The following is a 144,179-nucleotide window of genomic DNA, read 5'->3' on the forward strand; positions in this document are numbered from 1 at the left end:
GCAGGCTGCAAGATAGTGTGTGAGTGAGAGAATGAAAGGAGAGTGTGTGGACATACGGGGAGTGTCTATTTGTGAGTGAAGGACAGCTATATTCCAAGGGACTGTTGGGGACTGCCGGACCAGACTCCCCTGACCGGGCAGCCACCACTGCTGCTGAAATCTCTCCCGGAGCAACCGGCTCTGACGCAGAGACTGAGCCATCTTGAAGGAGAAAGTGGCTGTGATTGGAAGCCTAGCCTTACCTTCAATCGGGAAGAACTGGATACCTCATGGGACCCTACAACCACAACACCCAGGTACCAGCAGCGAACCCACAAACACCAGGTCTCAAGCAGTGTCCTCTCTGCACCTTCTCACAGAAAGGTCAGATTTCGCCAAGAAAGGTGAGGTCTGTGATCTAGGCTGAAGAGAGAAATGCACGTAGCGGGATCCAGAGATTCAGAGGAAGTCTGTGCCCCACAAAATCCACGGACTTTGGGGCCAGCATAGTCTGCAAATGTGGAAGCGGGTCCACAGGGCTGCTGACAGAAAGGAACTCTAGAAATCAACCCATAGCTGGGCTGGGAACAAAAAGGCAGCCTGAAGCTTTACCAGTATACCGGCTGCGCTGTGCCAGGGGGAAAAGACGTGCACGGAGACATAAGCAAAGTCACGCAGTGCCAGGGCGAAAAAGTCATGAGTTCGCGTACTTACCCTAGCTCTTTTTTTAATTTAAATCCTTGTTTTTGATTACGAAGCCCAGTACAAAGGATCACCCAATTAAAAACACTCTCAGAGACTGCAGGGGAAAGGTGTTTTTTTTGTTATTTTTTTTTAATTTCTTTATTGATTAAGGTATTACATATGTGTCCTTATTCCCCCATTACCCCCCACCTCCCATTCATGACCCCACCCTCCTGTTGTCTGTGTCCATTGATTAGGCATATAAGTCCTTTGGTTGATCTCTCCCTCTTACCGCTACCCTCCCTACCTTCCCTGAGGTTTGACGTTCTGATTGATGTTTCTCTGTCTCTGGATCTATTTTTGTTTATCAGTTTATGTTGTTCATTATATGACACAAATGAGTGAGATCATGTGATACTTATCTTTCTCTGCTTGGCTTATTTCACTTAGCATAATGCTCTCCATCTCCATCCATGTTGTTGCAAATGGTAAGAACTCCTTTTTTACCGCAGCGTAGTATTCCATTGTGTAGATGTACCACAGTTTTTTAATCCACTCATCTGCAGATGGGCACTTAGTCTGTTTCCAAATCTTAGCTATGGTGAATTGTGCTACTGTGAACATAGGGGTGAATATATCCTTTCTGATTCGTGTTTCTAGTTTCTTGGGATATATTCCTAGAAGTGGGATCACTGGGTCAAATGGGAGTTCCATTTTTAGTTTTTTGAGGAAACTCCATACTGTTCTCCACAGTGGCTGCACCAGTCTGCATTCCCACCAGCAGTGCACGAGGGTTCCTTTTTCTTCGCATCCTCGCCAACATTTGTCATTTGTTGATTTGTTGATAATAGCCATTCTGACAGGTGTGAGATGGTACAGTATTGTTGTTTTGATTTGCATCTCTCTGATGATCAGTGACTTTGAGCAGGTTTTCGTATGTCTCTTGGCCTTCCTTCTGTCTTCTTTTGAAAAGTGTCTATTTAGATCAGTTGCCCATTTTTTGATTGGGTTGTTTATCTTCTTTTTGTTAAGCTGCATGAGTTCCCTGTAAATGTTGGAGATTAAACCCTTATCGTTGATATCATTGACAAATATGTTCTCCCATGCAGTGGGCTTTCTTGTTGTTTTACTGATGGTCTCCTTTGCTGTGCAAAAGCTTTTTATTTTGATGTAGTCCCATTTGGTTATTTTCTCTTTAGTTTCCATTGCCCTAGGAGCAGTATCAGTGAAGAAATTGCTTCAGCATATGTCAGAGATTTTTCTGCCTGTGGATTCCTCTAGTATTTTTATGGTTTCTCGTCGTATGTTTAAGTCCTTGATCCATTTTGAGTTTATTTTTGTGTATGGTGTAAGTTGGTGATCTAATTTCATTTTTTTGCATGGATCCGTCCAATTTTCCCAACACCATTTATTGAAGAGACTGTCTTGACTCCATTGTATGTTCATGCCTCCTTTGTCAAATATTAATTGAGTGTAGTGATTTGGATTGATTTCTGGGCTCTCTATTCTATTCCATTGATCTATATGTCTGGTCTGGTGCCAGTACCAGGCAGTTTTGAGAACAGTGGCTTTGTAATACAGCTTAAAATCTGGTATTGAGATCCCACCTACTTTGTTCTTCTTTCTCAGGATTGCTGTGGATATTTGGGGTCTTTTTTTATTCCAGATGAATTTTTGGAGAGTTCTTTCTAGGTCTATGAAATATGCCATTGATATTTTAATGAGGAGTGCATTGAATCTATAGATTGCTTTGGGTAGTATGGACATTTTAATGATGTTGATTCTACCAATCCATGAACATGGTATGTTCTTCCATCTGTTTACATCTTCCTCTATCTCTTTTTTCAGTGTCCTATAGTTTTCTGCATATAGTTCTTTTGCCTCTTTAGTTAAGTTTATTCCTAGGTATCTTAATTTTTTTGGTGCGATGGTAAATGGGATTGCTTTTTTAGTCTCTCTTTCTGTAAGTTCACTATTGGTGTATAGAAATGCCATAGATTTCTTGGCGTTAATTTTGTATCCAGCTACATTGCCGAATTCATTTATTAAGTCTGTTAGTTTTTTGATGGAGTCTTTCGGGTTTTTTATGTATAATATCATGTCATCTGCAAATAAGGACAGCTTTAATTCTTTTTTTCCAATTTGGATGCCTTTTATTTCTTCTTCTTGTCTAATTGCAATGGCTAATACTTCCAGTACTATGTCGAACAGGAGTGGTGAGAGTGGGCATCCCTGTCTTGTTCCTGTTCTTAGGGGAATGGTTTTAGTTTTTGCCCATTGAATATAATGTTAGCTGTGGGTTTATCATATATAGCTTTTATTATGTTGAGGTATGATCCTTCTATTCCCACCTTGTTGAGAGTTTTAATCAAGAAAGGGTGTTGGATTTTGTCAAATGCTTTTTCTGCATCTATTGATATGACTATGTGATTTTTATCTCTTAATTTGTTTATGTGATGTATCACATTTATTGATTTGCGGATATTATACCATCCTTGCATTCCTGGGATAAATCCTACTTGGTCATGGTGTATGATCTTTCTGATGTACAGCTGGATCCGATTTGCTAGAATTTTGTTGAGGATTTTGGCATCTATGTTCATGAGGGATATTGGCCTGTAATTCTCCTTCATTGTGTTGTCTTTATCTGGTTTTGGTATTAGGGTGATGCTGGCTTCATAGAAGGAGCTTGGAAGTGTTCCTTCCTCTTGAATTTTTTGGAATAGTCTGAGGAGGATAGGTTTTAGTTCTTCCTTGAATGTTTGGTAAAACTCCCCTGTGAAGCCATCTGGCCCCGAGCTTTTGTTTGCTGGGAGCTTTTTGATGACTGCTTCAATTTCTTCCATACTTATTGGCCTATTGAGATGTTTAGATTCTTCCTGATTGAGTTTTGGAGGGTTATATTTTCCTAGGAATATGTCCATTTCCTCCAGGTTGTCCAGTTTGTTGGAATAGAGTTGTTCATAGTATTTTTAAACAGTCCTTTGTATTTTGGTGGGGTCTATTGTTATTTCACCTCTTTCATTTCTGATTTTGTTTATTTGGGTCCTCTCTCTTTGCTTCTTGGTGAGCCTGGCTAAAGGTTCATCAATCTTGTTTATCCTTTCAAAGAACCAGCTCTTGGTTTTGTTGATCTTTTGTATTGTTTTTTTGGTTTCAATGTCGTTTATCTCCACTCTGATCTTTATTATTTCCTTCCTTCTGCTTACACTGGGCTTTTCTTGTTGCTCTCTTCCTAACTCTTTGAGTTGTAGGGTTAGGTAATTTATTACCATTGTTTCTTGTTTGTTGCAGTAGGCTTGTAGAGCTACGAACTTCCCTCTCAAGACTGCTTTCGCTATGTCCCATAGATTTTGGATTTGTGTTTTTATTGTCATTTGTTGCCATGCTGTTTTTCATTTCTTCTTTGATCTCTCTGGTAACCCAGTCATTGTTTAATAGCATGATGTTTAGTCTCCATGTATTTGATTTTTTGGGATTGTTTTTATTGTAGTTGATTTCCAGTTTTATGCCACTGTGATCTGAGAAGCTGCTTGATATGATTTCTATCTTCTTGAATTTGAAGAGACTTTGCCTATGACCCAACATATGGTCTCTCTTTGAAAATGACCCATGTGCACTTGAGAAGAATTTATATTTTGTGGCTTTGGGGTGAAATGTTCTGAAGATATCAATTAATTCTACCTGGTCTAGTGAGTCATTTAGGATTGATGTTTCTTTGCTGATTTTTTGTTTAGAGGATTTGTCCAATGGTGATAGTGGGGTATTAAAGTTTCCTACTATGATTGTATTGCTGTCAATCTCTCCTTTGATATCCTCCAGGAGTTTTTTTATGTATTTGGGCGCTTCTGTATTGGGTGCACATATGTTTTCCAGAGTTATTTCTTCTTGTTGGATTGCTCCCTTTAGTATTATGAAGTGGCCTTCCTTATCTCTTGTTATGTCCTTCACTTTGAGATCTAATTTGTCAGATATAAGTATTGCTACCCCAGCTTTTTTTTCATTTCCATTCACCTGAAAAACCTTTTTCCATCCCTTCACCCTCAGTCTGTGTGCGTCTTTTTTTCTGAGGTGGGTTCCTTGTAGACAGCAGATATACAGGTCATGTTTTCTTATCCAATCCATTACCCTATGTCTTTTAATTGGGGCATTTAATCCATTTACATTTAAAGTTATTATTGATAGGTACTTATTTGTCTCCATTTTTATTCTTTACCCCTGTGTTCCTTCTTCGCTTCCTATTTCTTTTTTTACAGCAGACCCTTTAGCATTTCTTGCATTGCTGGTTTGGTGGTAATAAATTCCCTTAGTCCTTTTTTGTCTGTGAAGCTCCTGATTTCACCTTCAATTTTGATTAATAGCCTTGCTGGGTACAGTATTCTTGGATTCAGACCCTTCCTTTGCATGACTTTGTATATTTCATTCCATTCCCTTCTGGCCTGATGAGTTTCTGTTGAGAAATCAGTTGCTAGTCTGATGGTGGATCCTTTGTAGGTAACTTTCTGTCTCTCTCTGGCCGCTTTTAAGATTCTTACTTTGTCATTGGTGTTTGCAATATAATTATAATGTGCCTTGGCATCGGTCTTTTGGGGTTTATTTTGCTTGGGACTCTGTGAACTTCTTGGATTTGTGTGGGTTTTTTCTTCCCTATATGAGGGATGTTTTCTGTCATTATTTCTTCAAACAGGTTTTCTATTCCTTGCTCAGTTTCCTCTCCTTCTGGCACCCCTATTATGCAGATGTTGTTATGTTTGGTGTTGTCCCAAAGTTCCCTTAGGCCCTCCTCCTGTTTTTGTTTTTTTTTTTTCTAGAAGCTGCTCTACTTGGGTATTTTTTCCTACCTTGTCTTCTAGCTCACTGATGCGGTCCTCTGCTACTTCTAGTCTACTCTTGATGCTTTCTATTGAGTTCTTTACAGCAGCGATGTCATTTTTCACTTCTTCTTGGTTCCTCTTCATTTCCTCTTGGTTTGTACTCATATTGTCGAATTTGTCTTCCATTCTTTTCAGCCATCTTATGACCATTTCTCTGAATTCTTTCTCTGACAGGTTGCTTGGCTCCATTTCATTTACTTCCTTTTCTGGTGATGCCTGCTTTTCTTTCATATGCGGGCTGTTTCTTTGTCCCCATGGTCTCTCTTCTCTGGGTGTCTGGTTATGTAGTTCTCCCTCTCCTGCATCGATTTAAAGGCACAAAATACAACACAAAAAGGTACAACACACAAGTCACTGAACAGAAATGTATTCACAATATTAATAACCCCAAATAAAGGTGACCTCCAGAGAAAAGCAAATTAGGGGATAGGAGAGAAAGAAGAGAAGAAAAACAAAAAAAGAAAGGAGTGCCAAAATGAAATTGGGAAAAGGAAAAAAAGTAAGAGAGAAAAGAAAGAGAACAAGAAAGAAAAGAAGAACAAACTATATATATATGGGGAGAAAACTCCAATAGAACAGCCACTAATCCCAGCAAATGCCAGCAACAAGTACCTGGAGATTAATACAAACTACAAACAACAACTAATATCAAGCGAGGCGAGGGAAAACAGAAGCAAAAAACAAACAAAAACAAAGCAAAAAAAAAGAATAAGCAAAACAATCTCACAAACAAGCATAAAAAATCAATACAATCAACATTCAAGCAAACAAAAGGACAGAGAGAAAAACAATTTTTTGGATAGTGAAGACCGAGAAGAGAGAGGTGTGTATGAACTCAGAGCAGGGGATTGGAAATCAGATATATAAGTAGGGTGATATTTTAACAGTGGGTAAAAAGAAAGAATAAGGAGAATCTAAAGCAGGAGAAGGGTAAGAGAAACAGGACAACAAAAGGGAAAAGTTAGGAAGAGAGTGATGGCATAAAGGTAGAGTTGAGATAGAGTAGAATGATGCTAAAGGAAAGATGAAAATAGAATGTAGAACACTAATCTCAAAGTCAAATAAAGAGGAAATAAAATGACACTTTTTTTTAAAAAAGGTAAAATAGTAGTAGTAATAATACTGATTGAAAATAAAAATGTAATAATTAAAAAGGTAAAATCAAGTGAGGAAAAAATAAAAAAAAATAGTTTCTTAAGTAAAAGATGAAAAAAAATAAAAATAATTAAAAATTAAAAAAATAAAAATAAAATGTGCAGTAGTGAAGGTCATTCACTTCCTCTATTATTCTGTTTGGCATGACTGTTTCCCAGTCAGAACAGTATTGCAGTTCCCTGCGTTCCACTGCTCTTCAGTGTTGTAAGCCAGTCCTAATTTTTAAGCAGGCAGTGTGTGTTACTCTCTTGTATTCCTTTATTTGTGATTACACAGGAGTCAATTTGTGATTCAGCCCCTGGATGGCAGTGTTTCTGGGTTGACCTCTGGGTCTATAGGTCCTCTCTAGCCTGTGCTTAGATCCTGCTTTCCCTGTGGCACTCAATACCAGTTTGTGGGAGTGGACTGCCCCAGAGCTGGTAATCTGACGGTCACTCCGTGCTCCGATCCCCAGGTTCCAGAAAAACAACTTTCCCCTGCAGTCTCCTAGGGTGTCCCCAACTGGGTGATCCCATGCACTGGGCTCAGCAATTACAAGCAAGGATTTAAAGAGGAGAAAGCGTAAGTGTGCAAACTCCGGGGCTGCGTGCAAGTCTGCGCAGTCCTTCCTTCCCCCCCCCCCTCCCGCCCATGTCTAAGCAGCCGGCACACTTTAAAAATTTTTAGGCTGTCCTTCTGCATCAGATCAAAATGGGTTGCTTTTTAGAGATCCCCTCTGTCAGCAGCTCTGAGGACCTCCTTCCACATTCATGGATCATGCCAGCCCCAACAGCCATGGATTTTTCTAGGTGCAGACTTCCCCCGGTCCTCCAGCTCCCATAGTGCGTGCATTTCTCTGTCCTGCCGGAACCAGAGACCTCACCTTATCCCAGGCAAAATCTGACGTTTCCATGGTGGAGTGTAGAGCTCCTCTGAATCCATGTGTTTGCGCCAATTGGGGACCAGTGCTCTGGGGTTCGTAGCTGTTCAGTGGGTGCTTCAGTTGTAGAGTTTCAGGCTTCCGATAACATCCACTTTCCCTTTCAAGATGTCGCGGTCTCTGTGTCCAAGCTGGTGGCTCCGGGAGGGAACCCAGCAGTAGTGGGGGCTGCCCGGTCAGGGGAGCCCCATCCAGCAGTCCCCCACCTTCTCCTGGAGTATAGCTGTCTCTTAACTCACCAACAGACACTCCCCAGGCGACCCTGAGCTGTTCTTTCTATCTGCTCCGGGACAAGGCTCGGGACACGTCTGTCTATTCTGCTGCCATTTTTTTCTTCTGGGAAAGTTGTTTTTGTGGAACCTAGGGATCAGAGTGGGGAGAAATGATCAGAAAACCAGCTCTGGGGCAGTCCATACCCCCCACACCAGTATTAAGTGCAGCAGGGAAAACAAATTTTAAATACTGGATAGAGAGGACTTATAGCCCCGGATGTCAATACAGAAACACTGACACACAGGGGTTGAATCACAAACTGACTCTTGTGTAAATACAACCACAGGCAGGCTGAGTAACAAAGAAATACTGCCTGCTTGAAAATAAGATTGTAGCTTACGACACAGAGGAGCTGTGGAACGTAGGGAACTTCAATACTGTCCAGACTACCTGAAAGGAAACAGGCATGCCAAACAGAACAGTAGAGGACATGAATGACCTTCACTACTGCACATTTTTATTTTTTATCTTTTACTTAAGAAACTAATTTTTTCTTTTTTTCTTACTTGATTTTACCTTTTTAATTATTATGTTTTTTATTTTTAATCAGTATTGTTACTACTACTATTTTATCGTTTTTAAAGTTTCATTTTATTTTCTCTTTATTTTATTTTATTTTGGGATTAGTGTTCTACATTCTATTTTCATTTTTCCTTTAGCATCATTTTATTCTATCTCAACTTTACCTTTATGCCAACACTCTCTTCTTCACTTTTCCCTTTCTATTGTCCTGTTTCTCTTACCCTATTCCTGCTTTATATTTTCCCTAGTACTTCTTTTTACCCCCTGTTAAAAATTCATCCTACTAATATATCTAATTTCTGCTCCAAGTTCATACATACTTCTCTCTTCTCTTTCTTCACTATCCAAATTTTTTTCTCTCTTCACATTTTTTTAAATTTAGGTTTTTTGTTTTATTTTGTTTTGCCCTTCTTTCTCTCTGTCCTATTGTTGTTGTTACTTTGAGTGTTGATTAGATTGGTTTTTTTGTTTGTTTGTGTGATTGTTTCTCTCTCTCTCTCTCTCTCTCTCTCTCTCTCTCTCTCTCTCGTTTCTGTTTTTCCTCTCCTCACTTGTTATTAGTTGTTGTTTGTAGTTTGCATTTATATCTGGGTGTTAGTTGTTTGCATTTTTTTATGGATTAGTTGATGTTTTATTGGAGTTTTTCCCCCATATAAATAGTGTTCCTCCTTCCGTTTTATTCTTTTTCTTTGCTCTCTTACTTTTTTCATTTTCTCAATATAATTTTTTCACTCTTTTTTTTTTATCCCCTAATTCTCTTTTCTCTGGTGGTCACCTTTATTTTGGGTTATTAGTATCATTAATACATTTGTGTTCAGTGCCTTGTGCATTGTGCCCTGTGTTCTATTTTGTGCCTTTCAGTCAATGCAGGAGAAAGAGAGAGCTACATAACCAGACACCAGAGAGGAGAGATACTGGGGAGACAAAGAAACAGCCCGCATATGAAAGAAAAGGAGGCATCACCAGAAAAAAAAGTAAATGAAATGGAGGCAAGCAACCTGTCAGAGAAAGAATTCAGAGAAATGGTCATAAGGTTGCTGAAAGGGTCAGAAGACAAATTCAACAATATGTGTAAGAACCAAAAGGAAATGAAGAAGAACCAAGAAGAAATGAAAAATGACATCACTGCAATAAAGAACACAATAGAAAGCACCAACAGTACACTAGAAGAAGCAGAGGACCAGATCAGTGAGCTAGAAGACAAGGTAGGAAAGAATACACAAGCAGAGCAGCATGTAGAAAAAAAGCTTAAAAAATTCAATCAGGAAGAATCTAAACAGCTCAATATGCCAGTAACTATGGAAGAAATTGAAGCAGTCATCAAAGATCTTCCGGCAAACAAAAGCCCGGGGCCAGACGGCTTCACAGGAGAATTTTACCAAACATTCAAGGAAGAACTAAAACCTATCTCCTAAGACTATTCCAAAAAATTCAAGAGGAAGGAACACTTCCAAGCTCCTTCTATGAAGCCAGCATCACCCTAATACCAAAACCAGATAAAGACAATACAATGAAGGAGAATTACAGGCCAATATCCCTCATGAACGTAGATGCCAAAATCCTCAACAAAATTCAAGCAAATCGGACCCAGCTGTACATCAGAAAGATCATACACCATGACCAAGTAGGGTTTATCCCAGGAATGCAAGGATGGTACAATATCCGCAAATCAATAAACATGATACATCACATAAACAAATTGAGAGATAAAAATCACATAGTCATATCAATTGATGCAGAAAAAGCATTTGACAAAATCCAACACCCTTTCTTGATTAAAACTCTCAACAAGGTGGGAATAGAAGGATCATACCTCAACATAATAAAAGCTATATATGATAAACCCACAGCTAACATTATATTCAATGGGCAAAAACTAAAACCATTTCCCCTAAGAACAGGAACAAGACAGAGATGCTCACTCTCACCACTCCTGTTTGACATAGTACTGGAAGTATTAGCCATTGCAATTAGACAAGAAGAAGAAATAAAAGGCATCCAAATTGGAAAAGAAGAAGTAAAGCTGTCCTTATTTGCAGATGACATGATATTGTACATAAAAAACCCGAAAGACTCCATCAAAAAACTAACAGACTTAATAAATGAATTCAGCAATGTAGCAGGATACAAAATTAACGCCAAGAAATCTATGGCATTTCTATACACCAATAGTGAACTTACAGAAAGAGAGACTAAAAAAGCAATCCCATTTACCATCGCACCAAAAAAATTAAGATACTTAGGAATAAACCTAACCAAGGAGGTAAAAGACCTATATGCGGAAAACTATAGGACACTGAAAAAAGAGATAGAGGAAGATGTAAACAGATGGAAGAACATACCATGTTCATGGATTGGTAGAATCAACATCATTAAAATGTCCATACTACCCAAAGCAATCTATAGATTCAATGCACTCCCCATTAAAATACCAATGCCGTATTTCACAGACCTAGAACAAACTCTCCAAAAATTCATCTGGAATAAAAAAAGACCCCGAATAGCCACAGCAATCCTGAGAAAGAAGAATAAAGTAGGAGGGATCTCAATACCAGATTTCAAGCTGTATTACAAAGCCACTGTCCTCAAAACAGCCTGGTACTGGCATAAGAACAGACGTATAGATCAATGGAATAGAATAGAGAATCCAGATATCAACCCAAACCACTATGCACAATTAATATTTGACAAAGGAGACATGAACATACAATGGAGTCAAGACAGTCTCTTCAATGGTGTTGGGAAAATTGGACAGATACATGCAAAAAAATGAAACTAGATCACCAGCTTACACCATACACAAAAATAAACTCAAAATGGATACAGGACTTAAATATAAGATGGGAAACCATAAAAATACTAAAGGAATACACAGGCAGCAAAATCTCAGACATATGCCGAAAGAACTTCTTCACTGATTCTGCCCCTAGGGCAACGGAAGCCAAAGAGAAAATAAACAAATGGGACTACATCAAAATAAAAAGCTTTTGCGCAGCAAAAGAAACCATCAACAAAACAACAAGAAACCCCACTGTATGGGAGAACATATTTGCAAGTGTTATCACTGATAAAGGTTTAATCGCCAACATCTACAACCAGCTTATACAACTTAATAAAAGGAAGATAAATGATCCAATAAAAAAATGGGCAACGGAACTAAAATAGAATCTTTTTGAAAGAAGACAGAAGGAAGGCCAAGAGACACATGAAAACATGCTCAAAGTTACTAATTATCCGAGAGATGGAAATCAAAATGACAATGTGATACCATCTCACACCTGTCAGAATGGCTATTATCAACAAATCAACAAACCACAAGTGTTGGCGAGGATGCGGAGAAAAAGGAACCCTCCTGCACTGCTGGTGGGAATGCAGACTGGTGCAGCCACTGTGGAGAACAGTATAGAGTTTCCTCAAAAAACTGAAAATGGAACTCCCATTTGACCCAGTAATCCCACTCCTAGGAATATATCCTAAGAAACTAGAAACACCATTCTGAAAGGATATATGATCACGATGGCATAAAACTAAAAATCAACTACAATAAAAACAATAAAAAAAACCAAACACCTGGAGGCTAAATAGCATGCTATTAAACAATGACTGGGCTAACAGAGAGATCAAAGAAGAAATAAAAACCATCATGGCAACAAACACAACAATCCAAAATCTATGGGACACAGTGAAAGCAGTCTTGACAGGGAAGTTCATAGCTCTACAGGCCTACTTCAAAAAACAAGAAACAATGGTAATAAATTATCTAACCTTACAACTCAAAGAGTTAGAAAGAGAGCAACAAGAAAAGCCCAGTGTAAGCAGAAGGAGGGAAATAACAACTGATCCCACAGAAATACAAATGATTATGAAAAAACACTATGAACCACTCTATTCCAACAAAATGGACAACCTAGATGAAATGGACATATTCTTAGAAAAATACAATCTCCCAAAACTCAACCAAGAAGAATCAAAAAACCTGAATAGGGCAATAACTATCAAAGAAATTGAAACAGCGATCAAAAAATCTTCCAGCAAACAAAAGCCCTGGTCCAGACGGCTTTACAGGGGAGTTCTACCAAGCATTCAAAGAAGAACTAAAACCTATCCTCCTCAGACTATTCCAAAAAATTCAAAAGGAAGGCACAATTCCAAGCTCTTTCTATAAGCCAGCATTATCCTAATCCCAAAACCAGATAAAGACACCACATAAAAAGAGAACTACAGGCCAATATCCTTGATGAACATAGATGCTAAAATCCTCAACAAAATTCTAAAAAATCAGATTCAGCAATACATTAGAAAGATCATACACCATGACCAAGTGGGATTTATTCTGAAGATGCAAGGATGGTACAATATCCGAATCAATAAATGTGATACATCACATAAACAAACTGAGAGACAAAAATCACATAATGATATCAATTGATGCAGAAAAAGAATTTGACAAAATCCAGCACCCTTTCTTGATAAAAGCTCTCAGCAACGTGAGAATAGAGGGATTATACCTCAATATAATAAAAGCCCTATATGACAAACCTACAGCCAACATCATACTCAATGGGCAAAAACTAAATTCATTTACCGTAAGAACAGGAACAAGATAAGGATGCCCACTTTCACCACTCCTGTTCAACATAGTACTAGAAGTACTTGCCATCGCGATCAGACAAGAAGAAGAAATAAAAGGCATCCAAATTGGAAAAGAAGAAGTAAAACTGTCCTTATTCACAGATGACATGATACTATACATAGAAAACCCCAAAGACTCCATCAAAAAACTACTAGACCTAATAAATGAATTTGGCAATGTAGCAGGATACAAAATTAACACCCAGAAATCTATGGCCTTCTTATACACCAGTAATGAACTCACAGAAAGAGAAATAAAATAAAAAAAAAACAATCCCATTTACCATTGCACCAAAAAAATCAAGATACCTAGGAATAAACTTAACTAAGCATGTAAAAGACCTGAACTCGGAAAACTACAGGACATTGAAAAAAGAGATAGAGGGAGATATAAACAGATGGAAGAACATACCATGTTCATGGATTGGTAGAATCAACATCATTAAAATGTCCATACTATCTAAAGCAATCTATAGATTCAATGCAGTAGCTATTAAAATACCAACGGCATATTTCACAGACCTAGAAAGAACTCTCCAAAAATTCATCTGGAATAAAAAAAGACCCCAAATAGCCACAGCAATCCTGAGAAAGAAGAACAAAGTAGGTGGGATTTCAATACCAGATTTCAAGCTGTATTACCAAGCCACAGTTCTCAAAACTGCCTGGTACTGGCACAAGAACAGACATATAGACCAATGCTACAGAATAGAGAACCCAGAAATTGACCCAAGCCATTTTGCTCAATTAATATTTGACAAAGGAGCCAAGAGCATACAATGAAGTCAAACAGTCTCTTCCATAAATGGTGCTGGGAAATTTGGTCAGATACATGCAAAAAAATGAAACTAGATCACCAACTTACACCATACACTAAACAAACTCAAAATGGCTAAAGGACTTGAATGTAAGATGGGAAACCATAAAAATCCTACAAGACTCCATAGGCAGCAAAATTGCAGACATATGTCGTAGCAATATCTTTACCGACACAGATCCTAGGGCAAGAGAGACTACGGAGAAAATAAACAAATGGGACTACATCAAAATAAAAAGCTTCTACACAGCAAAAGAAACCATCAACAAAACAACAAGAAAGCCCACTGCATGGGAAAACATATTTGCCAATGTTATCTCCGATAAGTGTTTAATCTCCAACATTTACAAGGAATTCATACATCTTAATAAAAGGAAGATAAACAATCCAATCAAAAAATGGAGAAAGGATCTAAATAGACACTTTTCAAAAGAGGACATTCAGAAAGCCAAGAGACATATGAAAACATGCTCAAAGTCACTAATCATCCAAGAGATGCAAATCAAAACAACACCTGTCAGAATGGCTATCATTAACAAATCAACAAACGACAAGTGCTGGAGACGATGTGGGGAAAAAGGAACCCTCCTTCACTGCTGGTGGGAATGCAGACTGGTGCAGCCACTGTGGAAAACAGTATGGCGTTTCCTCAAAAATTTAAAAATGGAACTGCCATTTGACCCAGTAATACCACTTCTAGGAATATATCTTAAGAAAACAGAAACACCAATCAGAAAGGATATACGCACTCCTATGTTCATAGCAGCACAATTTACAACAGCTAATATTTGGAAACAGCCTAAATGCCCATCAGCAGATGAGTGGATTAGAAAACTATGGAACATCTACACAATGGAATACTATGCTGCTATAAAAAAGAAGGAATTCTTATCATTTGCAGCAGTATCAATGGAACTGGAGAGCATTATAATAAGTGAAATAAGCCAGTCAGTGAAAGAAAAATACCACATGATCTCACTCATTTATGGATAATAAAGAACATTATAACCTGATAAACAAAAAGATCGATACAGAGGCAGAGAAGCATTGAACAGACTGTCAAATTTCGGCGGGAAGGCTGGGAGGTGAGGGGGAGGTAAGAGATCAACCAAAGGACTTGTTTGCATGCATATAAGCATAACCAATGGACGCAAGACACTGCGGGGGGAGGAATGGGGTGAGGGCATGTGCCAGGGGGTGGGGGCGGCTGGGGGAAGGTCAATGGGGGGAAAAAAGGAGACATATGTACTACTATTTGTAATACTTTAAACAATTAAAAGAAAGTAGGACTCCCCTGGCCAGCATGGCTCAGTGCTTGAGTGTCAATCTATAAAGCAGGAGATCACAGTTCAATTCCCGCCAGGGCACATGCCCGGGTTGCGGGTTTGATCCCCAGTGTGGGACATGAAAGTTGCAGCTAATCAATTATTCTCTCTCATCATTGATGTTTCTGTCTCTCTTTCCCTCTCCCTTCCTCTCTGAAATCAATAAAAATATATTTTTAAAATAATAAGTAAATAAATAAAAATAAATAAATACAAAGAAGAGTTCTTGCCCTGGCTGGTTTGGCAAGGTGGGTAGAGCTTCAGCCTGCAGACTGAAGGGTCCTGGGTTCAATTCGGGTCAAGGGAACATGCCCGGGTTGCAGGCTTGATCCCCAGTAGGGGGCATACAGGAGGCAGCCAATCAATGATTCTCTCTCATCATTGATGTTTCTATCTCTGTGCCTTCCTCTCTGAAATCAATAAAACACATTTTTCTGAGCACTTTTCATGTGTGTATTTATTCTGCAAAAATATATTAAAAAAAGAAGAGTTCTTATTTTTTAGAGATACATCTCAATACATTCACCAATTATGATTTATAATATCTGGTGTTTGCTTCAAAATAAGCAAGTGTGGAATTGGGGGATGCAAGTGAAGGTTTGGATAAAATAAAACCTGGCTGTTAGTTGATAATTACTGAAGCTGGATAACGGGTGCATGGCAATTTCATTCATTTGAAATTTTGGAGTTTTCCATAAAAATTTAGCTCTCTGAATATATTCATGGGTCAGTTCCCCCCTGGGAAGCAGTCTCTGAGATGAAGAAAATTTCCTGGGGGTGCACTGGAAATCAACATCTGTGAGGGAATGAAGGAAGCACGACTAGGTCGGGGGAGAAGGACTCATTCAATCCTATTGGGCAGTCGGGGGCAGAATAGCTCTTCAGAGTGGTCCCGAATTAGGTCAAGGGAACTGGGCCTTTCTATCCTCACTTGACCAGTCACTGGATATGGGCATATCCTGGGCAAAAGAGGAAGTGTTGCTTGAGCAAGGCAGCAAGGCAGCAAGGCTCTGAAGCCTAGAGGAGGTCCAGAAACACACTTGTCTGGCTAAAGCCAACACTTGCAGGAACTGGGGGAATAAGTGGACATGAATTATAGTAAATGTTGGTCAATAGCGAAAACCCTCACACAAAAAAAGAAAACCTTATTTATTTCATCTGAAGTACAAAGACTGGATTTTTTCATATCCTTAATAAAGACTTTCTGATAGTGGGTATTTTATTTTTGTATTTTAGCAAGTCAACTTTCTCCTCATTATTCTATCTACCAGTTACCAGTTTGAGGAAGACATTTCTGTCATTCTATAGAATGGATGCCAGTGAGTGAGGCATGTGTGATTATATGCTTCTTCAGGTTGATAATGAAACCTTCCTTGAGAGGAAGCTAGAGAAAGTAAATAAAAACATTGAAAATCCCTAGAAACCACATCAGCACATTATTGCAGTCAGTTTTGTTCTATCTAAAGCTGAATGGCAGGCTTCTGATTTCATCTCACAGGAGTGTCTCATCCCACTCAGCGCAGACACATGCTCTGGCTCTCTGTGTACATAACCAGCTAAAGGCTTGTGGCCAGAGAGCTGTAACTCGATTTCAGCAAAGGACAGAACAACCCTTCCTCTTTTCTGCCACAATGCACTTTAAAATTTGAATGAAGAAAATATGCAAGATTTTTAAAAATTGATTTTTAGAGAGAGATAAAAGGAGAGAAAGATTGACTTGCTGTTCCACTTATTTAAGCATTCATTGGTTGATTCTTGTATGTGCCCTGACAGAGAATCAAAACCAAAACCTTGGCATATTGGGACAATGCTCTAACCCAGTGGTCGGCAAACTCATTAGTCAACAGAGCCAAATATCAACAGTTCAACGATTGAAATTTCTTTTGAGAGCCGAAAACCGACTTCTGCGCATGGGCCACGAAGTTTCAATCACACTGTACATGTGCGCCTGCACGTGATATTTTGTGGAAGAGCCACACTCAAGGCGCCAAAGAGCCGCATGTGGCTCGTGAGCCGCAGTTTGCCAACCACTGCTCTAACCAACTGAGCTACCCAGCCAGGGCTGCAAGATTTCTTTTTTTTAATTGAAGAAAAATATTAGTAGATCCTGAATATCTGAAGCCTTGGTGAATGTAACTGAAGAGGGGTTTGAACTATATTTTCAAACTTCTGTTAGTTGACTGTACAGAGAAAAATTATTATTACTAGTCCATACAATCAGCTAGTAAAGAACTAATAATCCTAAACTAGAAAGTAGGCCTAACCCTATGGAATTTTAAGTTTTTCACTCTTACTCAGTGGCACGTATGGGAGGGGGAGCAATACTATCTGGACTCTTGCGTTCTGTGTGGAATCAGCTGACATTCACTCTCTCACCTGAATTTAGCAGATACCTGGGCTGGGATGGAAGGTCCCAGAGGGCTTCACTTACATGCCTGGTGCTTAGTGTTCCTCCATGTGATTTCTTTCCTCTTAACATGGTGTCTCATATTTCAGCAGCATGCTTTAGCTTCTTTACATCCAGGTGTCTGGTTTCCTCGAGTAAATGCAGAACCTGCCAGTCAATATAGGCTAGATTCAGAGTTGGAATGTGATTACTACAGCTATATTTATTGGTCACATCAAGTCACAAGATCAGCCCAGGTTTAAGGGGAGGGAAAATTGATTTTAGCTCTTGATGTACTTATGGGGAAAAAAGGATGAACAACAACATCTACCTTAGGTACAATATTTAAAATTTCACATAAATATGAGAAAAACTAAGAGAATTCATTACCAGAAGACCTATGCCACACACACAAAAAAAGGTCAAGTAAATTCTAGAGGCATAGAAATACGATCCTTGACAGAAAATTGGATCTACACTGAGAAAAGCCATGGCCAGCATGGCTTTTGGGTTCAAAGGCTTGGAGAAAGAGCTGATGTGCAAATTAACACACAAGACAAGAAAAATTAATTTTGAAATTATGGGGGGAAGCCAGGGAAAAGCTTAACTGTAGTAGTTAAGTTCCATTGAGTCTCCGTTCCCAGCTGCTTTTATTTACTAGAATACACAATTGCCTTTTAGGAAATCAAACAGACATATGAATGGTAATGTTTAGTAAACAGTAAGATTATCAGGTTTTGGGGAGTTTGCTTTAGGCCATTGAGTCAGCAGTAGGTAATAAAATGCACTCACCCTGTGAATATCAAAGGAGTCCAAACTCAGCCTTCTGGTGGACTTCTCACATTTATATTAATTACTGTTTATCTTGGTTTCCAATACTACACAAAGAAATGATCTCCAGAAATGAATGGTTCAACCAAAAGTAAAACATAAAAGATATTTTGTTTTTAATTGCTCTAAAAGATAATTGATTACCTAAAGCAAAAACTGGTAGCAATACATTGTAAAATTCTAGCATTATGGTATATATAAAAAAAATGTATGCCAACAGCAGCACAACAGAAATACTAGTTCATGGGTTGAAAAACAATATTTTTAAGATGTCAATTCTCCCAAAATTGCCCTACAGTTTCAACACAGTCCCAATCAAACTTTCTGCAAAAACTTTGGAGAAATGTTGATAAGCTAATTCTAAAATTTATATGGAAAGCTGATTCTAAAATTTAGCTGGAATAGCCAAAACAATTTTGAAAGAGAACGTGGAAAACTTACAAAACTTGATTTCAAAACTTATCCTAAAGAAAACAGTAATCAAGACAACCTGGTACTGGTGAAAAGATAAACACATAGATCAATGGAGCAGAATGGAAAGTCCAGAAGCAGTCCCACACATAGACAGTCAATTGATTTTTGACAAAGGTACAAAGTCAACTCAAAGATAAGAAAATCTTTTCAACAAATGGTGCTGGAATCATTGCATTTGCAAAAACAAATAAGCAAACAAATCACACAAACTTTTATTCTTCCCTTGCACCAAATACAAGAACTAACTGAAAATGAACCACATAGGCATAATATAAAACATAACACTACAAAATTTCTAGAAGAAAATATAGGGAGAAATCTTTGTGACTTCAGGAAGGCTAACATTTCTTTATTTCATTTTTTCCCATCACCATTTATCCTCCCTATACCGACCACATCTCCCCCCATCCCCTCCTCTCAAGGTAAATATTTCTTATATACAACAAACATCAAAAGCACAATTCATATTTTTAAATTAAAAGTTGAACTTCATTCAAATTAAAAACTCTGAAAGGCTCTTTTAAGAAAAAATAAGCTGTAGGCTAGAAGAAAATATTTGCACTATGCATAACTGATAAAGAACCTATATCCAGAACATATGAAGGACTCTCAAAACTCAATAATTTAAAAAAACAATTAGAAATGGGCAAAAGATTTGAAGATACTCTACTGAAGAAACATGCTGGTGGCAAATACACACATGAAAAGTGCTCAGAAAAACCTGTTGAATGGATGGATGAATGAATGAATGAGGTTTGGTCTTCCTGAAGGTTTTTCCTACTTGATTAACTCTTTACGACTCATTTTGATGATTATCCTAGTAACTAGAGCAAGTGAAAATTACTCTAGTACAAAAACACACACTAAAGCCATTTAAAAATACTTTGTGAGTATGCCTATCTCAGGTCCTTCCTAGTAGGGCAAATAATTTTTTTAAACTTGGCTACATTCAGATAAAAAGTATCTCATAAAGCTGCCTGTTAAGATATTTCTTTTTAAAATCTTTCTAGCTTTTGTTTATTTATTATTATTATTTTAAAATATGCTTTTGTTGATTTTAGAGAGGGAGGAAAGGAAAGGAAGAGATTGAAAAAACATCAGTTGGCTGCTTCCTGCACACCTGCACTGGGGATCAAGCCCAGAAGGAGGCATGTGCCTTGGAATCAACTAGTGACCTCTCCCTGCACAGGATGACACCCAACCAACTGAGCCACACCAGCCAGGGCTGTCATGGTATATCTTAACATCAAATGATGGTATGGTGCAAAGTTCTTTTGAGTCAATCAACTTAGTGGGGGTCAATTTTATTTTTTCTGGTTCCTCAGCTTTCCAAAGATCTGGATTAATGCAGGGGTGAATTTAAACAGGTAAGATTACAAAAATGACAAATTTGCACAAAAATTCCTCTCTCAATTTGGCTTTTGATACTCAGTATTAGTGAGTTCCAGATAGTACTACTAGACAAACAGTGCAGATGAACATCCATTAATGACCCTAACGGGCTGTGTGTGTGAAAAGACCACCCCACGACAACTTGGCTGTCATAGGAGTTTCTGCTTTTTTCAATGCTAACAGCTTATTTCCTCAGCAATCCTCATTTGCAGAAAGAGGCTAAGAATTAAAAGTTGTTATTACCTTTTTCATGAAGACTTTGTCAGAGGAACTTTAGAAACCTCTGAAATTATGTACTTCTCTCTTGGTCTCCATTATTTCATATTTTAAATTTGGTTTGCAACCTATCTTCTGGGAGAATAAAGGATCTTAACTAGTCTCATTAAAACATAGCTTGGGTTTTTCCCCCTGTTTTTTCTTTTTTCCTGAAGTGGAGTAAAGGTTATTGACCTGTCCCTCAGCCAGCTCCAAAGGACATCAGTTTGTTTTAAACTGTTTGTTTAAGGAATTCCAAAAGTGGTCAGTCCTTTGCATTTATTCGTATGCTCTGAGTACTACTGAGAGCATGCTGAAGTGTCGAGATAGTCTGGCTACTGAATACAGCTTAGTTTGGAGGATAAACTTAGTATAGTCAGCAGCAGAAGTTCACTTAGCAAGATCCAAAGCTGTACAGTACTTGCTAGAGAGTTTGGAGGTCAAGTGAGGACTGGGGAGTGGGGAGGGGCGGGCAGGCATGGTAAAAGAGGTCATCCTCCAAAGTGGGGTCCTTATTGACTATAGTGTGCCAAAGTTTAAGAATTTAGTGACTTCAGTTTACTGGAAATTATACATACAAATTGTTGCACCAAGAATTCTAGCTATTGGTGTATTGCCTTTTTTTACATTGATTTTTTAGAAAGAGAGGGGAGGGAGAGAAAAAGAGAGAGAGAAATTTGTTATTCCACTTATTTAAGCATTCATTGGTTGCCTCTTGTATGTGCCAGACCAGAGATGAAACCCACAACCTTGGTTACCAGGACAACGCTCTAACCAACTGAGTACCTGGCAGGGTGGTGTCGTGCCTTTTAATGCTGCTGCAGACCTTAATGTAAAAAAGCAGGTGAGTACAAATTCAACAGAAAGCATCACCACACTTCATTCTGTTTCGATGCAGGGAGGATAGATGATCAGCATAAGCACATGTAAATTGATGTGCCTTTAAAAAAAAAAAAAAAAAAAAAAAAACACAGAAAAGTGAAAAGGAGTTAAATTTTACTTCTTTCATTGGTAATAGGAAATGTTACTTGGCCCTAGCCAGTTTTCTCAGTGGTTAGAGCATCGGATTGAAGGGTCTTGGGTTTGATTCCGGTCAAGAGCACGTACCTCAGTTGCAGGCTCAATCCCTAGGCCCTGGAAGGGGCGGGGGGCAGCCAATTGATGTGTCTCTCTCACATCGATGTTTCTTTCTGTCTCTAGCCCTTCCTTCTGCTCTCTCTAAAAATCAATGGAAAAAATATCCTCGGATGAGGATTAACAAAACAAAAACAGAAATGTTACTTGGCTGTACACTTGCTATCTAACTTTATCTCATGCTCTAACATGTAAGTTTCCTAGAAGTGAATTCCTACTTTCCTGAGTTGCAACTAATATTAGAATTCTATAGTCCCCTTGGTGAGGATTCTTCACTGTTCATGCCATGTCCAGCTTCCCTATCAGAAGTGTGGACATAATGTTATGAAATACAAACTCCTAACAGAGCCATCATAGTTAATAGAAAATGGCTGGAACTATGTCTCCCAAGTGCAGGCCTTGCAAGAGTAATGATCACATTTTTCATGATAATCCTATACACTAAAAGCCTAATATGATAAGTGTCTGGTCATGCGGTCATCCATTCAACCAATCAAAGCATAATATGCTGTGCTAAAGCTGCTCAACCACTCACTATGACGTGCACTGACCACCAGGGGGCAGATGCTCCAACTGGTAGGTTAGCTTGCTGCTGGGGTCTAGCCAATCGGGACTGAGTGAGATGTGCTGGACATGCCCTGGAGCCCTCCTGCAGTCCATCCCTGGCTGGCCAACCTCCCGCGTCCCTCCCCAGCCCCAATCGTGCACCGGTGGGGTCTCTCAGCCTGGCCTGCACCCTCTCACAATCTGGGACCCCTCGGGGTATGTCAGATAACTGGTTTCAGCTCAATCCCACAGTCCAGGCCGAGGGACTCCACTGGTGCACGAATTCATGCACCGGGCCTCTACAGCTTATATAAATTAGTAGAGGACCAGTGCATGAAATTTGTGCACGGGTAGGGTCCCTAGTAGCTGCCAGCTGCCAGCCAGGGCCTCCCTTCCCCCAGCTGCCTGCCACCGCTGCCAGCCGGGGCCACCCTTCCCCCTGTTGCCTGCTGCTGCTGCTGGCCAAGGCAGGGCTGACCAGGGGGAGGGGCCACGGGCAGTTGTTCAGCCAGCCCCACCCCTGGTCAAACTCCCAGTCAAGGAGGCAATTTGCATATTAGGATTTTATTATATACTAGAGGCCTGGTGCATGAAATTCATGCACAGGGGGTGTCTCCTCAGCCTAGCCTGCACCCTCTCCAATCCGGGACCCCTCAGGGAATGTCCAACTGCCGGTTTAGGCCCAGTCCCAGGGATCGGGCCTAAACCGACAGTCGGACATCCCTCTCACAATCCTGGATCACTAGCTCCTAATCGCTCACCTGCCTGCCTGCCTGGTCACCCATAACTGCACCCCCTGCCAGCCTGATCACCCCTCACTACCTCTGTGTGCTAGCCTGATTGCCCCTAACTGCCCCCCCCCCCCCGCTACTGGCCAGGTCGCCCCCAACTGCTCCCTCCCTGCCGGCCTGGTCACTCCTAACTGCCCCCCCCCAGCCTGGGCACCCTTTACTGCCCCCCCTGCTGGCCTGGTTGCTCCCAACTGCCTCCCCACCAGCCTCGTCGCCTCTTACTGCCCCCCCCCCGCCAGCTTGGTCACCCCCAACTGCCTCCACTGCTGGCCTGGTTACCCCCAACTGCTCCCCCTGCTGGCCTGGTCACCCCTCATGGCCCCACCCCCCCCCCCGCCAGCCTGGTCACCCCACGCAACCTGCTGCTCAGTCGTGTGGCATCCCTCACTAACCCCCCTTCTGGCCTGGTCGCCCCATGCAGCCTGTTTGTTCAGTCATTTGGTCGTCCCTCACTAACCCCCCTGCTGACCTGGTCATAGGCAGCCATCTTGTGAGGGCATGAGGGTTAATTTGCATATTACCTCTTTATTATATAGGAGGATATCATTAAATTAGCATTTGTTCAGGGATTACATTTCCCTGTTAATAGTATTAATATAGTTTTCAAAGACTTTTGAATCTAATGAGATTATCACTAAAATGTCTGAGAAACCTTAGGTGGCACAGGATTAAAAAAAAAGGTAGGTCTGCTTAAATGTAAATTAAATGTCTACTATGTGACAGAAACTATAAAGACAGTTGGAATTAACATCTTAAGTAAAATTCTCATTTAAACTGAAGTATTTGTATAACCAAATTAATTATAAATTACCTTTAAGAACTACTTATAGTATGGTGCCAGACTATAGCAAAATTATTGTCATATATACTTTTCTATTCAACTAGTTTAATGAGAGAACCATGTAATATTTTACTCAAAAATTCTTCACACTCATTCTCCTCTTGAATTCTGACCTGTCTCCTTGAAAAGAACCAATCACATTACATAAAGCCTACAGTTAATTTTTTTCTTTCCAGAGCTTATGTAAATTTTAAAAAGTTTTTGAAAGTTGCTCTAGTCTCAGATGGAATATGGTAGATGTAAAAAAATAAACTGGGCACCAACAGTTAATGTGGCATTGTTGGTACTGGCAGCTAGCCTCAGTATTTCCAAATCCTACATGTTCTTATCTCCGTACCAAAATATTCGCCTTTCTCCCTGAATTTCTGAACTGCTACTCAACCAATGCTTCATTTTAAAACTGCTATTTATTCTGACTTTTTTATCCAAACTGTGCAGTGGCTAACCAAAGAGTATATAAAGGAAAGTTTCTGGAAGTAAATAAGCTAATAAGCAAAGAAGGAATGATAGAGATTGAATAGCACAATTTTGCAAACCCTAATGAATCACTGGATGTAGGCACTGAGCACCAGCTGATGCCTAAACACCACAAAGAGTAACAACAAGATATTATGTGCCCCCTGATGGAAACACACAATACCACCTATGAAAGTTTTCTTGCCAAAAAATTTCCAATCTGAATCCCAAGCCTTTAGAACTAGTTACAAATTTACAAAGCGGGGGACAGTTGGGGGTGACCGGTCATTCCAGTTGTTCAGTCATAATGGTCGCTTAGGCTTTTATATATAGAGATATCCAATAGTTAACTGCAAATACCACATATAAAGAATGATGAGCTAAAAGAATGATGAGGTTATAAACTGAGGCTACCTGCTATGACTTCTAGATTAATCTTAGGATCCCTTTGGTCTTTTCCCAGATGTTGAAGAAGTTGCTTGGGTTGCAACAATGCACATGGTTGAAACCTGTGTCAAGTAAAAGGCTTTTCAAACTTCTAAAAGTCATTTAGGTTCCTCATCTATATCTGCTTCAGAGGCTCATTCACAGATATTCTGGTAAAATAAAATGTTAACTATTTGGGAATTGTTATTCACTGAATTCCAAAGAGAACAAATATAAGTAATACATTAGTTAACCTTTAATAAAACTATACTCTTCTGTTTTTTTATTAGCCTGTCATCTTGAAACATTCAAATTCCTTACTTTTATTTTGAGGGAATCAACAAAAATTTTGAGTAGTTTTTTGTTGACATATATGATTTTATTGTTGAATGTATTTTTTTCTGGATGAGGATGGAAAGAATATTCAGGAGAAATCAGTCTAAAGTAAGGAAAGAGTCAGGGAGCAATATATTACATTTTATGTGTTCATGCAAATTTAATCATCAAATACATTCACATTGTTAACATCTTAATAATTTACAATAATGTTGTACAAATGATTTGTTATAGATCAACTATTTCTGACCAAATTTTACCACTGGTCAGAGAATCAGAAACTTCAAAATGATTAATTATGAGGGCATAGTCTCTAATCCTACCACTCCCATTCCAGACATGAATATTTCTGGCAGAGAAAGATGTGTGACTACACACCCCTCTTTCCTCAACACACACTTACACTTACAAGGGTTAAGGGGAGTCCATGCAATGTGTCCCTCCATGAGACCTAAACGGTTGGATTTTAATCAGCAATTTCTCACTTTTCTCAGTTTATTTCTGGGCCTCAACTTCAGTGTGGTAGGTTTATAACAAAAACTAGAGGCCCATTGCATGAAGATTCGTGCAATAGGCCTTTCTTCCCCTGGCTTCCGGCACCGGTTTTCCTCTGGCACCCAGGACTCAGGCCTTCGCTCCGACCGCAGTGGAGAAGCCAAGCCTCAAGGCTAGGCTTCTCCGCTCTGGCTACAGTGAGGCTTGGCTTCTCCGCTCCGGCTGCAGCAGAGAAGCCAAGCCTCTTCAGTCTTCAGTCATCTTCAGTCTTCAGTCTTCAGTCATCTTCAGTCTTCAGTCTTCAGTCTTTGCTGGGGCTGGAGCCTTCAGTCTTCGCTCTGCGTCTGCATATGCAAATTAACCTGCAACCTTTGTTGGGTTAATTTGCATACTCACTCCTGATTGGCTGCTGGGCATTGCGTAGGTACGGTCAATTTGTATCTTTCTCTTTTATTAGTGTAGATAGGCTGGAGGACTACTGTCTAGGGTTAATCTCCAAGGGTACACCTGAGAAAGGAACAGCACTCTATGGTATGGGGTGGAAAGATGCTCTCAGGTTGTCTGGAGGAACTATGATATCTCACCTTCCATGTGAACCATTGTATGCTTGTGCTACTTGACATTTATAAAATAATTTTTAAAAGAATATTAAAAGGAAGCCCTGGCCAGTGTGTCTCAGTTGGTTGGGTATCATCCCATGCACCAAAAATGTTGCTGGTTTGATTCCTGGTCAGGAAACATGCCTGGGTTGCAGGCTCTATCCTTGGTAGGGGGTAGCTGACCAATGTTTTGCTCTCACATTGATGTTTCTCTCTTTCTCTCTCTCTCCCCCTCCCTCCCTCCCTTCCTCTCTCCCTCTCTTTTTCTTATTCTAGAAATCAATAAAAAATCTTTTTAAAAAAGAATATTAAAAAATAAATAAATGTAATTTAACTAAAATAGCACACAAGAAAGACAAAGTGGTAAAGTGAATGAATGCTTTGCATAAGTAAGTTCTGTAAAATGAGCATAACAAAAAGAGGGGAAGTCATATGGTTATAAGAGTATGAAGTGATGGCCCCACTAGAGTTTCTTGAACTAGGTAGGCTGCAGCTGACCAGTGGACATCATATGAGCATGTCGTACCAGGTTTCCTAGGGCTGAAGTCTTCAAACATGCAGGAGAAATCAGTCTAAAGTAAGGAAAAAGTCAGGGAGCAATCTATTACATTTTATGTGTTCATGCAAATTTAATCATCAAATACATTCACATTGTTAACATCTCAAAGGTAGGGCATCAAGGTAGAGGCTGATGGCCATGGATCTCTATTCAAAAGAGTGGGTGAGGGAAATATGGTATTGCATCCAACTACAACCCCTGACTCACATGTCCAGCCATAACAGCCCCCTTCCTTTCCTCCAACAAGCCCAGTTTTTCTGTCTCAGTGCCTTTTCACTTGCTGTTTTTCCACCTAGAGAGATTTCCCTTAGATTTTCTCATGGATTTACAGCTGGCTTGTTTTCTCAGGTCACCTATCATTTGCTTAGAGAGTCCTTTCCTAAGTGTCCTGTTTAAATTGAGTCTTCCCACCAAGTCATTCTCTATCATAATCCTACTAGAGGCCCAGTGTATGAAATTTGTGAACTCGGGGGGGGGGGGGGGGGGGCGGGGGGGCCTCAGCCCAACTTGCACCCTCTCACAGTCTGGGAGTCCAACTGCTGCAGTGGCGGGAGAGGCTTCCGCCACCGCCACTGTGCTCGCCAGCCATAAGCCTGGCTTCTGGCTGAGCAGCACTCCCACAGAGCGCACTGACCACCAGTGGGAAGCTCCTGTATTGAGCATCTGCCCCCTGGTGGTGAGTGTGCATCATAGCAACCAGTCCTTCTGGTTGATTTGCATATTAGCCTTTTATTATAGAGGATTTTTCATGACACTTCTCTATCTAAAATTATTTTGTTTATTGTCTTCTCCCTTATCATTAAAGTATCCTATATAATAAAAGCCTAATATGCTACATGTCCGGTTGTCTGTTCAACCAATCGAAGAGTAATATGCTAATGATATGCTAAGGCTGCTCAACTGCTCGCTATGACATGCACTGACCACCAGGGGGCAGATGCTCTGACCAGTAGGTTAGCTTGCTGCTGGGGTCCAGCCAATCAGGACTGAGCCAGATGGGCCGGAAACGCCCTGGAGCCCTCCTGCAGTCCCTCCTCAGCCCCGATCGTGCACCAGTGGGGTACCTTGGCCTTGCCTGCACGCTCTCGCAATCCAGGACCCCTTGGGGGATGTTGGAGAGCTGGTTTTAGCCTGACGGTGGAACAACTGGTTACTACGATGCTCATTGACCACTAGGGGGCAGACACTCAATGCAGGAGTTGCCCCCTGCTGATCAGTGCACTCCCACAGGGGGAGCGCCGCTAAGCCAGAAGCCAGGCTCATGGCTGGTGAGCACAGCAGCAGTGGCAGGAGCCTCTCCAGTCTCCATGGCAGCACTAAAGATGTCCCCCGAGGGCTCCCAGACTGCAAGAGGACACAGGCCGGGCTTAGGGACACCCGTCCCAAATACACAAATTTGTGTACCAGGCCTCTAGTAAGCTTCATAAAAGAACAGGATTTATCTATATTGCTCAAAGCCTATTCATAACATCTAGATTCTAAAGAGATCACACATTTTCCTAATAAAGGGTCAAACAGTAGATATTTGAGGATTCGCAGGCCATACAGTTTCTGTCAGAACTACTCAGCTGTGCCATTGTAATGTGAAAGCTGCCAGAGAAAATATGGAAATGTGTGGATATGGGCTGTGTTTTAATGAAATTTTATTTACGAAAAACAAAACAAAGCAAAACAAAAAATGGCAGCTGGCCTGGTTGGTGTGACTCAGTGGTTGAGCATCTACCTATGAACCAGGAGGACACGGTTTCATTCCTGGTCCGAGTACATGCCTGGGGTTGCGAGCTCGATCCCCGATAGGGGGCATGCAGGAAGGAACAGATCAATGATTCTTTCTCATCATTGATGTTTCTATCTCTCTCTCCCTCTCCCTTCCTCTCTGAAATCAATAAAAATATATATATTTTTGAAAACACACGAAACAAACAGGTAGCCAGCCAGATTTGGCCCGCTGCTGTAGTCTGCCAACCACTGCTCTAGAACATTGTACTGGAACATAGTACTCAGTAAATATTTTAAAGTAAATTATTGTTATCTTGATTAATTCAAGGTAATGATTATCCACTTGTTATTCCATTCCAACCAAATAAAAAGCAGATACATATATGGCTTAAATGGCATAAACTTATACACCATAAATCCTTAGCCCTGTTAGTGTTGAATAAAAAGGTGCACTAAATTTGTTGAAGGTAACCTAAGTTGTATGGCTTTATTCCTTTTTAAACTCATAGGTACAGAGCTTTCTTTACACAGAGGCAAAGTATATGCCCAAGGGAAGGATGTGACTTCCAGAGTCTGTTTCTAGAATCAGGAGTGACAATGAGAACACTGGACCAGGGGTCAGGAGATCATGCTTTAGGGCTATGATCTATTAGTGGCTGGTCATCTCTGACTTCTCTGAGATAAACTTTCTTCACCTATAAAATATAAACATAGAAAAGAGAAGGTCTGATCTCTATTTCTAAGACATGATTAGGCTATAATTCTGTTATTGTGGCACTATAACTGACACATGTCCTCAATGCAGTTTTGCCCTACAGCTAAGAAACACAAGTAGATTCCAGCTTTTGCGTAATCCCTACAAGAGAACAAATAATAAAGAAAACATTATAAAATCATGTTGATGGCTTATTAAAATACTTTATTGATAAATAAGAGGGAATTCATGTTACATCTGTTTAGAACATTAAGGTACTATCCCAGTTCTGTATTTATAGAGGTAGAACAACTTCCTTTTTCTATTTAATGAAATATTGGTGGGAAAAAAACACCCTCTGACCATCTTTTTCCTTTATTATAATGACAAGGAAAGCCACAAAATAATATTTTAAATATTTTAAAAATAGGTAAGATATAGGTGACATTTTAGACCTCCTTCTGGCCCTGTGGATTGATATGCATTCTGAGATAAATGTAAAATAATGATTATCAGGCTAAATGGCAGGGGGAAGTATAGGGATAGTTCAAAGCTTAAGAATTTCTTCCACATGTTAACCTGGTATGCTTTGCAAGGTATAGATAACATCAATGGTACAATTCCTGCAAGCAAACAGCAGGGTGCTTAGAGGTTGGTTGTCATACTTCCTGCCCCTTAATATTGTTAAAAAGATAGACTAACACTTTGCCTAAGTAGATGATAGACTTGTGTTCTCAAAATGTAGTCCATGGGCCACCTGACTGCATCAGCATTATTTGTGATACTTGTTAAAAATTTGTATTCCACTGAGCCAAACCAGTTAGGGCATAAACAATAATTTTAAAAAAAATTATATTCCTGCCGAAACCGGTTTGGCTCAGTGGATAGAGTGTCGGCCTGCGGACTGAAAGGTCCCGGGTTCGATTCCGGTCAAGGGCACGTACCTTGGTTGCGGGCGCGTCCCCAGTGGGGGGTGTGCAGGAGGCAGCTGATCGATGTTTCTAGCTCTCTATCCCTCTCCTCTCTCTTCCTCTCTGTAAAAAATTAATAAAATATATTTAAAAAAAAATTATATTCCTAGCCTGCCCCAGCGATCAACTGGATGAGTCCAAGATGTCTGCAGTTGTTTAAATCCTCAGGTACAATTTACACATAAAAATGTCTGAGGATCACTATCTAGATTTAAGAATTCATATACTACTACATCAGATTAATGATACAGTGAAATTCAGATCCTGTATTTGCTAGTTTAATATCCAAAGCATGTGGAAACTATTTTTATCGCTTTAAAAGTATAAAATATGTTTTAAAAAATCTGGGGAATGAAAAAAATTAAAAGGAGAAAAATAATTCCATAACACTCTTATTTGGGGAAATAAACAGTTAATATTTGGTGAATATTTGGGTGAATTTCCTTCCAGTCACTGGATGTCATAATATGGATCATCATAGATTATGAAGACAGGGGCCATGTTTGTACATTTGTCACTGTATCCCCAGATCTTACTACAATGCCTGGTATAGAATGCACTCAAATATTATTGAATGAGCAAAATGAATGAATGAATGAAACTGGTATCAAACTGTATACTTAGTTTTGGTATATGGTCACTTTTTATAAAAAGACTAGGGGCCCAGTGCACGAATTTGTGCACCTTGAAAGAAACTGTGGGCCACGAGGCTGCGGTAGGCACAGGGGTGGGTCTCAGCCCATCTTCCATGCCCTTGCCCGGCCCCTCCTGCCATGGTTCCTGTCTGAGGGTAGCCCTGCTCCCGCCGCCACTCACACCTGCTGATGGCACGAAGCAATTGGGGCCGGCGCTGTCAGTGGGTGTGAGCGGTGGCTGCTGCCCCGATTGCCCCTCAGGAGCAGGGGGAGGTGGAGAAGCCCTCAGGGCCGATCAGGGCAGGCAGCTGCTGCTCATACCTGCTGATGGCACCGAGCGATCGGGACCGGTGCTGGGCACCAACAGTGGGTGTAAGTGGTGGTTCCTGCACCAGCTGAGGGTGCAAGCAGGGCTGGTGCTGGCAGTGGATGCAAGCAGCGGCTCCGGTGCCGGCAGCAGGTGTGAGCGCTGGTCAGGACCATGGTGTGCGGGAGCAAAGAATTTTCAGTAACCACCAGAGGCTCACCCCCATGACAGTGACCAGTTCCTCACCTTGGTCTGGCGCCCCTGCTCACCTGCTCCATCATCCCACCATGGCTGATGCCTGCCATGTTCTGCACACGGCCCCTGGTGGTTGTTCGGTTGTTCTGCCATTCAGTCTATTTGCATATTAGCCTTTTATTATATAGGATGCCAGCATTAAATAGAATATCACTTTCTGATTCCCACAGGCATCAGATCAATAAAAATATCAATAACTAGTACTCTTGCACCAGAAGTTTTTCTAGTGTTTTACTCATGTTAATGTAATCCTAACAATATGTTGTGTGCCATTTTCACCCCCATTTTATAGATCAGGAAACTGGAGCACAGAGAGGTTAAATAACTAATCCAATATCACAATGCCAGTATGTGGAAGGACTGGCTCCTGAGCCCACAGGTAATGAGATTTTATAAGACTTGGTTAACAAATATCTACCTATTTGTGGTCTAAAGTTAACCACATGCACATGTTTAGCACTCTAATTATAGAAAACTCTAAATATTAGGTGACTATATGACAATTAAGACTTAGACATGCATAACCCATGGACACAGACAATAGGGTGCTGAAGGCCTGGGGTGGGGTATGGGCTGGAGGGGGTCAATGGGGACAAAAAGGGGACATATATAATATTTTCAACAATAAAGAATTATTTTTAAAAATTAAATAAATAAAAGTGTATTAAAAAAAGATTTAGAAATGGCACCTGTTTACTCACTGTGCTACTTTACAAAACTACAAATACCTCTGCATCACTTCAAGTGTGGAATACTCAGTTTATGTTGCAAGTTCCTCTGTGCACATCCAGATGTGATGTTCCCGCCATCAATAAACATGTCTACTTTGCTTGTATTTCAATTTACCACACTGGCCACATAAAGCAAATACACATGCTTAAGGAAAGGTCATGTAACACTCTTACTTTTCCTGACATCTTCACCTTGGGTGACAAAAATCTAGCCTATCCAATAGAAGAGTAATATGCAAATTGACCATACCTCCTCTACACCCACAAGCCATGCCCACCAGCCAATCAGGAGCGAGTATGCAAATTAACCCAACCAAGATGGCTGCGGCCATGGAGCGAGCAGGAGGCTTGGGTTTCCCTGGTAATGGAGGAAGCCAAGCTTTCTGCACACCCTGGCTGGCCTAGGCCTCCACTCAAGGCTACAAAGTTTCAATTATAGAAGATAAATAAATCCCAACAAAAATGGCAGCAGCCACAGAGCTGGAGAGGGCAGGAGGCTTGAGTTGCTCCCAGCAATGGAGGAAGCCAAGCTTTCCGCACACCCTGGCCGGCCTAGGCCTCCACTCAAGGCTATAAAGTTTCAATTACATAAGATAAATAAATCCCAACAAAAATGGCTGCGGCCACGGAGCAAGCAGGAGGCTTGGCTCCGCTTAAGGATACAAAGTTTCAATTATAGAAGATAAATAAATCCCAGATACCAGGGCCTCCGCTTGGGTCACTGGGGGGCATGGCCAGCCTGCACACCACCACAGGACCCTCGCCCAGGCTGCCCCACACCCCAAGGGGACCTCAACCCTGATCTGGGACACCCTTCAGGGCAAACCAGCTGGCCCCCACCCGTGCACCAGGACTCTATCCTCCTATCTAATAAAAGAGTAATATGCAGATTGACCATCACTCCAACACACAAGATGGCTGCCCCCATGTGGACACAAGATGGCCGCCACAAGATGGCCAGCAGGGGAGGGCAGTTGGGAGGGACCAGGCCTGCAAGGGAGGGCAGTTGGGGGCGATCAAGCCTGCAGGGGAGGGCAGTTGGGGGGGACCCAGACCTGCAGGGGAGAGCAGTTGGGAGAGACCAGGCCTGCAGGGGAGGGCAGTTAGGGGTGATCAGGCTGGCAGGGGAGCAGTTAGGGGCAAACAGGCTGGCAGGGGAACAGTTAGGCATCATTCAGGCTGTCAGGGGAGTGGTTAGGGGGTGATCAGGCTGGCAGGCAGAAGCGGTTAGGGGCAATCAGGAAGGCAGGCAGGCGAGCAGTTGGGAGCTAGCAGTCCTGGATTGGAGAGGGTGCAGGCTGGGCTGAGGGACACACACCCCCCACACGAATTTCGTGCACCGGGCCTGTAGTATATATATAAAAGCCTAAGTGACTAATGACCAAACGACCAGTTGCTAAGACAGGCACTGACCACCAGGGGGCAGATGCTCAATGAAGAAGATGCACCCTGGTGGTCAGTGCGCTCCCACAGCAGGAGTGCGCTCAGCTGACCAACCTGTCTCGGTGGCCCACCAGCCGGTGGCAGCCACTCACTCTCTCAGTAGTCCTGCAGGTCCAATCTCCCGAGAACGGGCCAGGCACTGATGGACCAGCACTGCCGGACTCCTGGAAGTCAGCCTCAGGCACTGTAGCTGCTTCCCCTCCCTAGGTGCTCTACAAGGAAGAAAGGATATAAAAGCAGTCACCAGGTGGCTCCCAGACAACCCACGCAAACGTCAGTGGAACAGATCCAAATCCCAGGCGGCAAGGCATCCCACTGGCCACTCAGAGGGCCGATCACATCCCACATGCCCCCTCGGGACCCCACCCGTGCACGAATTTGTACACCAGGCCTCTAGTAAATAAGAGAGAAAGAGAGGAAGGAAGGAAGAAAGGAAAGAAGGAAGAAAGGAGGGAGGGAAGGAAGGAAGGAAGGAAGGAAGGAAGGAAGGAAGGAAGGAAGGAAGGAAGGAAGGAAGGAAAATAAAAATTTAAAGCCCATGATCTAAATTCCCATACTTTCTGTTGACAAATATGGGGTAAAATAACCATTGACGGCATTAGCCACTGGAATCTGGAGGTAAACGTAGTATCAGAAACGTAATCTCCTGCTCAGACTGATCCACTGCTGACCTCATCCCTAAAGGAACCTGACTAATTCATCTTTCTAAACCACCTACAAGCCGCAAATCTGCATGAGCAAGACCTTGCTTCCTTGAACGTGAGCTTGAAAGCCACGGAGCCCAACAAACAGCAGGACCAGTTCCCTGACCTTCCACATCCCGTCCTCCCACTGTCCCCGCAATCATCGCAGCCTCCCAGGGAGTGGAGACAGAGGCAGGGGGCAGGTGGCTCCTTGCCCAGACTCTGAATGTGGAGCCCTCGAGCCCCGCGGGAACCCGCTGAGCCTGCAAATCACCGCCCGCCCGGCAGGGGGCGCCGCGGGAGAGCGGGCGAAGCCGGGCACCCGCGAGGGGGCGCGCGAGGCCGCACCGAGCCGTCGCCCGGCCAGCCCCGCCCCTCCCCAGCTCCCTCGCGAGGCGGCGGGCGAGGCCCCGGCCAGGGGAGGGGGCGGAGAGCGGCGGGCGCCCGAAACGGCCCTGCGGCTCCGAGCGCCACGCTGGAGTGGCGCGAGCCCGAGGGGGCGGGGAGGCGCGGGGGCGGCGTGCGTGCGCTGGACGTGGGTGTGGGTGGGTAAGGAGCGCGGGCGCCCGGGAGCGCGGGCAGAGGACCCTGGCTACCCTGGACAGCGCATCGCCCGCCGGGGTCGCTGCGCCGCCGCCGCGGATCATGGTGAGTGGGGCTGCGCGCCGCCGCCGCTCTTTCTTTCTTTCGCTCCCGGACTGACGCGCTGGGCGGGAAGGGGCCGAGCGGGTGGCCGTGCGGGAGCTGCGGGTTCGACTGCTGGAATCCGTCGCTGTCGGGGAGCCGGCGGGTCTCGGGCACTTTGTCCGGGTCCGCGGCCCCGTCCCGGCCCCTCGAGGCGCCCGCTCGCGTCAGCCCCCTGTGGAGTGCACGCGGCCGGCCGGCGCCCGGAATGCCCGACGAAACCGCCCTCTGCTCCCTCCACACACGCTCCCGCAGCCATGCCCGCGGCCGCCCCCAGCCTCCCACTCCCGCTTTCTCCCGCACACGCTCGCACCCTCCGCCCTCCGCTCCTGGCGTGGGGAACGGCGTTTCCCTCGCGCGGTGCCGACCCCGCGTCGGAAATTCTGGGGTTTGGGCTCTAAACGGTTGGATTCAGGTCTCCCCGCGCCGTGCCCACCGTCCCGGGGGTGTGTCAGCGTGCTGGCCCGCGCCTCCCTGGCTTTGCACAGTGGTGGCGGGCAGGTTTCCATTTGTGTGCCGGTGTGTTCTTTCAACAACTCTCCTCCCAGGTCCCAGGCCAGCACTGGGCTCTGCTGGACATGAGCTCCGCGCCCGGGGAAAGAGGAGGTGGTAGTGGGGCGCGGGGAAGGGGATTGTGTCTGTCCGTGTCCCATGACCTGCCTGAAGGTTTTGGCAGCACAGCCTGGTTCTGTGGCTAGAGAAGATTAAGTGTGTTGTGCCACGCTCAACCACCAGTCCCAGGCAAAACGTGGAGACCACATTTGTCTCCAGTGGTCAATATTTTATCTTTGCTTCTCTCCTCCCTCCCATCTGGTTTCCTCGCCACTTCGGGGCTGGTAAAATATGCTAATCTCCTGTTCTTTCCCCACTCCAGCTGACACTAATCAGTCCTAGATTTTGCCCTCTCTACCCTTTCAGGTGCACACTATGTATCTGATTATATCTGAAGCCTTTTTCCAGCCACTTTATCTAAAACTCCAGCCTTTCCCACCCCATTCACCACAGTTCATATTCCCCTTAACTACTTCATTTTTTTCATCTAATATTTAACTTTCTATGGATTTTGTTTATCTTGATTGAATATGTTCTTCCACCAGAATGTAAGTTTCAGTATGGCTGAGATTTTTGTCATGTTCTCCACTGCTATATTTCTAGTAGCTGCAACAATGCCTGGCACATAGTAAGTGCTCAATATTTTTTAAAAATTAACCCAGTAAAGCAGCATACTTTATGCAAATGTGCAAATGGGAAGCAGCAATGCAACTATAAGGATTACCTACCCAATTGACAAGTGATAAGAATCTCAAGTGAAGTTTGAGAGGAGGGATATTCTTGGAAAGAAGAGAGTGGATTTGGTGACCCTCAGTGATAGTATTGGGTGGCCATCATTTATGCCTGGGTCTGTCAACTTCATGCTCTTGACACCTTGACACCTCAGTGGACAAATCATTTTTAGGGCTAACTGGCTCTCTCCCTCCAGGTCTGAACCTTTGTTTCAAATTATTACAAATTTTAATGAGTAAGGGAACAAGTCCAAGAACAACTCCCCAATTGGATGGAAGAGTTGTGGGAATTAATCTGAAAGAGCCAAAATTAAGGGCAAGCTCTTATAAGCTCTACTCTATACAATTGAGGTACTTCCTCTGTAGATAACCATTTCTCAGTAACTTTGAGTCTTCAGAGGAGCTATTTTTAAATCCAAGTCATTTCACTATTTAAAAAAAAATACAGGGCCTGGGGTGAAATTCATAAATCAGTGGGTCAGTTGAGAGAGATACCCCTTTGGATTCATGTTCGACATGAACAGTCTCACAGTGTCTGTACTAATTAGTCTTACTCCAAAACAGATTCTTCCCTTGAAATTCCCTTTTGGTTTTCCATTTCCATAGTGTAAATTGATGGCAATCTTTGTGTTAAGCCTGTGGACGTGTTTTTGTATATATAATTTGAGCCAAACTGCTTGATAAAATTTTCATGGGCACGTTTCTGAAAATGTTATAATTATAGCCATCACTGTACAAGTGCAGTGGTTCTATGATTGCCGTTCAGTCCAGATAGGTGGTAGAAATTACAGGTAAAAAGCAAAGGAAGGTAAGTTTGTATTTGAAATTAAAATCAACCAAACAAACATAAATTAAAAACACCTTATTTTTTTTTTTTAGTCCAATTTATATTTCTAGGAGATTTTGCTATGTTATGATTCCAGTCAAAGTATCAAGCCATTTTTTCTATTTCTTGAAAGTGTTGCATTTTCAAGGAATACAAAATCCATTTTAAAATTTTCTGGTTGGTTAAACTTAATTTTTGGTTCTTCAACAAAATGTTGCAATTTAATCCATTTTTCTCCAAAACATTTAAATCACAGTTTGGGAGCTTCAGGTACTTTTATAGTTTGAAAGACATTGTTTAAAATTTAAGTGGATCAATGTCATCTATCTATTATATTCAGAAAACAGGGCCCTGTCGTTCAGGGTTATGTCCACAATCATCTCCATTGCACCATCTAACTTAATGGGTTTGGGTTTTTAAGAGTAGATATTGATAAGGGCAAGAAGTTGCCCTGGGAACTCTTATTTAGGCGCAGCATGGTGAAAATATGCCAACATCAGTAGCTTATCATAATTCCAAAGTTACACATTTACACATTTGTATTTTTTCTTAATAGAAATTAGGACATCACTGGAATATAACTGACTCTGACAATGAACCATTCTAATAAATTGTTAGTTTAAATATAACCATTTAAAAATCTAACAATTTAATCATTGCAGATGACAATGAACCATTCTAATAAATTGTTAGTTTAAATATAACCATTTAAAAATCTAACAATTTAATCATTGCAGATGACAATGAACCATTCTAATAAACTGTTAGTTTAATATAACCACTTGAAATTCTAACAATTTAATCATTGCAGAGTATAAATTGTTCTGGAATTGATGATGTGGCAATTTAGAGCTTAAGATTTGGGGTCAGTCATGAGTTTGAATCACAAGGCCAACATTTAACTGTGACTTAGGACAGATTAACTTCTTTAGGCCTCAGGTTTTTCTTTTATAAAAAAAGACTGCAATATTTCCAAGGTTATTGGGAGAAACAAATAAGATAATGCACTTTTTAAAAACATAATGCTGCCCTGGCTGGTTTGGCTCAGTGCAGTGGTCGGCAAACAGCGGCTCGCAAACCACATGCGGCTTGCGAGCCGCCGTTTGCTGCTCTGTTGACTAATGAGTTTGCCGACCACTGGCTCAGTGCATAGAGCTTTGGCCTGTGGACTGAAGGGTCCCAGATTTGATTCCACTCAGGAGCTCGTGCCGGGTTGCAGGCTCAATACCCAGTGGAAGGCATGCAGGAGGCAGCCAATCGGTGATTCTCTCTCATTATTGATGTTTCTATCTCTCTCTCTCCCTCTCCCTTCATCTCTGAAATCAATAAAAATATTTTTTTTTAAAAAAAGGAAAAGCAATTCAATGTTAAAAAAAACAATGCTTCGAGTGCTCAGTAAATATTAACTATTAAAATGACGTGTTCCTTTTCTCCCACATCTGTTTTCAGTTGAGAGACCTCAGAATGATGTCTGTGATTCACCTCTTAGTTCTCTTCCCTTATGTGATGCTAATACACATCTATATCAGCAGTGTCCAGTAGAAATATAATGCAAGCCACATAGTCCTTTTTAAAATTTTAGTAGTCACATTAAAAAGTAAAAAGACATGAAATTGATTTTTAATATATTTCATTTAACTCAATTCGTGCAAATATTATTTCAACATGTAATCAGTGTGAAAAATGTTAGCAAGATATTTTCTTTTTTATCTGAAATAAAATCTGGTGTATATTTATACTTACAGCACATTCAGTTCATGCTAGCCACAATTTCAAGTGCTCCATAGCCACATGTGGTGAAGAGCAACTGTATTGGACAAAACAGCTCTAATTTACCTCTTTCTTCACAGCTTTCAAATTTACCTCTTATCTGTTAGACCCTTTCCACTTGTGAGAACTCACTGCCACCTTAAACTCGAATTACGAAAAGAAAGCTCATCTTTCAGACTCTCCTCTCTGTTCCCTTTTGCTGTTAGTAATTCCACCAGCTCTCAAGTCTACTGTGTCTGAAATCTGATTCTTACTCTTTTTTTTATGTTTATTGTATAATATTCTCATATTTTTACTTGAAAATATCTTTAAATCTCTTCTCCTTTCCTCTCCAGCCCCCTTTCTACTATTCCTACCTTTCCTGCAGGTTTCCTCTTTTGTGGTCTCTTTGTTTTTAACTTTTTTACTTGAAGTTTGTTATTTTTTCAAGGCCAGGTTCATCATTTTCATGTAGTAACTTAATGCTTGGGGGCTCTAGTCTCCTATTATATTCAAAGATTCTCCCCCTTCCCTTCTTGAGAAAGGTAGTTCTCTGCCTCTGAATCACTGGGCTCCACATTCTCTCCACTCTTTCATCAGCCCTTTTTCACGTTGTCACGAATGCTTCCTATTTTATAGTTTGTCTTTGTTAAACACCTTTCCTTTACCAGATAGCTAAGAAGTATAATTACTTTAACTGATAATCTCATGTTAAAATGACCCACCCAAGTAAAGAAGCACAAAGGAAGGAAAAAAATAAACCATGGAAAGGGGAAATGAAACTATTTGAACTTTATCTACTTTCAAGAAATAGAGTATCTGATTAATAATAATAAAGCAACAACCACAACAGTGATGACACTTTACATTTACTCAGTGCTTTATAGGAAACAGCACTTGCTCTGTACCTAGTAAACAGAGGCACAAAACAAAAGAATGGACCACAAGTCAGGAAACCTGGTTTCTAGTCCTGGCTTTATTATTAACTAGCAGCCCAGTGCACCTTGAAAGGAACTGTCGGCTGCAAGAGTACAGGGGCGGATCTCGGCCCATCCACCGCGCCAGGCCAGGCCCCTCCCGCTGAAGCCCCAGTCCCCTGTCTGCCAGCAGCTCCCGCTGCCACCGCTGCTCCCAAGCACTGATAATGCTGGCCCCACTTGCACCTGCTGAAGGCCTGGAGTGATTGGGTCGGGCGCTGTCAGTGGGTGCAAGTGCCGGCTGCTGCCCTGATCGCTCCTAAGGAGCAGGGGGAGGTGGAGAAGCCCTGAGGGGCAATTAAGGTCAGCAGCTGCCACTCCCACCCACTGACAGCACCGGCAGCGGGTGCGAGTGGCAGCTCTAGCGCCGGCAGCAGGTGCGAGCAGCCGACGGGACCACGGCGCGTGGGAGCAAAGAATTTTCAGCAACCACCAGAGGCTCGCCCCAATGACAGCGACCAGTGCCCCGCCTTGGTCTGGCACCCCCGCTCACCTGCTCCACCATCCCGCTGCGGCCAATGCCCGCCATGTTCCATGCACGCCCCCTGGTGGTCAGTGCACATCATAGCGACCAGTTGTTCTGTTCCGCGGTTCGGTCTATTTGCATATTAGGGTTTTATATATACTAGAGGCCCGGTGCACAAAATTCGTGCACTTGAAGGGTCCCTCAGCCCCACCTGCGCCCTCTTGCAGTCTGGGAGCTTTTGGGGGATGTCCGACTGATGGCTCTTTAGACATCCTTAGCACTGCCATGGAGGCAGGAGAGGTCCCACCACCACCACCACTGAGCTAGCCCCATCAGCCCAGTTTCTGGCTGAGTGGTCCTCCTCCCCCTGTGGGAGCGCACTGACCATCAGGGGGCAGCCCCCGCTTTGAGCGTCTGCCCCTAATGGTCAGTGTGCATCATAGCGACTGGTCATTCTGCCATTCAGTCTATTTGCATATTAGCCTTTTTAAAAAAACATGTTTTTATTGATTTCAGAGAGGAAGGAAAGGGAGAGATAGATGGAAACATCAATGATGAGAGAGAATCATTGATCAGCTGGTTCCTGCACGTCCCTCCTCACTGGGGATCAAACCCGCAACCCAGGCATGTGCCCTTGACTGGAATCGAACCCAGGACCCTTCAGACCACAGGCCAATGCTCTATCCACTGAGCCAAGCTGGGTGGGGCTAGCCTTTTATTATATAGGATAGACTAGCTCTATTCCCTTCAGTCACTTTGAGACACTCTTTAATCACCTGCAAAATGGGGTGTTTTTTGTGAGATCATTTTGTCAATCAAATGGGGCTGACCATCACACTGGTTGGATCTTCCCTTAGAGAGCTGTATTGCTGTCTTCTTAATTCGTTCTTAATCAGACCTACTTTAACCACTCTGTTTAAAACTGGAACCTGCTCTCCCATATTCACACATGCCAGCTCTTACAGGGCTCTCTTTCCCCCCCCCCCCCCACACTTATAACCTGAATATTTACTCATTTACATAAAACTTGGAATCTTCTAATAATTTACTTATATGCGATCTTGTTTGTCCCTTCCTACCTGAATGCCAACTCTGAAAGACAGATTTTTGTTTGCATTGTTCAGTGACATGTCTCTAGGCTGAACTTTCCCCTAGGCAAAATGGCACTTAGAGGCTATTTCACCTCCCTCTCTCCATAGGCTGGGGAATTGTTGTTACTATTCTTTTGTATTTTTAAGAAAGGCATTATCTGCTTTCCTTTGGCCATTTCTCTGTTCAGATTCCTAAAAGGAAATGGCATGTATCACAAGTTGTTGTTGTTTTTCAGTTTTATTGCCTGAAGTCTGCTTCAAACTCACCAGCACAGAGCAATTTCACTGTTGTGTAAGCCCTGCTCTTCATTAAACAATAGTCTGGTTATTACATCAGCTCCTTAAAGGTCCTGCTGCTGCTATTAAAGTATTGCCATGTCCCTTTCATAAATGAGGTTTACTATATCATCCTTTCCTTTTACAGTTTTTAAAATCCTCACCCGAGCATATGTTTATTGTTCTTTTTTTGAGAGAGAGAGAGAGAGAGAAATAAACATTGATATGAGAGAGAAACATCCATCAGATGCCTTTTGTACATATGCTGACTGGGGATCAAACTCGCAACCTAGGTATGTGCCCTGACTGAGAATTGAACCTGCCACCTTTTTGGTGTACAGGACGACGCTCAACCAACTGAACCATCCTGCCAGGGCTTCTTTTTACTTTGAAAAGTAAATAGAAATGTCCCGGTTGTAATCTATTTCCGAAAACACTAATCTTATTCGTGCTCACTTTGGATAAGGTATGTAATAGTCGTAAGTCCTTAGTACAAACTTTGGAATTAATTGTTTTCTTTTAAAGAAAAAATTACACTCTCTACATAGAATACCATATTTTATAAAAACGATACCAAGGAGAAACGAAAATACAGGGTGTCCCCCCCAAATGTATACATATACTTTGAATAATTATAAAAGCAGTGTTTATTAAAATATATTTCATTTTAAAAATTGAGCTGTCAGCTGTTAAAGTGTGTATACATTTTTTAGGACACCCTGTATATTGTCTCAGTAAACTTTTGATTAAATATACTTATTTATTCATTCAACACATGCTCAGTAGCAGGCAGTTATTGAACATGTGTTGAGTGAATGGGCACTGTCAGCAGTAGCTGAGCCTTCAAGTCTCTCAGGCCAGTAAATGTACTTTCATGTGTGTACCATTTTATCCAACATAAAAACTTAGTCTAATAAAGTGACTAATGATGCTATTACAAAAAAAAAAGCTGACACTAAGCTCTTTTACTTCCTTATCATTCCAAGAATTGGTTAGAGCCAGGCGGTGGTTGGTAATTAAAGAGCCAAAATCATCAGGTTTGATAAAGCTGAGATCAAGACTGTGTCTATAGTGACACTGGAGTGTTCAAAAGATGTCAGCTCAGTGAGAGGAGAATAGATCCAAACAGCTGTCTGAGAGGCAGCCTGGGCAGAAGGAGCATGAACTCAGGAATTGGACAGACATGTTTCAGTGCACATTCCCAGACGGGGAAGCCAGACCTACTGACTCGGAACCTCTGAGTGAGGGGCCAGAAGTCTGCATGCCAGGAATCAAGTTCACACAAAGTTGGAATAGTGCTCAAGGGGCTCAAAGGAGTGAGGGACTACTTCCTAGCAAAAATGTTACTGTATGCTTCATGAAGCAGTTGGAATCAACGCTGAATCTGAATAGGTTGGATTTTGATATGAAGGAAAAGGGAGGAATGTAGAATTGAGCAGAATATTCCATTTAAGGAAATAAGTGGGTAAGGACCGAGAAAGCAATAGCAGATGTATTTGAGGAACACTATACTATGAGCAATATATAGACAAGTTCATGTTTACACAGAGCCTAGTATAGATTAGGTGTTCAGTAATACATTTCTGAAGGCTATGGAACAACTGATAATTGTATGGATCAGTTAAATTTTGAAGAGTATTGCATCTGAAGCTAAGAAGTTTCTTCTAGGTTTTGTAAACCAGATTTTTAAAATGGAGAGTTAGATGATGAAAGTATCATTTAGGAAGATTAACCTGGTTGCATAATATTTGGGGCTGGGAGATCATGGATAAGGAGGTTATAGAGAGAGGAACTAATATGTCAGTTCTTCTCACTTGTTTTCATGTTATCAATTTTTAAAAACGTATCTCTTTAACCACACACTCCTGGATTTAATTCTCTATTCCATCTATAATAATAAAAGTGTAATATGCTAATAAGATCAGATAGCCAAATGACCTTCTTCCAGATGTCCTTCCAGACAAAGCTGTGGTGGTGGGGCCGAGGCAGAGGCAGTTAGGGGTGATCAGGCAGGCAGGTAAGCAGTTGGGGCAATCAGGCAGAGTGGTTAGGGACAATCAGGAAAGCTGGCAGGCAAGCATCCCAGAATGTGAGAGGGTGCAAGCAGGGCTGAAGGAATGCCCGCCCCCCCTCCCCCGTGCACGAATTTCGTGCACCAGGCCTCTAGTTTATAACACTAGAGGCCTGGTGCACAAAAATTCATGCACTTGCGGGTCCCTCAGCCCGGCCTGTGCCCTCTCACAGTCTGGGACCCCTTGGTGGATGTCCATCTGCTGTCTTAGTCAGACATCCTTAGCACTGCTGAGGAAGCGGGAGAGGCTCCCACCACCACTGCTGCACTTGCAGCCGTCAGCCCAGCTTGTGGCTGAGTGGAGCTCCCCTATGGGAGTGCACTGACCACCAGGGGGCAGCTCCTGCATTGAGCGTCTGCCCCCTGGTGGTCAGTGCATGTCATAGTGACCGGTCTCTGCTGTTAGGGTCAATTTGCATATTACCCTTTTATTATACAGGCAGTCCTCGGGTTACATCGGACTCGACGTATGTCATTTCGTGGTTACATCACCATCTCCCATCTATAATAATAAAAGCGTAATATGCTAATTAGACCTGACATCCTTCCAGGTGACCTTCTGGATGAAGCCAGGGCTGTGAGGGAAGTCCGGGTCCCAGGTGCTTACTGGTGGCCAGAGGGAAACCCGGGTCCCAGGTGCCAGAGGGAAGCCAGGGCTGGCAGCCAGGAGAAGGAAGGCCTACTCTTGCACAAATTTCGTGCATCTGCCTCTAGTATCCTATATAATAAGAGAGGAATAAGCTAAATGTCCATTACGCCAAAATGTCGTGACTGGATCAGCAGGCTGCGCCCCTGCCCTCTGCTCAGGCAGCTGCAAGGCCCGGGGTAGATAGGATACGATAGGAGGGGATAAGAAAGGAGAGGGAGAGGAAGGCAGGCCTGCATGCAGACAGGCTGAGAGGAGAAACAGAAATACAGAAAGGGAACAAGCCGGCGAGGGGCAGGACACAGGCGACTCGGAGCAGGGAGCCCCACCCAGGCGCCCGATGCAGGCCGTTGGCAGGTCCCCAGACGGAGGGGTGGACGGTCTGAGGCCTTCTGGGCGGAGGCGCTCCTGCTTTGTGGCAGCAGTGCCCAGGCTGCGCTGGCCTCAGTCACCCTCGCTGGGCCGGGCATCTTGGGCAGGGAATGGGAGCAGGACACTGGCAAGGAGGCCGGGGAAGGGGGGGGGCAGCATACACCAGGGGCCGAGGTTTTCTGTGGGGGGCCCAGCCGGTACCCCAGGTCTCCCTTCAGAGCTGGGGTGAACCCCCGGGGGAGCCAGGAGATGGAGAGATGGGCAGGGGTCGGGGTGGAGGGAGCAGCGGCCCTGGTGAGTTTGGAGGGACTAACCAGGTGGGGGAGGGGCGGGATAAGGAGCAGGGCCTCAGGGCCCCTCCCCCCCCTGCCATGGATGAGTGGCTGCTGGGGCCACCCCCTCCAGGCGGGGGTCGGGGGGGGTGGTCCTGGGGCTGGTGGGTGGGGAGCCTGGGGGCCCTGGCGAGCCTCCTGGTGGGGGTAGCGGCGGGGGGGGGGGTCCTGGGAGACCGAGTGAAGCAAGACATCGGGGACTTTCTGCAGCAGATAATGACCAATATGGACCAGAGCCTGGATGAGGCCCAGGCCAAGAAACACTCCCTAAACTGCCACCCAATGAAGCCAGCTCTCTTTAGCACCCTGGGTGAGATCAAGGAGAAGACCAGCCTCAGCATCCGAAGCTCCCAGGAGGAGGGGCCGGTGGACCCCCAGCTTATGCGCTTGGACAACATGCTTCTGGCAGAAGGTGTGGCTGGGCCTGAGAAGGGGGGGGAGGGAGCCGCAGCAGCTTCCGGGGGGTGGCGTGTCCCCTGACAACTCCATCGAACACTCGGACTATCGTAGCAAACTTGCCCAGATCCGCCATATCTACCACTCAGAGCTGGAGAAGTATGAGCAGGCATGTAACGAGTTCACGATCCACGTCATGAACCTGCTGAGGGAACAGAGCCGCACAAGGCCCATGGCACCCAAGGAGATGGAGTGGATGGTGAGCATCATACACCGTGAGTTCAGCGCCATCCAGATGCAGCTCAAGCAGAGCACCTGCGAGGCCGTCATGATCCTGCTCTTCCGGTTCCTGGATGTCAGACTGAAATGCAGGAACTTCAGCAAACAGGCCACTGAAGTCCTAAATGAGTATTTCTATTCCCACCTGAGTAACCCGTATCCCAGTGAGGAGGCTAAGGAGGAGCTCGCCAAGAAGTATGGCATCACTTGGTTTGGCAACAAGTGGATTCGCTATAAGAAAAATATCGGAAAGTCTCAAGAGGAGGCAAACATCTATGCCATCAAGACCGCCGTGTCTGCCACCCAGGGGGGCCAGAGCCGCACCAGCTCCCTGACACCCCCTTCCTCCTCAGGCTCTGGCGGCTCTTTCGATCTTTCAGGATCCAGAGACATGTTTCTGGGGATGCCCGGGCTCAACGGAGATTCCTACCCTGCTTCCCAGGTGGAATCACTCCGACACTCCATGGGCCCAGGTGGCTACAGAGATAACCTCGGGGGAGGCCAGATGTACAGCCCTCGGGAAATGAGGGCAAACAGCGGCTGGCAGGAGGCTGTGACCCCATCCTCAGTGATGTCCCCATCAGAAGGACCAGAGAGCATTCATTCTGACACTTCCAACTGATCTCACCCCTCAGGCCACAGGGTGGGGGCTCACAAGGTGACTCTTGACAAGAGGACAAAGGCATCCAGAGGACAAGCCCCAGACACAGGAGAAGCACAAGATGGAGAAGGGCAAATGGGGTCGCCCTACCCCAGCCGACTCAGTGCTGGGGTTGGTGACTACATGGCAAAGAGAGGGGGTCCCCTAAGGGGAAGGTGGGGTCTGTCTCCCCTTTTTTCCCTTCTTTTCAATCTTTTTCTCGCCCCATTTTTTACACAGAAACATACATACACAACTATTCTGTTTCTCTCATAGATACATACACAACTATTGTTTCTAGACACATATACATTCTCTCTCAGACACATATACGATATTCTGTTTCTCTCTCTCTCTCGTTTCACCCATTCTCTCTTCCCCACCCCTTATCTGCTCTGGGATCTGTGGAGCCAGCCTTGCCCTACTTACCAGAGATGCCAAAAATGGGGACACAACTTCTGGACAGATGACCATGCCACGCCCCCAGGCCTCCTACCCCTTCCCCTCTAGATAGCTTTATTACCTCATATGCAGCTCATCTTAAACCAATAGAATTGCTCAGTAAAAAAAAAGGGGGGGCGGGAGGGAAGAACTTTATAAAGGAGTCAGTAGACAGCAGAGTTAAAGAAGGAAAGAGGATGTATGAGTGAACTGTAGGAGCTATAATGAAAATCAAGTATAGTTGTGTGCTGGGGACAGATTTTAAAAGTAGGAGTCAGAAAAGAAAGATAAATGATAGTGAATAATTAGGCAGGTAGATAAATATTAAAACAGTGGAAGTAAGTAGAGAAGAATGTTTGGGCAAGGTAGGATGAGAGAGAAAGAGGGAGGGAAGAAAAGTTTTAAAGGGGAGCTGGTAGAGCTTAAAAGAATGGGAAGAAATGGGGGAGAGAGCAAAGCAGGTCTGAGGGAGGAAGTGAAGAAAAAAATTAAGGTGGGAAGGAAGGAAAAGGGGAGGGATGGCAGGGGTAAAGATAAAGGAAAGGAGGAATGTGGGGAGGGAGGGTATGAGAAAGATGGGAAGAAGGATGATGGAACAGAAGTAGGAAATAAGGAGGAAAGAAAAGTTTATAAATGAGTCAGTAGGAAAAAGTGTTACATAAAGGAGAGAGAAGCCAATAAGGAAGTCAAATACAATTGTGTGTGAAGGGGATAAGATTAAAAAAGTTAATAGGGGTGACCAGGCCGGCAAGGGAGGGCAGTTAGGAGGATCAGGCAGGCAGGCAAAGTGGTTAGGGCAGGCAGGCAGGTGAGCGGTTAGGAGCCAGAGGTCCCGATTGCGAGAGGGATGTGATCGGGCCTAAAATGGCAGTTGGACATCCCCCGAGGACTCCTGGATTGGAGAGGGTGCAGGTCAGGCTGACGGACCCCCACCCCTGCCCCGTGCACAAATTTTGTGCAGCAGGCCTCTAGTATATATAAAATAATAAGTAAAGCGTATCCTTGGGTAAGAATTAAAAAACAAGGTAAAACGTTTTTCTTACTGAGTAGTTTTCACCTATAGATGTACTAATTATAAAACAATGTATTTTGAAAATTGTTTCATGGATTTGAATCTCAACTTTAGAAAATCCCAAGAGCTCCACATAATCAGATCAAGCCTTAGCTGTTTGCCCAACTGCCTACATCAAATTGCCTATGTCTTGAGCTTCTTTATAGCTCCTAATCTGATGCCTTACCCCCTAAAAATTTACCCTGCAAGAAAACAGTTTTCTCACTCTCTTCCTTTCCCACTAGATCAGCATTATTTCAGTTGCTAAAACCCTAAGTAGAGCAGATTATTGGATTTGTATATTGTATTGAAAATAATGAGGAAAGTGAATACATATATGTACATCACTGCTTTTCCCACTTTTTCCCTGTCAGTTTGAAAGTAGTGAAAATTGATTAGAACTTTAAGTGTGAGTGGGCGTAAAACTAAGTGGACAATATAAAACTTTGCATGGTTTAGGAAAGGACAGTGTTAAAAGAAGCTGAGATCAGGTGAAAAAGTAGAAGGCATATTGAGGGCAGTGAATAGACCAGCTGGCTGGTGTGAAGGTGCTGCATGGAGGATTGGTGCAACAAGGTTGGACAAACCAAAGGGAGTGAAGTTTCTGAATTTCTGGTGAAAGGCCATGATGCCTTCCAGTGTAAAAATTTGTCCTTCTAGTGGACATTTGTATGGCTTGTCTCCCTACCAGTTCATGTTCACATAAAATAGAATAATTACACCTTTGTCCTGGTCAGTGTGCTCAGTGGTTAGAGTGTTGGTCTGTGCATTGAAGGATTGCAGTTTGAGTGCCAGTCAAGGGCACATACCTGGGTTGCAGGTTCAGTCCCCAGCCCCTGTTGGGGCATGTGCATGAGGCAACCAATCGATGTGTCTTTCTCACATCAATGTTGCTCTTGCTCCCCCCCCCCCCCCCGCTTTCACTCTTTCTAAAAAATTAATGGGATAAGTATCCTCAGCTAAAGATTAACAAACAAAAAAAGAAAAAAAAATAGAATAATTACATCTTCAATTTGTGAGTAACTTTAGGGGAACTTTCCACAATGTCCCTAATAATAGTAATTATAATACCATATTTAAATAATACTTTTTTTTGTTAATCCTCACCCAAAGATATTTTTTCCATTGATTTTTAGAGAGAATGGAAGGGATGGGGGAGAGACAAAGAGAGAGAAACATTTATGTGAGAGAGACACACCAATTAGTTGCCTCCTGCATGTCCCCGACTGGACCAGGGATCAAGCCTGCAACCGTGATCGAAATCGAAACTGCAACCCTTCAGTCCATTGGCCGATGCTCTAACCATTGAGAAACCAGCTAGGGTTGTATAATACTTCTAAATTTAGAGAACATTTTCACAGTATTATCTCAGTGTATGTTATTTAGCTTGTTGCTTTTTTTAAATCTTTGTTTACTTGGTTATTATCTATCTCCCCCACTGCAATATAAGCTCTATAAGGGCAAGAATTTTGAATATCATATTTCCACTGTAATTTCAGCACTAGGATGGACCAGCACATCATAGATACTTAAAGAATACTTGCTGGGTAAATAGACAGATGTGTAAATTAGCTTTCTTATGTTTAAGGAAACTGAGACTCAGTGATTATATTATTTACTAGTAGTCATACAACTAAGTGAATGGTGGATTGGGGATTCAGACCCACTTTATACCTATGTCTCTTGTCTTCTACCCCATTGCTTGCTTCATTATACTAATTGTCTTTACTGATACCCTAGGCATTTGCCCCAAGACTGAAAAACAGACCATAAAAAGTGACAGGTTTGACCATATCAAAATTTAAAATTTTGAGATGATGGAAGACACCATAGGTAGAGATTTTAAAAAAAAAAGGGGGGGGGCAGCAGACTAAAAGAAGGTATTTGCAATCAATATAGCATTATAGGTTGTTATATATACAAATAACTTTTATAAATCCATAAACAGAAGACAGGCAATCCATTAGAAATGTGGATAAGAGTTTCTAAATGGTAGCTCACTGAAGAGGAAATCTGCACAGCCAATGAACATTTTACAGACATGGACCACTGCAGTAGTAATAAGGAAATGCAAATCAAAACCATTCCACACCCGTGAACTTGGCAAAATTTAAAATTCTGACAGAGAATTCCATGAAATTTTTAGAGCAATATGGTAGTTTTTACTAAAATTAAAAGTATATTTCTCAAACAACATAGCAATTTCACAACTAGATTTATTCCCAGAGAAATTCTCACTTAAACACAAGGAGATTAGTATAAAAGCACCATTTTTTGTAATAGCAAAAAACTGGAGCAACCTAAAATATCCATCAGTAAGGAAATAGATATATAACAATATACTCCATAACATGATGGGATATGATACAGCAGTTACAGTAAATGAACTAGTAACAACATGATAGGTCAAGCTGCAGAAAGATAAGTATGATGTAATTTATATGTGTGTACACATGTACAAAACAGTACTATTTTTGCTGTGAATATAGCTGTATAAAAATCTGGACAGGAAGGCTTGACATCAAATTTATTATAATAGTTATATCTGAGGAGGAAACATGGGACACAGAATTAGGGAAATAGACAAAGGAAATGACAAGTTTATCAGATTTTATTTCTCAGTTCCCAGCACCTTGTAGGTATATTCAAAAATATTTATTGAATTAATATTAAAATATTTGAAACAAGTATGACACAATTTTAACATGTGTGATATATTTTTTTTGCCATTCTTTACATTTTTATACCTTTACATTTTTCCCAAGTTAAAATAGGTTTGGATTTGGGATCTGCATTAGAGTCTCAGGTCAGAGATCTGGTAGGTGTAGCACATGAAGGACAGGTGAGCCATAGGGCTGGAGGGCCTTCTACTGTTTTCTTAACCCCTAATCCTTTCTTCTTGGTTGATTTACCAGTAACATTGGAAAGTTCTTAAGAGATCAGGCTGAGCATCTGTGCAGTTTTAGAGAACTAAAGGACAATGTAGAAGGGCATGTTTGCCATTTTCAGCATCAGTTAAAGGAATAAGGATACTTTCCCATGTGTGAAAGAAGCATAGCAAATACTAACAGTAATAGCAATTAGAAATGCTTAATAACACTTACTGAATTCTTACTATGTCCCAGGTACTGTTTTAAGAACCTTTCCTGTATTCACACATCCTCCCTGCAACCTTTGGAGTTGGTACTGTCATTTCCTTTTTGCATATAGGGAAACTGAGGCAAGTTGGAGAAAGAAGTATAAAAGGAAAGCATTTTTACTCAAATTATACACCATAAATATTTGTGTTTCCTAATTGAACGTTATGAAAAGCCTCTGAACCCACTGCATGTCCTATCCTCTCACTTTTCTTTTTCTATTCCCTCATTTACCCAGTGTTGTCTTTGAAAATATTTATGTCGAATATCCCTTGGATCCATTTCCAGTGTTACACCTCAAACTGGAATTTTGCAAAAAATCACTGTTGAGACAAGCACTGATTAAAGAAAAGACGTTTCCCCTGTATAATGTCGCCTCCCTTGAAATTTTCCAAGTATGATGGCAGTGGGAGATATAAGGATATGATGATATGCCACTAAATTGGAATTTAAAAATGCAGGACACTGAATGGATGTCTGTTTCTCCTTACTATACAGGCCTGTCTTAGATGCTTTTCCAAACATGACATCACTTAATCTTCACAATATTGTGAAGTCAGGATTATTTTTCTCCTTTTATAGATAATGGCGATGTTCTGCCCAAGGTTATGCAGCTATTTAGTGTCAGAGCCAAGACTAGAACCTTTGTGAAACTTCCATTATTTGCAGCTACTTAGTGTCAGAGCAAAGACCAGGACCCTGTGAAACTTCCATTATTTGCAACAAACCACACGGAATGCCATGCTACTTGTTTAACAACAGCCTTAAGTGACCACCTCCCCCACACAAGACACAGGATTGGCTGAAAATAATCACTATCTGAGTGGCAGGACGATGCAGCCTTCCTCTAAGCCAGTGGTTCTCAACCTTCCTAATGCCGCGACCCTTTAATACAGTTCCTCATGTTGTGGTGACCCCCAACCATAAAATTATTTTCGTTGCTACTTCATAACTGTAATTTTGCTACTGTTATGAATCATAATGTAAATATCTGTGTTTTCCAATGTTCTTAGGCTCTACAGCAGCAGTTCTCAACCTGTAGACCCACAGGTTGAGAACCACTAGCAGGGTCGCCTAAGACCATCGGAAAACACAGATATTTACATTACGATTCATAACAGTAGCAAAATTACAGTTATGAAGTAGCAACGAAAATAATTTTATGGTTGGGGGTCACCACAACATGAGGAACTGTATTAAAGGGTCGCGGCATTAGAAAGGTTGAGAACCACTGTTCTAGGACAGGGAGCTATTTTAATCTATTACAGAGTTAAAATGCTACTTCCAAATTCAATACGAAACCAAACCCCCAAAGAGAAAAAGACGGCTTGTAACCAAAGCAACTTACATTGTTGTGAAGAAACTCTAGTCATTTGGTTGATGGACGAGAAATCCATGTGTCTGCAGATTTTACCACCAACAGTCCAAATTAGTTCCATTTGGAGGAGTGTTATCAGGGGAAAGCTTTTGACTAGGCACAGGCAAAAGGGATTGGTTATATCAATAGAAATAGGGCTTTCAGAGTAAGAGAGAGAATATTCCTTTACATTCTGAAAAATGTTCACTCCTGCAAGCTCTTGTAAAAAAAGATGTTGACAAACTGGAATAAATCTAGAAAAGAATTCCCAGGAAGGTGAGGGTCTGGAGCTCATTTCATATATATGAGCATCTGTCTAATATACCTAGAGCTTGTGGAGAGAGGAAGAAAGGGAAGCAGGAAAGGTCAGGCAAAGGGAGGAAGAAGGAGGGAGTGAAAGGAGAATGGGAAAAGTTGAATTTGCTGAGGCTATTTGGCTTACGACAGGTGGAGGCTTGTGTCAAATGATGCCTGGCGTCAAATATCTGAAGGGCTCTCATGTGGAAGAAAAATACTATTAGTGTGTATGTCTTCAGAGGGAAGGACTAGGATTGGTGGGTAACAGTTTATAGAGAAATATTTTTAGCTTAAAATATGGAAGGGTTTTCTAAAAACAATAAATATTTTAAAATTAGAATGTGCTATTTTGCATAGTAGCAGAAGTCTTTCTCTGAAGTTTTTCCAGTAAGGTGGATGAATTTCTATCAGAATTATGGTAGAAAGCAATTATTTCCAGGTGTGGGTGAAAAGTTGAATTAGATGTCTATGATTCTCTGATATTATGAGAACCAATAAGATACTGCTAGTTCATCTGAGGCTTAAAAATCACTCTCTGGCCCTGGCCGGCTTGGCTCAGTGGATAGAGCGTCAGTCTGCAGACTGAGGGGTCCCAGGTTCGATTCCGGCCAAGGGCACATGCCTGGGTTGCGGGCTCGGTCCCCAGTGGGGGTCGTGCAGGAGGCAGCCGATCGGTGATTCTCTCCCATCATTGATGTTTCTATCTCTCTCTCCTTCTCCCTTCCTCTCTGAAATCAATAAAGAAATATTTTAAAAAATCACTCTCTGTTTTTCCTTTCTGTTCCTATTCATGACAAAATCTCTGATCCATTCAGAGCTAATTCTTATGCTTTCATAGTGCTATGTGTTAGGAAAGAAATTCTTACAAATAAGTAGGTTAATTTTTATTGTAATACATTTTAAAAGTCATTTTTCATAAAACACAGAAGGATAAGTTTAAGAAATGGACATGTAATCATATCAGAACCCTTCAGATATTTTCAAATATTGTTTTACCTAAATATATTAAATCTCTATGTACAAAAGGATACTCTTTAGAAAGTTAGATAGTTACTTTAGATATAATAATATTAACATTTCATATAGCTATGTTAGAGTTCATGTGAACCCTGGCTGATGTGGCTCAGTTGGTTGGGTATTGTCCTGTGCACCATTTCGATTCCCAGTCAGGGCACATGCCCGGGGTTGCCTGTTGAATCATGGTAGGGGGAGTGCAGGAGACAGTCAATTGATGTTTCACTCTCACATCAATGTTTCTCTCTCCCTCTCTCTTCCTCTCTAAAAATCAATTTTTTAAAAAAGTTCATGTGGCCGAAACCGGTTTGGCTCAGTGGATAGAGCGTCGGCCTGTGGACTCAAGGGTCCCGGGTTCGATTCCGGTCAAGGGCATGTACCTGGGTTGCGGGCACATCCTCAGTGGGAGGTGTGCAGGAGGCAGCTGATCGATGTTTCTCTCTCATCGATGTTTCTAGTTCTCTATCCCTCTCCCTTCCTCTCTGTGAAATATCAATAAAAAAATATATTTAAAAAAGTTCATGTGAAATTAGGCTGTCAACAAAAGAATGTCCAGCCTAAGGAAAAATCTTAGAAGAATTTATTTGAGCCAAACTGACAATTGCAAGGAAGCAAAATCTCAACAGACTTGAGAAAATGCTCCAGAGAATAGCAAGCAGTTTTGCAACTTATTTTAGAATCAAAGGAGAAGATGTAAAGGGGGTTACATGGAATCCATTGGGGTGGATTAGGAAGGCGGGATAAGGCAAAGTGGGGAAATCTCTGAGAGTGTATAAGAAGTAAAATTGAGAAACATACTGAAACTGGAAAAGTCAGTGATCATGCCAGACTGTCACTACCAGAACCAATAAGTAGACAATGATTTAGTCTTTATGGGCACTTTAATCAGATGGCAGAGATCAGAGAAGACTGTGGGTTATGTACCCTAAAGACAGTCTTACATCTCATGTCAAGCTGACCTTTTTTTAAGGAGAAGAGTGTAGGTAAAGATTTGGGAATTCAGATGATAAGTAGGTAAGGGGTTTAGAATTCAGGGAAAAGGGTTAATCAGATAAAAGCTACAGTCCAGGGATTTTCCTAGCATCCCTTCATCTGCTGACTGGTTTCTTTATCCGCCTCCTGGGCATCAAACATTCTCTCCCTGGAGCACAATAGCTCAGATCCCATCTTGGTTTCTCACAATCCTCCTGGGGCCCAAAGGTTCCTGGAATATTAGCTTTCTACATGCATTAATAACCAAGCTTATTAACTATAACTAAAGCTAAAATTTTTAACTTCTTGAGTTCCCCATACTTCCCCACTATACCATAAGTCTTTAACTATCTTATTTCTATGACATTAATTTCATATGGTAGCATTCATTTTGCTGTTGGGCATGTATCTTAGCATTAGAAAGTCTTGTAGGGGCTCTAGGAATACACTTAATTGCAGATTCACAGAAGGGGGCACATTGTGTGCAACAACAAGCTATGGTACTGAAAAACGATGAAAACAACAAATGCCTCACTAAGACCAATAATAGTAGGTGGCCAGGTTAGTTTAGACCAGTGGTCGGCAAACTGCGGCGGCTCGTGAGCCACGGTTTGCCGCTCTGTTGACTAATGAGTTTGCCGACCACTGGACTAGACTAAATGTTACCGTGTAGTTGGAAGCTGTGAGGATTAGGCAATTGTGGCATATTGTGTGCAAAGAGGTAAAGGGTAGTATATGACAGTGGTCAGCAAACTCATTAGTCAACAGAGTGGCAAACCACGGCTCGCGAGCCGCAGTTTGCCGACCACTGGTTTAGACAAATCAATACCAAAGAATCCCTCTCTTTGTTTTATCTTGGACACTATTTCATTAACTTGTTTTACTATATGCTCTGTGAGCTGTGAATTATCAGTCAAGTTGAAACAGTAGAATCCTTTAAATTCTTTACATCCATGACTATGTCTTAAAAGGAGGTAGTCTATAGTTGTGCCACTAATGGCTTGAGAGGTTGCATTCAAGGCTTTTATCATAGCACATATTAATCTACTTATTTCTATGACTGGCATTAAAAATATAGTCAAGGATATATAGAGTGTACCAAAAAGTGTATACACACTTTAACAACTGATAACTCACATAATTTTCACTCCTTTTCAGGTTTAACTGATTTGAAATAATGGGTGAAGCAAGACTATGTTTTGAACAAAGAAAATTTATCACTAGACTTTTTTTTAATGGGGCTACATAAAAGATAAAGTTTACGGTACAAAACTGGCAATCATTGATGAATTGAAGGCTCACAAATACTGAACAAAATGATTCTTGATGTTTGCAATTCCATTACTTCGAGTTATCAGCAGTGCCTGGACCATAATGGTCATCAGTTTGAAAACAAGCATTGACCCCCCAAAATTGTTCATTTCTACAGATTCTTGTAAATTTGAAAATGAACTGTATGTTAATAAACACCGACTTTATAATCATTCAAAGTGTGTATACATTTTTTTGGGACACCCTGTATCCAGTGGCACTAAAAAGGTGCAAATCACTGTTATAATCAGGTGCCAGGGAGAGTTCCATCACGCCCCAGTGGAGTGGGGCTTCTGAGGCACAGACACCATCAGTCTTCCTAGAGAACATGGTTCCCAGAACTGTGTGCTGGAGCATAGGAATAAACAGTCCTTCCACATATTAGAAACTATCCTGCAGGCAATCTGATGTGACCAAAGGCATAAGATACATTCGTGGTGGTGCTGCAATTCATTTCCACGCCTGCTGAAAGCATAAAACAGTTGTTAGTGCAGTTGACAAAAGTTGTATACTCACCAGCTGGGCCTACCTTAGTGACTCTTAAGGAAGACATTTCCCTGTCCTTTAGAGTTACCATAGGTCCCCAGTTATAAACATCGGAGTAGGTTGTGGTCTTATTGATATGCTGAAACAAAGAATAATTTCCAAGGCTTTCCAGGGGAGTACAAGATACCTCCAAGACATGAAGTGAAACTTTGTTCAACATAGGTTCCTCCTACAAGACAAAAAGTCAGAGATGTTTAGAACATTTTGTTTGCTAAATATACCCAAATATTTTCATCTCATTTGAAAGGAGTAAGTTCTCCATAACATGGAGTTAAACGAAGAGTAATGAAAAAAATAAAAATAATTGTTTTCAGAATGGTGGTCCATTGTTCTTCCAGTACTTGTTTTACTCTGGTGTGATGAATCCTGGTTTTATTCCTGCCAGCTTCACCAAGGTTGGGGTGGTGGGAGTACATCCCAAGATCCAGTCCACTTTTCTTCTAGTGACTCTCTGGGGACCTGTCTTCCAAGTCTTGAGTAGCACATTTTCTTCAGGCTCAAAGGAATGCAGCAAACCTGGGGAGGAGAGGTCTCTAATACAAGCAAGGTCATTCATTACAGCTAAGGTCTGACTTAAATGTTGTTTATCTTAAATAGTTCTTTTTTTATTGTTTAAAGTATTACATGTCTTCTTTTCCCCCCAAATAACCCCCTGCCACTCCCACCCCCAAGGGCAAGCCCCATGCCCCAGTGTCTGTGTCCGTTGGCTATGCTAATATGCATGCATACATGTCCTTTGGTTGATCTCTAACCCACCCCCCACCCACCCCCACCCCCGCCTTCTCCCTGAGGTTGGATGGTCTGCTCAGTGCCACCTTGTTTCTGGATTCATTTTTGTTCATTATATTCCACATATGAGTGAGATCATGTCATATTTATCTTTCTCCGATTGGCTTATTTCACTTGGCATAATGCTGTCCAGTTCCATCCATGCTGTTGCAAATGGTAAGAACTCCTTCTTTTTTACTGCAGCATAGTTTTCCATTGTGTAGATGTACCACAGTTTTTAATCCACTCATCTGCTGATGGGCACTTAGGCTGTTTCCAAATCTTAGCTATTGTAAATTGTGCTGCTATGAACACAGGGGTGCATATATCCTTTCTGATTGTTGTTTCTGATTCTTGGGATATATTCCTAGAAGTGAGATCACTGGGTCAAATGGGAGTTCCATTTTTAACTTTTTGAGGAAACTTTATACTCTTTTCCACAGTGGCTGCACCAGTCTGCATTCCCACCAGCAGTGCACCAGGGTTCCTTTTTCTCCACATCCTCGCCAGCACTTGTCATTTGTTGATTTGTTGATGATAGCTATTCTGACAGGTGTGAGATGGTACCGCATTGTCATTTTGATTTGCATCTCTCAGATGATTTGTGACTTTGAGCATGTTTTCATATGTCTCTTGGCCTTCCTTCTGTCTTCTTTCAAAAAGTATCTATCTAGGTCCGTTGCCCATTTTTTTGATTGGGTTGTTTATCTTCCTTTTGTTAAGTTGTATGAGTTCCCTGTAAATGTTGGAGATTAAACCTTTATTGGTGATAGGTAGTGATCAGTATTAATGGTTTCACCTGGTTTTAGAAGCTCATAATACACCATACCTTCCTGATCCCATCAAACGCAGAGCATTGTCTTCTTTCCGAAGCAATTTGGCCTTGAAGTCGATGTTGATGGTTGACCTGGATCAACCCATGATTTTGTGCATTTGGGATTCTCAAAGTAAATCCACTTTTCATCGCCCGTCACAGCTCGATGCAAAAAAGACTTTATTTCATGCCGTTGAAGCAACATTTTATTGATGACTTTTTGGTTTTCCATTTGTCTTTCTTTCAGTTGATATGGCACCCATTTTCCTTCCTTTAAAATCTTTCCCATTGCTTGTAAATGATCAGAAATTGTTTGCTAAGCAATGTTTAATCTTTCTGCAAGTTGTTTTTGAGTTTGACACGCATCTTCATCCAATAATGCTTGTAATTGTTGGTCTTCAAATTTTTTCAGTTGACCGGGACATTCTTTGTTTTTCACTTTAAAATCATCACTTTTAAAGCATTTAAACCAGTGTTCACAAATATCTTGAGATGAAGCATGTTCACCATAAGCTTCCTGAAGTATACGATAACTTTCAGCAGCACTTTTCTTAAAAAAAAAAAAAAGTAATGAATTAAAACTTCCCACAAATGCTCTTTTTTTTTGGCACGAAATTCTACATTTTTAAGTGTAGAAATATCTATGGTGTTAACACCTTCAGAAAGTTTGACATGACGTTTTGAAGCTTGTCAATACAACAAAATAGCATACATATCAAATTGCATATATATCAAATGTGTAACTCCATCTATTGAAAAAATCCACATTATTAACCAGTACACCTCGTATATGTATACAAATAGAACATAGTTATTATTATTTTATTGGGCAAAGCTTCCCAGGTGATTTCAAGCATATTAAATAGGCCTAATTAGTTTTTTAAAAAACTTCTCTTTTTTAAGAAGAAAGAACAAATCTTTGAGGTAATTCCAGGGCCCCATTGGAATACTTCAAAGTCATTTCTTGGTTTAAAAAAGTCTCTTAAAATTTAAACTTTGGGAAGGTTGCCAAACTTAACCAAAAGATCATAACATCAACTTTTCATAAACCTGGGTAAAACAAACATATTTTATGGCAATAACTTTAAAAGATGTCAATAAAACTTAAACTGATTTCAATATTAAATATTTTATGCAGACCACAGGATCCTGCTTATTAATCTATGTAAGTATTTAATTTCTTTAGGCCAATAAAATATTACACCCTAGTTATACCATCTGGAAGCAGAAAACACACCAATATAGTAAAAATCATCATCTTTTTAGTCATCTATACTAATAAAAGGGTAATATGCTAATTAGACTGGGAGACCTTCCAGACGTCCTTCCAGACAAAGCCATGGTGGCGGGGCTGAGGCAGAGGTGGTTAGGGTGATCAGGCTGACAGGGGAGGGCAGTTGGGGGCAAGTAGGCTGGCAGGGGGGGCAGTTGGGGCAAGCAGGCCGGCAGGCAAAGTGGTTAGGGGCAATTGGGCAGGTAGGCAGGTGAGCAGTTAGGAGCCAGTGGTCCCGGATTACGAGAGGGATGTCCAACTGCTGGGTGGGATAGGGCCTAAACTGGCAGTCGAACATCCCATGAGGGGTCCCAGATTGGAGAGGGTGCAGGCCGGGCTGAGGGACATCCCTCCCCGCCCCCCCATGCACGAATTTCGTGCACCAGGCCACTAGTAATTTTATAAGCCAAAACTTGCCCAAAAGGGCTATTTCCCAGAATGGAGGCTCTTCCCCCCATTCTACCAGATGGAGCTTTGTAGATCACACAAACCAAACCAGAAGGTACCTTAATTCCTGCTGACTGACCTGTCATAACCCAGGACTGTAATCCTGAACCAGAAAACACATCAATTCAATTGAAAGTGAAGGCAGCCCGGCCGGTGTGGCTCAGATGATTGCGCAACATCCCATGCACCAGGAGGTCACCCATTTGATTCCCCACCAGGGCACATGCCCTGGTTGCCGGCTTAATCCTCCTCTTGTGGGAGGCAGTCGATTGGTGTTTCTCCCTGATCAATGTTTCTATCTTTCTCTCCCTTTCCCTTCCTCTCTGAAGTCAATAAAAACATCTTTTTTAAAAAGTGAAAGTGGTGGGTTGGAGTGAGTCCCAAAATGAAATCACTTGGCAGATGCTAGGGAGTCTCCAAATTCACACTCCAGGGCTCCCCAGTCCAGGCAACCAATGGGACTCTGCCAAATATCCAAACTTCCTGGAGAGTCCTGAAGCTATCCCACCAGAGTTGCCAGAATATGAAACCAGAAAAGTTGGCATTCATGGCACCTGTCACTACCAGAACCAGTAAGTAGAAGGATTAAATCTTCATGGGCACTTTACTCAGATGGTGGAGATCTAAGAAGATGGTGGATTATGTGCTCTAAGGACAGTCTTACATCTTATCTCAAACCGACCTTTTTTATAAGAAGAAGAAAAGTGTAGGTAAAGGATTTGGAATTCAGAGAAATAGGATAATCAGATAAAAGCTGCAGTCCGGCGATTTTCCTAGCATCCCTTTATCTGCATCCTGGGTAGTGGACATTCTCTCCCTGGAGCACAATGGCTCAGATACCATTTTTTAAAAAATATTTTTTATTGATTTTAGAGAAAGAGGAAGGGAGAGGGAGAGGGAGGGAGGGAGGGAGGGAGAGAGGGAGAAAAGCATCGGCTGCCTCCTTCATGCCCCCTACTGGGGATCACACCCACAACCAGGTGCATGTGCCCGATCAGGAATCAAACCAGTGACCTTTTGGTGCATGGGACAGTGTTCAACCAACTGAGCCACACCGGCCAAGGGCTCAGATACCATTTTGATCATTTCCAGTCTTCCTGGGACAGACACAAAGGTTCCTGGAATAGTAACTTTCTACATGCATTAATTACCAGGCCTATTCTATATAAGAAAAGGCTAATATGCAAATCAACCAAACAGCGGAACGACTGGTCGCTATGAAGCACACTGACCACCAGGGGGGCGATGCTCAACACAGGAGCTGCCCCCTGGTGGTCAGTGTGCTCTAAGGAGCAGTGAGCCTGGCTCATGGCTGGCAAGCACAGCAGCAGTGGCAGAAGCCTCTCCCACCTCTGCTGCAGGTGGGCGGTAAGGAGCGAGGGGTCCTGAACTGCAAGAGCCTCAGACTGCGAGAATTATGTCTAACTGCCAGCAGGCGGACATCCCCCAAGGGTCCCAGGACTGCAAGAGGGCACAGGCTGGGCTAAGGGACCCTCTGCCCCCCAGTGCACGAATCTCATGCACCGGGCCTCTAGTTAACTATAAATAAAGCTAAAAAAAAATTTAACATCTTGAATTCCCCATCAATTATTCCTTTACATTGGTGGGTACAGGATTATTAATAATTAACATTTATAGCATATAAGATGGTGTATGAGCAACAACAATGTGGTCTCATGCTCTGGTGCCTGCAATGTGCCTTCAAGAGACCTGGAAAAGTTTACTCTGACATTACAAAGGTATGTTATCTTAGATGCACAAAGACAATAGACAATTCCAAAGTTAAAGATTGAACTTTGTCAAGGAAGCTATAGGCCTAGGACAGCCGTGGGCAAACTACGGCCCGCGGGCCGGATCCGGCCCTTTCGGCTGTTCTATCCGGCCCGTGGAGCCGAAAGACCATACCCTTTTATGTAATGATGTTTACTTTGAATTTATATTAGTTCACACAAACACTCCATCCATGCTTTTGTTCCGGCCCTCCGGTCCAGTTTAAGAACTCATTGTGGCCCTCGAGTCAAAAAGTTTGCCCACCCCTGGCCTAGGACATGACTACCCACCGTGACCATCACTTAGTGAAGAATTTTTACATTTAGACCACCCTGTGTGGTTACTTTGGACTCTGGGTTTGTAAGGCCTGCCATGAGCCCCACCCCCCACCCCCTGAGCTTGTCAGGTGTAGTATGTGATCCCTTTTTTTGTCCACTAGACTACAGTGTGTAAACTGTCAGTAAATCCTGTTACTGCTTCAATTTTTCATAAGCTGGATACATATAGAGGCTTTTGTATGAGTGAAGTGTATGGCCAAAGACAAAATTTCATATTAATCCAGGGATCATGCTGGAATCACATAAAAGCACAAAAGTATATTTATTTTACTGATTCTAAAACATAGTTGAGCATCCTGAGCATATTAATGTTCCATGAATACTTGTCTTATAAAATCTTTGTTTCTAGGTAAATGACAAGTCAACAGCAATTAATTCAGTCATCATAAGAAGAGAGCTTGCCCTCCCTCCCTCCCCCCATAAATGAGATTCTAAGCCACAAAACTTGTTTCAGAGTAAAGACGCACCTGAGTTTCTTAATTTATATTCTGGTGCTTTCAGCCTTACTATGATGATTAGTGACTTGGTAGTGAAGCATAATCTTTACAGTGGCTAAATGTACTGGCATTCCCTTCAAGAGATTCCAGGGAGTTGGGAAAGTCCATTTTGATTAAATAGGGTTTTTAATTAATATACAGAGTGGGGCAAAAGTAGGTTTACAGTTTGTATGGAAAATAATACAATAATCTATAATAATAAAAGCATAATATGCTAATTAGACTGGACATCCTTCTGGATGACCTTCCTGACAAAGCCATGGCTGCGAGGGAAGCCCGGGTCCCGGGTGCTGGAGTGAAACCGGTGCCAGCAGCCGGGGGAAGGAAGGCCTACTCTTGCATGAATTTTGTGCATCAGGCCTTTAGTTAATAAATAATATTATAAGAATAAACTCTGTTTTGCATACTCATAGATGTAAAGCTACTTCTGCCCCCATATAATATTGAGTTTATTTTCAGTCATCTTGCTAAGTGCACGCAAGCTACCCATATGGGTGTGACATGAATATGTTTTATTCTAAAAACAAAAATAACCATCGTTGCCGAAACCGGTTTGGCTCAATGGATAGAGCGTCGGCCTGCGGACTGAAAGGTCCCGGGTTCGATTCCGGTCAAGGGCATGTACCTTGGCTGCGGGCACATCCTCAGTGGGAGGTGTGCAGGAGGCAGCTGATCGATGTTTCTCTCTCATCGATGTTTCTAGCTTTCTATCCCTCTCCCTTCCTTTCTGTGAAATATCAATAAAATATATTAAAAAAATAAAAAATAAAAAAAAAATAACCATCGTTGTCATCGAGTTATATAGCTTTCTCTGTGAATATGTTTAAGTGACTCTTGAATTAGAGTATTTTTGAGGCTGAAGGAATAGCAAGCTGGAATGAATAAGAAGGTGAAAATCAGACTGATCCTCACTCCAGTCCTTCAAAGGGAAGAGTTAGGGAAAGTAGTGAATGAAAAAAATATATATAATTTATCATTGTAAGGTTTTCCCCTCTGATTTTTACCAGCTGCTACTTAATAAGTCATTTGGTGGACTTAAGAGTTGTATACTCATGAGACAATGGACATAAAGAAACACTAATAAAGAGCTTCCATTTCCCCACAATTCCTAGTTTGTCTAGTGAAACAAAGGAGGCTCTCTGTTTAAGAATCAGTTTCTTGGTGGCTGTCCCAGAGATCTGTAATATAACACTTCTTTCCCAAGTTTAGGATTAATGTATGAGTTGCCTTGTCCCTCCTGTTACAGCCAAGAAGGATCACAAAGGATTTCCTGCCACATGCGCCCAGTTGGATCTTAGGAGCCCTGCTCAGCATTATCTGACCTTTTTGTCCAGCTTGCTACTGGCCTCAGGAGTCATTTACATTTTCATCCCTAGGGATATTTTAAAGTTACACAAATGAGATTTTCTCCTTTGAAAAACAAACAAAAAAACTCATAGTCTAACATCTCCTTCTTTAACTTTTGTAATATATTTTAAATTCAACACACATGTATTTTCACATAATCAGACCAGTAAAATTTAAGTCTTTATTTCCCTGAGACTAATTTCAGCCATTATTTGAGAAACAATAAAGTCCACTAATCAAGTGAGATCACTAACAAAGTGGAAGCCATGCTCTCATAACTATTGCAATTTCTCTTTCCACTGTATCTTCCTGAAAACATCTTTATTTTAAAGAAAACTCGGGAGTGTTTCTCACCCACTCCTTCCCCTGCCCAGAGTCACTGCCCATTAGTGTTACTGAATTTAGGAGAGAAAACACTATAAATGGTATATAGATGCATTAGCTATAGTAGTTAACATTCTCTAAAATAATACAATTCTAAAATCTACATTTAAAAGAAAAAAATAATCTTTGAGTATTGAAAGACTAAAACTAGGTGAAGACTTCCACCAAGAAAATATTTTACAATTATGAGATCATGAAAAGAACAATTAGTACACTTTATGTATGGTTCTTTCTTTTCTAGAAGTCAACTAGTTTCTAACAGAAGGATAGATTGATGTACACACTTTTTGTTGTTGTTAATCCTCACCCGAGGATATTTTTTCCCATTGGCTTTTTTAGAGAGAGGGGAGGTAGAGTGGAGAGAGAGAGAAACATTGATGTGAGCGACATTGGTTGTCTGCCTCCCATACTTGCTTTAAAAGAAAATTTGCTAATATTCTCTTAAATTATCTATATGACAAAATGGTTGTGCTCTAAGTCCATTTTAATTTTTATTTATATTGTTTTAAATAGATATTTATTCACTTTAAAATGTTTCTTATACCCTGTTAAGAATTACACTGAAGATAAGCATTCAAAAGAATAACTTGCTTGCATGCAGTTGAACTAAAACATTATTGAACAAATGAAATCACTGAAGTAACCTAACTGACCAAACAGAAATTACTGTGTTAATTTAAAAGGCTGCAGATTTCAGTTTCACTGATTTCAGTTCTATCTGCCCAATTCATTTCCAAATTATGCAGCAGTTCTACTGATATTCAGATATTGGCACCATGTATTAAGCTAAAAATGTTAATTTAGTTATCACTTACTTTATTATTGTTTTATATTTATTTCCAGTAGTAGCTTCAAAAGTTTTATATAGGCAAAGAATGAAACAGCTGTCTAGTTGGAAGGGATGAAGGGGGAAGGGCTTGAAACCTCTATTATTTAGCACTTGAAAGAAAATTGAGAAAATACAACAAAATGCTTTCTGTTCTCCATTGAGTAGAAATGAGTTATCAATAAGAAAAAAGGATAGTAATACTTCATAAAAGTGCTCATGTAGCAGAATGCAAAATAGTAACTCAAGAAGAACCCAGAGCAGATTGTGACATGCAATGATAATTTTTTTAAAAATGGGGGTCAGAGACTTACATTTACATAATTGTCTTTTGATGCAATATTTTGGCAAAGGCAATGGGCTTAGTCACAAGTGGTGTATAATGGTAATAAGTCATTTTTATCTTCTTTCTCTTACTATCTGTAAAATAGATAATACTTGTCAGCTCTTCTTTCCTCTCCTCCCCTCCCATAAATTTATCTTTTTCTATCAGTCCAATATTGGGAGACCACTTGGGCTGATGATTAAGTGTTGATGAGTTAATTAACATGAATTAAGGTGATATTCCAGAAGATATTTAAAATAACATGATATTCAAATATCAAAACTCTAACCATCATAAAATTCAAGTGGCCATCAAAAAAGGCCACTTTACTCACAGCTCAGGCTGCATTTTGCCATTTGATGATTTCTTTTCCTCTTAGAGCCTGCTAAGGATGTTCAATTTGATTTGACATTATCTGGATTAAAATGCTAAGGGAAAGGTATGATTTTCTTTTACCTCTTAAAAGAAGACTTTAAGCCATGAAGTATAGATCAACTGTCACTTTATGATAATGCACTGTCAAACAAAAAAGTATGTGATAATTTCATTCACCAGGGAAATAATCTGGAAATCCCTATGTTGGTTTGTTTATTAACTTGAAAGAAGGAAAATGTAAAATAGCCTATCCATATGACTCACAGATTGTCTCTTGCTTTGTATTAGCAGTAAAAGAATATTTTTTACTTTACCATGAATATACTAAAATACTGTAGATATTTTAGAACAGATAGAATATATAAAAATAGACTAGATAGGTATGATCATTGCTTAAAAGGTTAGAAATAAAACCTGGCACACATTTTTTTCCAAGAAATCATTAAAAGCTTTCCTTTGTTTTTCCATTGAAAAGGATACCACTTGTACATGCAGAATAGCCAACCTGCTTCCCCTCTGGTCAGTACTTGATAACCAAAGCACATACAAACAGAATCTCCTTTCATTACTATTGTTAATTGTGAAAGAGCTTTATTCTCCGCCATGTCCCCAAATTCATTCAAAAACTGGTACAGTTCCAGTGTGTCCTGAATAGAGCTATCTGGCTTTGGATTAAATCTCCAAGGAGCTTTGTATTCACTCCCTACTTCCTGTGGAAGTAGAAGTTGTAATGATCATTACAAATATCTTGAATTGCACCCTTAGCAGCCTCGTTAGCCTTTTTGTTCCTCAAATATTTAGTATTGAGTCACTGAATGACTTTATTTTCTAATTTTGAAATTTACACATTTTGTTTTTCTGTACAGCGGATTTCATTTTTACTCACGTGGAATTAAGGCAAGTTATTTAATATCTTTTAATGAGACCAGAATGTTACAAAAGAAATATATTTGGATTTTATTTCCATACTCTTGGAGAGAAGGCCATAACTTGCAAAATGATTAGAAAGAAACTAATACTCATTATTAAGAATATGTATTTGTTTAGTTAACTTTCAGTTTCCTTAAACAATAAATTTTTATGTAACTAATGGATTAATTTACAAATCATTTAAGCTATGTGAATATATTTTAAAGTGTTTAAAATCTGTTTTTGAGACTTAACAAGTCAGATATACTTGTCTCATATCTTTGTTAACTGAGGACAGATCTGAGCAGTAGCTCACTGTATTTGTGTACGTACATTTTGTGTTTCACTGGTTCTTTCCCTACCTCCTCACTAATTCCCTGCACTATCCTCTACCCATAACATATACTCATACCCAGACAGTCTTTTCAGGACTTCTTATGGGTTGTCCATGAATAACTCTGGTCGGTTATTTCATACATTTGTGCAGATAGTCCTCTTCTCTTGCTCAGATACCCTTTTGCTGGATGAGGCTGATGTTGCCATATTCCCCAAACATCCACCACTACATGTGTGAAGTGCTGATAGGCTGCTGAGCACTGCTGCTTGGCAGAGTCACAGTTGCTCTTATCAGGTATCCCGCACTGTGCTGGGCACCACTGCGGATGCAGAGGAGCATGCAGGTACCAGATTCCACTCAGGATTCTGTGCAAAAGTTGAGGAGAATACCTGTCTCTTCTTTTCTGTTGAGATCACACAAAGCCTGTCTTACAACCCCAATATCTTATGTCAATTTATGTACATCCCATTCTTTTTCATCACTACCCACAGGTATCACTAGCCATGAAGAATGCCAAGCAATAAGCTTTTTACCCTCTGAATGTTATTCCTCTCATGTCCAAAGCTTCGTTACTGAGACATCCTTGTCAGTATCTGACCACGCCACCAGTGCATCTCCTTAGGTGGGCTCCCTCCCAAGATGTCCTCAGGCTCTAGCATGAAGTAGACTGCCCCAGCTCTTTGCAGAGAATTCTGAAGGCATCTCGCGCTGTATAGTTATAGCAGGTGACAATGTGTGCACTTTCTCTGGCATATTAGAAAACTACTTAAAATACATGATTAAAAAAATAAAATACATGATTGAAATTAGTAATTTTAAACATTGGTATTTATCTCTTTAAAATCTTTTAAAAAAAGATATTTTAAGAGTTCTACTAGTTGGTTTCTGCTGAGTCATGGCTCTACAGTTTTGGAATGACTGCTGTCTCAATATCCCTCTGCTTTAAAGTACAGTTATACTTTAACAAAGCTCTTTCAGTATCTCTGTCCTCTCTTCCTACTCCCCAATGCTCTTTATTTGCCATGTATATATTAATAAATACATAATCCTGGAAGCACTCTAAACCTGTCAAAGACGAGTTTCGGCCCAGCCGTCATGGCTCAGTAGTTGAGTGTTAACCTATGAACCAGGAGGTCACGATTAGATTCCCACAACCCGGGCTTGGTCCCCAGTGTGGGGCGTGCAGGAGGCAACTGATCAATGGTTCTCTCCCATTGATGTTTCTATCTCTCTCTCCCTCTCTCTTTCTTTCTGAAATTAATAAAAAGATTGTGTGTGTGTATGTGTATGTATATAAAAGGCTAATATGCTAAGTGTCCGACCGTCCAGATAATGACATCATGTAGCAACATCCGGCTTCCTCTCCCTAGTGACTAGCCTCCTTGCAGTTTCTTCAGCCCAGGAACATGACTTGCTTTATAGCCAGGTGGAAACATTTCACACTGTAACCAAATGTCTGTGAAGCACCTCATCTCATTTGATCCTCTCAGAAGTCCTGGAGTAGGTAGATAGGAGACTCAATGGAATCCTATTTTCTTTTCATTAGCCGGAAAACAGAGATTTAGAAAGCTTAGAAACTTGACCCAACTGAAAAGAAGTAAGAAATGGTGGACTTGAAAATGACTTCAGGTTTTCTCACTGTGCAGAATATAGTCAAACACTGCTGCAGTTAAATATTTTACCCTTTGTCCTCCCTGCATGATCTATAATAATAATATGCTTCGTGTTGATATTTACTGCTGTGTTGCTGACTATTACCTGAAAGAGAAGTTGGGGTGCTTCACTGGGCTGGAAAAAGTTTAGCTAAATCAGAAAGCAGGTCTAATTAAGCAAGTTTATTCTATATCTATAAAAGGCTAAGTTGACTCGCTCATGCGTGATACATATAAAGCTCTTGCTGGCGCCAATCACACACGTGTGTTTCCATCTGTCATTGTCAATCGTGAATTTGGTTGACACTTCTATTATAGAGAAAGGGCAAATAGCAATATTAAAATACTTCTTCTAGTTAATTTCTTTTCAATATGCACAAATTCATGCACTGGGCCACTAGTATATATATAAAGACGAGTACTATCAAAGGAAAAAGAGGTCAAAAGTGGATGCCTGAAGTTTACTAGCCCCATTCCTGGTATGATTTTGGCAAATTTATTCATTACTAAATGCATTCTCCAAATGCTTTATTGAGTTACAGTCTAGTGCAGCCTTGGGCAAACTACGGCCCGCGGGCCGGATCTGGCTGTTCTATCCGGTTCTCTTGCTCTCCCCTCCGCTCCTTTACTTTGAATTTATATTAGTTCACACAAACACTCCATCCATGCTTTTGTTCCGGCCCTCCGGTCCAATTTAAGAACCAATTGTAGCCCTCGAGTCAAAAAGTTTGCCCACCCCTGGTCTAGTGTGTGCCAGGTACAGGGGATCTTGACAAGTTTGGGAAAAGGAGAGTGGTCAGGGAAAACCAAAGACAATTAGGAGCCATCTAGGGAAAAGGAAGAACATCTGCAGGGCACTCAGAGAGAGTGATGCATGGGGAGCTTCAGGTAACTAGATATGCCTGGAGCCCAGAGGGCACATAAGGCGTCTTGGAGAGGAGATTTAGAAAAGTGGGTAGAGGTCATTGAATTTTGGCACAGTCAGCCAAAGAACTTAATAACAATTATTTGATTTTTAAAAAATACTTCAGATTTTATGCCAAACAGAATGCAAATTCTTCCTGCAATATCTAGTTGGATGCCAATGAATTGAGGTTAAATGCATAGTGTATATGTCTGGACTATCTTAGTGCAGTCCACTGACAAGGTAGACTTTCCTTCCTCTGAGCTCTGCACTGTATTATAACTTACAGCACTTGTAATGATAAATATAATGAGGTTATCACTGGACTAGGCTTGCTTAGGGGCTTTGATTTTTGTGAAATTTTAACCTACTAAGGGAAAAATACCGTGTTGTTTTTTTGTTTTTTGTTTTTTTTCAACTTTTTTTTTAGTCTTAGTACTGATTTCTTTTTTTTAAATTTCTTTATTGATTAAGGTATTACATATGTGTCCTTATTCCCCCATTTCCCCCCACCTCCCATTCATGCCCCCACCCCCCTGTTGTCTGTGTCCATTGATTAGGCTTATATGCATGCTTATAAGTCCTTTGGTTGATCTCTCCCCCTTACCCCCACTGTCCCCTACCGTCCCTGAGCGTTTTTACTTTTAACAAAATGGTAATTTGACCAATAATTTGAGGAAAGACTGCCGCAAACCCACTGAGGGAAGTCCTGCATGGGTTTATTTGTTTTGATTGAAGAAAAATTCTTCTCCGTGTGGGGATGGGTCATTCTTTACCCAGACACCTTATTTCCATGGGTGTATTAGTAGGTAAAGCAGAGTGGATTGACCCTTCTTGTACCCTCTGATCATGTATAGAGAAATGTTAGAGTAGACAGCTACTGACGTTTCTGATCTTTTAAAGATAGTTGGATTTTGGTCACTTAGATTATATAATATGAAATTTCAAGACCTAACCACTTTCTGCTAATTGCTGTTGAAAGGTGGTCTGATTACTATTTTTTCCAGCTTTATTGAGATATAATTGACATGATATTGTGTGAGTTGAAGGTTAAAATATAATGATTTGATATGCTCATATGGGTGTACCAAAAAATGTATACACACTTTCAGAGTTGATAGCTCAATTTTGAAAATAAAACGTATTTTAATAAACACTGACTTCATAATTATTCAAAGTGTGTGTATGCATTTTTGGGATACCCTATGTATTACAAAATGATTACCACCATCCATCCCTTCACATAATTACCTTTTTTTGTGGTGAGAAAATTTAAGATCTACTCTCTTAACTTTTAAGTATATAATTCAATATTGTTAATTATATTCACAATACTGTGTATTATAACCCCAGAACTTATTAATCTTATAACTGGAACTTTGTACCTTTGACCAATATCTCCCCATTTCTTCATTCCCCAGCCCATCACCACTTTACTCTCTTTCTCTGACTTCCACTTTTTTCCAGCCCACATATTTGTCTTTCTTTGTCTGACTTATTTCACTTAGCATAATTTCCTCAAGGTTCATCCGATTTGTTGGAAATTGAAGGATTTCCTTCTTTTTTGATTGCTGAACGATCTTCCATTGTATAGACATACTAGTTTCTTCACCCATTCATCTGTCAGTGGACACTTAGGTCCTAGCTATGTCTTGGCTGTTGTAAACAATGCTGCAGTGAACATGGGGTGCAGATATCTCTTCAGATTTAATTTTCTTTGAACATATACCCAGAAGTGGAATTGCTGGATCATTTCAAAAAATTTTAGAGTGCTGGGGGGTGGGAGCAGCTAGGGAGAGGTCAATGGGGGGGAAAGGAGACATATGTAATACTTTAAACAATAAAGAATTTAAATTTTTTAAAAAATTAGAGTAAGTAGATAAAGTTATTTAAGAGGCTCACTGAAATTTTTATAGGAATTGTATTAAATATATAGATTAACTTGAGAATTGACATCTTTAAAATATTCAGAAAAAAATACAAATTGTCTTTCCATTTATTTATATCATTGTCTATGTCCTTTATAGAGTTTTAAAGTTTTCTCTATGAAGAATTTATGTGTTATTGGTTAACTTCTAGACTTTTTACAGTTTTGTTACTATTGGTTTTTAATTGGTTATTGCTAAAGTAGAAAGATGATAATGGGTTTTTTAGTCCTGTGTCTAGTAATCTCACTGAATTCTTATTAGGTCTAACAGTTTATTTGTTGATTCTCTTGGTTGTTTTAAGTTGATGATTCTATTGTTAGCAAAAATAAATATATTATCTTTCCCCTTCCAATACCTGTATCTTTTGTTTTTCATTTTTCATAGTATTGGCCAATATCTTCAGTACCAGGGTACACATTAGACATAGCAGTGAAAGTCTACATCCTTGCCTTATTTTCAGTTTTTTTTAGAGGATGCATCTGAAGTTTTTGACATTAAATAAAATGTTTGCTGTTGCCCAAACTGGTTTGGCTCAGTGGATAGAGTGTCGGCCTGCGGACTGAAAGGTCCCAGGTTCGATTCTGGTCAAGGGCATGTACCTTGGTTGCGGGCACATCCCCAGTAGGGGGTGTGCAGGAGGCAGCTGATTGATGTTTCTCTCTCATCGATGTTTCTGACTCTCTATCCTTCTCCCTTCCTCTCTGTAAAAAAATCAATTTAAAAAATGTTTGCTGTCAATTTTTGGTATCTTTACCAAGTTAAAGACATGTCCTTCTATTTAGAATTTGCTCTGAGGTGTTTTGTTTTTTTTTAATTGAGATATAACATTATATTGGTTTCAAATGTGCACCATAATGATTCAATATTTTTATATATTGGGGAACAATAACCCCAGTAAGTCTAGTTAACTAACTATGTGTGGTTATGGATGTTTTCTTGTTATGAGAACTTTTAAGATTTTAGCAACTTTCAAATATACAATATAATATTAATTATAATCACTATGCTATCCTGCAGTGTCAGCATTACCCAGATTGCAAATATAAGCAGCCCCATTTTCTTCATCAGCTGAGGGTTCTGAGCTGGACTACAGCACAAGAAATATAAACATGCGCCCTTTCTCTGCTGTTCAACCCTGAAACCTTTTAATATGCAGGCATAAAAACACTGATTAATTGTTACTGCACTTTATTTTAGTTCACATTTCACACAGCAGTGTCACTGGAGCTTGCAGTCTCAATTTTCACATATGTAAACTGGGAACAATACCCAACTTGCAAAGCTATTGTAAAAATTATAGCAAATATATATCAAATGCCTGGCACATATTACTTGGATAAACAGGAGCTATTATTAACCACCATTGTGGTTAGTTCATTTTGTAGGGGCAGAAAACTTTTCCTTTTTTCCTTGTAGGTTCTTTAGCTGTCCTAATAATTAAATTGACATAACAGAGATGAACAGGAAGAAAAAAATTTAATTTTGTATGGGAGCGCCATAAAAATTATGAGACTCAAAAAAGTGTCCAAAGCAGGCAGCTTTTATACCTTTTAGACAAGGAAACAATAAATTTGTGAAGAATTGACAAGACAGCGTTTGAGCTTGCAGTAGTAAATTGGTGAAGAAGTAACAAGGTTTGTTTTTACTGCCTTCTTGCCCTGAATTCCCTGTCTCTGGTGATAAGGATGCCAGCTACCCTCCTAGTACAGAAGAAATTTGTTTCCTGCCTTCAGGGGAGAAGGAGGGTCAGTGTGTTCTTCCTGCACCAGCTGTTTCTTAAGTAACTTTAATTTAAAAAGTGGCATTTTGGGGGTAGCATATTGTTCTTCTTCAGTTTATATATGTCTGAAGATGTGGTAACCAAGTATAAATGTTCCCACAGATTCTATAATACCTTATTTTTTTTTTGTTTTTCTTTTTTGATGTTAAAAGATTTATTTCCTACATATTATAATCGCTATCCAGAGCAATGTATACATATAAACCATAAGGTCAGATTTCCAAACCCATGTTAAGTACATACATTAAAGATACCTCATTTGTAAATCAAGGTCTACAAAAAGAATATAACCACTATAGGTCACCAAGGTGCAAGCTACAAAGTTTTAAGTCCAGGTCAGCAAAAAAATACTTACTAGTAGCCTGAAAAAAATTATTTTACATGTAAAATATTTTCATTTTCACCCTTTTTTAAAAAAATTCTTTATTGATTAAGGTGTTACATATGTGTCCTTCCCCCATTACCCCCCCAACACCCCACTCATGCCCCCACCCACCTGTTGTCTGTGTCCATTGGTTAGGCCCATATGCATGCATACAAGTACTTTGGTTGATCTCTCCCCCTTACCCCCACTATCCCCTACCTTCCCTCCGAGGTTTGATGGTCTGATCGATGTTTCTCTGTCTCTGGAACTGTTTTTGTTCATCAGTTTATGTTGTTCATTATATTCCACAAATGAGTGAGATGATGTGATACTTATCTTTCTCTGACTGGCTTATTTCACTTAGCATAATGCTCTCCAGTTCCATCCATGTTGTTGCAAATGGTAGGAATTCCTTCTTTTTTGGCGCAGCGTAGTATTCCATTGTGTAGATGTACCACAGTTTTTTAATCCACTCATCTGCTGATGGGCACTTAGGCTGTTTCCAAATTTTAGCTATGATAAATTGTGCTGCTATGAACATAGGGGTGCATATATCCTTTCTGACTGATGTTTCTAGCTTCTTGGGATATATTCCTAGAAGTGGTATTACTGGGTCAAATGGGAGTTCCATTTTTAGTTTTTTGAGGAAACTCCATACTGTTCTCCACAGTGGTTGCACCAGTCTGCATTCCCACCAGCAGTGCACGAGGGTTCCTTTTTCTCAGCATCCTCGCCAACATTTGTCATTTATTGATTTGTTGATGATAGCCATTCTGACAGGTGTGAGATGGTACCACATTGTCATTTTGATTTGCATCTCTTGGATAATTGGTGACTTTGAGCATGTTTTCATATGTCTCTTGGCCTTCCTTGTGTCTTCTTTCGAAAAGTTTCTATTTAGGTCCGTTGCCCATTTCTTGATTGGATTGTTTATCTTCCTTTTGTTGAGTTGTATGTGTTCCCTGTAAATGTTGGAGATTAAACCCTTATAAGTGATAACATTGGCAAATATGTTCTCCCATGTAGTGGTCTGTCTTATTGTTTTGTTGATGGTTTCTTTTGCTGTGCAAAAGCTTTTTATTTTGATGTGGTCCCATTTGTTTATTTTCTCTTTATTTTCCATTGCCCTAGGAGCAGTATCAGTGAAGAAGTTCCTTCGGCATATGTCTGAGATTTTGCTGCCTGTGGATTCCTTTAGTATTTTTATGGTTTTCCGTCTTATGCTTAAGTCCTTGATCCATTTTGAGTTTATTTTTGTGTATGGTGTAAGTTGGTGGTCTAGTTTCATTTTTTTGCATGTATCTGTCTAATTTTCCCAACACCATTTATTGAAGAGACTGTCTTGACTCCATTGTATGTTCATGCCGCCTTTCTCGAATATTAATTGGGCATAGTGGTTTGGGTCGATTTCTGGGTTCTCTATTCTATTCCATTGATCTATATGTCTGTTCTTGTGCCAGTACCAGGCTGTTTTGAGAACAGTGGCTTTGTAATACAGCTTGATATCTGGTATTGAGATTCCACCTACTTTGTTCTTCTTTCTCAGGATTGCTGCAGCTATTTGGGGTCTGTTTTTATTCCAGATGAATTTTTGGATAGTTCGTTCTAGGTCTGTGAAATATGCCGTTGGTATTTTAATGGGGATTGCATTGAATCTATAGATTGCTTTGGGTAGAATGGACATTTTGATGATGTTGATTCTACCAATCCATGAACATGGTATTTTCTTCCATCTGTTTATATCTTCCTCTATCTCTTTTTTCAGTGTCCTGTAGTTTTTTGCATTAGGTCTTTTACCTCTTTAGTTAAGTTTATTCCTAGGTATCTTAATTTTTTTGGTGTGATGGTAAATGGGATTGCTTTTTTAGTCTCTCTTTCTGTAAGTTCACTATTGGTGTATAGAAATGCCATAGATTTCTTGGCATTAATTTTGTATCCTGCTACCTTGCTGAATTCATTTATTAAGTCTAATAATTTTTTGATGGAGTCTTTAGGGTTTTCTATGTACAGTATCATGTCATCTGCAAATAAGAACAGTTTTACTTCTTCTTTTCCAATTTGGATGCCTTTTATTCCTTCTTCTTGTCTAATTGCAATGGCTAGTAATTCCAGTACTATGTCGAACAGGAGTGGTGAAAGTGGGCATCCCTGTCTTGTTCCCATTCTTAGGGGAAATGGTTTTAGTTTTTGTCCATTGAGTGTGATGCTGGCTGTGGGTTTATCATATATGGCTTTTATGATGTTGAGGTATGATCCTTCTATTCCCACCTTGCTGAAAGTTTTTATCAAGAAAGGGTGTTGGATTTTGTCAAATGCTTTTTCTGCATCAATTGATATGACTATGTGATTTTTCCCCTCAATTTGTTTATGTGATGTATCACATTTATTGATTTGCAGATATTCTACCATCCTTGCATCCCTGGTATAAATCGTGTTTGGTCATGGTGTATGATCTTTCTGATGTACTGCCAGATCCGATTTGCTAGGATTTTGTTGAGGATTTTGGCTTCTATGTTCATGAGGTATATTGGCCTGTAATTCTCTTTCATTGTGTTGTCTTTATCTGGTTTTGGTATTAGGGTGATGCTGGCTTCATAGAATGAGCTTGAAATGTTCCTTCCTCTTGAATTTTTTGGAATAGTCTGAGGAGGATAGGTTTTAGTTCTTCATTGAATGTTTGGTATAACTCTCCTGTGAAGCCGTCTGGGCCTGGGCTTTTGTTTGCTGGAAACTTTTTGATGACTGCTTCAATTTCTTCCATAGTTATTGGCCTATTGAGATTTTTAGAATCTTCCTGATTGAATTTTGGAAGGTTGTATTTTTCTAGGAATATGTCCATTTCTTCCAGGTTGTCTAGTTTGTTGGAATAGAGTTGTTCGTAATATTTTTTAACAATCCTTTGTATTTCTGTGGGGTCTGTTGTTATTTCTCCTCTATCATTTCTGATTTTGTTTATTTGAGTCCTCTCTCTTTGCTTCTTGGTGAGCCTGGCTAGAGGTTCATTTGTTTATCCTTTCAAAGAACCAGCTCTTGGTTTCATTGATCCTTTGTATTGTTTTTTTTGTCTCTGTCATTTATTTCTGCTCTAATCTTTATTATCGCCTTCCTTCTGCTCACTCTGGGCTTTTCTTGTTGTTCTCTTTCTAATTCTTTGAGTTGTAGCATTAGATGATTTACTACCATTTTTTCTTGTTTTCTGAGGTAGGCCTGTAGAGCTATAAACTTCCCTCTCAGGACTGCTTTCATTGTGTCCCATAGGTTTTGGATTGTTGTGTTTTTATTGTCATTAGTTTCCAGAATGTTTTTAATTTTTTCTTTGATCTCATTGGTAACCCAATCAATATTTAATAACATGCTATTCAGCTTCCAAGTGTTTGAGTGTTTTGGATTGTTTTTATTGTTGTTTATTTCTAATATTATGCCATTGTGGTCTGAAAAGATGCTTGGTATGATTTCAATCTTCTTGAATTTTGGGAGAGTTTACTTGTGAACCAGTATGTGGTCTATTTTTGAAAGTGTCCCATGTGCACTTGAGAAGAACGTATATTCCGCAGCTTTGGAGTGAAATGTTCTGAAGATGTCAATTAAATCCATCTGATCTAGTGAGTCATTTAGGATTGTTGTTTCTTTGCTGATTTTTTGTCTATAAGATTTATTCAGTGATGTCAGTGGTGTATTAAAGTCCCCTACTATGATTGTATTGTCGTCTGTCTCTCTCTTGATACCTTCCAGGAGATTTTTTATGTATTTGGGTGCTCCTTCATTGGGTGCATATATGTTTACCAGGGTTATATCCCCTTGTTGTATCCATTCCTTTAGTATCATGAAGTGGCCTTTCTTATCTCTTGTTATGGCCTTCACGTTGAGGTCTATTTTGTCAGATATAAGTATTGCTATTCCAGCTTTTTTTTTTCATTTCCATTTGCCTGAAAGATATTTTTCCATCCCTTCACTTTCAGTCTGTGTGAGTCCCTTGTTCTGAGGTGGGTCTCTTGTAGACAGCATATATATGGGTCATTTTTTTTATCCATTCAGCCACTCTATGTCTTTTGATTGGAGCATTTAGTCCATTTACATTTAAAGTTATTATTGAAAGGTACTTGTTTGTAGCCATTTTTATTTTTTGAGGCTGTGTTCCTTCTTACCTTTTTGTTTCTTCTTTTTACAGCATTCCCTTTAGCATTTCTTGCATTGCTGGCTTGGTAGTGATAAACTCCCTTAGCCTTTTTTTTGTCTGCAAAGCTCCTGATTTCCCCTTCAGTTTTGATTGATAGTCTTGCTGGATAGAGTATTCTTGGATTCAGTCCCTTGCTTTGAATCACTTTGTATATATCCTTCCATTCCCTTCTAGCTTGATGTGTTTCTGTTGAGAAATCATTTGATAATCTGATGGGGGATCCTTTGTAGGTAACTCTCTGTCTCTCTCTTGCAGCCTTTAAGATTCTCTCTTTGTCAATAACATTTACCATTGTAATTATGGTGTGTCTTGGTGTGGGTCTTTTGGGATTCATCTTGCTTGGGACTCTCTGTACTTGAGTAACTTTTTTCTTCCCCATATCAGGGAAGTTTTCTGTCATTATTTCTTCAAATAAATTTTCTAATCCTTGCTGCTCTTCTTTTCCTTCTGGCAGCCCTATTATACATATGTTATTTTGTTTTGCATTGTCCCAAAGCTCCCTTAGGCTCTCTTCCTGCTTTTTAATTTTTTTTCTCTAGTTGCTGCTCAGATTGGGCTTGTTTCTGTACCTGATCTTCTAACTCTCTGATATTCGGTCCTCTGATTCTTCTAGTCTACTGTTGAAGCCTTCCATGGTGTTTTTGATTGTAGCTATATCATTTTTCATTTCTTCCTGATTTTTGCATAGGTTGTTGATTTTCTCGTCCATCCGGTGTATGAACTGTATGAGCATTACTCTAAATTCTTTTTCTGTCATGTTGCATGCTTCTGTTTCACTTATTTCCTTACTTGGTGATTCCTCCTTTTCTTTCCTCTGGGGATTGCTTCATTGTCTCTTCATTCTGACTATCACCAGAAGGTTCAGATGTCGAGTTGAGGGAGCCTGGACTGTGTGCAGTGGGAGTTTTGCACCCCCCAAGTGTCACTGAAGAGCTCTCATATCAAGACGTGTGGTTGCTGTGGGTTGGTGGGAACCATGCTCGCCCTGGGTCAGAGTCATAGACGCTTAGTGTGGCCTCGTGTGTGCACCTAGAATCAGGGACCCTGCCTGCGCCACAGAGAACCCACTGGCGTGTGCCAAAAATCCAAGTCCCCTATTGCATGTCAGGGGTCAGAGGCTCCCTGTGCTCATGCTGAGAATCGAGTATCAGAGTCTTTGTTTCTTGGTGCTACCTCACCCTGAGAATCAGGTCCCTGTGTGCACATGTGCCAAGAATTGGAGTCACTGGCTCTTAATGTGAATGTACTGGGAATCAGGGATCTCAGGCGCACATAATGAGGAACAGAGTCTAGTCACTCGTGGTCAATGCTGCCTCTTGTGTGGAGATTCAGGGTCCCCGATCTGCCTGGGAGACCGGGTTGCTCAGCCGCACTGTGTTGACAGGAGGTCCACTTCTGCCCTGTGGTAAACAGCCTTCTGTGTGCGCTTGCCCTGAATCAAAGTCAGGTGGCTCTGCCCCTTAGTGTGGGTGTGGGGTCTGGTCACGCAGGTGTGCACTGAAGAAAACAAACTCCCTGTGTCCATGTACCCAGGCTCAAATTCAGTGCTGCCTTCCTGTGTGGGCACAGGGTCTGGTCGTAGGGAACAAACTCCCTGAGACCGCACATTCAGGTTCAAATTCACCGCAGCCTCTCTGCTAAGGTGCAGGGTCTGGTCATGGGAAACAAACTCCCCAGGTTTGCACCCCCAGGCTCAAATTCAGTGCTGTCTCCCTGCGTGGGCGTAGGATCTGGTTGCAGAAAACAATCTCCCCAAGGTTGTGCACATATGCTCAAATTCAGGACTGCCTTCCTGCCTGGGTGTGGAGACAAGTCACGGGAAACAAATTCCCCGAGTTCACAAGTCCAGGGTCAAGTTCAGCGCTGTCTCCCTGCCCTGCGTGGGCATGGGATCTGGTCGCAGAAGACCACCTCCCTAGGGGTGAGCGGCTAGGCTCGAATTCCGCTCAGTCTCCCTACCTGGGCGCGGAGACTAGTCACGGGAAACAAACTTCCCGTTTCTGACACCAAGGCTCAAAGTCAGGCAGAGTCGCCACTGCTTTGTGTGTGCAGAAAGCCTTATTGTGGGGCGGCAGGGGAGGGGGATTGGCTTTGTGACTCACAGAAGTCTGCAGCTGGGTGCCTGGAGTCCTGGTGTCCCTGGGTCTGCAGCTGTGGTGGCAGGTCTTCTACCAAAGCGGCTATAGGGTCCTGGTTTGCTTCCGAGACCAGACTGGGTAGTGGCGAGGCTAGGATCCTAGTCCCAAGCAGTTCTGTTCTTCAAGATGGCGTGGTCTCTGTGCCGCCGGTGTCCTCCCCAGAGTGTTTGCAGTGGCCACGGGGTTTTGCCGTCTAAGACTGCCCGGATTGGCAGCCCCCTGGAAGAAATGCAGGGTCTAACTGTCCCTATTTCACTCACACACACACCCACACACGTCCACACACACCTCTATTGCTCCCTCACTCTCTCACACACTCTCCCTCCCTACCTTCCTGCTGGTCGCCATCTTGCCTCCATCTAAAATACCTTATTTTTAATCTTATGAAAATTACTCCATAAGATTTAGAGTTTCCATAAATGAGTAATAATTCCCTATTGCCTACCCTCTGTCTAACTTAGTCTCTTGCTCCCTCTAGAGTATAGTAGTGAGAGGTCGAGATGTTGAGTGGGTAGACCTCACAAAGGCAGTTTAGGGGTATCTCTTAAATATGAATGAATACATTGTGTAAAGTCAGCTGCAAGAAAGCAAAGAATTTTTTAAGTCCACATTTAGTCATTCTGTAAACCTTCTAGTTGCATTCACAATTGTAAACACATTTCAAATTCATAAGAGACTGGCTGGGAACAGTCTCCCAGGAGTCTACCAAAGAGCTTTCAACAGTGGACATCCATCCTGAGCCCTGGGAATAGCATGGAGACTCACTGTGGGATGGCACTCTAGTCTGTGTCCCTTGCCCCAAGGGGAGATTCCATGTTCTTGTCTCTCAGTCTTGGCCCTGAAGTTCCTGGGAGACTTTCAGAGCTGTGTCTGGTGAGTCTGAAATATGATATATTCCAGAGCTGGTCAGATCCCATTTCCTGACCTGCTGTCATTGAGCACTTCAGATTTCGTTTTCTCTGAAATATATTTCTAAAAAAGAATGTTAAGTATTTTGATACTATGACTGCTTCCAAACTTAACTCAGTTTTGTCATCTTAATTGCTTTTGCTCATTTTAAAAAGCAGTGAAAAAGGGAGTTGGTGGTGGGAAATAACTATTCTGATTGAAAAATATTTTTAAATGGTCTATAACAGTGGTCGGCAAACTCATTAGTAAACAGAGCCAAATATCAACAGTACAATGATTGAAATTTCTTTTGAGAGCCAAAATTTTTAAACTTCTTCTAACGCCACCTCTTCAAAATAGACTCGCCCAGGCTGTGGTATTTTGTGGAAGAGCGACACTCAAGGGGCCAAAGAGCCGCATGTGGCTTGTGAGCCGCTGTTTGCCGACCACGGGTCTATAAAACTACGTCAACAAAATAGGACAAGATATCCAGTCACTGGATTTTTAAATGCCCATGGTAGATAAATACTAAAAACCACAAAATACTTAAAACATAAATAAAAGAAGGAATGCCAAGAAGGAGGAATGAGTGAAGGAGAGAGGAACGGAAGAAAGGAAAGTGAAAAGATGAAGGGAAAAGTGGAATGAAGGAAGAAAAGGGAGGAGGAAAGAAAGGAGTGCAAGAAGGTAAGAAAGGGAACAAGGAAAGTGACAGAAGAGAGGAAGGGAAGGAGGAAAGGGAAGAAAACTGAATCTGGAGTCCTGTCATTTAAAGATCAGAGAAAGCATGGTGGGATTTATTTAATCACAGTGCTAAGGATTCTGATTGTGAGACTGCCTTTGCTAAAGAAAATCTTGGGTTATCAGGATATTCAGGATGAGGCCATCGCCACAGTGACTACAGAGTTTGTACCTTCAAGAACAGACCAGGAAATGGCCTCCCATTAGATGCCTCTGCTTTATGGTGCTTTCCATTTAGAGCTGGGTGGAAGTCCCAACCAAAACCTTCATGGCTATCCTGTTTCCCGAGTTTTCTCTGAGGCAGGAGTACCTGTAGATCCAATCTGTCGGTGTTGGGAGTTGCATGTCACATGGCCAGGTAGAAGAAGGAGCAGGTATAGGATATCACCCGGATGTTATGAATCACCGCTCCTTAATAAGGATGAGCATGGAGGAAGAGATGATTGCAGTTACTGCTGATGTGATAAGGTGGTGGAGGTCAGCTTGCTCTGAATTATGACTCTTCCATTAGATAGAGCCATTTCTGGTGCTCTTGATTCTTTTCTGTGGAATCATTTCCCTTGGGCATGAAGAACATCTGTAGCATACTTTGTGGTGCAATTCTGCTAGCTTGTGCATATGTGACAATATCCTTATCTCACCCTCTCACATTTGAAGGATATTCTGTTCCCCTCCCCCTGGAGATCCCCAGCCACCATGATTTGCTTTCTGTCACATAGATAAGTTTGTATTTTCTAGAATTTCATGTAAATGGAAACATAATATGTATTCTTTTTTTTCTGTCTAGCTTCTTTAATGCAGCATCAAATTTTGAGATCTATTCATGTGCATCAATAGTTCATTCCTTTCTGTTGCTGAGTAGTATTTCATTGTATGGCTGTACCACAATTTGTTTATCCATTCACCTGTTGATGGGTGATTGGGAGGTTCCCATTTTTAGCTATTACAAAGAAAGCTGCCATGAATATTTGTGTACAGGTCTTTGCATGGGTAGATGCTTTATTTTCTCTTGGGTAAACACCCAAAAGTGGAATGTTTATTTTCACTAAACTGCTAAACTATTTTCCAAGTAGTTATACCATTTTACATTATCACCAGATGTGGTAGACAATCAGGGATACACAACTAAATAAGGCCCAACTGGCTTCCAATCTTTCTCTCCTTCAACTATTGCTATACACAGTCACAAATTGAATCCACAGTCATGGGACATGGACTTCACTAAGTGGGCAAGGAGAAATCACTAAAGTTGTTCTGGAAGTGGGCTCAGAGAATTGTTGTTTGGCAGAGAATTCTGTGACCCGGGGTACTTGGAACATAGTCTGGAGGTAGAAAGCTGTGGCCATAAGTAGGCATTTCCCTGGGCTCAAAGGATTTTTCCCTTTGTGGAGGGGTATGGCCAAAGGATGACCAGAGTGGGGCCCTCTAAAGTATGGAGCTCAGGAGACCAACCCTTGTCAAGGTCCAAGGATAGTACTATTCCTCTCCTTATGTATCCAAATTCTGACCATCTTCAAAACCCATCGTAAGTCATCCCTCCTACTGGATCTTCCATCACTGTGGCAGTTCTGTATGTCTCTTCTCTACTGTTTTCTATTTACCTTTGTTTGTATTTATCACTTTTCCAATTTGTCTATAAGCTTTTGAGTCAACCACTGTGTTCTTTTTTTTCTTCATATGTCCAGCAAAGTACTATGTACACAACAACTGGTAAAGATGCTGGTTGAATGAAGTGCTGCAGGTTGTTCGTGGGTTTTCCTTAGCTCCTAGGTTATGGTGTTAGTCTTCAGAGATTGTCCTGCATGCTTTTGCATTTACAAATATAGAACCCAGTGTATAGCTACTAATTCATTACCCAAGCTCTTCTCATCACCTTTGCTAAGCATTCATCCTTAGCTGACTAACACTACCCAAACTCCATACTTACACTACGTTTTACCAAGCCAGGGTAAATTTTGATCTGATCTCATCTCACCACTGTCTTTTTACATTACATTCTTACTAACTGTGTTAAGTAACCCAGAAACGAAGAAGTAATTTTGTTAGGTTTCTGATTTTCCCAGCATTGGCTTTATTTCTGTCATACAGGTCACTAGAGACCTGGCCATAAACGTTTCCCAAGTCATGTCTCAGTGTATTCGCATGCGCTGACCCTTCTCCCTCAGCTGCTCTCTTTCCTCTCCATCTGGATGATGCTGGGCTCTTTCAGAACTCGCCAGCAGCTGCAATTTTCCTGGAAGGCTTCTCCTTTTAAGAGATCTGAATTAAATGTCCTACCTCTATGTTCTCTTTTTTGTTTTATGTGTACAACATAATGATTTGATATTTTTATATACTGCGAAATGACCACCACAGTAAGTCTAGTTATAGACATAGTTACAAATATTGTTTCTTATGATGAGAACTTTGAAGATCTACTCTTAGCACCTTGCAGATATACCACAGAGTATTACCTATAGTCACCCTACTGTACATCTTTATGACTTATTTATTTTATAACTGGACATGTATACCTTTAGGCCACCTTCACCCATTATGACCCCCACCACAGCCCCACCTCTGGCAACCACCAGCCTGTTCTCTGAGTTTGTTTTTTGTTTTATTTTATTTTTCATATGTAAGTAAGACCATACAGTATGTGTCTTTCTCTGACTTAATTATTCACTTAGCATAATGCCCTCAAGGTCCATTCATGTTTTCAAAATGGCAAGATTTCCTTCTTTTCTATGGCTGAATGGTATTTCCTTCCTCTAGGTTCTTACAGCACATCCCTTTAAACCTTTCGCAGCATACTTAAGACACTGGGTAATTGTAGATTTACTTCTCTATTATCCTGTATGAAGATAAGGACCTGTCTCATATGACTTTGTATTTCAGCATCTAGCATGGTGCTGGCAGCACAGTAATGTTTAGATAACTGGTCAGTGAGTCAGTGAATTAATGACTGAAAGAATGGAATGCCCCTTCTTATTCGTTTTCTTCACTCTGCTCTCTCTTCGTGGCTTCCCTCATTTCTTTTGTTTCCGCTCTTCTTCCGCTGTGACTAGGTTTTTGCAAGGTTATAGAAAGAATAAAATCTTTGTGACCTCTAATTAGAGTGTTCTTAGATCTACAGTTGTTGGAAAATGGATTTTGAACCTTAGCAAACAAACTGAAAATGTTTAAATATTTGTGGGTAGGTGTGGCAGTGAAAGAGAGATTTTATTGGTATTTGTTATGAGAGTGGGTACGTCAGTAAGGTTTTGCTCAAGAATTAGTGATCTAGACAGAGCTACCCTATTCTAAGGGCAACAAAAGTCAGTCTGTCACACTAGATGTTAGGTAACTGATCTTCTTCAAGCCTGGAGGTCTCCTAAGATGCCCTTCATAGAAGCCAAAGATAAAAACACTTTAAAAACTTCAAGTTTTGTCCTAGCCAGTTTGGCGCAGTAGCTAGAGCATCGGTCTGTGAACCAGAGGGTCCTGGGTTTGATTCTCGTCAAGGGCACATACCTTAGCTGCAGGCTCCTCCCCCGCCAGGGCCCTGGTCAGGGTTCATGCAGGAGGCAACCAATTGATGTGTTTATCTCACAATGATGTTTCTTTCTGTCTTTCCCTCTCTCTTCTACTCTCCCTAAAAATCAATGGAAAAGTGTTCTCGGATAAGGATTAACAACAACAAACACACACACACACACACAAAACTTCAAGCTTTGTTTATCCCAGATACTCTTTATATCGATATCAGGGAATAATAAAGTCCCTAATCCACTGGCCAGCAGTAGTAGGTACTAATGAATGTTAGTCTCTAATCCTCATCCTCCTTCCTAAAGTTCCCAATGACAACGATTTAAGTTTCCTTGAAATTTCTCTTAGGATCTGATAAGGAATAGGCCCAAATGGTGGGTGCCAGTTACTAAACATGTAGACCTTCTCTTCAGATACCAGTAAATTAATTTTCCTCTCTGGCACTTACATTTTCTTTGAGAATGACATGCTCTTGACTGCAGTCCAGCTATTGATAATAGAGAATGTTCTATATGAACATTCACATATAGTCAGGGGCCAACCCGTAGGCCCAGAGTCCTCATCAAAGATCCCTTTCCTAGGAACGTTGGGAAGTACTCTGTCTCTAGTTCGCTTTGCTTGAGAGGGGTAGGGAACACCTCAGCAGGTCTTTTGAGCAGTATTATAGCAGACCAGCATGAGTAGGAGCTGAATCTAGTGCCAGAACTGGTTTATCAATCTTAAGATTCTTAGCAGAAATTCTCCAGTTCCAATCTGAATCCAGTTAAAGTGGCAATAATTAATCTTTGTACCCTAGTGACACTGTTTACTGTAATATTAAATAGATGTTAATGTATGAAAAAGTTTTGAAAACAAAATATAAAGATAATGGAAAAAGTAACTGTAATGCTTAATTTCTTTATTTGAAAAGGAAGTGCCCTTTAAAGCTTTAGAATCAGCTACGTGAAATACAATTCAACTGAATTTCACTATATCCTGTAGGTTAGACTTCCCTGTTGCTTGCACACAACTTCTGTTAACTGTAGCAATAGAAGTTTCTTATGGAACCGCTTATACCTCTAAGCATTGTAGAGGAAAGTAGAATTAAGGCCAACAACCCTTCAATGTTTAAATGTACCATGCCTGTTTTTTTCAGAATTCTTCTTGCCTAAGGAAATGAAAGAGGAATTGTTTGCTTCCACATCTTTTGAAGCTTGTGAGAAATGAGGCTACATTTACTGGTTCAGTTTCCTGAAATCTTTGCAGTCGAATGTCCTTGAACCCAGGACCCTTGGAGATTCTCCTGACTGCACATTGTTAATAGTGGTTTGTTTTGAGTTTCCAAAAAAAAAAACCAACCCACTTTAATCATTGTTTTCTTTATCTTTTCAGGAGCTTCTAAAGGCCTTTGATGATGAAATCAATGCTTTTTTGGACAATATGTTTGGACCTCGAGGTGAGTGAGTTACCCGAGAACTTAATGTGGAAGGAACACTGTATTTTGTTATAGAAGAGGATTATGTCACTTCCAGTGTCTTGAAAATAGTATGGTACCTAATGTTTAGAGACTTAACCTCTCTCACCTTTGACATCCTTCTCCCAGAACATCCAAAGGCCCCGTTTCTCCTGGGATTAAAGTTCTGGGAGCAGGAAGCAGAACTAGAGTGCAGTGCAATGTTTTCCTTTGGTATCTCTCTGGCTACTAAAGTAGGTAGTAGCTTTCCTTCTAAATGTATGCTGCTTCTCTCCTGACTGTACTGTCCATTCACATTCTACCTTCCTCACATGCAGTCATATATGGTCTTTCTGCCCTTGCTCTCTGAGCGTTTTCTGCCCAGGCCCCTTAGGTTGAGCTTCTAAACGCTCAGTCATTCCTCCGTCACCAATCTCTATGACTACTGCAACGTGCCAGTTGATGTATACTTAGTGACTCTTTCCTCTCAACTCAGCACTGAGTGGTTGTAAGTTATCCTAACTAGTCTCCCCCTTCCAATCACTTATTAACTATCAGCTGGAATAATACCTTAAAAGCTTAAGTCCTAGTATGTGGTGCTCTAGCTTAACACCCAGGGCCCTTTCAGGTAAAAGCCAACTTTCTTATATGGACTGCCCACCTTTGTACATCTAGCCCCAGCTCTCTCCAACACTCCGTGCTACTTCCCCACTCACTTTGATCTCTGATGTCTTTTACTTTCTCAAATATATAAAATTCTTTCATATGCTGTTCCTGGAGCCTAGAATTCCTCCTCATTCATCTTCTAATATAGTGAGCTCCTTCTCATACTTTGGGTATCAGCTTAAATGTTACCTTTTTCTCTAACAAAGATGTCAGGGAATTTGCCCCTCTAAAGTAGACATCTTATTATACTCTATTTCAGTCTCTGTTTATTTCCTTCATAAACAACCTTCTTGTTATTAATAGCTCTTTCTCCCATGAGGACAAGAACTGTGACTGTTCTCTCCAGTGCTTATTACAGCTCCAAGAACATAGTAGGCACTATATATTTTGCAAATAAATGAATAAATTCTAAACAACATGTTTTGTTTCACTTGAGCCTTGTTGTATCACAAAGCTGTGAAAAATCTGCAAATTATTTCCTCAGCACTATTGGTGGGGGGAGAGGGGATAAAGAGATTTTCTGTTTCTCAAAATCTTTAAACAGAATCACTTAGAGATTATTTAGACTACTCTCCAGCTTCTGTTCTAAGTGAATGACTATATAGTTTTAATTAAACGATACCTTGTTATTGTATAGAACATTAAAAAATACTTTCCCATAGTCCTTAGTTCTGTTTTGCTTTTTCCTTTTCATCCTTGTGGTGACCCTGTGGGACAGGCAGGGTGGGACACCATGTCTGCAACCTATTTAATTAATATGTCTCTGCTCACAGCTGTAGTGGGTAGTATAAAGGGCATGATTCCTGACTTACACATGCAGGCTTCTTGGTGACAGTGGCTTTCTACTAGTAGTTGACACCCACTGGAGAGTTAAATAACAGTCTCTCTGAGCCAACTTCACACTGAACTTTGCCATTGGTAAGGTCATGGTCATCTGGAATTATGTGGCTGTGGGATCAATTAAGGATAGTATTACAGTTGTTTACTCAGCTGTGGTCATTTTTATGGAAGTTTCCTTTGTAGCAAAGAGACTGTAAGATTGGCATTTGACAACTGGATCAGTTGACCCCCACCATGATACCTAGACCATCATGAATTCTTGTCCCCTTCCTAAAGGTGGCACAAATTTATGTTGGCTGGCAGCCACCTGGTAAGCTTCTAGGTATCCCCAGGTCTTCTCTCATTTTACCGTCACCATATTAGTACCATCAGAGGATGTTGTCCTGGGCAAATACCTGACACAGATGAAGAGCTGACACCTCTCAAGTCCCAGAGATAGTAATATTCCAACAGGTATTTGCTCCCATATTTTAGTTAGATCAGTTATATTCCTCTGTCAAAATTTTGGCAAATATTTCTAGGACTATGACATAAGGAAACAAAAACTTCAGGTGCTGTATTAGGTTTGCAATATGTGCTTGACTCAGTGTGCCAATTAGTATACATTTAATTACATATTAGTATATTTTCTCTCAGCACTACATGGATGTAAGTTATAAATGAGACAGAATTGAAATATAAGATCTAGTCTCTGTCTCATGGAGCATATACTATAGTTGAGAAGGTAAAAGTAGCACATCTGAAACCATTGGAGAGCCATCAAGTAAACCATGGGTATTTGTTTTCTATGGCTGCAGTAACAGAGCCACAGACTGCATAGCTTACCACACAGCAGTATATTCTCTCACAGTTCTGGATGCTACAGGTTTCAAATAAAGGTGTTGGCATGGCTGTGTTCCCTCCGGAGTTCTAGGAAAGAATCTGTTCGCCTCTCTCCTAACTTCTGGGTGTTGCCAGCAAACTTGGTTTTCCATGGCTTGTAGCTGCATCGCTCCAATTTCTGCTCCATCTTCAGAGTGTCCCTGAATAAAAGCCTCCTCTTTTAAAGACACCAGTCACCTGGTCAGGGCCACCCTAATCCACTGTGGCCTCGTCTTAACTTGATTACATCTGCAAAGACCTAATTTCCAAATAAGCTCATAATCACAGATATGAGGAGTTAGGACTTGAGCATATCTTTTTAGGGACTACAATTCAACCATAGTAGGAGGGAGGGTAGCAGTTTAGTGCAAGTTATTTAATTTTTTACCCTCTGTAGCTCAATTATTCTCAGGTGTAAACTGGGGGTAACAGTATCACCTTGTGTCTGTTATCCTGATTATGATGATGGCATCACCGGTGTGTGCGTGTGTCCAAACTCATCAAATTGTACATATTAAATATTTATAGGATTCTGTGTCTCAGTTATATCTCAGTAAAGTTATTTCAAATAATATCACCTATATAATAAGATGGATTGAGAGTTAAGTTAATGCATGTAAAAGGCTTTAGAACAGTGTGTGCCACAGAATTAGTGCTCAGTACATGTTAGTTATAATAGTATTATAGCCATAATAACATAAATTATGAAGTGGTGATTATTTGATGCTGATGAGGAGCTGTGGTTATGAAAACGCAGTAGGAAGTGGCTTCCTTCAGAAGGCAGGGCCTCAGATGTGGAGATACACGTTAGGAAGTGGCACATAGCACAGCCTTTTATGACCGATAATTGCGAGCTAGTCTGTGAAAGGTAATGCCTGTTAGTCACATGAACACTCCTTTCTTACCTTTACATCCTTATCACAAAAGGGGAAAGTTTGCAGAATAAGTGATGGGATAGAGCTTGAAAAGACACTTTCCTTAGAAGTGGCACTCTGGAGGGTGGTGGTTTAAAGAGAGGGTGGTGGACAGGGTGGGGTAAAGCAGAAAGAGAGACTGAGGCTGAGGGAACCACAGAGATCAAGAAAAGAGCATTGTCTCTGGAGAAACCAGCTCCTTACAACTCTTTACAGCAGGCCATTTTTATAATCCTAAACTAAATAATTTTCTTTATTTAAACAAAAAAGAACAAAATAAAGAACAAAAATCATTATATGTCCATAATTATTTTCAGGTGTTACTCATTATATTATAGATCTATTATGTGTGTTTTATTTTATTTTTTTAATCCTCACCAGAGGATATGTTTTTATGGATTAGAGAGAGAGAGAGAGAAAGGGGAGAGTGGGGGAGGGAGAGAAACCTCGATGTGAAACTGAAACATCAATCAGTTGCCTGCCCTACAAGCCCTGACCTGGAATCAAACCTGAAACATTTTGGTGTATGGGAAGATGCTCCAAACAATTCAGCTACACTGGCCAGGGCTATTATGTATGTTTTATTTAGGTTTTTAAATTTTCACTCTCCAGAGTAAGGGACTTGATGTACCTAGGTTCTTGCCTCCTGGCTGATTGTACTCCTAGTCCCTGGTCAAGCTTTGGGTACTTGGCTTTATTTTCTGCTCTCACTTCTGAATCATCAGCTCCAAGGCTTTGCCTTCATTAGCTCAGCTCTCATGCTTGTCATTCTGAAATCTCATTGCGCTCTTTGGATCAGCTGAACTTAAACCACTCTTGGTTTGCTGCACAGTCATCCTAGGCAAGTTCTGGCCAGCGTGGGTTTTAGGAAGTAGGACACAGTGTCAATAAGCTTTCTCTCCTGTCTCCTCCAGGCTTCTCCCTATGAGGCAGCAGCAAGGTATGGCGGGCTGTGAATTCAAATTCTGACTCTGCTGCTGACTATTGTATGGCCTTTGGCAAGTTACTAAAGCTTTCTGAGCTGTTTCTTTACTCATAAAGTGGCATATTTACTGAGTTAGAGTAAATAAACATAGTAATTATTTCAAAGTAGACATTCAAGAACTATTACTTCCCACCTTTGTTAATTTTCGTGTCGTTCAGTTCCTTAATGCTGCGTCACAGTGTCCCCTGTTGTATTTGGTATGTACCACCGAAATGTATGTGCCAATCTATATATCATAATAATAAAAGGCAAAGAGGCGTCATGACCAAAAGGACCAAACGACCAGTCACCAGGAGGTGCATGGAGCACCTCTCGGCCCCTCGCAGCAGTAAGAGGCAGGGCACCTTCTCACATGATTTTGCACACTGGGCCCCTAGTCTACACTAATAAAATAGTAAGATGCAAATTGACCGTACCTTCGTGACGCCCACCAGCCAATCAGGAGTGAGTATGCAAATTAACCCAACAAAGATGATGGGTTAATTTGCATACGCAGGCACCGAGTGGCCAGGGGCGGGGCGGGATGCTTGCATCATCACCATGGCGACGACACAGGTGTTCCGCACCTCCCCAGCCACTCCGGGCCTCTGGGCAGCATGGGAAGGCAGAGAGGCGGCTCCGGCTGGAGCGAAGGTGGTGCCGGCAGCCAGGGGAAGGAAGGCCCATTCTTGCACGAATCTTCGTGCATCGGGCCTCTAGTATAGTATAAAAGGCTAAGTGTCCATCCATCTGACCGGTAGCTATGATGCGCACTGACCACCAGGGGGCAGGTGCTCAACACAGGAGCTGCCATGATGCACACTGGCCATTTAAAAATAAACAGCACCCCAGACCTGGCACCGACAAACCAACACTCGGCTTTTCCCAAGTGGGACACAGGTCCCACCACCACCCTGGAGCAACACCCCACCAAATTACAGCCAACACTGCCAAGACCCCATGGCGTAAAATGTGACCCACAGCCCAGCCTGGAAACGGTCACTGTGGGCACCAGGTAATGACGTCACGTAGCAATGCCCAGCTTTCTCTCCCTAGCAAGTAGCATCCTTGGAGTTTCTTCAGCCCAGTAACACGACTTGCTTTATAGCCAGGTACAAACATTTTACAGTTTAACCAAATGTTTGTGAAGCATTTTTCCGTGCCTCATCTCATTTGATCCTCACAGAAGTCCTGGAGTAGGTAGATAGGAGACTCAGAATCCTATTTTCTTTTCATTAGCAAGACGCAAATAGTGATATTAAAATATTTCTTCTAATTAATTTCCTTTCAATGTGCACGAATCCATCCACCAGGACACTAGTACCTTATTACTGAGCAGTGTTACTCTGCAGGATTCTCACTGTCTGTGTTTCTTTTCAGATACTCGAGTCAGAGGATGGTTCATGTTGGACTCTTACCTCCCTACTTTTTCTCTTACTGTCATGTATCTGCTTTCAATATGGCTGGGTAACAAATGCATGAAGAACAGGCCTGCTCTCTCCCTGAGGAGCATCCTCACCTTGTACAACCTCGGCATCACACTTCTCTCCATGTACATGCTGGTGGAGGTAAGTGCCAGGGCAGCTAACCTGCCTCTGTCCCATCACTTATCCTATCACTGGGAGGCATTTAAGAGCAAGCACACCCAGCACCCCAGAGCTGCCCAGGTGCTCGGTCTGCTCTTTCAGGTCCCAGGTACTTGTTCAGCACCTGATAGTGCTCCTACCAAAAGCCCCTAAGTCTTGTTTCTGACTTGAACTTTTCTTATCCAAATTTAGGCCTGTTTCTCTAGTCCTTAGTCTTTCATTGTAATTTAAACTCACAATTTAGATCTGAACGGGTGTTTAAAGATCATATGTAATAATTTTCTCCTTTTATGGATTATGATACTGTGGCTTAGAAAAGGTACATGATTTGCCTGAGAATAGACAGCTATTGAGTAACAGAGCATTTTTAAAATTAAATACCAAATGCAGTTAGTTTGACTGAAATACAACTATATTGTCCCCTAAAGGATACTTCCTACATCTTTAGGCTGCTGACCCTGGGATAGCTGTTTCTCAGAACTGACTTCTGGAGGCCTGAGTGGGCATCTCAGCTCACTCTAGCTGCCCTCATTACAGCATGTGCTCCCCATGCCTTTGTGAAGTGCCAAACCCAGGTATTTTACAAAAAAAAAACAAAAACAAAAAACAACCCTAATTGCCCTGCCTATACAACCTAAGGCCTGACAAACAGAGGGAGGGGGTGGGGAAGAGAGAGTAGGAGAGACAGAGGTTAAACATAAAATATTTTTTAAGGAAGTTAGGATAAAATCATTCATATAAATTATAAATGGCTGTTTATGGCACAAGTATAGCTGCCTTCCTTGTATCCTTGAACTAAATAATAATAATAATAAATCCTTGCTAAAGAAACAGGTTGTCTCACCTATGGAGTTTAATATGTACATTAGTCTGAAATTCACCATTCTAATAATGGTAAACAACGGTTACCTAAAATGACTGCAATAAAACTCTGTGCTGTGCCAGCACAGCCAAGGGTTCAGCAAGCCTGAGGGGGGGGGGGGGGGGGGCGACAAAGGACAAAGAAAAGACAGACAAAGAGAATAAGCTGGGTCTAGACTCTAGGTGGATCTTCTGTGCCTGGCTGAAACCACAGAAAAGATCCAGACCGCAAGCTGAGCCTTTATTTTATAGTCAGAGGTAAATAAGGTAATTTCTTGTAAGTTTCACTTGTTTTGGCAGCACTTGCTGCACCTCCCATAGCCATTAGCTACCCAGGAAAGATCTAGGGAGCATCACAAGATCAAGCTTAATTATGCTAAGAGGGCTGTGCCCTCTAAGCTGGGACTTGTTTGTGGCTTTGCCAACAGGTCAGTCCAAGGCTTAACCCTATAGCCGCTCCCTACAAAACTCTAATAATGGAGTTAGGGATGTCAGTCGGAGAGCAGGAGATGGGTGGGGTTTGGGGTGAGGAAAGCCATGCTGACAGGTCTAAAATTATACACATAGGTGCTTACTGATTTACCTGACCCTGAAAGGGGAAGTTTTGTTTTAGGTTCTCTGCTAGGTGAATTTTAGTTCACGGATGAGCTTGTGAGGTAGTAATTTATCCCTGTATAACCAAGGGGAACATACTCTTCATTGGATTGTTGTCACAGGGAGCAGCTGTATCAGAAAGGCAGCTCCAACACCTGCCGGAGCTCCTGTGGTGAAGTGAGGAGATCCAAATTCATGTCATCTGTCACTTCCTCTGTCATTTAGAGGAGGCACTCAGGCCTTCTGGACTTTAGGCAATTTATCTCTGACGTGGAGATGTGGTACTTGTCCAAGAGCGCTCATGAGTGAGATGTTAGGGTTATCAGTTCTGTTCAGTGAGCACGTGGTGCAAAGTGTACTAGCCGGGGGATAGAGACGGAGTGGCGGGTTCTGCACGCATGCTCGCAGATGAGTACAGCAGGAGTCAGTAAGTGTGAAAGGGCTTTGTACATTTTAAAGTGAATATCAGTCACCATCAACAGAAAGAAGAACAACCAAGTAAATGGTTTCATAGGGAGAACTGCACGGAGCTAGTTTCCTGCTACGAATTTTATCCATTTTCTCTTCTCACACTTTTGTATCTCTTGGTTCAAAATCACTACTATCAGTTGCTGCCTCCTTATCTCCTCTGATTGTAACCTCTTTCAGGGTAGGCATAAGGTCTTTTCTTTGATAAGTTTGGGATACATTTAATAGATACCAGTCAAATGATAAGTTGCATTAACCTTGCTGTCTTGTTATGCCCACACCAGATGTTTGCTTAGTCCAGGAAATTATTGCTAAAATTATTAATTCTTCCAACAAATATTTATTGAGTTCCTTCCCTGTGTCAGATTCTATTCTAGATTCTAGAATAGAGCCTTTGCCTATTGCAGCGATTTTCAACTGGTGTGCTAAAAGAATTTTTAAAACATGCAGTACCACCCTAGCTGGCTTGGCTCAGTGGATAGAGTGTTGGCCTGTGGATCAAAGGGTTCCCGGGTTCGATTCCGGGCAAGGGCACATGATGGGTTGCATGCTTGGTCTCCAGTGAGGGGTGTGCAGGAGGCAGCCAATCAATGATTCTCATCATTGATGTTTCTATCTCTCTTTCCCTTCCTTTCTGATATCAATAAAAATATATTTTTAAAAACTGCAGTACTTGACCATTTAGTCAGGGCACTGACCTCTTTTCCCTTAGATTATCAAATAAAAAATTATAACAGCCAACACAATAGCCATCTGGTGTGAATGATTCAAAATTATACCTATTTTTTGGTCAGATCAGCAAAAAATATCTATTTTTTGAAGTGTTGCAGAATTTTAGTAATTAGTTTATGTGTGCCATGAGATAACAAAAGTTGACAATCACTGCCCTAGTGCATTGAAGGGTGATGGCTGGTGGTGAGCAGGAATGCCTCTGGGAGGAGGTGATATTTGAGCTGAGACTGACTGATGAAAGTAAGCCAGGCTTCTAAAGATCTGGGGAAGTATGTTCATTCAGGAGGAACAGCAAGTGTCAAGTTCTTAAGGCCTTGACAAGCTTGGTGTTCAAGGACCATACAAATAAACAATGTAGCAAGGACACAGGAGACAGGAGAGATTGATTCAAGATGAGGTGGGATGTGGCAGATCAAATAGGGCCATGTAAGGCATTTGATTTTTATTTTAAGTATAATGGAAAGCCACTGGAGGATTTTACTGAGGGGAACAATATGATCTCCCTTTTAAAATAGATTATTCTGGTTGCTACGTGGAAAATGAACATGAGAGTGAGTTGTGGGGCAAGAATAGAAGCAGAGTCCAGTTCAGATGCCATTGCAGTACAACAGTCAATAGATGCTAGTGGCTTGGATTAAGGTGGTGGTGATGGAGAGAAGCCAGTGGATTCTAGCCGTACTTTGGAGTAGCCCTCGCCTCCTGAAGGCTAAGCCTGTTTGACAGCCTGGTTTTCTTCATCTCCTAGGTTGGATGGCTCCTGCACACCAACCCAGCTAGGGGGTTAGGAATGCTTCAGGGTGAGGCAGATAAAGCCTCCTGTAGCTTGGCTGCTTAATTCTGCTGTTAGCTCTTAAATTGTCAGGTAGTTCTACAGAGGTGGCACAGGGATAGGGGTGGCCTGGATAAATCTAATTGAAGCAGGAAATGTCATGGGGTACAGAATATGGTCTGTCCTCTCCACTGCTATATTGTTAGGGTACAGTGAAGAGACTAGAGCCCCTTTCTACAGAACTGTAGCCTGTAGAGGATATTAATTAACCTTTCTGCACAGTGTTAAACAGCTTTCCTACTTGAAAAATGCACTAATACACAAAAATTCACCTATACTTTTAGGTATCCCTAGATTCCCCTGTAACCTGTCACTGGTTCCCACTTGAGTACCAAGTGCATAAGACTCTAGGGACTGTGGAGGGTGATTTGTAATAAATAGATCCCATCAGGAAAATTCAATCTTTTTCCTTTCACTGGATCTATTTATCCTGGTAATCTGTAATTATCATGATATTAACTGAAAAGTGCTTTGGTTGGAGGGAAAGAGGTATGTCGGGATAGTAGAGTAAAAACCAAGGATTCTAAAATATGAACTAGAGGGCCGGTGCACAGATTCGTGCACTGGTGGGGTCCCTCAGGTTGGCCTGCGGGGATTGGGCTGAAACCAGTTCTCTGACATCCCCCAGGGGTCCCGGATTGCGAGAGGGTAGTTCTCAAGTGACGCACCCTGGAATTGGGCTCCCTCCCCTCTGGTTCCAGGTGTGTCACCCAAGAACCACTGCTGCCAAGTCACCACAGCTTGGCAGCTCCTGCGTTGAGCGTCTGCCCCTGGTGGTCATTGTGCGTCATAGCTACCAGTCAGATGGTCAAACGATCGGACGGTCACTTAGGCTTTTATATATATAGATGTTTTCAGTGCTCATCTCTTTTTAATGTTCAGTTCATTAACATCCTGTCCCTCCTGCTCTGTGTATATAGTTTGACAGTTCTTTGCCTTTACACAGTTCTGATAAGCAGCAGAGAGAAGGCTTTTGTATATAATACCTTATGTAAATCAAAGCCAAATGCCTTATATTTTAGAATTTTAACTTCGGTAATAGTGGAAAGAAGGGAGAAAACGTCTTTTGGAGAATTTTCCACAAAGAATAAAAAAAACCTTTTTTGTGGAAAGAACACTAGATAAGGAATTATAAGGCCTGAATTCCGACCATTGATCTATTTTCTAGTTATGTAATTTTTGAAGAAATCATTTACTTACGTATTTACTGAGTATTTTTTATGTGGTAGGCATTGAACAAGCAACTATAGATACAAAAATAAATGAAAAAAGCATAGATTTCATGGAGCTTTTTTATTTTCAGCTAGGGGAATATAGACATTAATCAATTATAGTCACACAAATGCTTGATTATCACGTAGCATTGATTAATGAAGAAGTGGCATAAGAACCCTTCTGAGACCTGGTTTTCATAACTGTAAAATGATACTAAATGCGTACTTCATAAAATTATTGAGATGATCAATTAAGATAAATATTTATGTAAAAGCCAATATAGAGTATTATTAAAATTATGGTGTAGTTTCCTCACATTTATTTACATTTAATTCTACATTTCATTTGTGGAAATATATGACCAGGTAATTCTTTACACAAAATATTTTGTTACTCAAATGATAGCTAAATTCTGTTTCTTTTTAGATTTAATTTAAAAAGAAAAAAATGTTAGAAGTAAATTACATTAACTTCTGTAAGGACTGTAACCTTTGGTATCAGTTCACAGCAAGAATTAAACCCTTTGACAATACGTGTTTAACAACAGGATCTAAAGCAAAGTCAAGTTCTGGGAAGTTTTACTCAAACCTAAGTAGATGCCAACTAGGAACATGAATGGGAAATTGTTTTCATCCAGATTCCTGTGTTAATTCCTTGCATTTCTTGTTTCTTTGGCAGCTTATTCTCTCCAGTTGGGAAGGAGGCTACAACCTGCAGTGTCAGGATCTCGCCAGTGCAGGGGAAGCCGATGTCCGGGTGAGTCATGAAGAGCAACTCGGCACCTATAACCTTTTCTTGCTGAAAAGAACAGAAGGCTCCCTCCTCATAGCTATGAGGATGGGGGCTGGGGTAGATGAGAAAGGAACTCCTGTTCTAATAGAAATGTTTGGTAGCAAAAATGCTTTTCAAATGGCCAACCGTGGGAGACAGACTGAACACATTGTGCTATGCCCGCGTAATGGACCTCTTCCAGTGTGGAGTGAGTGGGTCTCTGCACTGTTACAGAACCTCCTCCAGGGTGTGGCTACGTGACGAGAAGCAGCCTATGTAGCCCTTGTTTACAGCGTAGTAATTTTTGTGCGAGAAATGATATGAATACCTGTGTGTATTGTTCATGTTTCTTAAAGAAAACAATGGTAGAATAAACCAAAAGCGAACGAAGTGGTTTCCTTTGGGGCAGGGAACAGTGAAGAGGGGCTAGGATAGAAGCTGGACTTCTCTTAATGTGCACTGTATTACATTTGACTTTGGAACCATTAAGTGTTTTACATAATTATGAAACAAAATTAAATCTGGAAAAAAAAAGCAGGGAAGCTTCCCAAAAGAAACTTGGAAATAAAATAAAATAAAATAAATGAATATACCATATATTAAGTTGGTGACATAATCAGCCAAAGAAGAATTATTTCAAGTAACATTAAAATCCAGTGTTTTGATGGGGCATCATTAGTGAGATATATCTTATCAGTATTCAGTAATTTTTTATTGCTATTAATAAAAATATTGGTATTGCTTTTTTGAGACTGTTATAGGTACAGTGTAGGATAAAGTAATTATACAGTAATGTTAATATCATTACAACTAATATTTAAACATAAAAGAAAGGAGAGATCAGTAAAAAATTTAAATGAAACACCGTAATCAAATTGGAACTATCAGAACTAACTTGATTCTTTATAAAACAAACATGTTGCCCTGACCAGTTTGGCTCAGTGGATAGAGCGTCGGCCTGCGGACTGAGGGGTCCCGGGTTCGATTCCGGTCAGGGGCATGTACCTGGGTTGCGGGCACATCCCCAGTAGGGGGCGTGCAGGAGGCAGCTGATTGATGTCTCTCTCTCATCGATGTTTCTGACTTTCTATCCCTCTCTCTTTCTCTCTGTGAAAAATCAATAAAATATATTTAAAAACAAACATGTTTTTAGCTTTCTGTAGGAAAGGCCTAGTTAGTCTGTGCAGTACAATGAGCAGAGAATCCTCTGATTGTGTTCTCTAAGTACTATACTTTTCCACCAGAAGGGTAGGTTCTTAGCGAATTGGACAGCTTTTGGTTTGGGTGGGAAATGTGTATGGGGGGAATCCAGGAGCTCTCATGGCGGAGAGCCAGGGAATGGCCAAGGCTGCTAGTCACAAAAGATCCAGGCGCCTCCTGGACAGGACTCCCACTGCTGAATGTGGGCAGTGTGAGTATCCAAAGGAACACTGACTGCAGTGGATTGAAACATATTAAATTTATTTTAGAAACCACGAGCTTAAAATAATACTAAAAAACCCTCATTGTTTTTTGAAGGTTGCAAAACACCAACTCATTGTAGAAAAAAAAAATTAAAGGGAAAGAATCAAACGTTTTCTTGCCTTTCATGTGTGCATCACCAAAGAGGAAGAGTTCTTCCTATAAGAAGAGCAAAGGCATGAGGAACACGAGAACTGAAATCATCAGTTTGGAACACCTCCTGAAGTCATGGATCTAGACAGCAGGGATGAGGAAATGATAAAACTGTTGGGTGAAAGTTGAATGGAAACTTCACAAGGATTGGATTATGCTGTTAGCACCTGAACTCACTGTACAGGAGTACCTCTTTTTCGTACACTTCAGAGGCGGTCGGCTACTTCAGGATGAAGCTGAACATCTTTCCCAGCATCTGGCTGCCAGAGACTCATTGAAGTGGACGATGAACACAAACTCAGAAAGAAGCGTATGGCCACAGAAGTTGCTGCTGACACTCTGGATGAAGAATGGAAGGGCTATGTGGTTTGAATTAGTGGTGGGAATGAAAAAACAAGGTTTCCCCATGAAGCAGGTGTCTGTTGGCCATGTTTGCTGGCTACTGAGTAAGGGGCATTCCTGTTATAAACCAAGAACTGGAGAGAGAGAGAGAGAGAGCGCTGATCTGTTTGGGGTTGCCTTATGGATGCCAATCTGAGTTCTCAACTTGGTCATCGTAAAACATGACCAAGAGAGAGATTCCTGGAGAAAGATTTATTCTGGTCGTTCTGATACTACTGTGCCTCATCTCCTGAGGCCCAAAAGAGCTAGCAGAATCTGCAGACTTTTCAGTCTCTCTGAGGAAGATGATGTCCGCCAATATGTTGTGAGAAAGAAGGTTAGAAATCTCAGACCAAAGCACCCAAGATTCAGTGTCCTGTTACTCCATGTGCCCTTCAACATAAACATTGGCTCTGAAGAAACAATGTACTAAGAAAAATAAGTAAGAGGCTGCAGAGTACGCTAAACTTCTGGCCAAGGGAGTGAAGGAGGCCAAAGAAAAACTCCAGGAACAGATTGCCAAGAGACATGGGCTGCCTTCTCTGAGAGCTTCTACCTCTAAGGCAGAGTCCAGTCAAAAATGGGATTCTCTAAGAGTAATAAATAAGAACAAACTTTTAAAAAAGAGAGAGAGAAGGAAATTGTGTCCCTCTTGATGTGATAGGGAGTTCACAGAACCACCTATGAAGTAATCTTGCCCCCAGCTTAAACCTGAGTCCAATCAAACCTCTAAGTGCTAGTTACAGAAAATGTGGGGGATGGAAAAACAAATAACACCAGCAAAAAACAGTCATCCAAATCCATAATAATATTAGAATTCTCTACAACAGCTAATCTAACTTTTTTAAGAATAAAAGACATGAAAGAAAAGGGGGGAGCAAGGAAAGGGAGAGTTATTGATTAGAAGAGACTTAAGAACCCATGGCAAACAAATGCAGGCTGGACCTTGTTTGGACCCTAATTTAAACAAATCCTGTATAATAAAAGGGTAATATGCAAATTGACCCTAACAGCAGAATGACCAGAACAACCGCTCGACCAGTCACTATGAGGCGCGCTGACCACCTCTTGGTCCCCTCCCCTGGCTGTCAGGCTCTGATCGCCCAATGGTGAATGAGGAACCAGGGTGGGTGGCGGTGGGGGGCAGGGCCAGCTGTGGGCAGCTGGGGATGATGGCCCTGATTGCAGGCCAGGCCTAGGGACTGTACCTGCAAACGAATTTCATGTGCTGGGCCTCTAGTTATTTATAAAGAGACATTTTTGAGATAGATTTGAACATGGACAAGGCTATTAGAAGATACTAAGGAAATACTAATTTTATTAGATCATGTCACTGTGGTTTTGTTTAAAAAAAAACCTCACTATTAGTAGTTTTTATAGATAAAATAATACTTTGGATTTTCTCATATGCTACACTCAGCGCCCCCCCTCCAAAAAAGTGGTGGGAAGTAGAATTGATTCAACAAATTTGAAATCATATTGAAAATTTTTGAAACTCAATGATAGATGCCACAAATTTTGTTATACTTGTTCTCCTTGCACTTGTGAATGTTTAAACATTTCCATAATAAAAAAACATGGGTTATTAATAAGGGAGGTGGTGGAAATCCTTTTAATTAAAATACATACATTTTTAAAGCATCTTCAAAGCAAAAAAGGAAGATAAATCGATATCTCCACACCCATTTTATTTCTGATATCTCATCATAGACCACTACACTTTGGGATACCTTACAGTCCTCCAAATGTCATTGTTGCATGTATGTATTGTATATATTTATGGTTTAATTTTTTGGGATTAATATTTTGAAGACTTATTGTTACCTCAAACATTAAGAAGCCACCACATCTTATCTTCTTGAAAATAGACAGCATGTATCCTAATTTCAAAGTTCCTGTTATATAGTGTTTCCTCTTATGTTGACATGTGAGCACTGAGGGGCTCGGAGGGAAGGGAAGTGGTGCTCACTACCTACTGCCAGTGAGGAAGAAAAGCATCTTGATTTTGAATCTTTTATTTTAAGGAAGAGGCATGGGAGGAGAAGTCATAGACTGCTCCTGGGTAATATAATTTTAGGAGACACACATGTACGTTAGAGGAATAGGTAAGTGAAATCCAGCATAACAAACAGTAGTGATCTGTTGAGTGTGAGGCCCAGAGCAAAGAGGTCTCTGTCTTCACGTGATTTGCATTCTTTTGGGAAAGATAGATTCATAACACTGACTACACTTTATGTGGTTATTAAAAGAGGCATAAAATAATTTGGGAATATAAATGAAGAAGCAGTTGGTTCAGCCTGAGAAAGGAGAGAGGTAGAGCTCCAGAGAAGGGTGGTTTTAAGAGGAGTATGCACTGGTTCTGTAGGTGCAGAGGAGTAGCTTGATCAGACACGTATTTTGGAAAGATGATACTAGAGTAGGTTGGAATGATGGGAATAAGGAAAAATGGAGGCAGAGACGCCAGGCTGACACGCTTTCGGTAGTCTGACAGAAATGCATGCAGTGGGGTGCAGGACACAGAATACTAAGCGGGAGGGCAGCTCGGGGCGCGTTTTCATTGCTCACCTTTTATTTTTCCCATTTTTTACAGGTAGCCAAGGTGTTGTGGTGGTACTATTTCTCCAAATTAATAGAGTTCCTGGACACGATTTTCTTTGTTTTGCGGAAAAAAAACAGTCAAATTACTTTTCTTCATGTATATCATCATGCCTCTATGTTTAACATCTGGTGGTGTGTTTTGAACTGGATACCTTGTGGGCAAAGTAAGTGATTTTGTTAACTTTTTCACTTCTATGTAATGGATCTTGCAAGGCCTCTAGTGTGTCTCTTGTGTTGAGCATTGCGTGCAGGAGAGAGGGACGAGGGGCCGTGGCATAGCCCACTTTGTCACACAGGGATGCACATGTTTGCCAGTGGCCCTTCGTTTCTGGTCTCTGATACTGGCAAAGTCTGAGTGTTAGCTTAAATTTTAAAAATATTTTCTTTTTCGTGCACCAAATGTCCAAGAGCCAGAAGCACATATCCTGGCTGGAGCAGTTTTACTCCAATACCTGGGCTGAAGAAACACTAGTAAATGTGGCACCTTTCACAGTCACCACTTGGCCGTGGTATAGATTGAGTCATTTCAACTTTTAGGGCTTGTTTTTCCATTCTGAAAAAATGAAAGCCACGTTGCTGACCCACCAGAGTATTGGCTTGTTTTGTTTACTAAGAACTACAATAATGTGTTTCACATCACACCCATTCATTCATATCTATACTAGCAGCCCAGTGTGCGAATTCATGCACAGGTGAGGTCCCTAGGCCTGGCCAGCGATCAGGAATGATTGGGGCTGTCTCGCCCAGTCTTGATCAGGGCTGGGCCGATTGTGGCCAAGCTGATCAGGGCCTGCCGGCCAGGGGTAGGAACCACAGGAGATTGGCTGGCCATGGGGAGGGACCGTGGGAGGTTGGCTAGCCTGTGGAGAGGGACCTGGAGAGGTTGGCTTTGGGAATGCACTGACCACCAGGGGGCAGCTCCTGCAATGAGCGTCTGCCCCCTGGTAGTCAGTGCACATCACAGTGACTGGTCAACTGGTTGTTCCAGTCATTCCGGTTGTTCAGTCTTAAAGGTCACTTATGCTTTTATATATATATATATAGATATATATTAGATGTATATAGATATTTTGAATGAAACAAAAATTTCTTGAGACAAAATTTTGCCTGGCTCTGTCCTTTTATTTCAAATTCTATTTCACTTTTTCAAAAAGTTGATGACAATCTTACTGCATTGACTTACTAATGGATTGGTTATGACCTGAAGTTGGAGAAACCCTGAGCTAGAGAGAGGCAGTACTTTCTATTTGATATTGTCTTATACCCAAGAATTAAAGGATATTCTATGAAAAATCAGAATTGCTAAAACTTAAGTCAAAATTATCTTGTGCTAGGATTTAGGATCTTGTGGAGATGAAATTTTTAAAACACCAAGGATATTTGGGCTACATCAGTGACTGTGAAGATGAAAACACACCACAGTCTGAAGAAGAGAGTTGCTGGGGTGCCATGGGCAGAAAGAGATGCTGTCACACCTCTCCTGGCCTGACAGAATCTGGTTTCTTGAGTTTAGTGATTAAGACCATAATTGACTTATACTGTAATCAATATATAGACTATAATCAACACTAAAGGACAGTGATCAAGGTTAAGTATTTTTTATGATTGTCAGCAGTTTCATTACAAATCACTAAGCATGTAAAGTGAGTCTCAAATAATCACTGTATAAAGACATAGAATTCCTATGAATAAAATACTACATGTGCAACATTCAATCTAGAATATTATAAAAATTATAAGCAGCGCCCTGACTGGTTTGGCTCAGTGGATAGGGCGTCGGTCTGTGGACTGAAAGGTCCCAGGTTCGATTCCGGTCAAGGGCATGTACCTTGGTTGCGGGTACATCCCCAGTAGGGGGTGTGCAGGAGGCAGCTGATCGATGTTTCTCTCTCATCAATGTTTCTAACTCTCTATCCCTCTCCCTTCCTCTCTGTAAAAAATCAATAAAATATTTAAAAAAAAGTTATAAGCAGCAACAAATTTTTAATTGATGAAAATGAAAACTCAGGTGGGTAAAAAATATCACTAATATTGTGCTACCTGGTACTCTGAAACTATATTTGTGTTTTTATATAAATTCAAGTGCCCTACCAAGTTATTCCAGCCAGTGTTTCTTAAGGACGCACTAGATGCATGGTGTTACTCCTCTTGTTCCTTACTCGTTGCTTTGCATTTATCTATCCAGATCTCAAACCCAGGACTGGGAAACCAGGCTAGAGAATTTAAATTAATTAACCAGTGCCTTTTAGTTTATATAGTATTATAACATCTCAATCCTGCCACAACCTTTAAGAGATAATTATTATTATACCCATTTTCCAGGTGAGAAAAATAAAAATTTACAAAGTCAAAGTAGCATATCCAAGGGAACTTAGCTAATAGGGGGTCATGTAGCACCACAGTATCTTTTAATAGGCTTGATGGCTCGCAGACCAGCCCTCTGGACCCCAAACTCACAGAACAGTACCCAGCCCAAAGTGAACACTAGTAAGCACTGTACACATATTGATTGAGTTAAGCCTCATAATAAATAGTGAGTTTCCTGTTTCCAACAAATAATCCCTCTGACATCTTCCCTCTTACAGCTACATCTTTTCGACCCTTAGTTGACCAACATAGAACTCAGTCCTTTCCCCTTGGTGTCCTGAAACACCGTTCACCACGCTGGGGGTGTAGGAGGATGTCGTGAAGATTGTGGCAGGGGCTGGGGTGTGCTTCCGCACAGCTAGCACGGCAGATATCCTAAAATCGGATTTTACATAGTCTTTGTCCTTTAGTCCATGAGTTGGCCCATCTCCTTAGTCCCAGCCTTTCCTCATTCTGCTGGCTCTTCTTTCCCCCCATATTCACTCCCCTTCCCCAGCATCTCCTGGTTCCTGGGGTCCTTTCAGGTAGATTTTATTTACTTAATTATGAAGAGCAACTTATTTCCCTTGATTCTTGAGCAGCCTCTTCAGCCATGTCCTGAGGGCTCTCTTTCTTTTCTTTTTTATCCTTACCGGGGATATTTTTCCATTGATTTTTTTTTTAAGAGAGTGGAGGGAAGGGAGAAGGAGAGAGGGGAGAGAGAGAGAGAGAGAGAGAGAGAGAGAGAGAGAGAGAGAGAAACGTGCATTGATGTGAGAGAGACACATCGATTGGTTGCCTCCCTTGCCTCCCACAAGTGCCCCGGACCAGGGCCAGGGACGGAGCCTGCAACTGAGGTATGTGCCCTTGACTGGGAATTGAACCTGCTGATGTTTCAGGCCTAGGGCCAAACTGTCCAGGGCTGAAGGCTCTCTTTCTACAATCAGAATGGCTCATCTAAGATTTAGCTAAAGCAGAATCTTCTGTCATTGGCTTTAAGCTAACTTTTTTTTTTCTCCCCGATTAGCTGACAGCAATGAGTTAAAGGGACAGTAAAACCTTTGCACAGCAAGAATTACCGGTTTGGTTGGCACTCTAAGCACTATGCAGTTTAGTCCTAGTAGGTGACTTGCTGAATCCTGGAGTGATGGCACAGTAATCAGGGATTTTATGAGTGTGAACTGTTAGTGTCATATTGTTATTCATCTCCATGATGAGCAGGAAGGATCTCACTTGACAAAGAATGAACAGTCTTACTTCCTAGAAGAGCAGTAATTCCTGTGTGGTACTTTCATAGGTTTCTTTGGACCCACTCTGAACAGTTTTATCCACATTCTTATGTATTCCTACTATGGGCTGTCTGTGTTTCCATCGATGCACAAGTATCTGTGGTGGAAGAAATACCTCACCCAGGCTCAACTGGTATGTCCTCCCTCCCTTCAGCTCTTCTCCAGGTGAAGTTCCTAAATATTCCATGGGTTGGGGAAAGGTCACAGCAACCCCAGCCTTCCTAGAAGTCAGAGGCTTTGCCGCAGGTGGCAAAGACGCCCATTTTCTCTAATGACGCCCATGACGAAGGAAACCTTGCATGCTAAAACATCCTTTGTGTGTGTAACTAGCTTATTCCTTGCTTTGGAATGTAGACAATACTTTTAAAATTAATGTTGTTAAATCATTTCAACTGCTACTTTTCCATGAGAAAAGTAGTGAGCAATTAAGTGAGCAATTATAGTTGCTTACTAATAAAATTTCTGGATAGGATAGTAGGCTGCTTTAGCATTTTTTTGTTTTATTCTTACACCATTTAAGGAGTCAGAGTAGTTGATCTCTAGATGTGCAAAACTTGGCAGTGGTCCTTGTGGCTTGGCTGTTTCCCTCACCATGTGCCCTTCCCGCCCTTCCAGGTGCAGTTTGTGCTCACCATCACTCACACCATGAGTGCTGTCGTGAAACCCTGTGGCTTCCCCTTTGGGTGTCTGATCTTCCAGTCTTCGTACATGCTTACCTTAGTCATCCTCTTCTTAAATTTTTATTTCCAGGTAAGTTAAATATAAACGTTCAGTGGTAAAATGTAAGAGACTGTGCGCTTCTCCATTATATATTTGTTTAATTTTACTGATTAAATATTACAGTAGCACATGTTTGTTGATAAATTCAAATAACAGAGATGCACAAAGTAAAAATGAAACCTGCATCCCTAACTCTTCTCCCAGCGAAGGAAGTCCTCCTCAGAGGATAACTTATCCAGTGTCAGTTGAGTGGGCATTCTGCTAGACATTTATATATATATAAAGTTTCATCAAATATTATGCATTTGTATCATACATTTGCACTTGGCTACCAAAGCCTGAAGTCAAAAAGTTAAACACTGTGTACAGTAAGACAGATCCAGGAAATTTATGTGAATGAAGAAAAACATGGGCTAAATGAATTTAATATTAAAAAATTGTTTTCATGTCAGCTACTGTGATGTTATAGACTCACTGTTTCCTTGGAAAACATTATTTTAAGGCAAATGAGTGCGCAAAAGGTCACATAGACTTTTTCTTGAGTGTTATTTTAGAGGAGGGAGAGGGAGAGAGAGAGAAGCATTGATATGAAAGAGAGACATTGTTTGGTTGCTTTCGTACACTTCCCAACTGGGACAGACCTGCAACCTAGGTATGTGCCCTGACCAGGAATAGAACCATCGACCTTACACAGAATTGTCACCTGGTGCACAGATGACGCTCCATCCAACTGAGCTACCCAGCTAGGACAGGTGTTATTTTCTTTTTAATTAACAATTTAAAGGGGGAGAGCTTCAAAATGCAATTTCAAAGCAACTCTGTGATACAAAAACTAATAAAGTGGTAACCACACAGGCCTCAGGTGGTTGTAGGTTTATTTTTTAAAATATATTTTTATTTATTTCAGAGAGGAAGGGAAAGGGAGAGATAGAAACATCAATTATGAGAGAGAATAATTGATTGGCTGTCTCCTGCACGCCCCCTACTGGGGATTGAGCCCACTATCCTGGAATGTGCTCTGACCAGGAATCCAACTGTGACCTCCTGATTTATAGGTCCACACTCAACCACTTAGACACACTGGCTGGGCTGGTTTAGGTTTAAATTGCTCTCCTCTGTGGGCTGGAGAAATAGAAAACTTCATGAAAAAAATGAGAACATTTATATTCAAAACAGTACTTTTGAAATTGTATTCAGCTATATTTTCTTCTTCTTCAGACATACAAGTGCTTTCTGATTTTTTGGTTTGCATTAGCTGAAAGTCAACCCGTAGTGTTTTATAAAAAGTACAACTGTGGGAACTGAACTTTGGACAGTTTTTCAGCTCTTTGTTTCTGAAAGTAGACTGGCTAGGCTTTGTCTGTTGTAAGAGATAAAAGTTTCCTTTGAGAATTTCTAAAGAAATAGCCATTGATAGAGCCAAACAAAGCCATGGGCGTGGGGGGGTGGGGGGGGTGGGGTCAGGTCAGGTCAGGTCAGGTCGGGTCGGGTGGGGTAAGGGGGCTGAATGTTGAAGGACAGCTAAGGGAGTCATTTTGGTGTTGAAACTTGAAGAGAAGCACATAGCCCAGCAGGGATCACCAATGGCACTCAGAGCTTTAACTCTACTTGATTCAATTGAATCTTAGTCTTTTAAAGTTGAGTATATTGTTTTAGTCTTAACCCTTAATACCATTGTTTTAAAAAATAAAAAAGATAACAATGAGATGAGATTGGATATTTTGTCAGAAGAGCAAAGATATGCCAAAACCCAAATCAAGCAAAGTCCCAGGTACTAGTACTTTAAAATAACAGTACTTTTCACTTGAATTGTATTTTTCTTTAATTATGTCCTTAAGTCCTGGGGATGTAATGTAGCGCATGGTGACTATAGTTAATAGTACTGTGTTTCATATTTGTAAGTTGCTAAGATAGTAGATCTTAAAAGCTCTCATCACAGGCCCTGGCCAGTGTTGCTCAATTGGTAGAGTGTCGGCCTTCGCACCAAAAGGTCTTGGGTTCAATTCCTGGTCACAGGCACATACCTCAGTTGCAGTTTCATCAGGGTGCTTGCAAGAGACAATCAATCGATGTGTCTCTCTCACATTGATATTTCCCCCCCCCCCCTCTCTCTTCTTCACCCTCCATCCCTCCCTTCCACTTTCTCTAAAAAGCAATGGAAAAAATATCCTCAGGTGAGAATCAAAAAAAAATATGTTTTCATCACAAGAAAAAAATTGTGTGGTGATAGATGTGAATTAGACTTATTGTGGGTGATAATTTCACAATATGTACAAATATTGAATCATGTACACCTATAAACTAAGATAATGTATGTCAGTTATACCTCAATTAAATATATATATATGCAATTAAATATATATATATATGCTTTCCATGTAAGCAACTAATGCAGAATAAATTAAATGCTAATCCCAAATACATAAGTACTATCTATGCTCATAAGGTGAAAGAAACAACCTTTCATTAGAATTCATACATATGTCCTATTTTCACCCTATTTTTATTTTTAACCAAAAGCTTTTTTAAAAAATAATTGATAGGCTTATTTTTAGTAGTTTTAGGTTTACAGAACTGAGCAGGTAGTACGAAATTCCCACGTACCCCCTCTACCCCATCAGTTCCTCCTATTAACATTTAGTATTGTGTTGCATTTGTTACAATTGATGAGCCAATATTGATACATTATTAACTATAGTCCAGGGTTTACATTTCCCTCTTTGTGTTCTACATTCTATGGATTTTGACAAATGCATAAAGTCATTTCATGCAGAATATAAGCCCTCTGTTTTTCACAGCTTCACTATAGTCCCCACATTTGATCCTGGGCCCTTTCTTACGGCTGCAGCGCCAACACTTGCTGCTCCTAGTCCCGAGGCAGGCTGTCTGGGCTGCCCATGCCCAGGGACGCTCGGCACTCCTGAGCTGTCACTACCTTATGTCCCTGCTACTGTAGATCCAGAAGCTTTAAAATTGTCACATTAAATCAAGAATTCTTATTACTAGTACAATGTCCAGTACCCAAGAAAATCATACACTGGTTTAGACTATATGCCACTTTAGAGACGTCTTATTAAAGAATCCTTTTTCTTTTCCTTTTTCTCTTCAAAATGTACACATCCTACAGACATACCGAAAAAAGCCAATGAAGAAAGAGATGGAAGCGTTACCAGCAGGGAAAGAAGTTAAGAATGGTTTCTCCAAAGCCTACTTCACTGCAACTAACGGGGTGATGAACAAGAAGGCACAGTAGTATCGAGCAGCAGACAAAGCATATATAATGGCCTAACAGATTCGCTTGCTCTTGGGCAAGGACTGAATTGAAAATTATATATGCTTTAGCATACACTAACTTCTTTTGAGTTTATAAATCATTTGTATCCAGAATGTATTAATATCTTGCTATGAGGTTAATCGGTTAATTGAGTGCTTCTGTCAGCATGGAGGTGAATTCTGCAGCCCTCCCACTGGTGCCCCTTCTCTCCCCCCCACCCCCTGCCCCTCACAGGAGCTCTTCCCGTTGCCTCACACACAGCCAGGGAGCAGGGCACTGTCTGTCACAGCAGGTCTTCAAATAAAAAGTTAACAATTTGTTCTCATGAAAATGTTTAAAAGAAAATGTTAGTTACCTCCCAGGTACAGGGTGTGTTCTAATCTACATGAAGCAATAACTGTCAGTGCATAAAGGAATTAGTCCCTCTGTTCCTTTAGGGGTCAACCCCAGAAGATGTTAAAAGAGGATTATAAATGGAAAAGCTAACAAAACTTTTAAGCTGTGTCTGTCAGATTCTCACAACCACTCCTAACTTTCAACATAGTGATGTGGTGATGCAACTTGAGAAAAAATCCTCTGCCAAATCCTCATAGCTCAGGGGCTTTGAATATTTGTTCCTCAGTTTTAATTTGGTTTCCTTGATTATTCATGTCTACCTCTCATGTTAAGTTGCCTCGGTCAGGATATAGACAGACACAGTGCTCAGTGTTCAAAAGCAGCATCTGAACCTGGCTGCCTGTTGCTTTCTGAACAAGGACTCGCATCCAGTCTGCCCTTTTCCTTAGAATGATACACCACTGGGACATTTATAAATCAGAACTCACAGAGCTTTGGGGGGGAAAGACATTGAACCCGTTTGTGAATATTACTCATTACCTGCTATCAGTCTTATGCTGGTTAAATTTTTGAAAATGGTAACTAAAAATCGGAGGATGATAGAAAGATTTCAACACTGAGCCATGGGCTGGTAAAGAGCCAGGCCAAAAAGTGCCAATTTGGCAAACTCAGCCCTCCTTTCCCAGCTCTGTCATGCAATCTGGACCAAGAATCGGGCACAAAAGCACAGAAGTCATTACTGAATAGTTCCGTCCTGCTCCACGTGTGGGACAGGTACTCACTGTCACATTGTACCAAGAGCGGAAACGGGATATTTTCTGAAGACTTGACGATGATTTATACCCTGTAAAGTGCTGTTATCCCCTGCACCTTCTTTTTGAAATGTTTTAGGTCATAACATTGACATCAAATGCTTAAGTGCCAGGAAGGCATTGTCACCGTTGCCCCAACGCACTCCAGTCTGTCTGGGAGTGCCTGGCTGCCCTTTTTGGCCTTTTTTTTTTTTTTTTCCTGAGCTCTAGTTTTTAAATTATTTTTCCTATTTAAAAAATAAAAACACTAACTTTTGTACTGACATTGTACACTGACATCGTGCTGACTTTTCTATCTTCTCTTTCATGTAAACTACCCACTTGGGATTCCGGCCCATGGTGGACAGGGACTGAGCTTAGACTAGAGTCCCTGGGAAAGGGTTGGACCGTAACATTCCCTTCTCTACTTGTTGACCCATTTCTGTTGAACAGACATCTCTAGCTGATGCCCACCTGCCTTGGGTTTATTTTTCTAAATAGTTTTCTAATACTGACTTGCTCCAGGGTGCTTAATCCCACTTCCATCACATTATAACTGTGTTGTTAAAGATTGTTCTTTCCCAGAAACTCATTTTAAAACAAGGGCTAACTTCAAGTATGACGGTTACTGCTCCTCTCTGACTAGCACAAGTTGGACTAAGGAGAAAGCCCTTGAGAAACTGGACTCAAGTTGTTTTAGGTCTCAGACGTGGGCTAAAATCTGTTCTCAAAGTACATTCCAGGTAAAGGTGAGATTCCAAGAGAAGGCAGACATACTGGTCATTCACTTACTCAGCTTATTATTCTGCCATGGCTGCAGTTCTGGGTGCTCATATCTGCAGAGCAAGGGGCAGCCACTGTTCCACAGTGACACAGCCAAGGCGCTCCCTGAGCAGAGCGCGGGAACCTCTCAGATCAAAGGGAGAGCTTGGGTAGTTGACACTTTCAAGCTCAGTTTAGTTGTAGGTTTCAGGATGCGTATTCCCCATTGGTTTTTAGTCCTAGAAAAGCTTGATTAAACTTGTAGCCTTAAACCATTCAAGGGCCAGTTAAATTATACAGAGCTATGAACTCTTAGCCACGAAAACTGAGCCATTGTGTTGCAACTATAAAAAACACAATGTTTACTTTTAATGTGATTTTCCTAAAAACAAAACTATTTTTAAAAATCTGTAATCTGTTTAAAAAAATGGAAAACTGTTTTTCCTAAATAAATTTCCTCTTCTAGGAATGAATACACTTCTTATAAGCATATCTGCTAATTCACCCAATTTTTAAACTAACAGAATAAAACATTTACTTAATGGAATTAAATATATAAATTTTCTATCCTTCAAAATTATATACTGTGTTACTTGTCATATTGGGAGGTAAAGTCCTCCCATTCCCATGGGAAAGGCATTGCTTATTTTTATTTTAAGGCAGAATGGCATACACTGCGATGGGCAGAGCAGCACTTTGTAAGAGACCATCTGGTTCTCTCTAATATTTTCATGTCATTTCATGATGTTTCGGGGGGCTTCCTTATTTGAAAAATAAGACTATTATCTCTTTGTTGTTTTCTTTTAAAGGTACTTATATCGTAAGAACATAGTATCATGATTGGGGTGTCCAGGGAGGCAGGAGAAGCCATTTTTCTTTGTAGATAGATAAAAAGCATTCTGTATGATTGTTGTATAATAAATTGATTTTTACACTAAAGTAAAGCATATTGTGATTTTTCTTACCTGGTTAAAATGTGTGTCTGCATGGGATTCCAAATGACCCATTATTCAGGATTTTTTTAAACAATAAAGTAATATTTTAGCAATTCATCTTAGGCATTTAATTTCTCGTTCGTTTCAGTAAGCAAAGAGCTTTTCTTTATGTGACATTACTGCCTTTATATAGTATTCATATATCAAGTTAAACTATTTCAGAAACTAGTCATTCACAGAAAAATCTAAGACCAGTTAGAAAAGCAGAGGATATAAAGGTATAACAAACAATCCACTCTACAGAATAACCTGGAAGGAGCACTAGGGTGATTAAGGAGACTGTATCCTCTCCCTTATTGCTCATCTTTGAAGTTTGCTGGTCCTGCTGTAGACAAGAGCTTCCCTTATGCTCCGTTAAGCTCTGTTGAGAGCTGAACCTCAGTTGAGGTGATCCTTGGAATAAGGAGAGGCTCCTCCTGCCATGTAGGCAGCCTGTTGCCATGAGCCGAATGTTTGTGTCGCCCTAACATTCATGTGTGGAAATCCTATTGCCCAATGTTGTGATATTAGAAGGTGGGCTTTTGAGAGCTGATTAGGTCATGAGAATGGTACCCTGATGAACAGGATTAACGCCCTTATAAATTAATGCCTTATTAATGCCAGCGAGCTCTAGCCCTTCCACCATGTGAGGACACCGAGAGAAGGCGATGAACAAGGAAGACGGCCCTCACCCAGCCATGCTAGCTCCCTGACCTGGGACTTCTAGCCTCCAGATCTGTGAGAACTTAGTTCCATTGTTTGTGTGTCACCAGCTCTGTGGTGTTTTGGTCTAGCAGACTGAACAGATTAAGGCAGGGTATTTCTGAAATACGTGTTTGTTGGCTGTTTGTGTCACCAGCAAAGGGGTTCTTGCCCCCACAGCCCAATACAGAAATCAAGAAGTAAAACAGATTCAAAAGAGGAGGTTTACTGAAAACGGGCAGGGAAAGGAGATAGGGAGGGAGCTTGATGCATCAAGGGAGCAGGCACTAATGAAGGCTGTGAACTCTGTGCTGCAGACGGCCCTCCAGGCCCCCCACAGGGGCCAGCCTCATGTTATTGCTTTCACCAGGTGCAGGCAAACAAGGGTGGCAGCAGAGGGAGCCCGAATGGGCGCAGAGAGGTTCCTGTCCGGTGGGGTGGCCGGAAAACGGGCCTCTCCGAGGAAATGCTGGAGCAGAGGGAGACCAGAGTGGCAAGGGGCTTGAACTCCAGGGTGGAACTCAAGTAGGGAATGGGGCCGTGCCCTGAGAGTTCAGGGGCACCTGTGTGGGGGTGCAGCAAGCACCTGGGTAGTCCCAGGCACCAGGCACCATGCTCACCTGGGCCGCCTTCCCCAGGACTGGCAGCGGCTGCACCCCTGCCTCCCCCTCCTCTCCAGCTCAAGGCGTCCTACTTCCTCTAGGTGACGGGCCTCCCCAGCGCCTGTGGGAAAGGGCCGCCTGAAAGCCCGGTCCAAGTCCTCTTTTCTTCTCTCAGGGACACCTGCGCCTCTCCCCCTCCCGGCCTGCTCTGCGGTGGGGAGGGACTGCCAGCCTTCCACAGAAGGCGGCTCAGCAGAAGGTCCTGGGCCAGGATGACGGGGAGGCACTTGCCTGCACTTGTTAACTACCCTCAGGCGTCGGATGGGCATCACGAAGACCTGACGTGGCCAATCCACAGCGGCACTGAACGCGATGAGGGCGACGACTGGAAGAGCCGCAGCAACATGGTCAGGGGCTGGGGTTCCTGAGACAGGAGGGTGACAAGGTGACCATGGGATGCTCCCCCTCGCTTTATTTTTCCTTTCTTTCCCACCCACCATGGTTCCCTTTGAGTAGCATCCCTGGGAACACTGTGCGTGCTTCAAACCAGGCAAACAAGCAGTGCGAATATTGTCCTAACCTCAGTTTCTGGGGCCTTAGACCCTATGTTTGTCCCCCAGTGACTGAGGTTAGGACAATATTCGAACTGCTTAGACCAGGGGTGGGCAAACTTTTTGACTCGAGGGCCACAATGGGTTCTTAAACTGGACCGGAGGGCCGGAACAAAAGCATGGATGGAGTGTTTGTGTGAACTAATATAAATTCAAAGTAAACATCATTACATAAAAGGGTACGGTCTTTTTTTTTCTTTTATTTCAATAGTTTTATTCATTTCAAACATTTTAACAAGAAGAATGTAAACACTAATTATTATAATTTGAAACTTCAAAAAATGGAGGAATCATAGCACAATAACATACCTTATATGGAAGATGGCAAAGGCAAAATAAAATTGCCTAACAAAGGAAAGGTACAAAAGCCTTTCAAATTAAACTTAAATATAATAAAATAAAACTAAAACAAATAGAAAAGAACAAAATGTGTAGCCAAAACCGGTTTGGCTCACTGGATAGAGCGTCAGCCTGTGGACTGAAGGGTCCCAGGTTTGATTCCGGTTAAAGGCATGTACCTGGGTTGCGGGCACATCCCCAGTGGGAGGTGTGCAGGAGGCAGCTGATCGATGTTTCTCTCTCATTGATGTTTCTAACTCTCTATCCCTCTCCCTTCCTCTCTGTAAAATATCAATAAAATATATTTTAAAAAAAATGTGTAAACAGTAAATTAAACATTTTCTTTAGTGCAACTTCCAAATTATGCCCGGGACGTAGATGTAGATGGCAATGTAGACTGGGTTGAAAGGTTTTTGGTATTTAAAACATCAACTTCAGTGGGAACAGTGTTGTTGGTCTCCTTTTTAGCTAATGCTCTGATACTGTGCTCTCCAGGGGCGTGTCTCCCTACATCACCACGATAACGTGTCTACGCATTCCCAGGGTGATGTTGGGGGACATGTCCGGGGGCATTACAAGGAGCCTCTGGAAGATTGAGAGGTTGTTCCTTCTACTGGATGGGCGGATATAAATCCGCCCACTCAGAAGAAGGAGCTGTGGCCGTGTTTCCGACGTTGCCATGTTAACACTGCTGCTGGTGAAGGAGCGGAGGGGAGAGCAAGAGAACCCTCCACTCTTTCGGCTCCGCGGGGATAGAACAGCCGAGCGGGCCGGATCCGGTCCGCCGGCCGTAGTTTGCCCACGGCTGGCTTAGACCCTACGTTTACCTCCCACCCCTGTCGCTGAGGCTCATGCCCCGCTGCTCTGAGTTGCAGTTTGTGCGGGGAGCCTTTAGGAAGGGATCAGGGTGAGGTCACCTACTGGGCACAGGGGGAAGCTGGTGGGGTCGCAGTGAGTTGCCTTTCAGGACTAAGAGCACTACATAGTGTCCACTGTTTTCCCGAAGCTCCCATTTTCCCGCCACATCTCCTCACTCATCTCTCCTCACTCTGCCTGCTTGGAGGGGAAGCCCTGTGCACAGCGGGGTCCTAAGAGCCGGGTGCCTATCTATGGGGTCATCCTGGGCCCACTCCACAGACTCTTCGAGGCCTCAGGCTGAGCAGCCGCGCTGCTTCTTGGCTGCACTGTCCCAGGATTCAAAAGGCGGCTTTAGGTCTGCTTGACAGCTAGACTCGGGCCTCTGGCTGGCAGGCCCCGTGACAAGACAGGCTTAGTGACAGCCCATGAGAGGTCATTCTGAAATCCACCCCCATTTCCCGATCTGAAATGCCCACAGCCTGGGAGGAAGAGAAACGCCATCCCTAGGTCGGCGGAACAACCCTCCCCGTGTGCCTGGGACTGAGGGGTCTCACTGATGTGGGGTCTTTATAACTAAAACTGGGAAAGACCCAGGAAAACTGAGACAAGTTGGTTACCCTATGACCCCAGATGTCTTGAGAAGGTGCAACAGTTGGCCTGAAATCCAACTGAATCACTTTTGCCCACTTGGTTCTATCTATCTACCTACCTATCTATCTATCTATCTATCTATCTATCTATCTATCATCATCTACCTATTTTAGCTTTGCCCAGGTCATAGAAGTTAAGCACCAAAGAAGAATACCTTCTTCTTCTGCAATACCTTGTATTGTAGTACCTTGTATAAATTTATGTAAGAGGATTTGATAGGAAAACACCTTGCAGTAAACACACACACACACAACCTAAAAGCAAATGTTTCATCCATCCTGAACACTGAATATGGCTCTGGCCCAGCCCTTTGCACAGTATCTGTCATATGAGTTTGATAAATGTTTGATAAACTCTTGAACCAAATGTAACTGAATACATTATTGGATCACATCCAAAACCTCAGGGGCAGACGATCTGGAGAAATTGGGCTGTTCCAGAAATTCCTCACAGCAGGAAACAGAGAAAGACTTCATAATCAAAATATAGTTGGTTACCATTCATTACTTCTGTGACCAAATTGATCCTTCAACTGAGGATGGCCTGCCACCTGGTGGTAACTCTTAGCATTACCCCTGGTAAACCACAATTAATTTCCTGGGGTAGGTGAATTTAATGGGTAAGGGCTGGGAGAATCTGAGAGGAGAAATGTCTGCTATAGCTATATTTCTAACCACTAGTATAGAGAAACCTGACAAGAACATGTTAAATATTTTGTGAATTCTTTTATATGAGAAATCTCATAATGGGGTAAGGGAAAGGAAAAAAGGAAAAACTGTGGAATGCTTACTGGAACCAGGTACTCTATATAAATTATTTCCCCTCCAACAAACTTGTAATATGGATAGTATTATATCTATTTTACAGATGATAAAATGGATAATCAGAGAGGTTAAGACATTTTTCTGACATTTAACAAGAAAATAAAAGGGTCTGATGAATTTTTTTCTGGCTCGAAAGCATGAACTCAGACTGTTATATGGCATTTTGCCAAACATTTAACAAATCACTTTTAAAAATTAACTTTATTGCAGTATAGTTTGCATACAATATAATTGTATGTTTTTAAGATTTTAATAGGAAGTTACAAACATTAAACATCTTACACAACTACAGTACAATGTCAAAACCAGGAAATTAGTATTGGTACAATATCGGTGTATACTCTTCATCACATGTTTAAATTCATGTGGCCACTACTACAATCGAGAGGCAGAAGTGGTACATCACCACAAAGACCCCCTTTATAGTCACACTGCTCTGTGTTGGTCTCAGCCCATGGACAGTGATGCTGTGAGCTGGAAATGCCTGGGGCACTCTCTGGGGCCTGTACTACTGGTGTGAACCCCAGACATTTCTCCTCTCAGAGCCAGTGTTGTGGCTGAACTGGCCCTGTGGTTATTATCTATACTAATAAAAGGGTAATATGCAAATTGGTCATGACGCCCTCATAGTAACGACCGAACAGCAGGCTGCGTGGGGCAACCAGGCTAGCAGGGGGGGCAGTGAGGGGCGACCAGGCCAGTAGGGGGGGCAGTGAGGGGCGACCAGGCTGGCGGGGGGGGGGGGACAGTGAGGGGCAACAAGGCCAGTGGGGGGGGGCAGTTAGGGGCGACCAGGCCAGCAGGGGGGACGGTTGGGGGAGATCAGGCAGGCAGGCAGGTGACTAGTTAGGAGCCAGTGGTCCCAGATTGTGAGAGGGATGTCCCGGATTGGAGAGGGTACAGGCTGTGCTGAGGGGAACACCCCCCCCCATGCACAAATTTCATGCACTGGGCTTCTAGTTGTGATTATAAGACACCACAGCTCAGCAACAATCATCAGGAAACTGAAAAGACAAGGCTTATTACTCACTAGCCCTGGCAGCTACAAGACACACACAGGGCCACATGGTGAGGTCATGGGGAGGAAGGGAAAAAAGAAGGGAGAGAGAGAGAATGGACCTGAGGTTCTGCCTTAATTTGGGTTGAAGGTGTGGTGCCTAGGTTTTCTCAGGTTCACTCTTTCAGGAATTAATGGGACAAAAGGGAAAAACAGGGCCACTCAAGTGGTCAATTATTTAGGTCAACCAGGGCTTTCTACAAGGGGAACTTCATGACTGGGGAAGTGCTTCATCTAGTTGTGTAGCTGGCAATGTGTTTATTCCAAATTTGAAGTGGATGCCTTAGCAACAAAAAACTTAATGTCAGCCACTAACATTAAAATTTAAAAAATTAATTGTCAGGTACTTATACACACCCACACCTGTCTCTTCCACTATTCCTAAACACAGGTGACCATTCATCTGTTCTCTGTCTCTGCAGTGTTATTTGACAGTGTTATATACTTGGAATCATACGGTATGTGGTCTTTTGAGATTGCCTTTTATTTCACTCAGTATAATGCTCTGAGGTCCATCATTTTGCTGTGTGTATCAATAGTTCATTCTTTTTTATTGATGAGTCAAGTTCCATGGAATGGATATACCACAATTTGTTTAATCATTTACCCACTGAAGGACATCTTAGTTGTTTCCAGTTTTCATTATTACAAGTAAAGCTTTTTAAACATTTACACAAAGTTTTGTGTGGAAATAAGTTTCCATTTTCTGGATCATATTGTAGTTGCATGTTTAGTTTTTAACTAAAATAGTTTGCCAAAATACTTTCCAGAGTGGTATGTCTCCCACCCGTGTCCCGACAGGATCCGGGGATCAAACCTGCAACCCAGGTACCTGCCCTTGACTGGAAATCAAACCCATGACCCTTTATTGTGCAAGTCAACACTCTAACCACTTGGCACACCAGTCAGGTCAGAAATGTGGCTTTAGATGCATTCATTCAGCCCCTGTGGGGCTGAAAGAGGGAGGGAGCAAGGAGACGAGAAGACCATCTATTTCTGCTTCCTTGGAGATGAAAGGCATCTACTAGGGATCCTGTCCAGGTCTGCACTCCCACTCATCACTCCCACCCCGAGTCCCTGCACCATTCAATTGAAGGGTGAAACGCTGCAGGGAGTGGAGTAACCTGACCACGACATGAAAATTAGAGCATGGTGCTTGATGAGGTTCAGAGTGTTACAGGATGATGTATTTGGGAAATAACTCTCGCTTCCTACCTGACAATATAGAGGGTGTGTGTGTGTGAATGAGTGTACACCTCAGATAGGTTTTTAAAGTATTTAAAGTGCTTCCTGGATCAGCAAAGGAATACTGCTTTCTTACATGAATGTATGCCCCAAACTAAAAACTACAATGTAGCTCCTGGTTGAGATAGATCATAGATGGATGGATAGATGATTGATAGATTGACTGATTTGAGGAGCTTTAGAAATATCAGGTCACCATCATTTTACAATAAGGAAGTTGGTGATTTGGGGCAAGTATTGAGAAATGTGAATTCTCAGTTCTCTTCCCCCTGACTAGCCATGTGTCTTCTCTCAGAGCCTTAGTTTTCTACTTGTGAATTTATTTGGGATGTCTTAACGAGGTTTAAGAAATGGCTATATGATCTTTGGCCAATTGACAACCCCGAGTTAGAACAATTAATTCAACTTGCTAGGCAGATCTTATTTCACATAGATAAGAACTTTCAGTTATGTCCACCACAGAAGTTATTGCATATCCAGCTCAGTGATGTTCATGTTCAGGTTTCAAAGATTCATCTGTAAACCAAATTACATCGATATTATCAATAGGAGTTTCCTGGAAGCCATTCATAGGAACAAGAAGGTGGTCAGTAAGCAAAACACGATTGTGGATGTCTTCATCCTGCAAAGAAGGTAGCAAAGTTGACTGTTACATTGAGTTAAAGTAATATTAGGTGCAGAAGGCAAGAGCCAATTGACAGAAGTGTTGAGTGTGATGAGAATTCAGTGGAGATTCAATAGAATGAGGAACATAAAGAAGAGCCCACACCAACTTTTTGTTTGTTTACACAACATGGCTGCTGCAGAGATGTCTGTCTTACAGGGAGGAAGCCCTTTGGCTACTACTGAGTCTAATTGCTGACTGACCATAATATCCTATCCTATCTAATAAAAGGTAATATGCAAATTAACCATCACTTCATCACAAAGATGGTGGCGCCCATAGATGGCGGCACCCAGTCCTCTCAGCCCCACCAGAGTCCCCCAGTCACCGGGGTGGCGGGGGGGAGGGGGGGGCGGCCGCTGAGAGCGGGCAGCGTAGCGTGAGTGACCTGGTGGAATGCTTGCTTCATCACCGTGGCGACAGGGCAAGCGTTCCGCGCCCAGCCGTGGAGGGAGGGCCTCCCAGGCAGGCTGGGCACAGATGGGAGGAGCAGCCCTGCAGGGCACCTGGCAGGCCTCACAGCCCTTGGCGGGTCAAGGACAGGATGAATCATGGAGCCCCAAGTGCAGCTGCCAGTGCTGCCAGATGATCGCCTTGCCAGTGTGTTTGGAGAGCGGGGTCTACGGCACAGCCCTCCTCTGAGTCTCATGCTGTTAAAGAGGCTGGAGGTCCAGGTGACGCAGTTCAGAAACCATGCACGCAGGGGGAAGACCATACTTCCTGCTGCCTCACCGTCGCCTTTTGGGGAGGACCCTACCTTTCACGGCTGCCCAGCTTCTCTTCCCAGGTCACATGCTCACCTGCCAGGAGTGGGAGCTCTCGGGAGCACCCAGGGTATAGAGGGCCTCTCGCTCCTGCTTTCCCCTGCCGCTGTGTGCCCACGGGACAGGGCAGCCTCTCAGGCAGCTCTGCCTGCCCACACTGAGTGATTAACAAGACATCAGCCCGGGGACCTGCACAGCCCATGGCTATGGCCCCCAGTGAATGACCAGCATGCCTGACATACTGGCCGAGGATGCTGGGAGGTCAGGGGTCAAAAGGACCCACACGAAACAGCTGCGGTGAAGGAACCAGCCTCCTGTCAGCAGGTGGCATGACAGAGGTGGGACGCGTCCTGGAAATGTACTGTGATAGGCTTGGGAAGTTACAGTCTAGAGCCAGTCTCCTGCCAGTCATTGCTCCTGAGGTGTAGCTGCCAACTCTCTGGATTTTGTGTGTCCTTTACCCTTGGCATACACATACATGCACATCTGTGATATAGATAGATACATATATATGACACACACATCCTACCTTTTCCCACATACGCAGCTCAGACACCTGCAGGGAATCACCAGGAGTTATCCCATAGGTTCCAGGTAGTTGGCATTTCCTACTGAATGGAGTTGGGGGTGGAATTTATGATGTAAATAAACCAATTACTGCAATGACAGTGGATGTTCTGTCTGGCGGCCTGGCTGTCTTGGCAGTGGCATTGGCCAGGCGCGGAATGCTTGCATCATCACCCCGGCGACGAGGCAAGTGTTCTGCGCCCGGCCACAGAGGGCCTGTGGCTGGGGAGGGCAGTTGGGGGCCATGAGGCCGGCAGGGGAGGGCATTTGGGCGTGATCAGGCCAGCGGGGGCGGGGGGACAGTTGGGGGCGAGCCGGCCAGTTGGGGGCACAGTTGGGGGCGATCAGGCCTGCAGGCAGAGTGGTTAGGGGTGATCGGGCAGGCAGGCAGGTGAACAGTCCTGGATTGCGAGAGGGATGTCCGACTGCCAGTTTAGGCCCGATCCCACAGGGACATCCCCCAGCAGTCAGACATCCCCCAAGGGGTCCCAGATTGGAGAGGGTGCAGGCCGGGCTGAGGGACACCCTCTCCCCACAATGTACAAATTTCATGCACCAGGCCACTAGTAGGTCTATGATGATCTCTATGTTTTTGAGTTAAAGCTTCTAAAGTATTTCTGTTATATTCATGTATAAAAAGTTAGAAAGTTTATAATTAAGGTGTCCCAAAGCAGGCGCTTTAGATAATTCTTTAGAGATTTTACAGCATGTTTTCCTTCAGGGTTCCACTGAATTGGATCAGGTCTTGATTTAAGAAGACATATAGAGGCTGGGCCTTTAATAAAAAATTTTAGAATACAATTGTGACAGTATCTACTCATATCCAGGAACCCTCTGAGCTATTTTGTTGTTGCTGTTGTTTGTTCATTATCTTTAGAAGAGGAAAGGATATTATTTCTCTGAGTCTTTCAGGGTTAATTAGCAGCCCATCTTTAGATAATCAAGGTATTTTACCTGAGGCAAACAGAATCAAAGCTTGACCTTTGAGACCCTATGTCCCTTTATGGCTAGCAGAAGAGGAGTTAATATGTTCTGGAGCACAAAAATAAAGCATCTACATAGAATTAGAGTAGAATCTCTGGGTAATTCAACACCATTTAAATCAGCTTTCAGTATCTAAGACAAATAGGTGGGACTCTGTGTATCCCTGGGGCAAAGTAAACCCCTGATCTTCCTAGCTGAAAAAAAAGTGGTTTCTCTCTTTCTCTCTCTCTCCTCCCTCCCTTATACACTCTCTAAAAATCAATGTCAAAAATATCCTCAGGTGAGGATTAACAACAACAACAAAAACTGAAGAGGACAGAACTTTCCCAAACTCATAGGAGGTCAGCATCACCCTGTTACCACAGCCAGAAAAGGACTCAACAAGAAAAGAAAATGACACACCAATACCCCTGGTGAATTTTGATGTAAAATTCCTCAACAAAATACTAGCAAATCAATTCTACAACATGTTAAAAAGATCACACACCACAAGTAACTGGGATTTTTCCCTGGATGCATGCATGTGCAAATCAATAAATGGGGGGCAGTTGGGGGTGAGCCGGCCAGTTGGGGGGACAGTTGGGGGCGATCAGGCCTGCAGGCAGAGTGGTTAGGGGTGATCGGGCAGGTAGGCAGGTGAACAGTCCTGGATTGCGAGAGGGATGTCCGACTGCCAGTTTAGGCCTGATCCCACAGGGACATCCCCCGGCAGTCGGACATCCCCCAAGGGGTCCCAGATTGGAGAGGGTGCAGGCCGGGCTGAGGGAGACCCTCCCCCCACAATGTACAAATTTCGTGCACCAGGCCATAGCACATTAACAAAATAAAAGATAAAAATCACATGATTATCTCAATAGATGCAGAAAAGGCATTTGAAAAAATTTAACATCCTTTCATAATAAAACTCCCAAAAAATTAGGCACAGAAGTAACAAAAATCAACAGGATGAAGAAATTCTAGAGATCTGCCATATGGCTTAATGCCACCACTAACAATACTGTGTTGTATACACTCGCAGGGGTCCTCAAACTTTTTAAACAGGGGGCCAGTTCACTGTCCCTCAGACCGTTGGAGGGCCGTACTATAGTTTAAAAAAAAAACTATGAACAAATTCCTATGCGCACTGTGGGCCTGGGACGAGTCGGCTGCTAAGCAGGACAGGCAGCGGCACCCGGCGGGCTGGATAAATGTCCTCGGCAGGCCGCGTGTGGCCCGCGGGCCGTAGTTTGAGGATGCCTGCCTTAAAGCCTGCTCTTATGTTGTGTTCTTATCACAGACTCAAATAATAGTGAGGGTGGGAGGAACTCTGGCAAGAAATGCGATGTTTATGGCCTTGATGGAGTGCTGATGGTTTCACAGGTGTATACATACTTCTCCCCAATCCACTGAGTTGTATACATTTAACATATACATCTTTTTACATGTTGTACCTCAATTAAGTGGTTTAACAAAACAAACGAATAAGGGTGACCATAAATCAAGTTGTCTTCTCTCATGTTTTGGTCTCAAACCTTTGAATATCAGCCAAGAAATGAGATACCTGCTTTAAATTTAACACATGAACAATGAAGTCCAAATCCACAATGAACTCAGGTGCCACCACAGGCACAGTCCTGTACAATTGGTACTGAACCTCCTAGACACAGAGGAGGCAGTACAGCATTCCTCCTGCCTCAGGTGCAGGGCGTGGGGTCCTGGGTTCCAACACAGGCCTAACTCTACAGCTAGTTAGCTGTGCAACCCATACCACCCATGTCCCCTCCCCAGTGTGACATGAGGGGCTGGCCCATGAGCTCTTAAGTGCCTGCCAGCATGTGGCCATAACTCCGAGACCAGTGTGTCAAGATCACAGAAGGTCCCTCCCAGGAGAAATGAGGAATGGGGAATGCAGATGGGTTCAATGCACAGAAAACTCAGGGAGAACACAGCAGTGAAACCAGGAGGGACCCAGGCCACTGACCACCATGCTGGCTGTGGATCCAGAGCTGTGGACTCTCACCCCACACAGGAACCTGCTGATGCACAGCTCAGAATCCCCTGCCTGTCCACGTGTGCACACATCACAAGGCACCCTCCTACCAAGCATCACAGGACCAAAGGGTTGCTTTCTTATCCAACTAAAATCCACCTCCCTTTAACTTTCCACACTAGTATCCTCTGGTGTCTTGAGCTTGAAAAACTGAATTCACATCCACATCGATAAGTTGCCCCAACATGAGATCACTCCCACCTCCCAGGTCTTGCCCCACCCCAGCTGTGACATTGAGCAACAGGGCAGAGCACTCAAGTTTGGGGGGTACTTCAGGACCCATGTGGGAACACGCGTGTATTGTTCGCATGTTCTCTACCTTCCCAACTGCAGGAGGACCATCTATCAACGTCTTAGGGCCTGGCTGCTTCACCAACTGTGAAAGGAGACATGCCCCCTCTTCTCCTGGAAGAGACTGTGCGTGCAGCCTGGCCAGGGCCTTGCCCCTTTCCGATGAGACCAGGAGCCACTGGCAACAGCTCCTCTGATCATGGTCACCTGACTGAACAGATCTCCATGCTCTCCTTAGAGATGAAGCCCATGGATGGTCACATTCTGTGTGCTCAAGGACACCGAAAAAGATGCCACTCCCACATGAAATGCAGTGCCCTGGGTCTCAGTGGAGCTCTGGGAAGGCTGCATTCCTGGTGTGCTGCCAGCGGCAGTGGTTCAGGAATCTGGGGACTAGAGTACCTGTTGTTCTGCCCCGTGCCACCCGTCCTTTATTATGGTGAGGTAAGTCCCCTCTATTCCCACTTTGCTGAGATTTTATCATAAATGGATGCTGCATTTTGTCAAATGCTTTTTCTACATCTATTGATATGATCATGAGATTTTTATCCTCAATTTTGCTTATGTGGTGTATCATGTTCATTGATTTGTGCATACCGAACCAATCTTGCATCCCCAAAATAAATCCCACTTGGTCATGGTATATAATCTTTTTAATGTATTGCTGAATTCCGTTTGCTAATATTTTGTCAAGGATTTTTGAATCTATGTTCATCAGGGATATTAGCCTATAATTTTATTTTTGCAATGTGTTTGTGCAGTTTTGAAATCTAGGTAATGCTGGACTCATAAAGTGAGCATGGGAGCTTTCCCTTCTCTTGAATTTTTTGGAATAGTTTGAGGATAGGTGTTAATTCTTCTTTGAATGTTTGGTAAAATTCACATGTAAAGCTGTTTGGACCTGGGCTTTTGTTTGTTGGAAGTTTTTTTATTACTGATTTGATTTTGTTGGTAGTCATTGGTCTGTTCAGATTTTTTTATTTCTTCTTGATTCCCTGTTGGAAATTGTATGTTTCTAGGAATTTATCCATTTCTTTCAGATTGTCTAATTTGTTGGCATACAATTGTTTGTAATATTTTCTAATAATCCTCTGTATTTCTGTGGTGTCAGTTGTGACTCCTCCTCTTTAACTTTTGATTCTTTGTCCTCACTTTTTTTTCTTGATGAATCTGATGACAGGTTTATCCATCTTATTTACTTTTTAGAGAATCAGCTCTTGGTTTCATTGGTCTTTTGTATTTTTTAGACTCTACTTTATTTCTCCTGTAATCTCTATTATTTCTTTCCTTCTACTCACTTTGAGCTTTGTTTGTTGTTCTTTTTCTAGTTCCTTTAGGTTATATTATTTATTTGTGATTTTTCTTGTTCCTTGAGGTAGGGCTATATTGCTATGAATTTCCCTCTTAGGACTTTTGCTGTGTCCCATAAGTTTTGAATCCTGTTTTCATTTTCATTTGTCTCACAGGTATCTTTTGATTTCTTCCTTGATTTCATTGTTAACCCCTTTATTGTTTAGTAATATATTATTTAGCCTTGATGTGTTCATGTCTTTTTCAGGTTTTTTTGTTGTAATTGATTTCTAGTTTCATACCATTGTGGTCAAAGAAGATGCTTAATATGATTCAGTCTTCTTAAATTTATTGAGACTTGTTTTGTGGCCCATCATGTGGCCTATCCTAGAAAATGTTCCATGTGCACCTGAAAAAAAAGTATGCCCTGCTTCTTTGGGGTGAAATGCTCAAAAAATTAATTAAATCCATCTGGTCTAATGTGTCATTTAACGCTGTTGTTGATTTTGTCTGAAAAATCTACCCATTGATGTCAATGGAGTGTTCAAGTTCCTACTATGACTGCATTACTGTCAATCTCTCCTTTTATGTCCATCAATATTTGCTTTATATATTTAGTGCTCCTGTGTTGGTTGTCTAAATGTTTTTAAGGATTAGATCCTCTTTTTGAATTGATCTCTTTATCATTGTGTAATGTCTTTTGTCCCTTTTATAGCCTTTTTTTGAAATTCTATTGTGTCTGATACAAATATTGTTACCCCAGCATTTTTTGTTTCCATTTACAGGAACTATTTTTTCCAAACCTTTACATTTAGTCTGTGTATCTTTCAATTTGAAGTGGGTCTCTTGTAGACAAAATATTTACAGGTTTTGTCTTTTTATCCATTCAATTACCCTGTGTCTTTTGATTGGAGCATTTAATCTATTAACATTTAAAGTGATTATTGATAGGTATACATTTATTGCCATTTTATTATTCACATTTATATTCTTTTTCTCCCTTCTTCTTAAGGAAGACCCTTTAACAGTTCTTGTCATGTTGATTTGGTGGTAATGAAATTCTTTAGCATTTTCTCATCTGAAAAGCTCTTTATCTCTCCTTCATTTTTACTTTTTATTATTTTACTAGAGGCCCGGTGCACGAAATTTGTGCACAGGAGGGGGGGGGGTCCCTCAACCCAGCCTGCACCCTCTCCATTCTGGGACCGCTTAGGGGACATCCCTCTCATAATCCGGGATCGCTGGCTCCTAACCACTCACCTGCATGCCTGCCTGCCTGATCGCCCCTAACCAGACTGCCTGCCTGCCTGGTCGCCCCTAACCGCCTCTGCCTTGTCCCCTGCCACCGTGGCTTTGTCCAGAAAGACTTCCGGTCTAATTAGCATATTACCCTTTTATTAGTACAGATATGTCTGTGGGATCGGGCCTAAACCAGCAGTCAGACATCCCTCTCACAATCTGGGACTGCTGGCTCCTAACCACTCACCTGTCTGCCTGCCTGATTGCCCCTAACCACTCTGCCTGACTGCCTGGTCACCCCTAACTGCTCTCCCCTGCAGGCCTGGTTGTCCCTAACTGCCCTCCCCTGCTGGCCTGGTCACCCCTAACTGCCTCTGCCTCGGCCCCCGCCACTGTGGCTTTGTCCAGAAGGACGTTAGGAAGGATGTCTGGAAGATGTCTGGTCTAATTAGCATATTACTCTTTTATTAGTATGGATTTTTTTAATCCTCACCAAGGATATTTTTTTGAATATATTTTTATTGATTTCAGAAAGGAAGGGAGAGAGAGAGAGAGAGAGAGAATGAAACATCAATGATGAGAGAGAATCACTGATTGGCTGCCCCCTGAACGCCTCCCACTGGGGATCAAGCCCACAACCCGGGCATGTGCCCTTGACTGGAATCAAACCCGGGACCTTTCCATCTACAGGCTGATGCTCTATCCACTGAGCCAAACCAGCGAGGGCTGTTTTTATTGATTTTAGAAAGAAAGGGGGGCGGGAAGAAACTTTGATGTGAGAGAGAAAATTCCATCGAAGGCCTCCCATATTCACCCCAATCAGGGATCAAACCTGCAATCTAGATATGTGCCCTGACTGAGAATCAAACCCACAACTTGTGGTGTATGAAATGATGCTCTAACCAACTGAGCCACCTGGCCAGGACTCTTCTTCATTTTTATTTATTATTTTTTTAAAGAAAAAAATTTGATTTTAGAGAGAGAAAGAAAAAAAGAGGGAGGAGAAACATCGATGTGAGAAACACCAATCAGCTGCATCCACATATGCCCCAACTGGGGACTGAATCGCAACCCAAGTATGTGCAATAACCAGTAATCAAATCCACCACCTTCTGGTGTATGGGATGATACTCCAACCAACTGAGCCACACCAGCCAGAGCTCTCTTCATTTTTAAATATTAACCTTGCTGGGTACAGAAGTCTTGGTTGGAGGTCCTTGCTTTTCATCACTTTGAACATATGCCAATCCCTTTCGGCTTGAAATGTTTTTGTTGAGAAATCAACTGACAGTCTTATGGGAGCTCCCTTGAAGACCACTAACTGTCTTTGTCTTGCTGCTTTTAAGATTCTTTGTCTTTAACCTTTGCATTTTAATTATGATGTGTCCTGTTGTGGGCCTCTGTAGGTTCATCTTATTTGGGACTCTCTGTGCTTTGTGGACTTACATATCTATTTTCTTCACCAGTTTAGGAAAGCTTTCAGTCATTATTTCTTCAAACAGGTTCTCAATCCCTTGCTCTCACTTCTCTTCTCCTTCCAGCACCCCTATGATGCTTATGTTGTTATGATTGATGTTGTCCCAGAGGCCCCTTAAATTATTGCTTGTTTTAAATTTTCTTTTTCTTTTTGCTGCTCTCATTGGGTGTTTTCTGCTACCCTGTCTTCCAAATCAATGATTCTGTCCTCTGCTTCATCTGCTGTTGACTCCTTCTAGAATATTCTTCACTTCAGTTTTGTATTCTTCATTTCTGATTGGTTTTATTTATGGTTTCCATATCCCTATTTTAATGCTTGCTATGTCTTTGTTGGAGTTCTAAGTTCCTTGAGCATCCTTGTAACCAGTGTTTTGTTGTTTTTTTATTAAGCTATCTTTATATCTATAATAATAAAAGTGTAATATACTAATTAGACCGGACAGCCGAACGACCTTCTGGACATCCTTCCAGACAAAGCCAGGGTTGCAAGGGCTGAGGCAAGCCACTGTGGCTGCGAGGGCCGAGCCCCTTGCATGAATTTTGTGCATCGGGCTTCTAGTATATACTAGTGGCCTGGTGCATGAAATTCATGCACAGGGGAGGTGTCCCTCAGCCCAGCCTGCACCCTCTCCAATTTGGGACCCCTCGGGGCAGTCGGACATCCCTCTTGCAATTCGGGACCGCTGGCTCCTAACTGCTCACCTGCCTGCCTGCCTGATTGCCCCTAACCACTCTGCCTGCTGGCCTGATTGCCCCCAACTGCCCCCCACTTCTGGCCTGATCACCCCTAACTGCCCCACCCCTGCCAGTCTGCTTGCCCCAAACTGCCTCCCCTGCTGGCCTGCTTGCCCCAACTGCCCCCCCCCCAGCAAGCCTGATTGCCCCCAACTGCCACCCCCCGCTGGCCTGCTTGCCCCCAACTACCCCCCCTGCTGGCCTGATTGCCCCCAACTGCCCACCCCCACCAGCCTGCTCACCCCCAACTGCCCCCTGTGGGCCTGCTCACCCCCAACTGCCCCCCTGCCAGCCTGCTCATCCAAACTGCACCCCACCCACCCCCGCTGGCCTGATCGCCCCTAACCTGCTTCTGCCCCGCCACCATGGCCTTGTCTGGAAGGATGTCCAGAAGGTCTCCTGGTCTAATTAGCATATTACCCTTTTATTAGTATAAATATTATTCATTCTGAAGAGGGAGGGAGGAGAGAGAGAGAAACATCAATGATGAAAGAGAATCATTGATTGGCTGCCTCCCGCAGGTCCCCCACTGCAAACTGAGCCTACAACCCAGGCATGTGCCCTTAACTGGAATTTTTCCCAGGCCCTTCAGTCCGCAGGCTGATGCTCTATCCACTGAGCCAAACCAACTAGGACATAACCAGTGTTTTGAACTCTATATCTGGTAGATTGCTTGTCTCCATTTTATTTAGTTCTTTTTGGAGATTTCTCCTTTTATTTGGGACATTTCCTTGTCTCCCCATTTTGACTACCTCTGTGTGTTTGTTTCTATGCATTAGATAGATCTGCTATCTCCCAGGCCTGTCAGGGAGGCCTTATGTAGTAGGTGTCCTGTGGGACCCAGTGGCATGTTCTCCCTGGTCACCTGAACCAGGTGCCCCAGGGGTATCCCTTGTGTGTGTCCCCTTTTTTATTTTTTTATTTTTATTTTTTTTATTTTGGAGAGGGAGAGAGAGATAGAAACATCAATAATGGAAGAAAATCATCGATCGGCTGCCTCCTGTACACCTCCACACTGGGGATCAAGCCTGCAACCTGGGCATGTGCCCTTGATTGGAATCAAACCTAGGACCCTTCAGTCCACAGACTGACACTCTACCCACTTAGCCAAACCAGCCAGGACTGCCCCCTTTTTTAGTTGAGTCTTGTTGTTGGAACATTAGCAGATGGGTTTGACCCTCAGGCTGACTCATTTTGAGAATTGCCTACAACCAACAGTATATGAGCTTCTGTGCAGGTGCTGATCTATGGATCAGGATTCACCCGTCGCTTGTGGTATGTCGCTTATGGAGCTAATTGGGTGGTGCTCTGTTTTGGTCTAAAGCCAGCCACAAGGTGTGTTGGTTTTGGGCTGCTTGAGATACTGGTGCAGGCCTGGATCAGCAGCTGCCTGTGACTGACTTGGGGCCACCTGGTAGGAGCTACAAAGTGATCCATGGTTGGTAACTGCTTGTTCTGGGCCGGGATGCATGTGAGAGAGGTCATGCTGTTAACCATGGCCCCTACCACCAATACTGGGCCTGGGGTAGGTGAGCAAAAGTCACAGGCACTCCACGACCTGCCATTGCCTGCCAACTCCCTTTAAGGCTCAACCAATGAAGGATCCTTGGGGGTATGCAAGTTGGGTAAGGCAGGATCCCAGGGAGTCACCAGGGTGGGGTGAGGGTTGTTCATCAGCTTAATGTTTAGATTTGGCACTAGTACTGAGACTACGGTCCCTCAGCATAAGTCTCAGGGGACACTGAGGCCAGCTGCCACCTGCCTCACGCCTGTGGATTTTTGCAGTGTGGCAGGGCCTCAGGGAGTCATCAAGATGGAGCTAGTGAAGTTCACCAGGCTAATGTAGATTCAGATCTGGCTGTGTGGGGGGAGGGCTCAACATGGGCAATGGCAAATATCTCTCCAGCCCTTACCCTGAAGCCACACAACTCAGTTTCTCTATATATGTCTCTGGTGCCCCCTGAGTTGCTGAATGCAGGGTGAGTGCCTGTAAGCTAGAGTCTGTTCAAGCATCCTTTAAGAGGATGCCTGGGGTTTCGTTTTTAGCACCCTCCATCCCACCTGGACAGATGGAATCCTGACTGGTCTTCACAGCCAGATGTTTTGGGGACTTTCTTCCCGGCACTGGTGTTCCAGGCGAGGGAGTGGAGCTGAGACCCCTTGCTCTTGCAGGGGACCTTTGCAGCTGAGATAGCCTTCTGTTTTCTCAAATGCCACGTGCGGGAGTGGGGCCAGCCCATTTTGAGTGTCCGCCCCTTTTAACATTCTTGATGTGACTTCTTTATAATCTTAGTTATAGGACTTCTGTGCAGCTAGTGTGCAGATAGTTCTCTAGGTTGATTGCTCTATAATTTAATTGTAATTTTTATGTGGTCATGGCAGGAGGTGAATACAGTATCCATCGACTCAGCCATCTTCACCAGAACTCCCTGAAATAACTTTTTTGTCTGTAAGAAAAAAAGCCTTCTCAATATAGATGCTGAATTTTCATATAATTTTAATTACCATTCTGTTTTTAAATTTATTGAGTCTATATTTTTTTCTCATTATTTAACAAATTCTCACCTATTAAAGTCACATTGCATAGAATAGAGATGTATAGAAGCACTCCTCCCACATAATATATATTAATATAATGTACAACATATAGACTTATATTTTCAAATTATGTATTTTATATCTATATATATGTCTATATTTATTTCTTTATTTTAAAATATTTTTATTGATTTCAGAGAGGGAGAGATATATAAAAACATCAATGATGAGAGAGAATCATTGATTGGCTGCCTCTTACATGCCTCACACTGGGGATCAAGCCCACAAACCGGGCATGTGCCCTGACTGGGAATCGAACCGAGAACTCCTGGTTCATAGGTAGACGCTCAACAACTGAGCCACGCCAGCCGGGATATGTCTATATTATACAGATATGCAGAAAACACAAACACACCACCCACTGGCAGGACTAATCCCAAGCCTCAATGTTTTCTTCATGTAATGGACCTGGTTGGATTTAATTACAGAGCCACCGACTCAGAGTGCCCGATGGTCATTACCATTGCTGCTACTAAATGTATCACTTACATCTCCTTCTGGTTTTCAACATGGTAAGGTGTTCTTCCCACCTTTTTTTCTTACAGCATTGAGCAGTGCCTCTTCATAATTGTAATTTTGCTACTGTTATGAATGTAATGTAAATATCTGTGTTTTCCGATGGTCTTAGGCGACCCTGCTAGTGGTTCTCAACCTGTGGGTCACGACCCACAGGTTGAGAACTGCTGCTGTAGAGCCTAAGAAAATCGGAAAACACAGATATTTACATTACGATTCATTAACAGTAGCAAAATTACAGTTATGAAGTAGCAACGAAAATAATTTTACGGTTGGGGTCACCACAACATGAGGAACTGTATTAAAGGGTCGTGCAGCATTAGGAAGGTTGAGAACCACTGTTCTAGACACTGTAACAGGAATTTTTAAACTGACATAACATGTAGACACTGCCCTTGGGATAGGCCCCGCGTTCCCACCATTTTTCAAACATTAATTCTTTTACACTCTCCAGGACCTCGGAGAGGGCATGTTTTCATTATTGCCATGTGTCAAAGGGGCACACTAAGGCAAAACAACATGCTCTTACACCTGTAAAGTGCAATATTAACACCTCACAACTTCTGTCCACCGGGCATCTGGGCACGTTTGGGCTGTGTGCCTCTGCCCCAAGGTCTCTGTGAAGCAGGAAATATGTTTTCACTGAGGCTGGACTAGGAACAGATTTCCCCCCAGGGTCACTCACCTGGTTTGTGTCAGGATGCACATTACACTGAGGAGAGCTCTAGCTCCCGCCTGTTGGCCTGGGCACTGCCTCACTTCTCTCCAATGAAGTCTCTACACAGGGCAGCTCAAAACATGGGTGCTTGCTCTCCTACTTCCACGGATAAGACAGACAGACAGAGAGACAGACAGGCAGACAAACACAGATATATGTGGAGAAAATGAAGTAGAGGCTTAGAGGAAGGAAGGAAACTCAAGAATGATAGGGGAGTGACAGGACATGACACCCCATCACCTGGGCTGTATTCTCAGCTGTTCAGAAGCCAGTTGCTAAGCACTCAGTGGACACACAGGATGTTCCCAACAGGAGGCAGGAATCACTAGAAGCCACTGTGAAGGCTCCCGCCACATGGACTGACATGAGGCACTGGGTCTGATTCTAGCTTTAACAAGAGACCACTGGGAGGTTTTAGATCAGTAAATGACAATATCTGAATTTCCTGTCATTTTAACCCCTTCTAGGTGCAGACATGAGGCCAAGATAGGCAGTGACTTCCCCAAGATCACACACTGGCCCCCCACCCAGCATGTTTAGGTTGATGTTCCATGCTACAACCCACCCCTTCTTGTAATGCTTCCACTTCTATGTTTGTGTGCCAGGTTCATGGGGCACCAACCCACAGGCTGTGACAGAGGCATTATCCCATCCACACCTGAGAAGGTCCTTAGGAAATGGTGTCTAGCATCACTCTCACTGTGCACGTAGGGAGACTGGGGAGGCCCTGGGAGGCACAAAGGCTTCCCCAGGGCACAGAACTCATAAGAAAAAGGAGGTGTGAACTCAGCTTTCTCCTCCAAGTTGGGGACCTGGGACATGCCCAGGGAACTGTGGGAAGGGCTGTGTTAGGTATTGGTGTACATGTGTGGAGATGACATGGCCCAGGAGGGTAACAGTCAACAGCCCAGAGGGGGCTTTCGGTCGCTCTGATTAGAGGAACGGTTCCAGGTCATGGAACCTTGAAAGGGTGACCTCACTTCCTCGGTGACAGAATCCCAACAGAAAAGAGAAGTCTAGTTCACTTGACTGCAGACAGTCAGGAGAGGAGGATGTTTCTCTGTTGCTTCCCGACTTTGTGCCGAGGTTCTGGGCAGAAGAAAGCCCAGAGTGAGAAATATTTCTGTTGCTGTAGAATCTGGCACAAGCGCCACCATGGACACCTCTCATCCTCTGGCAGGAGGCGACCTCAGGTAACCAAGGGCTGGCCTGTCCAGGCCAGGCCCCAACTGGGATCCCACCAGACCAGCCCCAGCCCCTGATCCCTCATCCTACATACCTGTGTTGGGCCTGGTGAGGGAAAGTGGGGGATGAAGGGCACTCATCCTGGGCAGGAGCTAGTTGTTGGCAGTTGGAAGCCTGGTGGGTCTGTCATGTTCATACCCAACTCATGGCTGGTGGGATGGAAATGTGAGCGCTGTGTACCAAACTCCTCACACACTTGTTAATCTTGAGCCCACAAGGTGTCATATCGTGCCTTCGCTGGCTGGAGGTTTTGCAGATGCCCCTCTGTGCCTGATCTGGGGAACAGAAATTGTGGTGGGCATCTCCCCGAGCTGGCAATGCCCAGGCAGGCCACTGATACCCCCTTGGCCCGGCACTGGGCTCTGTCTTTGTAGAGCTCCAACGAGGATGTCGTAGAGGAGCTGGTTGAGGCATTCACTGCCGTCAACCAGTACAAAGGACAAGAATACCAGGCCAGGAACACCATCCAGTGCCAGGCTGAGGTGAGAGCTATCCCACATACAGGACCAGAGATGACTGGGGTGGGACCAAAACCCAGACTCAAATCTGGGGCCCACTCCCAAAGACATTATATCTCCCATACTCCCATCCAGGTTCCTGGTAGGGTAGGAATACAGTCTTCACGTATCTGTTGAAATGGTAGAGAAAAAAATTCTTGCTGTCTTTGCATTTGGCTAGTTATGATTGTCTAACTACCTGCCCCAGGTATCCTGTGGAGCAGTCAGCTCGACTGTCCTTGAACAACTTTTCCAACCCTTACACATCATCACACTTGATAGGGTGGTTTGTACAAAAACACAAGAAAGGAAAAAGAAAAAAGCATGGGGAGGAATGAAGGTATTGGACACATTTCTCTGCAGCCTGTCATCTCACAGAGCATGGCAAACCATTGTAGGCCAGCCAGGTCAGGAGCTGTGGCCTTATCCACCAGCATTTTGGTGCTGTTTGACCTTGACATGATTCAATCCTTCTGTCAGTTCAACAGGGCTGCCGGGAATATCCTCACTGTGTCCTAACAGAATGTATCAGTTTGCTAGGTCTGCCGTAACAGGGGACCTCAGATGGAATGTTCTGGATGCCTACTGGCTCAGTACCCAGCTCTGTTTTTGCAGAACTCCAATGAGGACGTCATTGAGGAGGTGGTCCACGGGCCTCACTATACCATCTGCCGGGTCAGGGTGCAGGTGCACCAGGCCAACAACAGCAGCCAGTGCTGGTCTGAGGTGAGAATTGGCCTGGGGGGTCTCCACACCCAGGAACCCAAGATGACCAGGGAGGGTCCAGAACCCAGACTCAAATCTGGGGACTCCCCCGGGGCCCTCCCAAGGTGTTCCCACTAGTGTCCACAGGTTCATGCATAAAGGATTCTGGACCTCTACTTCTCCTTCCAACTACATGGTAGGAGAGAGAGACTCTCCTCACATAGTTTAGGAATATTAGAGAAGAAAAGTATGTTGTTTCACTTCACAGTAGAACACGAGCACATTTACATGTTGCTCTTTTGGTGGTTTGAATTACCTGACCCTGCTATCCTGTGGAATAATCAGTACAACTGTCTTTAGAGACCTTCTCAGAGCCTTACACATCACACTTGATTGGGTGGTGTGAACAAAAACTAGATACACTTCTGTGCAATTTGTCATCTCTCAGAGCACAGCCACATCAGGAATCGTGACCTTCTGCATATCACCTCAGAAAGGACATAGTTTTCTTCAGTGATTCAGCCTTTCAGTGCTGTTGGAACTTATGAACAATTCTGCTTCTAGTTCAGCAGGGCTGCCAGGAACATCTTCATTGAGTCCTAACAGACTGTCTAAGTTGCCAGAGCCGCTGTAAGATAGAACCACAGATTGGGTGGAGGGTTCCTATGCCTACTGGCCCAGGCCGGGGGCTCTGTCTCTGTAGAGCTCCAAAGAGGACATTGCAGAAGAGCTCATCGGTGGGTTCAACTCTTCTACCTCCCTAGACAAGGGGAAGGTGTGTCAGGCCACAGACACCATCCAGTACCAGACTGAGGTAAGAGCTGGCCCAGGGGTGGTTGAGGGAAAGGAGTGTGTCTCCTCACCCACCACCCTGAGTTGACCTGGCGGGGCTGAGAACCCAGACTCAAATCAGAGGACTCCCCGGGGATCCTCCTAGGGCTTCCCCTAGAGCAGTGGTCTACAGCAGCGGTTCTCAACCCGTGGGACGCGACCCACAGGTTGAGAACCGCTAGCAGGGTTGCCTAAGACCATCGGAAAACATGGATATTTACATTACGATTCATAACAGTAGCAAAATTACAGTTATGAAGTAGCAACAAAAATAATTTTATGGTTGGGGGTCACCACATCATGAGGAACTGTATTAAAGGGTCGCGGCATTAGGAAGGTTGAGAACCAATGCCCTAGAGTGTCCCACAGTCCCATGCACAAATGAATCTAGAGCTCCACTTCTCTCTCCAGCTACATGGGAGGACACTCCACACATATTTGCAGGAATATTAGAGAGAAAAAATATGTTGTTTCATTTCACAGTAGGCCACGAGCACATTTACATTTTCCTTTTTATGTTGTTTAAACTACCTGCCCCAGGTATCCTGTCCTTGCAGACCTCCAATCACAGAGGTCCTCTGCCACTGCCATGCAGACTTTCAGTGCTGTGGGACAGTGGCATAATTCAATTCAGGCACCACACCAGCAGTGCTGTGAGAAACACTTAAGTTTGTCCAAATGTACTGTATGAGTTTCCCCCTGCTGCTATAACATCACACCAGACTGGTTGGTATAAACAGCAGACATTCATTTTCTCACAATTCCAGAGGCTACAGGTTAGAGATGAGGGTGTCACCAGGGCCAGTTCCTCCTGAGGGGGCCTCTCCTGGGCTTATAGATGTATATCTTCTATCTCTGTGCCACAATGAGTCCCCTCTTTGCTTCCGTATATCCTCCCCTTCTCTTCTAAGTACACTAGTCATATTGGATTAAGACCAAGACCACTGAATTCCCTTTTACCTGAATGGCTTGCTTAGAGACTAGATCTCAAGGACAAGCACATTCTCAAGTTCTAGCGGTTCCAAAGTCATGGAATTTGGGTGACACAATTCACACCACAATGGATATACTATTCCCAGCTGGAGACAGATGTCCAGACCTGATGGAAGGATGTGCACATGTAACATTTTAAGAGCTGCAGCCTGATTACAAATGGAAAAGGCTGGAGCAGTGATGTTGCCAACATCAGTTTTGTGATGATGGCCACTGACTAGCACCCAATCTGGCCCAGGGATCTCTCACTCATTTAAATTTTGACCAATCCAAGACCAGGTTGTTCAAGGCAATCACAGTGTTCCTTGACTGGCAATTGCCTCATGGGTACTTTGACTCACCCGTCAGCTTTCCACTAGCCACATGGATTAGCTACTTCCTGAGTCATGTGCTCACACTCCAACTTTCTCCAGTCTGGACTCATCAAGCCTTTGCCCCTTCCCTGAATCTGGGATCTCCATAATGAGAGCTGTTCTTTAATGTAAATGGAAGAAACATAAGTGTCATTTTGGGAGACAATGGTTTTCATAGGCTGGGTCTATCCTGTAATCTGTCCTCCAGCTTGGAGGGGATGAGGTTCCCAAGGCCCTTTCCATCCAGCTCAGGAGCAGAGAAGTCTCAGGCAGCTAAGAGGGAATGTCATGCAGTCCTAGCTTGGGACAGTTCTCAGTTCTAACCAGCATGCCCTGGAGCTGCCATTTGACATCCCTAAGCCTCTGGGTTCTCATCTCTATATAATGGAGATGTTTCTAGAGAACTCATTGGAACAATGGTCTTCATTCATAAAGACTTTATACAAGGAGGTCTGTTGCTCCTTAGCTAAAACAACATGCCTAGAAGGTAGCAATTGTATAAATATCACCTGTCCACCAAACTTAAGTGGTACCCTTAAAACCTAGAACCTGGTTCAGTATGGCCACTCCTGTCCTTCCTCTTGCACATGTCCCTAAGGGTCTGAGAGTTCCTGCCTGAGCTCCAGACCTCATCCTCCTCATGATTCATAGGGATGCCACTGACAGACCCCTCCTTGTCCAACCCAGAGTGCAGCTGAATTAGCACGTAACCTGAGTAAGGCTAACAGGATGCGGGCCCTACAGGAAGGCACACTGAGGAAGGTGGCAGCATCGATGGTACCAGCTCTCCTGGGTGGAAACATCTCCCGCGCTGCCACGTTTATATCCATCCACCCGGCCTTATCCAGAGCCCAAGAATTCCTGCTGTTTACTAGGTGAGCACACTCCCCTTTCTTGGGCATAGTGGTGATTCTGAGCACTGCTAGCTATGTGTCTTGAAAAGGTCACCACATCTCTGTGAGCCTCAGTTTGTTCTTCTGAAAAATGGGGTAGGGGGTAGAGGATAAACCTCATAAGGTTCTTGCAGAGACTACTGCAGGGATGAGCCATGGCAGGTGCTAACCTGCTGCCTGGCTCTGCTGAAAGGGCTGCTGGATGGGCTATGGTTGTTCATGCCTATTATTTCTCTGTCCCCCATGAAAAATCATCTGCCTGACCCATCAGTGGCCTGTGGCATTTCTGTTTTTTCATTTTATTTTATTCTGTTAGTTTTTATGTTTTCCTTGGCCTGTGGCATTTCTGAGTTTGCAAAAGCACGTGGAAAACAACCAGTCAAGGAGTTCAGGACTCCACTTAGCTGATCCCTGTCCTCATCGTTGGTGTTGGCAGACTAGGGAGGGCAGGGGGCCGCAGGCCCACTCATATATCTGGGATGGTTTTCGTTGGAGTTCATGTATTCAACAATGTGTATTAAGCACCTACCACAAGTAGGTACTTTTGGAGACACTTAGCATAACTCAGAGAATGAAGGAGACACAATCCCTGGGCCCCAGTTCCACTTAGTGAATCAGACAGTGACACTGTCCATCATTCACAGGTCCTGTCCCCCACCCATCAGATCTGATGCCATCAAGGTTTTCTCCACATCTGGAGGCATACCACCTCATAATGACCAGGGTGACATAGCACAGGACCAAGTCAAAAAGCGAGTGGTCTTTGGATCCAGAAGGAGGGCCTCCTGAGTCCACAGGATGAAGGCAATGGGTGGGGAGGGCCTAGCACAGCCGTGGGCAAACTACGGCCCACGGGCCGGATCCGGCTGTTCTATCCGGTTCTCTTGCTCTCCCCTCCGCTCCTTTACTTTGAATTTATATTAGTTCACACAAACACTCCATCCATGCTTTTGTTCCGGCCCTCCGGTCCAGTTTAAGAACCCATTGTGGCCCTCGAGTCAAAAAGTTTGCCCACCCCTGGAGCAGAACCACGATCTTACACATCTTCTCATTCCCAAGGGAGGCCTGAGCCCTGATGGCTTCAATTCTGGGAGGACAGGGGTCAAAGAGGACTGTAGATGGGGCCCCTGGCCTCACAGGACCTAAGAAGAGGGGTGGGCTGAGTTGTCCCCCAGGTTCCCAAGCCCACCACAGTACCATCCTGCTCTGCCTGCCTCTCTCCACAGTCATCTCTCCTAACCACCATCACCAGGCTCAAAACGGCCTGTTCACATATCTGTCTCAACCCTCAGTGCAGGTGCCCAGGTGTATGGAGGGCTGGGCTGGGCAGGGGACTGGACATTCAGGAGAACTGTCAGTGGGAAGAAAAGACTCACACAGATGCCGTGTGAAAGTTGCTTAATCACCAGGCCTGCTGCTCTCAGAACAGCCACTAAGGGATTGGGGCTGGCATGGGGCTGTCCCCTAGATGGGTGGGGCAGGCACAAAGGTCTGGTCCCAAACAAGGGTGCCCTGGGAGGGCAGTGTGTAAGCAAAGACCAGGATTCTGACTCCGCTGCCTACCTGCCTCTCCCAGAGCCATTGCTTCTACAGTGGGAACCTGGCCGACCAGGTGCAGGGTTTTGGCCGGGCTCTCCACTTCCCCTGGTTCCAGCTGAAGCAAGCCTCAGTGCAGGCCAACTTCCCTGCCCCACACCATGCGGACCACGACCATCTCCTTTGGATGGAGCTGTAGCATCTAGAGCCCACCAAGGCCATGCCGGAAGGGGAGGGGAACGCAGTCTGAGAAGATGATCTGGGGAGGGGAGATTCATGTGCCACAGAGCCCTTATAGGCAGTGCATCTTTCCTGTCTTTGGCAAGGCACGGGAACATCAGGTCTGTGTCTGAATCTGTCCATTTCTCCTGCTCTAGGTCCACCTCCAGGGCTCCAGAGCACTCCAGAGGCAGAGGAAGGGCCTGCTCAAGTGCCAGCGGCTGGTCCAGCCAGAGGCCCCTCCCTGGCCTGGCCAGGCATTAAGCTGTACCCGAAGTCATCATGGAGGCGTCTTTTTAAACTTTATTTTTTCCTGTCTTAAAAATTCTAAGCAATCATCCTAAATATATAGACAAATAAGAGGAACACACCCCAACAGTATATGTATAATAGCCAAAAACAATAGTTTCCATTAAATGAACTATATACCATTAAATGAAATACTTTGGAAAAAATAGAAATAAAGTTGTTGATTAAAAATATCTGTAGACAATACCTGCTCATATACATTTGCATACTATGATTGTGCATTTATTATGTGTAACCATTATAAATATAGAAGTATACATTTTTAAATCACTTCTAAAACAGATTTAAATTTTGTGATAAGTAAACAAATATAAACTGATAAAATGGAGAAATAAAATTTGGAAATGTATGCAACACAATGACAACACTTGTGAACTCTTGCAAGAGGGACTACTAGAAGTGACTGTCACTTTCCTTTTTGCTCAGTCTATTTTCTGGTTTTTGTACAAGGATCATATATTCATTCCCAGACATTTCAAGACTATTTGTATCAGTGGTTCTCAACCTTTTTAATGCCACGACCCTTTAATACAGTTCCTCATGTTGTGGTGAACCCCAACCATAAAATTATTTTTGTTGCTACTTCATAACTGTAATTTTGCTACTATTATGAATCGTAATGTAAATATCTGTGTTTTCCAATGGTCTTAGGCGACCCTGCTAGTGGTTCTCAACCTGTGGGTAAATTATATTTTGAAAAGTTTTATGTAGCTAGTGGTAATCATATTGGAGAGAGTAGTTAAAGATACTAGCAAATAGATTGAAAACAGGCATCCCTGAATGTCAGGATACCTTTCCTCCACAAGTCTACACAGAAGACATTTACAGGACCATTAGCGCCCATCTTATAAACAGAAAGACCACTTTCTCACGGCCATTCCCTGACTCGTCCTCGTCCTCGTCTTCAGCCTCGTCCTCGTGGGCAGAGGCAGCCTCCTTCAGTAGCAGTTTGATGCTCAACTGCCCCATCAACGGCCCCACGTCCCTCACAGTTGGGACACCTGTGGTCACGGGCTCATGAAAGAAAGTCTCAGAGATGATTTCCAAGACAGTGTTTTCCTCCCTGAGAAAAAGAATAATAATAAAGAGACTTTATTTAAAATCACTAGGGATTTTGATGCTAGGCGCTGTGCCACCTTCCTATTGCTGGCAGCCATATTGTGACCATGAATGAATAGTGAAGAGAATGAGCAGCTGAATTCAATCCTAGATCCACCCACCTGTGGGTTTGTTACTTTGTAAGAAAAACAAATCCCTCCTGTGTAAGACACTTTCATCAGGATTCCCTTGTTTAAAATCCTCAGCTTCCACAATGAATGAGATCCTTACAACTCCTGAATATGGGCAAGGTTGTATCATTTCTAGGTATTGCAAGAAATGGGTAAATGTGGGAGCAGGGAGGACAACAGAGGGAAGATGGGAGATGTTTAAAAGAAGTATCTACAGTCTTCCAACTATTCCAGAGGGCAAGTCTCAGACACAAGGCATGACACAGCTCTAAGCTGCGGTAGGAAAGTATGATGCCAATGAGGATCTCAAAGTATGACCAGAAGAAAGGAGTGAAGGAGGAACCAGACTGGAAAAATAAGCAAAGGTCAGCATTTGGAGGGCCTGGAGGGATATGCTAAGGATTTTGGACTTACTTCTAAAGGCCATAGAAAACCACTGTCAGTTTTAAATAAAACACATGATCATATTTACATTTTCAAATATCTTTCGGGCTGCAGGTAGGGTAGAGAATAGTTTGGAATGGGGCAATATTAGAGGTTCACAGACCAGACAGAACACATCCTATCAAGAGACAATGATGTCAACATGACTTAGGACTCTCAATGCTAACTTTGACATGGAAAGAGTGAAATGCACTCCCACTCTAACAGCAATTCCTGCACCTTTCCTTAGCACAGAGACACCCTAATCAGAATCAAGTCCACACCTGTGGGAACCAGCCACCTCACATTTACTCCAGGGTTAAAACTGCACTGACCTTGATTTGTTTGCCTGAGAGACCAACAGGCTTCAGAGAGCTTGCCTCGGAGTGCCGGCCACAGTAAACACACACACACACACACACACACACACACACACACACACACACACACACGAGGATTACAATTCTGTAGAGACCTCACTCTAAATTGGCTCCTCCCTCCCAGCTAAGCAGAGTAAACAAAGCAAGGGTAACCCCCAAAGGTGGCTTAAGAGACTAAAAAATTCCTCTCAGGGAAGAGAAGGAACACAGATGACCTCAGGCAAGCAGCCCCTCTTCCCATTTCCATACTGATGGAGACAAACCCACCAAGTGCAAAACCTGTGCCCCACTCTCACCCTGTCTCCTACCTACCCACACCCAGTGTACCACACAAAACATCCCGGAGACAGCTCAAGAACATACCTATTCACTGCACAGTATGGACAACTGGAGAATGACTTCCAATTCCCAGCACTTGGTCATTCTGCCTGAAAAGGGGAAGAGAAATAAATTTAATAATACCATCTTTTATTCCCTCTTCAGCCAGCTTCCTAGAGCTATAGAATTATTATGAACACTAGAGGCCCAGTGCACGAAATTCGTGCACAGAGGGGGGATTCCCTCAACTCAGCCTGCACCCTCTCCAATTGGGGACCCCTTGCGGGATGTCTGACTGCCATTTTAGGTCTGATCCCAGGGATCGGGCCTAAACTGGCAGTCAGACATCCCTCTCACAATCTGGGACCACTGGCTCCTAACTGCTCACCTGCCTGCCTGCCTGATTGCCCCTAACTGCTTCTGCCTGCCAGCCTGATCACCCCTAACTGCCCTCCTCTGCTGGCCAATTTGGTTTTGATTGGTCGGTTCCTATGCCAGTGTCAAAAGCTTCACCTCCTAGTCAGCCATTGGCTCCCCACAGCACCCACCTTTGGTTCTGATTGGTCGGTTCCTATGCCAGTCAGCACCAAAAGCTCCGCCTCCGAGGCAGCCATTGGCTCCCCACAGCACCCACCTTTGTTTCTCATTGGTCAGTTCCTATGCCAATCAGCATCAGAAGCTCTGCCTCCAAGGCAGCCATTGGCTCCCCATAGCACCCACCTTTGGTTCTGATTGGTTGGTTCCTATGCCAGTCAGCATCTCCAGGCCTATCTCTGGGCCTGATCAAAGAGGCGGGGCTTACCGGACCCCCCCCCCCCCCCCAGAGAA

The 144,179-nt window shown here is 42.4% G+C and overlaps 1 protein-coding gene, 1 long non-coding RNA gene and 2 pseudogenes across 4 annotated transcripts in view; 3 read left to right on the forward strand and 1 right to left on the reverse strand.

Moving 5' to 3' along the window:
* Nucleotides 1-34,570: 34,570 nt before the first annotated feature.
* Nucleotides 34,571-112,737, forward strand: ELOVL2 (ELOVL fatty acid elongase 2). Its single transcript, XM_080654260.1, has 8 exons — nucleotides 34,571-34,787; nucleotides 86,214-86,277; nucleotides 91,900-92,087; nucleotides 97,483-97,560; nucleotides 102,161-102,332; nucleotides 105,812-105,936; nucleotides 106,419-106,553; nucleotides 109,651-112,737. Exons 1-8 carry the CDS (start codon nucleotides 34,785-34,787, stop codon nucleotides 109,774-109,776), a joined length of 891 nt encoding a protein of 296 aa, XP_080510386.1. The 5' UTR covers nucleotides 34,571-34,784; the 3' UTR covers nucleotides 109,777-112,737.
* LOC308241908 (pre-B-cell leukemia transcription factor 2-like) lies at nucleotides 44,952-46,209 on the forward strand (annotated as a pseudogene). Its single transcript has one exon. The product of its transcript is annotated as a pre-B-cell leukemia transcription factor 2-like (transcript).
* Nucleotides 99,420-100,226, forward strand: LOC308242595 (small ribosomal subunit protein eS6-like; annotated as a pseudogene). Its single transcript has one exon. The product of its transcript is annotated as a small ribosomal subunit protein eS6-like (transcript).
* A 28,242-nt stretch (nucleotides 112,738-140,979) lies between the features above and the next one.
* LOC308241576 overlaps nucleotides 140,980-144,179 on the reverse strand; it is a 9,909-nt gene continuing 6,709 nt past the window's right edge. The window contains exons 2-3 of the long non-coding RNA XR_013959869.1: nucleotides 143,397-143,461; nucleotides 140,980-142,064 (exon numbers count right to left, since the gene is read on the reverse strand). This is a non-coding gene — a long non-coding RNA (uncharacterized lncRNA). The remainder of the gene's footprint in view (nucleotides 142,065-143,396; nucleotides 143,462-144,179) is intronic.

Source organism: Plecotus auritus, assembly GCF_963455305.1.
Source record: "Plecotus auritus genome assembly, chromosome: 2".
Taxonomy (NCBI): domain Eukaryota; kingdom Metazoa; phylum Chordata; class Mammalia; order Chiroptera; family Vespertilionidae; genus Plecotus; species Plecotus auritus.

Bases quoted from the DNA above. Each gene is read 5' to 3' on its own strand.
- ELOVL2 (XM_080654260.1), top strand. The intron at 105,937-106,418 runs GTATGTCCTCCC...CCGCCCTTCCAG, and splicing joins ACCTCACCCAGGCTCAACTG to GTGCAGTTTGTGCTCACCAT. The intron at 106,554-109,650 runs GTAAGTTAAATA...CACATCCTACAG, and splicing joins TCTTAAATTTTTATTTCCAG to ACATACCGAAAAAAGCCAAT.